The sequence below is a fragment of the Homo sapiens genome, chromosome 4 (assembly GCF_000001405.40).
Source record: "Homo sapiens chromosome 4, GRCh38.p14 Primary Assembly".
NCBI lineage: Eukaryota > Metazoa > Chordata > Mammalia > Primates > Hominidae > Homo > Homo sapiens.
The window spans coordinates 3,998,336-4,120,231 of record NC_000004.12 but is presented as its reverse complement, the minus strand read 5'-3'; the positions used below and the strand labels follow the sequence as shown (position 1 = coordinate 4,120,231).

The 121,896-nt window shown below is 45.2% G+C and overlaps 3 long non-coding RNA genes and 3 pseudogenes across 6 annotated transcripts in view, besides 3 other annotated features; 3 read left to right on the top strand and 3 right to left on the bottom strand.

Annotated features, from left to right (window-relative positions):
- On the top strand, positions 1,948-2,307 carry VPS51P13 (VPS51 pseudogene 13; annotated as a pseudogene).
- Positions 12,161-33,559, top strand: LOC100130459 (serine/arginine-rich splicing factor RSZ22A-like; annotated as a pseudogene).
- Positions 12,473-12,582: a silencer, noted in NCBI's record as "silent region_15213". NCBI's record gives its function as "represses an Ori minimal core promoter by ATAC-STARR-seq in GM12878 lymphoblastoid cells {active_cell/tissue: GM12878}" and the evidence as "EXISTENCE:reporter gene assay evidence [ECO:0000049][PMID:35858748]".
- LOC107986252 (uncharacterized) lies at positions 33,523-43,629 on the bottom strand. The gene is made up of 3 exons (XR_001741559.3): positions 43,057-43,629; positions 34,976-35,196; positions 33,523-33,608 (listed from the first exon to the last, which is right to left on the bottom strand). It is a non-coding gene; the product is annotated as an uncharacterized LOC107986252 (long non-coding RNA).
- Positions 42,717-43,565, top strand: RPS3AP16 (RPS3A pseudogene 16; annotated as a pseudogene).
- LOC101928217 (uncharacterized) lies at positions 45,078-88,528 on the bottom strand. 4 transcript variants are annotated; one of them, XR_001741554.2, is made up of 5 exons: positions 87,049-87,815; positions 83,748-83,919; positions 81,220-81,303; positions 78,083-78,171; positions 45,078-46,036 (listed from the first exon to the last, which is right to left on the bottom strand). It is a non-coding gene; the product is annotated as an uncharacterized LOC101928217 (long non-coding RNA). The 4 variants fall into 4 exon arrangements; XR_001741555.2 differs by lacking the exon at positions 83,748-83,919 and having other exon boundaries at positions 45,743-46,036; positions 87,049-87,811; XR_002959776.2 differs by lacking the exons at positions 45,078-46,036; positions 87,049-87,815 and adding an exon at positions 70,580-76,151 and having other exon boundaries at positions 83,748-87,033.
- Positions 71,435-72,048: an enhancer, noted in NCBI's record as "OCT4-NANOG-H3K27ac hESC enhancer chr4:4049911-4050524 (GRCh37/hg19 assembly coordinates)". NCBI's record gives its function as "activates a minimal SCP1, AML or CMV promoter by ChIP-STARR-seq in naive H9 embryonic stem cells {active_cell/tissue: H9 hESC(naive)}" and the evidence as "EXISTENCE:reporter gene assay evidence [ECO:0000049][PMID:30033119]".
- Positions 72,663-73,276: an enhancer, noted in NCBI's record as "OCT4-NANOG-H3K27ac hESC enhancer chr4:4048683-4049296 (GRCh37/hg19 assembly coordinates)". NCBI's record gives its function as "activates a minimal SCP1, AML or CMV promoter by ChIP-STARR-seq in primed H9 embryonic stem cells {active_cell/tissue: H9 hESC(primed)}" and the evidence as "EXISTENCE:reporter gene assay evidence [ECO:0000049][PMID:30033119]".
- A 25,099-nt stretch (positions 88,529-113,627) lies between the features above and the next one.
- LOC105374359 (uncharacterized) overlaps positions 113,628-121,896 on the bottom strand; it is an 18,033-nt gene continuing 9,764 nt past the window's right edge. The window contains exons 2-3 of the long non-coding RNA XR_925070.3: positions 121,012-121,118; positions 113,628-113,837 (exon numbers count right to left, since the gene is read on the bottom strand). This is a non-coding gene — a long non-coding RNA (uncharacterized LOC105374359). The remainder of the gene's footprint in view (positions 113,838-121,011; positions 121,119-121,896) is intronic.

Here is a 121,896-nt window from a genome sequence, read left to right as displayed (position 1 = left end):
TGTGAGGAGACCAATATGCAAACTCTGTGCTCAGCAGACTGTGGAGTTTCTGTTCTTGGTTGTGCTGGGGGTCCCAGAAATCTTATTCAAAATTTTTCTTTCCTCCCCCACTGGTTGTCCTTTTCATAGACATCTCACCTATGATAGAAGGGAATCAGTCCCTCTAAACTATTCCCTAAGAACAACAAAGAGATTATGAAGGTGATGATGAGGATAAAGAGGATGACGACAGACACCATGGCATCATGAACCCTTAACTGAAGGCTTCCTAAAGGCCAGGCTCTGAGCTCTGTGCTCTATGCAGCTGGTTTCATTTCATCTGCATAGTCTCCACGTTATTAGTGCACATTTCATGATGATTTTACAGACTAGAAAAGGCGCAACGGAGTTTCATGTAGCTTGTACCAGATCATGAAGTCAAAAAGGGTGAAGTCCAATTTGAACCAGGCAGTCTAAGTCCAGACTTATGGCATTTGGCCAGTCCTCTCCCTGCATCCAACCTGCCCTCTCAAATCCTCATCACTCAGGCCGATGGCCCTGCTCACTGTGCCCTTCCCTTTGGGGGTTCCTTGTAGACCACAGCTAGACCAGTGGGTGCCACAATGACTGTGTCATGTATAGAAAGGGCAGCTGAGATCACATCAAGGATTCCAGAAAGAATTGTCACAGGATCATTCGGGACGCATCCCTACCTTGCCCCTGTTCCTGGCTTTTCTTACAGCTCTCGACTTCCTCAAAGGAGTCATCAATTCGGAGTTTGGCTTCCATTTCTATTGAGGAAGCTGGAAAGCATTTCGAAAATGCTCTTCTGATGTGCCTGTGGTTAAGACCTCTGAGCTCTGCTTAAAACTTTTGGAAGCTGGGCGCGGTGGCTCATGCGTGTAATCCCAGTCCTTTGGGAGGCTGAGGCAGGCGAATCACAAGGTCAGAAGTTCGAGACCAGCCTGGCCAACATGGTGAAACCCTGTCTCTAATAAAAATACAAAAAAAAAAAAAAAAATAGTCAGGCATGCTGTCGTATGGCTGTAATCCCAGCCACTGGGGAGGCTGAGGCAGGAGACTCCTTTGAAGCCGGGAGACAGAGGTTGCAGTGAACCGAGATCACACCACTGCACTCCAGCCTGGGCAACAGAGCAAGACTCTGTTTTAAAAAAATAAATTAATAAAAATTACGAAAAAATGTGCTTGGATGGGCTTGGCAAACTTTAGCCATTATCTCACGTACCACTTTGGAAGGGCATACCTTCAGTCACTTCACCCTTTAATTCCTTTGCTCAAGACTAAAGTTCTGAGAGGAAGTCTAATCGGCTGAGTTGTGTCCATGTGGGCAGTGCAGTAAAGGGTGCAGTGGGAGGCGGCTCCAGGGACGTCTTTGGCTTCCATCATGGGGGATCAAGCACCTGGATTATCCACCCTAAGAAATCTGGACAAAGGAAAACGAGGTTCTCTGAGGAAGGAGACATAGAGCCCAAGGAGCTAACCAAGAGACAAATAGTCATCCTGTCTTGTCATTTTCTTTTACACATGTGTGTACATTATCTTACACTTATCACTTTGTTTTCTTTCTCTCCTTTAATTGCACCCTGTTGCCAAAAGTTAAAATAGAATGAAAGTATTGAGATAGCTCAGTAACTGACTTTTGGTCAATTGCCTTTTCATATAGTGAACAGCTGTCCAAACGATTGTCTCTGTCACTGTGCAAATTTGCAAGCGTTTGCATGATTACTCCCAATCCCCCAACACAGGGCTGTGTTACAGCACAATTTAGTTCAGTGTTTTGCTCTCTGCAACAGGGAGGTTCTCATCCATTACAGGTTGCAGTAAAAACAGGGGTACCATAAGCAACCACCTCTTTCCTCAACGATGTGATGAAAGCAAAAGCCAAGTAGCTCCATGTATCCAACTTAAAAATATAAAAAGTTACGCCCGTGGGCTGCAGTTGGAGCTATGGCGGCGGCAGCTGTCACAGGGCCTAGCCCAGGGTGTGGACCGGGGGACTCCCCAGATGGGCCCGATGTGGAGGCTCACGGAGCGTCGGCGGAAGGCGCACAGGATGCTAAAGCTTTACAACGGCCTTTCGGAAGGGGAGGCCGTGGGACTCCCCGCGGGGCCCGACCCCCTGGACCCCACTGATCTGAACGGGGAGCACTTCGACCCGGAAGTTTACCTAGACAAGCTGCCTAGAGAGTGCCCTCTGGCCCAGCTGATGGACAGTGAGACAGACATGGTGCAGCAGATCCGGGCTCTAGACAGAGACATGCAAATTCTGGTCTATGAGAACTACGTTAAGTTCATCCCAGCCACAGAAATTGACAAACAGCATAAAACTGTATGAGGAATTGCAGGAGACCCAGAATTTCCCAAATAACCTTGTAAAAGAGGAACAAAGTTGGAAGACTCACACACAAAAAATACATATATATATATAAAGTTGTGTTTTCATTCAGTTGTAAATGTTTAGTAATTTCTATTGTGATTTTTCATTTAACTCATGAAAGGATATTTTTAATTTTCCTAATGTATGCTTGTGTTTAGCTATCTTCTTGCTGTTGACTTCTACTTTTGTTGCATTATGGTCAGGAAAATGTGGTCTGGACAATGTCAATCGTATAGTGGATTTTGTTGAGACTTCTTTATGGCCTAATATGTGGCCAGTTTTTTTTTTTTTTTTTTTTTTTTTTTGCAAATTTGCCACATGTTGTTAAAAGGAATGTGGATTATTTGTTTTTTTAGGAGAGTTTTTATTTTTAAATAGATAAGTTTCTCAGTATAATTGAAATCTAGCTTCAATTAACAATATGCTAGATCTCTCAAACCTTAGGATATTAGTCAGTGTAACAATAGACTGCTGCTGAGATGAATAAACCCTGAACTCTCAGTGGGTTGGCACCCATAGCATAGTCTGGTGCAGGGCAGGGGTTCTCCTTGGGGGCCCTTGTCCAACAGTGATTCAGAGATTCTGGAGGTTTCCATCTTTTAATTCTGTCATCTCAGAGTTTTTTGCTTGTAGCCATATGGATAGGAAGAGAGGGAACATAGCTCACACTTGTCTTTGATAACCTTGGCCTGAAGTTATTTCTTACATTCCTATTGGTGGAAATGCAGTCACATGGTTGCAAACTAACTGCAAGTGAGGCTGGGAAATGTAGTCTTTCTGCATGTCCAGGAAGAGGAATCGTGTGAACACAGCATTGTCTTTGACACACTAAGCATGTGCTGAAGAGTTCTTACTCTTATAGGAGGTTTGTCTGCCCTGTGTAACTTTCTCAGTTTTTGCTTAGATAGTTTCAGGCAATGTTGTTTGGTGCATTCAGCTTGATGATTATTATGTCCTCTTGGCAAAGCAGTCAAGATTCCCATCAGTTTGAATGGAAGTGTTTTACAAATAGGTCAGGAAATGTTAATACTTTAAAAGGCCCTTCTATTCCTCCACTCTACAGATAAGAACAACAGAGTCCTAGAGAGAGGAGGTCATGGGTCTCACTCATGAGTGGCACAATTGAAACCAACATGGCAGTAACTTTGCCTTTCCCCCATCATGTTGTTCTCCCTCTATCTTCACTCTGCTGATTTCTTCACTTGCTCCATACAGACCTCCCAGTGCCAAGTGTATAAGTGTGCCTGGAATTGGTGGGTTCTTGGTCTCACTGACTTCAAGAATGAAGCCGTGGACCCTCCTGGTGAGTGTTACAGTTCTTAAAGGTCGTGTGTCTGGAGTTTGTTCCTTCTGATGTTCGGATGTGTTCGAAGCTTCTTCCTTCTGGTGGGGTTCGTGGTCTCGCTGGCTCAGGAGTGAAGCTACAGACCTTCATGGTGAGTGTTACAGCTCTTAAGGCTGCACGTCTGGAGTTGTTCATGTCTCCCAGTGGGTTCACGGTCTTGCTGGCTTCAGGAGTGAAGCTGCACACCTTATCAGTGAGTGTTACAGCTCATAAAGGCAGTGTGGACCCAAACAGTGAGCAGCAACAAGATTTATTGCAAAGAGCAAAAGAACAAAGCTTCCACAGTGTGGAAGGGGACCCCAGCGGGTTGCCACTGCTGGCTCGGGCAACCTGCTTTTATTCTCTTACCTGGCCCCACCCACATCCTGCTGATTGGTCCATTTTACAGAGAGCCTGAGTGGTCTGTTTTGACAGGGTGCTGATTGGTGCGTTTACAATCCCTGAGCTAGACACAAAGGCTCCCCACGTCCCCACTAGATAAGCTACATACAGAGTGTCCACAGAAAGGTTTTCCAAGTCCCCACCATAGTAACTAGATACAGAGTGTCGATTGGTGCATTCACAAACCCTGAGCTAGACACAAGGTGCTGATTGGTGTGTTTACAAACCTTGAGCTAGATACAGAGTGCCAATTGGTGTATTTACAATCCCTTAGCTAGACATAAATGTTCTCCAAGTCCCCACCAGACTCAGGAGCCCAGCTGGCTTCACCCAGTGGATCCCACACAGGAGCCGCAGGTGGAGCTGCCTGCCAGTCCCTCTCCGTGCGCCCACACTCCTCAGCCCTTGGGTGGTTGATGGGACTGGGTGCCGTGGAGCAGGGGGCGGTGCTCGTCGGGGGGGCTTGGGCCACTCAGGAGCCCATGGAGCAGGAAGGCTAAGGAATGGTGGGCTGCAGGTCCCAAGCCCTGGCACACGGGGAGGCAGCTAAGGCCTGGTGAGAAGTCGAGCACAGCAGCTGCTGGCCCAGGTGCTAAGCCCCTCACTGCCTGGGCTGGCAAGGCCGGCCCGGCAGCTCCTAGCGAGGGGCTGCCAAGCCCATGCCCACCCAGAACTCCAGCAGGCAGGCAAGCAGCACACATAGCCCCGGTTCTGGCTCATGTCTCTCCTTCCACACCTCCCTGCAAGCTGAGGGAGCCAGCTCCTACCTTGGCCAGCCCAGAAAGGGGCTCCCACCATGCAGCTGTGGGCTGAAGGGCTCCTCTAGTGCCACCAAAGTGGGACCCCAGGCAGAGGAGGTGCCGAGAGTGAGCGAGGGCTGTGAGGGCTGCCAGCACGCTTTCACCTCTCATAAGGAGTGATTAATCTGAGCTTCTCCAGAAAGTCTATTCCTGGTAGGCACTGGGAATAAGAAATCTCAGAGTATAAAAAAAAGCAAGTGGGCTGGGCGTGGTGGCTCACGCCTGTAATCCCAGCACTTTGGGAGGCCGAGGCGGGCGGATCACGAGGTCAGGAGATCGAGACCACGGTGAAACCCCGTCTCTACTAAAAATACAAAAAATTAGCTGGACGCAGTGGCGGGCGCCTGTAGTCCCAGCTACTCGGGAGGCTGAGGCAGGAGAATGGTGTGAACCCGGAAGGCGGAGCTTGCAGTGAGCGGAGATCGCGTCACAGCACTCCCGCCTGGGCGACAGAACGAGACTCCGTCTCAAAAAAAAAAAAAAAAAAAAAAAGCAAGTGGTAGCACTATTGTGAATGGCTCCCAAATTAGATCCTTTACCTTTTTTTTTTCTTGAAGCACAGTTGCACAAAACACGCTTAGCCTGAGATAAAGCACATATTAGAGAAAGGTTCTCTCTATAGCATTATGTATTACTCGAATGAGCATTAAAAAGAAGAGACGGGACATGCTCTCTCTAGCTATTATTACCTCCACTATACAGTTGACATACACAAGCTCATTATTGCATTATGTTTTATTCAACAAAATAACTTTAATGTTGAAGCTTAAATTGAATTTGCTAAAACGTCTTTGTTTCCAGCATAATGTGCCTCAAGTGTCTCCTTGGTGCCTGAATTTTCTCCAGAATTATAGTGCTGAAGCTATGGAAATGGTGAAATTATACGCAATCTGCAAAACAATGTGGCTAAACGTGGTAATTGGCCTTCCACATAATTAAAGGAACATTTCCTCATCAGAGCTGTTCCATCAGAGACCCAAATGCTATCGTTGTACTAATCACCCACTTAGGAAAACCTTTATTCCCAGTAGCCTATAAAAATCTGGTTATGCAAACAGATTTGCTTATTCAGTAACATTAATGGCTTCTCATAGTTAAAAAGTCATCAATGTGATTGACCTATAATCTGTTTCCTCTGTGACCAAGTGTCATTTTTATTTTGACAGTTAGGAGGCTTTTGACTCTTTCACAGCTGGCATGAAGGCACAGGGAGGGAAATCTCAAAAACCAACAACCTGTGTATTCCCAGCCTATTAATCAATAGAAAATCACTCAACTGGATTAGGGTCTTGTACCTGGCAGAAAGGCTCTTATGGACATTGGAATTGGATTTTTACACTTGATATGACACCTCCTTGAGTCAGATCAGATTTGTGTTTGATAGACTCTTGCCGAAAAATTGCTCCAGGGTCTGTGCAGTAGCTAAAGCCTTTTTTTTGTTGTTGTTGTTGTTGTTTTAAAAGCAGCATTAAATGTTTTCATGAAGACCTTCCCAGCAGTGATTTTATTGGGAATATGGTCTTTAGCTCTGGTCCTGAATAACTCACACTGAGGAAACCTCTAACAAGTGTTGTATTGGAAGATGTCTGATGGATGTTTGGTTTTAATAACAAATCGCTTCCCTTTTTCTGTCCCCTGTGTTCTATTCTCCTTTCTCTACACATTATTCTGGGAGGATTCACCTATTCCCAAAGTCCTTTCCTCTTTATTTCCATTCCAGAGCTCTCTGTATAACTCCAGGCTGATGAATCCGACTGCCCAGTTGTTATCTCCACTTGGCTGTCTGTCTTGCATTGACCTCATCTTACCTTTCCTCTCCTGATTTCCTCTTCTGCCAGGGCTCACCACGTCAGATTCACACCACCATTCACCCAGCTTCCAAAACACCTGGGCCTCATTCTTCATTCCTCCCTCTCTCTCAGTCAAGTTAGTCTACTGTCTCCTCTCCATCCTCACTGCCACAGCCTTGGTCCAGCCAACCATCCTGTCTCACTTGGTGTATTGCAACTTCCTACCTGGTCTACTCACGTCCCACTCTCCTCCAGCCAGGCTGCTCTTTTTATAGCACAAAGTGGATCATTACTCCCCTGCATAAAAACATCTACTGTCTCCCTTTGTCTACAGGATAAACACGACAAAGAGCCTTTAAGATTTGGCTCCAACTTACCTCTACATTAGTCACTTTTTACAATTATATGAACATCTCTCAGCTTCTCACCCTCTCATGTCTCGATTTTTGCACATGCTCTTCCCTCTGCTGGGAATGATCTTCCACACCTCTCCTATCGATCTGGCTAATCCCTACCATTTTCTAGTCTTCAACTGAGGAGTCCTGTAGTGGAGAAGGATTTCTCACCACCTGATAGAGATTGCATGCCCACCCATCTCCTGGCTTTTTTTTTTTTTTTTGACGGAGTCTCACTCTGGCCATCCAGCCTGGAGTGCAGTGGCACGATCTTGGCTCACTGCAATCTCCGCCTCCCGGGTTCAAGCAATTCTCCCACCTCAGCCTTCTGAGTATCTGGAATTACAGGTGCCCGCCACAACACCCGGCTAATCTTTTTGTATTTTTAGTAAAGACAGGATTTCACCATGTTGGCCACGCTGTTTTCGAACTCCTGGCCTCAAGTGATCCACCTACCTTGGCCTCCCAAAGTGCTGGGATTACAGGCATGAACAACTGCACCTGGCCGATTGGGTGCCCCTTCTTTGTGCTCCCATTGCCCCAGGCATACTGTCACCATAACTCCTACCATTCTGAGTTGAAAATGATTTTTCTTTTTGCTTTTTATTTCTCTCATTAAATGCAAAGATCATTGAAAAGAGGATGGTGGTTGTTCACTGTTGTACTCCTAACCTTTGACTGAGTGTCCTGAGGTCGGCTCTAGAGCTGTGCACACATGTTCAGACATTGGAGCACATCTTGTCTAGCGCCTCTTTTGAGGTGGCTTGGAGAAAAGTCAGTTCGTACTTCCCCTAGGATGAAACAGAAGCTTCACCTAAATCAGGAGTTCTTCAACTTCAACCTGCATTAGAATCCTCTGAGAGCTTGTTAAAAATACAGTCTCCTAGAGTCCACTCTTCAAGAGTCAGTGAGTTGCTTCATCATCAAAATATATATAGAATCTAGCAGGTCTTCAGTGCCAGCCTGGTCTGAGCCACTGTGGACTCCCGCCTGCAGAATCTCACTGCTGGTCTCCTTGCTTCTGCTCTTACCTTCTTATCATCCATTCAAATAGCCAGAGTGATCCTTTTTAAAAATTTTTTTTAAATTTTTTTGAGATGAAGTCTCACCTGTGGCTCAGGCTGGAGAGCAGTGGTGCTATCTCTGTTCACAGCAGCCTCTACCTCCTGGGCTCAAGCCATCCTCTCACCTCAGCCTCCTGGGTAGCTGGGACCACAGGCATGCACCACCACACCTGGCTGATTTTTGTATTTTTTGTAAAGACAGGGTCTTGCTATGTTGCCCAAGCTAGTCTTGAACTTCTGTTTGCGCCCACCTCAGCCTCCTGCATTTTTAGGAAGCCCCTCTTGTAGGGATTTTGATGCAGAGGCCTGGGTGCCTCATGTCTCCTCCCATCTCTCTCTGTCTTTCTGTCTCTGTGTCTGTCTCTGTCTATCTCTCTCTCTTTCTCTTTGCCTTATAGCTGCCCTGGAGACTAGACTCCGCCTTAGGCATCCCTCTGACTCCTGTTTGCTTTTACACTGAGGCTGCTTTAAGTCGCACCTTGATCTGAAGCCTTGGGCTTCTGTTCCTATTGCTTGCTTTTGTTGGAAGGGCCGTGCAGCTTCTTGACAAATTGCAAATGTGCCCACGAGTTTCCAAGTCCCCAAGAACAAAACCAGATGACAAACAAGGATGCAGCCCATGGCTGGGGAGACAGATTTCATGTCCACACAGAGATTCCAAGATGCTGAACTGAAATCCACCCCGAAACCTGTTTTCTCTCTCGTTTAAGTTCAATGTCACCTGGGGGCTTGCAGGGCAGGGCTGGTGACCAAAGGGCAAAGATGCTTTGAAAGGTCAACTGAGAATGGTATGGTGGTTGACAGATGGCACGTCAGGGCATAGATTAACATGGAAAGAGAAACTCATCCCTTCGGGGGAGTGTGTGAGGCTGGCAGCCACACAGAGGGCTTTTCCTGCAAGCTCTCGCACAGATGCAAACAGCCAGGAGGTTTTGCTTTCTGAGCCTGAGTGGAACCGTGTTCCTCCCTGCACATGGCCGCTCTGCAGCAAATGTTTATTCCTGTTGCATTGATTAAAAGTGCTTACCAGGCCGGGCGCGGTGGCTCACGCCTGTAATCCCAGCACTTTGGGAGGCCAAGGCGGGCAGATCACAAGGTCAGGAAATTGAGGCCATCCTGGCTGACACGGTGAAACCCCGTCTCTACTAAAAATACAAAAAATTAGCCGGGCATGGTGGCGGGCGCCTGTAGTCCCAGCTACTTGGGAGGCTGAGGCAGGAGAACGGCATGAACCTGGGAGGCGGAGCTTGCAGTGAGCCAAGATTGCGCCACTGCACTCCAGCCTGGATGACAGAGCAAGACTCCGTCTCAAAAAAAAAAAAATAAAGAATGTGCTTACTGAAAGGGTTTGAGGGGAGTGGTGACAGTGTGAGTTATGGCTCTGCCGGCTGCCAGTGGTGCCAGGCGCTCTGCACAGCTGTGCAAGGGTGTTTTGAAAAGTGGTTCAGCCAGCCAGGAGTGACTGGGTGTAAGTGTTGCTGCCACAACATCTTGTAGTCTGATTGGGGCCGTATTTGCAGAACCCCTAAACCACTACACTTCTTGAGGCTTAAAAATAAGCTTGCTTTTTTGTTTGTTTGTTTGTCTTGGTTTGTTTTATGAGACAGAGTCTCGTTCTGTCGCCGGGCTGGAATGCAGTGGCATGATCTCGGCCCACTGCAACCTCTGACTCCTGGGTTCAAGTGATTCTCCTGCCTCAGGCTCCCGAGTAGCTGGGACCTGGGACTACAGGCGTGTGCCATCTTGGTCCGCTCATTTTTGAATTTTTAGTAGAGACGGGGCTTCACCATGTTAGCCAGGATGGTCCGATCTCTTGACCTCGTGATCTGCCCACCTCGGCCTCCCAAAGTCCTGGGATTACAGGTGTGAGCCACCGTGCCTGGCCAAACATAAACTTACTTTCTTACCTCTTCTGCTGGACTCTATTTGCTTCTTTTCCCAAACGTCTTCATCCAAAAGAGCTTTTAGAAACAAAGTTACCCAATGCCCTTCCCTAGCCTCTCCTTGCAACTGGCTCTCAGCAGGGTGTAGGAGGAAATCCTTGACAGAACCAATTTACGTGACTGTTTGGAGGACTCTGGCTAGCCCCAGGAGGTGTTTGCATTTTTAAATTGGTTACTAGTGTCAGAATGTTTCATGAGTAAGAGCACAGCCTCTATGTTGGATGCCCTGAATTTGAATCTCAGCAAAGCCACTTTGTATATAACCAGAGGATGGATTTGGGGACTCAATGGATCTATCATGACATGAACTTTCATCAACATTCACCTGACCTCCAAAATGCCTATTCTGACTGGTAGACCCTAGTCTCGCCCTAGTGCCAGTTCAGAGCCTGTGTCCAGTGATCCTGCACAGATCTCATCAGTTCCTTTTCCCCTGTTCAGTCATCCTGGTAAAAGGCTGTGTATTCCTTCGGGGGCAGGCTGGGAGAAAAATTGACAGTATAAATTTTTGGCAGTGGAGCAGAGTCCTTTCTGGAGGGGACCTGGCTTCCCATTCAGACAAGGGACTCCGGGTCTGTGAACTGGCTTATGTCTGGGAATTGACTGAGGACTGTGACTCTGTTATTATGATTCAGATTAGACTTCTACTCACCTGACCTAGAACACTTCTGCAAACACAGATCAAGTAAAAATGTGGCAGGCTTCTTATCTATTTCACTTCTAGGAATGCCACGATCAGCTGGCACCATAGTTCTCTGCGAGTCAGGCTATTCTGGTTGCAGCTTTGACTCTGCTGTCTTTTATGGTAACTGCGTCCACATTGCCTTTGGGGATTGAGTGCTGCGATCACTTGGCCCCGGCCTCTGTACTGTGCCTATGTCATTACCCTCTTTATACCTCAGTCTCTCCTCTGTAAAATGGACATCCTAATAGCACCCACCCCCAGGGCTGCTGTGAAGTATAGATGGATTAGCATATGGAAAGTAATAGAAGAGGGTCTCAAAGCCCATGTGTCGTTATCAGAATTATTTCGTAGCAGGGGAGAGCTGGAGGAGAGAGGAAGGTGCTGAGCAGACCCATGTGCTCTCCCACCAGTGTTTCCTGAGCACCTACTATGTGCTGCCCACTGTGAGAGCTTTTAGGGTTGAAATAGGGAGCACAGCAGGGTAGGGGCCGCCATCAGGAGCTTAGTGGAGAGACCGTTGTGCAACATGGTTCCAGCGCTTGGGGTGGAGAAGCTCAGGGAGTTCAGGGGCCTAAGATCCCGGGCAGAATCATGGAAAGGACACAGCCTCCCCAGCCTCTCCTGCTTCCACTGCCTCCCTGGCCTCCTCTGCTTCCCTGGCCTCTCCTGCCTTCCTGGCTTCCCCTTCCTCCCCGGCCTCCCCAGTCTCCCCTGTCTCTCCTGCTTTTGAGGTAGGCCAGGAGCTGCTGGTACTCACTTAGCCTGTCCTGGACTCTTGGTGTAGCACCTCCATGTCCAGAAAATACCCCCGGGTTCAGCTGATCACACAGCCAAGGAAGGAGCTGCACACTGACACTAAGAGTGCATTGTGGGCTCATTCATTAGGGCATGCCTCCAAAATATTTCTCCACATTTCCTCTCTTTGCCCACCTGCATTATCTCTGTGCCTGAGACCTGGCTGGGGGCCTGCAAGGATCCCCTATCTCCTTTGTCCCTGCACTGCTGGCTCCCAGGCAATCTCTCTGCCCACCACACCTCTCACCCCTCGCCCTCCACGCTCCAGCCCCACAGTCCTCTTTCTGCTTCTTTCCCAGCCTCTGGGCTTTTGCACACGCTGTTCCCTCTGCCCGAACATGCTCCACTGGGCTGAGAACAACTCTCTGAGACCTCTCTCAGCTGTTGCTTCCTTTGGAACAGCCGCTGCTGCTGTCCCTCTCCCAGCTCCAAGACCTGCTGAGCCTCCTGTCTTTCTCAGTTCCCATGCCCCCCGCTCTTCTCCTTGGCCTCCTTTGGCCCAATTGACAATGTCCATTCTCAATGCCTTCTGACCCAGCGCTGAGCCCCACGGGGTGAAGGCCATGCCTGTCATGTTCACCACAATGTCCCCTCCCCTATCACCACGCCTGGTCCACAGTGATGCTCAGAAAAGATCTGTTGGTAGGCAATGCGAAGGTGCATTCATGTCATCCTGCAGGCGGAATTCTCCACGAGTTTTGAGCAACCTCGGGTTTCCCACCACCTCCAAATCATGCAAGACACAGGGTAAGAGCAAAGACAAGGTGGCTGTGGCCGATGTCCACCCTCTCGGGGCTTCCCTTCTCTTCTCTCCTCCTTGGGCAGGGAGACCATCGGGGTGCAAACTGGCTGGGGCAGGGAGGAGGTGCAGGGCCTGGCCAGAGCGGGCCTGGCCACGGGCAAGGGACAGCGAGCACCTGGGCCGGGACAGGTGAGCGCGGCGCAGGCCCGGGCCTTGCGTGTCCGCGGTGCGCGCCAGGCCAGCAGAGGGCGCCAGAGAGCGAGGAGCGGCCCGCGGAGGAGCCCGCGCCGGCGCCGATGCCCAGCTCCGCGCCGCGCGCACCCACCGAGCCCGCGCTCAGACGCCCCAGCTCCGCCGAGAGGCCGCTCGCGACAGGTCCTTCCTCTTCCCCAAGTGCAGGCAGAGCCCCCGGAGCCACTGCCAGCCCTTCCCGCAGCTCCGAAACCACTGGCAAGCCCCGAGGCAGGGATGGCCCTCCCAGGAGGGAGGAGGACGACGTCCCTCCCGAGGAGAAGAGGCTGCGGCTGTTGCTGGAGGGGGGAAGCGCACAGCCCGGCGACTGCGAGGACGGGGAGGACGCGCCGCGGCCGGGCAGGGAGGAGACCGGCACCCAGACAGGTGGCGACGGCAGAGGAGTAAGTGACGCGGGCGCGGGGGTCCGGGGGTGCCGGGGGCGCGGGGGTGATGGGGACGCGGGGTAGGGGCGGCGGGAGGCTCCGTAGCCGGCTCCGGGTTGAAGTTGGTAACTGAGCGGCAACTCCGGCGGGCGCGGAGTGACAGCTCGTGACGGCCTCCGAGACGCCAGCTGCCCCTTCTTGGCTGTGTGGCTTCGACTTCCTGATTCTCCCACGCCGTCCCAGAGACCCGCTGGACTCTGCGGCTAGCCAAAATGGGAGGGGGGGGCGCGTCCTGGGGGCCCCCAGCAGGGGAAGGGGCGGGGGTTGCCCTGGGCATCCTGTCTGGGGCATCTGTCTGGGACTCTGTCGGTGCCTCTCACCTGGCGAGGGGCCTGTGGTGGGGGCAGGGGGGAAGTCCCTGGCGCCAGGCTTGGCCAAGCCCTGCTCTGCTGGGCTGCGGGCTGGCGGCGCTCACCCAGCTCCTCACCTGTCCCGCATCTTCCTGTTTTTCTTCCCTTTCTGGTTGGGCAGCGAGAGTTGAGAGGAGGCAGATGGCTTCCATCCCAGAAATCGCTCTTCTCTTTCCATCCCTACAGAGAGGGCCAGAGAGGCATAGTTCCTTGCATCCCGCGGGGCGCTGTCCCTATGAGCTCCCGGTGTCCTGCACACCTGGGCCCCTGAGCCACCGGGCCTGTGTGTGTGGGATGGGGCTCCGTGGCCAGCCTGGCCTCCTGGGGTTCTCTTTCTGCTTTCCTACCCCAACTCTTCCAGCGTGGTTTTGCTGGCCTTCCACTGGGGAGGCACGTGGGTTTGGAGGGCAGATGAGGGCCCGCTGGAGAGCTGTACCCCTCAGTGAGGGCCGCCACCTTGATGGTTTTTGATGGATAATGGGGTTGACTTCTTTTTTCCTTCCATATGTTTTTATGTTTGACCATTTACTTAGCTGAGCTTGTCCGAATAATTGGATTCGTGGTTAATGAACCCCACATGGGCGAGAGGGCGGCTTTCTTTCTGAACCCATTTAGGCAGCACGGGCAGCCCTCCTCGCCGTGGGCTGCATCAGAGCCCCCCCTGCCCAGTCTTGGGGTTGCTCATGGTGACATCCTCATCTCCCCGTGCACGTTACTGCATTCAGAGCTTGGGTCACCTGGACACTGAACTCAGGTGAATTTTCTCTGAGATCCCGGGAGAAGGAGGACAGTTCTCTGGAAGGTTTTCTAGGGCCTATCACGGAAAGGATGAGAAGGGAGAGGTCCTGGTCGGGGACACAATTACGGTGGCAGTGTAACACCAGGAAACTTTATTGCGTGAAGTACCTCTCACTCCCTCTACCTCCTTCTTTTACGTGGACTCTGCCAAAGACCAGGATACTAGAATGCAGTGGATTGACAAAAGGTAGTGGGACCTTGGGAACGCGAGTCTGGAGCCAGGTGTCTGGGGTTCGCGTCCTGGTTCTGCCCCTCCTTAGCTGGCTGACATGGCACAAGCCAATTACCCTCTCTGAGCCTTACTGTCTTCAGTGGCAAATGGATCGGTCAACAGGCCCCATTGCCTGGGGTTGTTACTGCTGAGATTAAGGGAAGCTCGTCCATAGAAGCACTTAGCGTTGTGCCTGGCACATAGTGTATGGTGGATAAATGGGACTTAGGACTGAAACTCATGCCTTGGTGTGTTTTTGCAGTGATGTTTTGTTCTGGGGTGCATCACAAGAGACAAGGTCCTTGGCCGGGCGTGGTGGCTCAAGCAAATAATCCCAGCACTTTGAGAGGGGGAAGGCGGGGATCGCTTGAGCCCAGGAGTTTAAGACCAGCCTGGGCAACGAGGTGAAGCCTCATATCTACCAAAAAAAAAAAAAAAAAAAAAAGCCTGGTATGGTGGTGTATGTACCTGTAGTCCCAAGTACTTTGGAGGCTGAGGTGGGAGGATTGCTAGAGCCTGGAAAGTCGGGCTGCAGTGAGCTGTGATCATGCCACTGCCCTCCAGCCTGGGTGACAAAGTAAGACGCTGTTTCAAGGAAAAGAGAGAGAGAGAGAGAGAGACAGACCCACAAGAGTCTTAAGCCAGAATCTCCATGTTAAAATGCTTCTGGAGGCTAAAAGGATGATATGTTGATAACGAAATATTTAAAAGGCAGAAACCCCACTGAATTGTTTGGTCCACAGAGGGAAATGGGAATCGCATGACCTGAAGGATGATGGAGGAACTGAACAGAAACCATCCTTGTTTCCTGAATCTGAACATGGCACCCTCTTTTCACGGTGTCTGTATCTGCTCAGTCCGGCGGCCCCTCGAAAAGAGGGAATCTTGGTTTTCAAACTTAAAATTTGGCCCAAAGCCCACTGCTGCCCACAATGCCCGCCAGACACATTCCTCTTCCTTTTTAGTTTCTATGGGAATACTCTGTTTGAAGAACCCATGAAGCAGTGTCAGGCTGGTACGAGGATCAGCAGTGATTTCTTTGAGGAAGAGAGCCCATTTCTTCACTCACAGGCCATGTCTGAGTGGATCAAGAAGAACAGAGTGCCCTTTTATGAGATTTTGTCTGCGTAGACCATTAGCTTGGTAAAAATGTCAAAACCATCCTCGTTCTTTAATAGCAGATTATTTTGGACTGTTCTCTGCAAGAAGCAGCATGGGCATTCAGATGCTTTTAAGGATAAAATGTTCTTTCTCATCACCAGGCCTGGTGCTCTGGATGGCTGAGGTTTTAATGTGACTGGATGTCCCTTGGAGTGGCTCCCAGGCTGTGCTCTTGTGGTTGGGTGGCAAGGGGTTGCTTTATTCGTTGGTGGCTAGAGGATGTTTTAGCAGATAAATCGGGCCCCCAGGAGCCCCTGAGTGCCAAGTCCTGTTGCAGGGCAAGTGTTTATGGTGGGGACGTTTTGGGGGTGGAGGGTGGGGGGCATTGGTTTCCTGCCAATATCAGAAGTTTCACAGGCTTCTTGTGTATCCATAAACACCCGCCCCTCTGAGAAGGCCTAGAAAACTTGGCCCTCCCCAAGCCTTTATTGACCCCTTGTGAATGATCCCAGGGTGTCTGACCCACAGCTCCTCCTGGAGGGAGAGAAAAGTCCCTCCTAGGTATTTGGTTATCAACCTCAACCACTTGCTGAGCCTTCCTCAAGACCAGGCACCTAGGCAGAGATTTCTGGGTTGTCAGGCTGAACCGAGCATTCAAGGGTAATAATTCGTTGGAGTCCCTGAAATCCCTGATGGACGCACCAGGTAAAAGCATCCAGGGTTGAAACCAGATGAGGAAGGTTATTGTCAGCCTGGGGCTCCTGTAGAGGTGCATCAACGTTGCAGGGATTTTCCTTCTTGCTGAGGAGAAACCTGGGTTTCTCAGCTTTGCCACAGTCACAACACTTGGGGTCAGACCATTCGTGGTGCTGGTGTTGGGGCCATCCCGTGTTTTGTAGGATGGTTAGCAGCATCTCTGGTCTCCATCCTCTAGGTGCCATTCTACCCTCCCAGCTATGGCTACCCCAGATGTCTCCAGACGGTTTCAAATGCCATGGAGCAAGGGAGTGGTACGTGAGCAAAACCACCCCAGTTGAGAGCCATTGGTCTACACTTGTGGAAATGTTTGAGGGTGAGAGTGTCGAGCTTAGGTCCCTGCTATACCCTTTATCAGCAATGCAGTCTTGGACAATTAATACTACTCCAGGGGCCTCAGGTTTCTCATCTATAAAATGGAGATAAATGAGATACACTTTCATAGGAAGATTATATGGGATTTACTGAGATAATAAGACAGTACATGAAAAATGCTGGGCATAGCATTTTTTTTTTTTTAAGACAGAGTCTTACTCTGTTGCCCAGGCTGGAGTGCAGTGGCAAGATCTCCGCTCACTGCAACCTCCACCTCCTGGGCTGAAGTGATTCTCCTGCCTCAGCCTCCCGAGTAGCTGGGATTACAGGTGCCCACCACCACACCCGGCTAATTTTTGTATTCTTAGTAGAGATGGGGTTTCACCACATTGGCCAGGCTGATCTCAAACTCCTGACCTAAGGTGATCCGCCTGCCTCGGCCTCCCAAGGTGCTGAGAACACAGGTGTGAGCCACCACGCTGGGCTGGGCATAGCATTGTAACACAGACAAAGCACAAAATACTTGGGCAATATCTTTTTACATTTGGCTTGTCTAGACTCCATCCTGCATCCCCTCATGCACTGGTGTGGTGCAGACCAGAATATCACCCACCTAGACTGCAGAGTGGATTTGGGTGGCATCTTGGCTTTCTGCACAAGACTTGCCTGTTCCCCACCACATCCCCCTGGTTCTCAGTGTCCAGGATTCCAGGAAGCAGGGATGTGGGCAGGCAGGGCAGGTGGCCACCCAGTTCACTCCCATGCTGGGGACATGAAGAGCCAGCTGTCCAAGACAGGGTGTTTGGACCAACATCTGGGTTTCTGGATTTCCATTTGAGCACAGCTGGACTACACAGGCTGAAGCTCTCTCTGCCGAGATATAGATATTTCCCTGGCGATGATCTTTCAAGCTGACATGAAGACATGGCCACCCGCTGGAACGTGGTGTGTCTGCCGTGGCGCTCTTGTAATTTGTGAGGCAGTCTCCTGAGGAATGCAGTGCATAAGTGGGAAATGGTGGGAAGTTCTCGCATCCCCGCCCAGCCGAAAGTGCTGCCTGCGCAGGTTGGTGGACGGTCCTTTGAACAGGAAGAAGACACGGAGCACATTCCTGTTAGCTACGACAGAGAGGGGCAGGGTATGCACTGGACATTTCAAGCCCCTCCAGAGAAGCAAGTCTTACTGTGCTGGGAGTACTTGTGGAGTGGGGGCTGTGTTGCCCTGGGCTTTAATTATTTCAGGAACATTTAACCTCAGGGCTGGCAGGCTGGATCTTGATATGTGTTTCTCAGTTGGAAAGACTTTGGACCATAGGGAAATGTCTTCTCAATTCTTTTAATTTCATTAAGGTGGTCATTTTTCTTCTTGTGGCCTCTAGAATGTGACACAGAACTCAAGGGACAGGAAGGAGATGAGTTGGAGGCTGGGTCAGTGGTCCCTGCCAGTGATGCTGGTGACTCACATGACGATGTTGATGTGTAGAGTCCGGTGCCTGGTTTGGGGAATGTTCGTGGGATATGTTCCAAAGGACTGATGGACCTATCAGGTACTGGAGGTGAATGGTCAAGTCTGATCTCAGGGCTGACAGTGTCAGGCAAGGATAGGAAGTTGACGTTGGACTCATTGGCTGAGGTTGCTTGGGACCCAGGGGGCAACGTGTGCCAGGACAGATGGGTCTGGGGCTAGGAAGCCAAGTTTGGGCTGGAGACCCTGTCTTGGGAGGCATCCCGGGTAGACAGTGGTTGAGGCTATGGAAATGACTGCGATTGCCTGGGATGAGAGTGGAGACAGACAGGATGGGGGTTTTGCTCTAAGCCTGGGGAACCCACCTCCCAGGTTCAAGCAATTCTCCTGCCTCAGCCTCCCAAGTAGCTGGGAATGCAGGTGCATGCCACCATGCCCGACTAACTTTCGTATTTTTAGTAGAGATGAGGTTTGGCCAGGCTAGTCTGAAACTCCTGACCTCAAGTGATCGGCCCACCTTGGCCTCCCAAAGTGCTGGGATTACAGGCATGAGCCACCATGCCTGACCATTTTTAAATATTAATTTTTATGAAATATTTTCAAACACATTTTACCGTACATTGGAAAAGTCAGTCATGATTTGAAAACTTTATCAAAATCCAATCAGATGTCAATTAACCATTTAATTGTGGATGGGTAAGGAGACTATTTTGACCAAAACATGCTATAACAATTACCACTTATAGAAATAATCTATGTTTTAATGTTTTAGTTGAATTAAACAATCTTTTATATTCTGTCCAGGCACAGTGGCTCACACTTGTAATCCCAGCACTTTGGCAGGTCGAGGCTGGAAGATCACCTAAGGTCAGGAGTTCGAGACCAGCCTGGCCAACATGGCGAAACTGTCTCTACTAAAAATACAGAAATTAGCCAGGTGTGATGGCACACACCTCTAATCCCAGCTACTTGGGAGGCTGCGGCAGGAGAATCGTTTCAAACTGGGAGAGAGAGGTTGCAGTCAGCTGAGATCGCACCACTGCACTTCAGCCAGCCTGGGTGACAGAGCGAGACTCTGTTTCAAAAATAAATAAATAAATACAATAGAATTCTGAATTTTATTTTTAATTATTTTTGTAAAGAGAATGTCATGTTTTTTGGAGTTGTTGAATTTATTGAATTGACAAAAATTATGTACAAGAGGGTATATAACATGATGTGATTGAAGTATGTATACATTACGAAATGGCTAAATCAAGCTAAATAACATATCACCTCCCAGACTTATTTTTTTGTGGTGAGAACACTTAAAAAATCTACTCTAGTGATTTCCAAGTGTATGATATGTTGTTATTAACTGTAGGTACCATGTTGTCCCATGGATCTCCTGAACTTATTCTTCTAAATGACATTCTGTGTCCTTTGGCATCTGCCCACTTCCCCACCCTGGCAACCATCATTCTACTCTGCTTCTGTGAATTCAACTTTTTTCTTTTCTTTTTCTTTTTCTTTTTTTTTTTTTTTTTTTTTTTTTTTTTTGAGACAATCTCATTCTATTGCCCAGGCTGTAGTGCAGGGGTGTGATCTTGGCTCACTGCAGCCTTGACCTCCCAAGCTCAATCAATCCTTCTACCTCGGCCTCCTGAGTATCTGGGAGTACAGGCATGCACCACCACGCTCCACTAATTTTTGTATTTTTATGTAGAGATGGGGTCTTGCTATGTTATGCAGGCTGGTCTCGAACTCCTGGGCTCAAGCAATCTGCCGGCCTCAGCCTCCCAAAGTGCTGGGATTACAGGCATGAGCCACCATGCCTGGCCGAGTTCAACTTTTTTAGATTCCACATATAAGTGAGATCATGTGGTATTTGTCGTTCTGTGCCTGGCCTATTTCACTTAACATAATATCCTCCAGGCTCATCCATGTGGTCTCAAATGGCAGGATTTCCTTCTTTTTGAAGGCTGAATAGTATTCCACTGTGTACATACACCACATTGTTGCTGGAAGTGTAATGGAGGCCAGTTGGGGGAGGAGGGGGAGAAGATTCACTCTAAGTCTAGATGCTCCAGCACCCACCCAGGATGTGTGCAAGGAAGTGCAGGATGCTCCTGGTCTTGCAAACTGTGGTTTGTGGGACTCCAAAGCCCCTATCCTTCCACGATGCTTTCTGTCTTGTTATCACATTTCCTTGGAGGAGAACCCAGCCTTGGTGGAGGGCCCTGCTCTGGCTTTGTCCCTCGGCATGAGATGGCAAAGGATGGTGCTGCTGGGAGACCCTCACGTCTGCACACTGGGGGCTGCTTGCCTTCTCCATTCCTCCTTCAAGTATCTGAGCAGCTCCTGTGTGCCAGCTGCTGGTCTACAAGACGGATCGGTCCTTGGAGATCAAGCTGTAGCAGAGGAGGCAGGCTGTAGCCCCCAGGCCAGAACCAGCCCCCTGCCTGTTCATACAAATAAAGTTTTATTGGAACACAGCCACACCCATTTCAGTGCATATTGTCTGTGGCTGCTTTCCTGCTACAATGGAGAGTTGAATAGTTGGGACAGAGACCTATGGCCTGCAAAGCTGAATTATTTACCATCTGGCCCTCAAGAGAAAGGAAAGAAAATGCTGATCCTTGTACCCTGACAGTCTTAGGTTAAGAGGACTTTGTACCAACCTGACGTCCCAGGCGGCCATGAGTCCAGCCACCCTTGAAATGTACACAAGTCTGGGCTTGGGTTGCAGCAGGTGAGTCCCAGTTTTGCAGGTCTTTGGTATCAGGGGCACAACCCAGGATTTTGAGTGGGGTTTCCTCACCACTGTGGCTGGGCACTGGGCTAGGGTGCTTTCTGATTTTTGTATGGGGAAGAGAAAGGAGGGAGGAAATGGCCACTTGTTGCCCTGTTCTAACATTTTCCTAGATGGGTCTCCAGGCCAGGGCTTGGGATCTCACCTTGCACAGCTTACAAAACCCAGTGAGGCCAGCTGTCTTGGCACTGCCACTCTGAGGGATGGAGCCCCCAACTTACCAGGAAGGGAGATAAAAGAATGGTTTCTGCAAGCATGAGAACTGGCGTTATTGAAATTAACATTTCCCCCAAGTTTTATAATGTCTAGGCATGCATATTTAAGTGTCTGCCTCAAAAGTTCATGCTAATAACCAGATGATGCATTTAATTTCCTTTTTTTGTTCTCTGAGCAACATGCAGCTTCCTGCACAGCCCTCCTTGCAGGCAACTGCACTGAGGTGACAGTCCTCCTGACTGCCAGCACAGATCCCCAGGGCCTCTGAGAGCCCTGTATTCTGGGGGCAGCCTTTCCCCTTCTATTCGGCCCCAGCTAGAAGGGGGCAGGTTACCCACAGCCCAGCACAGGGCTCCTGCCTCAGCTTCTCTAGGGAGTCTGGCTCCCTCTGACCCTCTAGACCTCACCAGCTGAGGATCAGAGCCCCAGGGCAGAAGCCAGGGCCAGGGGGCATTGGGGGGTGGTTTGAGAGTGCAGCTCTGGAGGGGGGCAGGGCGGGCCCAGGGAAAGCTGCTCAGGGGAGACTGCAAAGAGATGGCAGAGTTAGGACAAGAGGGCCAGACATGGTGGCTCCCACTTGTAATCCCAGCACTTTGGGAGGCCGAGGTGGGCGGATCGCCTGAGGCCAGGAGTTTGAGACTAGCCTGGCCAACATGGTGAAAACCTGTCTCTACTAAAAATACAATAATTAGCTGGACATGGTGACACCTATAATCCCAGCTACTCGGGAAGCTGAGCCACGAGAATTGCTTGAACCCAGAAGGTGGAGGTTGCAGTGAGCTGAGATTGTGCCACTGTACTCCAGCCTGGGCAACAGAGCAAGATTCCATCTCAAAAAAAAAGAAAAAAAAAAAGAAAAAAAAAAAAGAAAAAGTCAGGACAAGAGGAGGAGGGAAGAGAAGGGAGCTGTGGGGCAGCAGCCCGGACCTTAAAGGCACAGAAGAAGAAGCTTGGATTTCCAATTCCAAAGGACATGAAGACAAAGACCTTTATTTAACCCGCTCCAGGTGAGGCTGGGCTTTGTGCATTTTCCTTGTTTTCCTTTTCCTTGTGTTCAGGCTGTTATAGAAACAGATACACAGGGGCTTTGTGTAGCGCCCTGTTCTGGGGGCCTTCAGGAAGCATGAGGTGCCCTGGTTTCCTTGGCTTTGTGTCCCCCTTTCCTCCTGCCACCCCTGACTCTGCACCCCACCTTATCCCTCAGACCATCCTCCTGGAGGGGCCTGGCCAGGGCTTGTGTCCTTGCTAGTCTCTGGGGAGGAGGACTCTGTGGCTTGAAAGCTTGTTGGCTGAAGTTGCAAGGTGTAGGTGCCTGGGAGGGCACGTGCACAGCCCTCTTGACTGATCCATTCATGTTTTTCTTTTTTGACTCTGTTCTATTTTGTCCTGATGGAGGGGTAAGTCCCTGCCTTCTTCCTTTCCTGCCTTGGACTCTTGCAATTGGGCCAGATGAGAGGGTCTATGTGGTCTGAGAATTCAAGCAATGCAGGCCAGGCATGGTGGCTCACACCTGTAATCCCAGCACTTTTGGAGGCCAAGGCGGGCGGGTCAGGAGTTTGAAAACAGCTTGGCCAAAATAGTGAAACCCTGTCTCTACAAAAAATACAAAAGTTAGCCGGGCTTGGTGGCGCGGGCCTGTAATCCTAGTTATTTGGGAGGCTGATGCAAGAGAATCACTGGAACCCAGAAGGAGCAGGTTGCAGTGAGGAGCAGGTTGCAGTGAGGAGGAGGTTGCAATGAGCCGAGATTGTGTCCCTGGACTCCAGCCTGCAAAATAGAGCTAGACTATGTTTCAAAAATAAAAAAATTATATAGAAAACAAAACACAAAACTTCCTCTTGATTTGCTTTTCTTGATCTTGCTTCTGAGAGGTAACACTGGGGAGGGTGGGGGTATACCTCTCCACATCTTTTTCTTTTATTTTTATTTTTTAAGTTCTGGGATACAAGTGCAGAGTGTGCAGGTTTGTTACATAGATATACATGTGCCATGGTGGTTTGCTGCACCTATCAACCCGTCATCTAGGTTTTAAGCCCCGCATGCATTAGGTATTTGTCCTAACACTCTCCCTCCCCTTGTCCCCCACCCCCAAGGGGCCCTGGTATATGTTGTTCCCCTCCCTGTGTCCATGTGTTCTCATTGTTCAACTCCCACTTATGAGTGAGAACATGCAGAGTTTGGTTTTCTGTTCCTGTCCACACCTTTTTCCTCTGTGCACGCAAGCACATGTATTTGCACATAAGTGTTTATTGTAACCTTTTTTTAAAAAAAATGAATAATGCTCTATTTATTCTTTGGAAAGCCTGCTTTTCAGGCAGCATGTATTTGACATTGTCTCACGTTGGAACCTGGGTACCACCTTCTTCTCCCAGCAGTTATTCTGACGTGTGGATGCACCACGCTTCGTTTAACCAGCCCTGCACCCATACGTCTTTGGATGGTTTCCGCCTTTTCCCAATCACAGACGGTGTTCTGATGAATTTCCTCGCACACATCACTTGGTGCTCTGTGCCTGCATTTCTGTGAGATGTTCCTGGAGGTGGGCTGTCTAGGTCAGAGGGGGATCTGTGCTTAATTTGCATCCTGTGCAAAATTCCATCCAGTCATCCGGCTCCCCAAGGGCTCACATGGTACTGTCCTCTGTAGACATCATCTTCTGCAGATGATGGCACGACCGCCTCTCTTTCTTTTACTCACACCAGTCTGCACCCTGGTGTCCTGGGGGGTCCAGCCCCTACCTGCTTGTCTGCCCCCACCCCACAGTCCCCCCAGCCCCCTGCTAACAGGGACTCTGGCTTCTGAGCTCTGGCAGACTGCCTCACTCTGGAGAAGTTTGCTTTCTCAAACATTCCTGGCAATGTTACTGCAAATCTCGAGGCCTGCATTTGCCTTCTTCAGGCCTCAGTTTCCTCGAAAGTAAAATGGAGATAATGTGATGCTACTGTCTGCATCCTAGAGCTGCCATGAGGGTTCAGTGAGATCACTGTTGAGAGCACGTTCACAGCGCCGGCCTTGTGCGCAGTCAGCACGTGTGGGGCAGGGCTGTTGCTGATACGTGGTTGACTGTCATTGCTAGACTGTGGCTTTACCAGGGGCAATGTCTTTAGTGCCGAGCCCAGAGCCACCCCTAGTACCTGCTGTGTTTATAGAGTGATTGAGTGGCAGGGTCAGAGATGGGGCAATGGCAGCAGAAACAGAGGGAAGAAGTGGGGCTTCTAATAGGTCCTGGACCAGTGGCCCTTGAGATGAAGGCTTCTTGCCAAGGTCTGGGGCTGTGCTGTGTGTTCTAGGCCCGAGACTGGAAGCTAGGCCTGGCTGCAGCCCCCGCTGAGCTGGGGAAGTGCAGGTCAGCATCCTGCTTCATTAGGACACCTCCAAGCCCAGCTTAGACGTGGATGCCAGGTGACCCCCTGTTCACTCTGAGCCCAGACAGAGGACAGGGAAGTGTGCAAGGGTGGGGACCCCCTTATCACAGCCCTTGACTCTGTAAGGCATATGGGTTTGTGCACGTGTGTGAGCACGGCCGTGGCTTCTCTGAGTTTCAAGCTCAAGGTTGTGTTTATGCAGTGTTAGGCTTGCCAGGTAAAATACAGGACGTCCAATTAAACCTGAGTTTCTCATTAACGCTTTTTTTTTTTTTTTTTTTTTGGTGCAAATATATCCCATGCAATATTTGGGACCTGCTTACCCTAAAAAATGATTTGTTGTTTATCTGAAATTCAAGTTTAACTGGCATCCTGTCTTTTCACTTGCTACGTATGAGAGTTCCGTGTGGGGGTTATCAGTATGCATTTGTGAGTTCCCATGTGAAGGACTGTCTCCAAGTGTCTGTAGGTGCCAGGATGGAGATGGACAGAGAAGATCCTCTCAGGCTGCTTTAGTGGCATCTAGAGACTGTGGGGTTGGACACTTCAGCCCCAGGGGCCTAGGCAGCACTTTCCAGCAACTGTGTGCTCCTGTCTTCTTCATGGGGCCTGACTTCCCTGCCATCTCTCTCCAAATACGGTGGCAAGAGCTATCCCATCCGCCCCCATCTGGAGCTCGGCTGCCCAGCCAGACAAGATGGCAAACAGTGTGCAGATGGCTGCAAAGCTTTCCCCAGCTCCTTCTGCAAGGGTCCTGCAGATGAAATGGAAGCCCTTATCCTCACCACCTCCCCCTTCCAGAAAACCCAGGCAACAGCCACCTCTGTATGCTGCTTTAGAAACTTCTCCCTCCTGGTGATTAAACTACCCCTAAGAAATAAAGCACTGCATTTCCACCATAGGCTTGTTCACATGCACGCAGCCAATTGTCTTGGATCCACCTGTGTGCCTGATTCATCAGGGTGAGGGGTTCTCCTCTGAGGTGCTTGCAAAGAGCTGCTTGCAAAGAGTTGCTTAATTTTCATCTGAAAGACTCTCTGTAGAAACCAGGCCCAGCTTTGGAAGAAAGCCTTTTCTCCCCCTTTAGCAAAGTCTGTGTCATTCTTTTTTTCTTTCTTTCTTTTTTGAGACGGAGTTTCACTTTTGCTGCCCAGGCTGGAGTGCAATGGTGCAATCTCGGTTCACTGCAGTGTCTGCCTCCCAGGTTCAAGCGATTCTCCTGCCTCAGCCTCCTGAGTAGCTGGGACTACAGGCACCCACAACCATACCCGGCTAATTTTTTTCTATTTTTAGTAGAGAGGGAGTTTCACCATGTTGGCCAGGCTGGTCTGGAACTCCTGACCTCAGGTGATCCAACTCGGCCTCCCAAAGTGCTGGGATTACAGGCGTGAGCCACCATGCCTGGCTGGAATTCTGTGTCATTCTGGATACTTATCATGACTTCAAGCATCCAGGACTCTGTCATGGGTATCCTGAGCCTGAGGGTGTATGTGTGTCCAGCTGGCTTGGAGGTTGTCTACAGGCAGGTTGAACTTGGCCTCTGAGTTCATGGCAGCCTCACATGGGAAATACCACCAAGAAGCCTCATCGTGTGCTTTTAGGAGATAGTTTCTATTTAGTCGTTACTGAATCTATTACAGACAGTCTCTCGATTTCTTGCAAGTCCTGTATGAGGTCGGTGCTGTGATTATCCACATGTTCACTTGTTCTCTCTGGCCTCTTTCAGGCTCTTGAACTTCCTTTGCTCTTTTCCTGCCACAGGGCCTTTGCATATCCTGCTCTTTCTTCCTGGAAAGATTTTCCCTCTCCCTGCCTCTTCACCTGGTCACGGTCTCATCTGACAGTGGAGTCACTACATCCTCAGGGACACCTGGCCACACTGACTCAGTCACAGCAACCCCCTGTTATCTGCTTTCATGACACCAGATGCCTCTGTGTGGTAGACACTAGCTCAGCTATGGCTTCCTGTTTCTGTGCTTGTCATCCTTCCCCTTCTAGACTGTGGTCACTGTGAGGGCCAGGGCCATGCCTGTTCCTGATTCTCATTTGTGTCTCTGGTACTTAGTATATGCTTACCTAGAGTTTGATTAATGAATGACGGCATACCCATTTTACAGATGAGAAAGTTGAGGCTCAGAAACATTCTGTAACTTGCTCGGTATTAGATAGTGATGGTTTGAAGCCATCTGGCTGGTCGCTGGGTGCACACTCTTAACCACTTCACTATGGTTCTTCTCTCATGGTAGCTCTCCAACAGCAGGAGTGAGAGACAACTTTAGGACAGGTGTAACCAGAATCCCAGGTGTTATCCTAGAAGGTGGTGTCAGGAACATGCTTGCCTATGGGCCTTCTTACTGTATTGCATAAAATACTCAGTTTTTCTGACTCGCCTTTAGTAAAGACCTTAGCAATATTTGAAGCACAGTTGTCTGTAGGAAAGTGTGGGTGTTTATACTTTTTTAAAAAGGAGTCTATATCATATTTATCTTGTGGTCTGCCATGCCCCCCGCTCTTCTTCACCTTCAGTTATGCAAAATTCACACTTCTTCTCTTGAGTGCCTCTCTCTTACCTGTTCAGTTTCTTTTATGTGTTCGAGATTGCTTAGAATTTTTCCGCATTACTACAGCCTGCTTCCCACCTGTATCCCCCAGCCAGCTTGTTCTGGATTTTGTCAACAACAGTTCCAACGTTTGGTGAGGGCTGGACTGAAGGAAAGCCTTGGAAAAGGCTGTGTGATGAAAGTTGAAGACACCTAATGGGCAGGCAGTCATCAGAGTTAATTCAAAGGCTGGAAGAAGGGCTGACCTGGAGGACTGGAAATGTCTTTGAGCTGAAGGTCATGTGCAGGTGGAACGAAGAGGGTGAGCCTTTTGGGGTGAACTGCAAGTATTTGATAAGATCCCTGTCCCCATGGTTGGGGAAGTCTTGATAAGCATCCTCAATGTGATGGCGGGATCAAGGAACCCGTGGCTCTACCTGTCCAGCATGGCAGCAACATGACACAGCCAAATTATTGATTATTTGTTGCCCAGCTGTCATCACTCAACATCTTCTGTTAGTTTTAGCTGTAATTTGCACTAGTTGTCAATGCCAGTTTTGACTTTCCTAGTCAATAAAGTGTTCCGAGAGTGGCGACTAAGGCTGAGCACTACCCATAATCATAAGTATTACAGAGGCAAGCCCCCTTGCCCATCCACCTGCAGGTGATGACACACCCTAGAAAATCACTCAATTCTTTGGAGGACCCTGAATAAATGCTCAAGTCCATCTGTTAATCTGTCCGTCCATCCATCCACCATTCCTTCCATCCATCCGTCCATCCATCCATCCATCCATCCATCCAGACATGCATACATCCATCCACCCACCTACCCATCTATCCACCCACCCACCCACCCATCTATCCATCCAACCCACTCTCTTATGCACCCAGCTATCATCCACCTACTCACACACCAACCCATCTATCCAACCACTCACCCATGCATCTATCCACCCATTCACTCATCTACCCATCTATCCACCCACCCGTGCATCCATTTATCTATCCCTCCACCCCCTCACCCACTCATCCATTTCTCCACCCACTCGGCCATCTGTTCACCGACTCAACCATCCATTCATTCATCCACCTGCCCACCCACCCATCTTTCCATACACCCATCTATCCACCCACCCACCCATGTATCCATCCACTGCTTGTCCTTCTGTTCATTTATTCCACAAAGACTCATTAACCACCTACTAGATTCTGGGGAGGTATCTGCTCTAGTAATTGAGAACATGGTTTCTGGAAACTGATTCCCTGGGCTCAAATTGAGCTGCCTCCTAGCTAGCTGCTTGGGTAAGTTATAGAAACTGTGCTTTGATTTTCTTATCTGAAAACTGGCTATTAATAGCTTCTACTCTTGCAGATATAGTGAAGATTAAATAAGATGTCACGTTAAAAGTGCATCATCGACACTCAATAGAGATTAGGTTTTACCATTCATTATTATTCTTGGCAGATGCTGCAGATAACATGGAGAGCATACGAAAAGCACATGTTTAACCAAAAGTGACATACAGGTGCTAAGTTCTGCAGTAGGGGAAGGGCAGAAAGCCATGGAGAGGGCCTGGCCCAATCCTGGAGCCTCAGAAAAAAGTTCCCCGTTGAATTGCTGTTTTAGCTGAGACTTCTGGGATGCGTAGTAGTTGGAGATCCCAGACAGGAGGTGACCGAGTTAGCCAGGGAAAAATTGGGTCCTGGCACCCATGGCAGAGTTGAGTGATCCAGTCTTTCTGTCTCCACTGGCTGGAAGTCCACCAGATTTGGGAATGTCCAGTTGGGGGAGGGGGCTGACAATGATCATGACCTTCACCTGTCCTCACATGTCCTCTGTGTATCTGCAAAGCCTCTGCCTCAGTCTCTTCTTCTGGAAAGTGGGATTGGAAACCACTCTGCTTCTCTCTCAGGACTGCTAGGAAGACAAGATTAGATGGCAGGTGAGAGCTCTTTGAAAATGAAAACATTCTGCTATTTGAATGCAAAGTGTTCTTCTTTGCCTGTGATGTTTCCTAATCTGTGAACTCATACTGGACCTCGAAGCTGTCTATTAAAAAAAAATTAGCAAATTGGCTGGTCAGGGTGGCTCATGCCTGTAGTCCTAGCACTTTGAGAGGCTGAGGGGGTTGGATCACTTGAGGCCAGGAGTTCGATACCGGCCTGGCCAATGTGTGAAATTCCATCTCTACTAAAAATACAAAAATTAGCCAGGTGTGGTGGCGTCTGCCTGTAGTCCCAGCTACTCGGGAGGCTGAGGCACAAGAATCATTTAAGCTCAGGAGGCAGAGGTTGCAGTGAGCCCAGATGGCACCACTGCACTCCAGCCTGGGTGATAGAGCGAGGCTCTGTCTGAAAACAGAAAAAAAAAAAAAAAAAGCAAAGTTAACACTTCCTCCACCTCTCCCCTAGGGGAGGCAATTTGTCAAAGATTGTTGTTGGATTTTACACACAGGGAAATCTAAGGAAGGTGTGGAAACCAGACCAGGACTCTCGTCTCCCTGTTTACAGGGTCTTAAATGGGGGAGCCACTTTGGGTTCTTTCCACAAGATTGCTTTGTTAAAAAAACAAGAAGCAAACAAACAAACAAAAAACTCAAAAAAACAGCCCTGACCTAAATATTCACAAGGGACTTTAGGCAATATCTGCAAACAAACGTGAGTGATGAGTGGAATCTGTCATCTTTACAACTAAGACAGCTCCAGAATTGAAGCAAGTGGAAATATCTCTGGAGACAGAGATTTGGGCGGGTTTTGCCAGTTACAAGCTAGAACCTGGGCAGGTTTACCTCTCTGAGCTTGTGTGACCGTGTAAAATAGGCTGCATTGCGCTAAACTTGCAGGAGGAATCCTAGCATCCCCCTGTGCACAAGGCTGGTTTCTTCCCATCCTTTTCCTTGTTCTGCCTCTCTTCTCCTCTCGAAGAGATGAATGAATGCATTTGGACCCAGCAGGGACCTATGTTTGCAAAAGCTCTCAGGTGATTCTCATGCAGCCAGCCTGGCTCTGGCACTGAGTTCTTGGACACTTCTGCAGGCACATTTACTAGTGAGGACGGTCACTGTGTGCTGAAGGCATGACTCATCTTCCATTCCTTTCTTCCGTGAAGCAAGGCTCATGGGTCAACTGAGCTGGGAGAGTCCACAGTGTCAGCCTCCCCCACGCTTCCCTCCCTCCTTATTCCTTGTGTGCTGTACTTTGTCTGGATTTCCTGTACTCTGCACCAAGCCAGGAGATGGTAAGATCTCAAAAAAATCACTTTTTTGGGAAATGGGATCAAGAGGGTTTTTGTTTGCTTGTTTGTTTGTTTGAGACAGGGTCTGTCTCCCAGGCTGGAGTGCAGAGGCGTGACCTTGGCTCACTGCAGCCTTGACCTTCTGGGCTCAGGTGATCCTCCCACCTCAGCCTCCCGAGTAGCTGGGACTGCAGGTGCACACCACCATGCCTGACTAATTTGTCTATTTTTTTGTAGAGATGAGGTTTCACCGTGTTGCCTAGGCTGGTCTCAAACTCCTGGGCTCAAGTAGTCCTCCATCCACCTTGGCCTCTCAAAGTGCTGAGATTACAGGCATGAGCTGCTGTGCCTGGCCAAGGTTTTTTATTATTATTATTATTATTATTATGAAAACTTTTCAATAAACATAAAAGTAGACAGACTAGTTTAATGAGCTATCATATACCCATCATATAGATTTAAAAACTATTAACATTTGCAATATTTACTCCATTTGTTTTTCTGAAGTATTTACAAAATAGTTTACAGTAGTTATGTAATTGCATCCTGATATTCACCCCTACATAATTTACTTTCCCTCTAAAAACATGAGGGCATTTTTTATATGATCATTGTCATACCTAATCAAATTACCAGTAATTCCTTAATATCCTCTAAGATCAAGTTTACATTCAGATGTCTTGTCCTCAAAATGTCAATTGTGATTATTTTTTTCTTTGGGCAAAGATAATAAGATCTCAAGATTTAATGACAGAGATTCCATGTTAGCCCTGATGTCTAAGCTCTGTGGTCCATTGTGGCTTTACTTGAAAGTCTGAGGCTAGGTGTGGTGGCTCACATCTGTAATCCCAGCACTTTGGGAGGCCAAGGTAGGCAGATCATGAGGTCAAGAGATCAAGACCATGCTGACCAACATGGTGAAACCCTGTCTCTATTAAAAATACAAAAATTAGCCAGGTGTGGTGGCGGGTGCCTATAGTCCCAGCTACACGGGACGCTGAGGCAGGAGAATCACTTGAACCCGGGAGGCGGAAGTTGCAGTGAGCTGAGATTGCACCACTGGACGCCAGCCTGGGTGGCAAGAACGAGACTCTGGAAAAAAAAAAAAAGTCTCTCACTGTGGTCTCATAATAAAAGGACACTCCATTTCCCATCTGGCCCCTGATCCTCAATGTTAGCCCCCTCCTGTGGGGAGGAGGGGGTGACCTTCAGCGCAGGTTCAAACATTCCCAGGGCTGGCTCTGTTCCCGATAAAGCCCATCGTCATGAATGAATGCTTCCCTTGCAGGTTATTCTAAGTATTGTAAATAGTGCACGTGGAGTGTCCTCATGATGCCTGGGATGGTAGTGAATATTTATAGGTTTGTTTTAGTGCCTTTTTTTTTTTAGTGTTTTCTATAGTTCCATGTTTCTACAACCCTTAGGAACAGCAGAATCGTGTGTGTGTGTGGGTGCTTATTAAATAAACCAGTTCCTGGAGTTCACTCCCAGTGACTGCCAGTCATGATTAGGGGCTCAGCTAGGACCTAGGTTTGCAAAAACTCCCAGCTGATCTCATGCAGCCAGCCTGGCTCTGGCTCTGGCTCTGGGAGCTGGGTTGGGAACTAGTCTTTGGTGCTATTTTGCTGAAACTTCAAGTTGGGCTATTTGACTCCGTCTTGTATTGTCATCACTTGTATTCAGGTCTGTTCTTCCCCTGGATTGTAAACTCCTTGATGTCTGGGTCATCTCGGCTCATAAGCTGAGCTTTCAGTGGGTGCTCAGTGGAACAGGTGCTGAATGGAGTCAGGCTCTAGGGAGGCCAGCGTGTGTTGGTAAGTGAGAGACTAAAATCCTTTTAAAAAGAATCTTTTTGCCCTTCAGTTGTGTTTGCCATGAGTTAATGTGATTTACTCTAGTGGAAGCCAGTGCAGCTTAAGTGGAGGTCTTGCCCTGAAATGGAGCCAGGTTAAGGATCAGCAGAGCTGCCAAAAGCGTTTTGGGGGAAATGTTTCTGTGTCACTCTCAGTTGATTGAACTCAAGTTTTCACTCCCGTTTAACACCACGTGGGGGTCTTTCTGACTTCTGCAGAGTGGGTATGATCAGATCTTCTGTAAAAGTGTAAGTGAGGGGGATGGGCACGGTGGCTCACACCTGTAATCATAGCACTTGGGAGGCTGAGGTGGGTGGATCACTTGAGGCCGAGAGTTTGAGACAAGCCTGGACGACATGATGAAACCTCATCTCTACCAAAAAATACAGAAATTAGCCAGGCATGATGGTGCATGCCTGTAATGCCAGCTACTCAGGAGGCTGAGGCAGGAGAATCACTTGAACCTGGGAGGTGGAGGTTGCAGTGAGCTGAGGTTGCACCACTGCACAGCATTCCAGCCTGGGTGACAGAGAGAGACTCTGTCTCAAGAAAAAAAAAAAAAAGTGTATGTGAGGAAACTGGAATTGAGCTTGGGGATTTTGGGGGATGGATGTACTTCATTTACTGAACAACAAAAACCATAGGATACCAATGCTGGAGGAAGAAGCATCATCCTCATTTTCTACTAACTCAACCACGCATAAGATGGGGACTTGGTGTCCGAGAGAAAAGCTTCTTTTTAGGTCTTCAACCTTGATCAAACCATTTCTGAATTCCTCATGCACATATAATCAGGTGCTATGAGTGGTACTGATTGGATAATCTTTCTGTCGTTTCCTGTGCTAGGAAGGAAAATACATGTACAGCCAACTTCCTTGAGCGTTCGTTCTTTTGCATCAGGGTGTCTCAAACTGCTGCCCTTAAAACACCTGTAAGAGAATCATCCAGGCAGCTTGCTCACTCTGCATGCAGGCCCTTTAGAATCAGAGTCAGAATCCCTGGGGCTGGAGCCACAAAACTAAATGACATTTCAACGAGTTTGTCATCATGTGAGAGAGAATAGGTGAGTATTTGGATACCTATAATACAAAGTAGATTCCAAAAGAATGACTTGATTATTTTAAATGTTGTGTTTTAAAAAATTTAATACAGAAAAGGCTGGGCGCGGTGACTCATGCCTGTAATCTTAGCACTTTGGGAGGCCAAGGCGGGTGGATCATTTGATGTCAGGAGTTCAAGACCAGCCTGGCCAACAAGGTGAAACCCCATCTCTACTAAAAATATAAAAATTAGCCAGGCAGTAGTGGTGCGTGCCTGTAATCCCAGCTACTGGGGAGTCTGAGGCAGGAGAATTGCTTAAGCCTGGGAGGCAGAGATTTGGGAACCTGAGATCGTACCACTGCACTCCAATGTGAGTGACGATTGTTTAACCACCACCAAAATGGGTTCTGAGTCCAACTATTAATATGAAGATGACATCCATTGTGGTCTTGTACATTTTGTTTCCTTTCCAGGGTGAAGGACATTGGTGACCATTTGTTTCCTCTGGAGCGGTCGATTGGTCATGAACTTCCTGGTCCAGGTAGTTACTGTGTCATTCATGATGGTGGTTGATCCTCAGGTAGTTAGGGAGGAAAATAAACAAGAAGTTATATATTTAAAATCACGTTTCAATTTTAGACCTGATTAATTGACTTAATAAAGGGCATTAGCACTTCTACTTCCTACGGTCCCTCCCTTTACCTCTGGAAACTAGTTATTTCTAGGTTGTTTTATGTTGTTAAGGTTGACACCTTCTCTTTCTGTTCTGCAATCATAGTCCTATCACTAGCCTTTTTTCATGGTCATTCAGTTCACAAGTTGCTTATTTTTTAATTTCTTGGCTGACTAAATTTTATTATGAAGACTTTTCTTTTTAAAGAGCTCAGAAATACTGTGTTCTTTAAGTTCTTCAGCATGTGATAGTGTCTTTTGTCTATTTTGATTGGGCAATAATTTAGCTGGCTATAAAATTATTGGATTATATTCTATTTCCCTTAGAAATGATAGGCACCCATCCACTGACATTTCATTGTGCTTCCTTTTTTTTTTTTTTTTTTTTTTTTTTTGAGATGGAGTCTTGCTCTGTCACCCAGGCTTGAGTGCAGTGGTGCGATCTCGGCTCACTGCAAGCTCTGCCTCCCGGGTTCACACCATTCTCCTTCTCAGCCTCCCGAGTAGCTGGGACTACAGGCGCCCGCCTCCATGCCTGGCTAACTTTTTTGTATTTTTAGTAGAGACGGGGTTTCACCGTGTTAGCCAGGATGGTCTTGATCTCCTGACTTCGTGATCCACAGGCCTTGGGCTCCCAAAGTGCTGGGATTACAGTTGTGAGCCACTGTATGAGCCCAGCCTCATTGTGCTTTTTACTAACCCCCTTTCCCTGGCCTCTTCCAGTTTGTCTTCTCTCCCAGTAGTTTCTTCATGAAGACGCCATGTGCTATATTCCATGAGATATTTCACACTCAAAGAAGACTTCTTTTATACTCTTTTGATAATTTGTCTGGGAATCACTGTCTTGATTTATAAGGGAGTTTGTAATAAATACAGTAAAAGAGAAACACAACATATTTTGAGACATCAGAGAAGGGAGACACCAATTCTATTAATATTTGGGGTTAGCAGGGAAGGCTTAGTTAAGAGGTAACATTTGAACTAAGCCTTGAAATAAGGGAAGAATTTGGCCATGCAGTAATGGGGAGAGAGTAGAAGCAAGACATGATGGTTAGTGTTATGTATCAATTTGACTGGGTTGTTGGGTGCCCAGATATTTGGCTACACATTATTCTGGGTGTGTCTCTGAGGTATTCTGGATAAGGATAACCCTTAATTGGTAGACTGAATAAAGCAGATTGTCCTCCCCAATGTGGGTGAGCCTCATCCAATCCACTGAAGGCCTGAAGAAAACAAAAAGGTAGAGTCACAGAGAATTTGCTCTTTTTACCTGATTATATTTGAGCTGGGACATCAATCTTCTCCTGAATTTAGATGTGGACTCGAGTTGGAACTATATCATTGGCCGTCTTGGGTCTCCAGCTTGCTGACTGCAGACTCCAGGACTCCTTAGCCTCCATAACCATGTGAGCCATCCCTTACAACAAATCAATCTGTCTCTCTCTATGTGTATAGCTCTACCTCTATCTCTCTGCTCTTTCTCTGGAGAACCTAGAATAATACACAAGGTTATATTAGAGAAGAGGATGACCCAAGGAAAAGCATGGAGGCAGAAAAGTGCAGAGGGTTTGGGAAGACTGGGGTCCTGGTGGGGAGTTTGGATTTCACTGTGTGTAGCATGGAGAATCCTTGAAAATATTCAAGAGGTGAAAATTGTATTTGTGGAAGAACACCAGGAGTATGTGAAAAGAAAAACACTCACTCCATTTTAACTCCACTGAAGGGGGCATCAACGGGATGCACTGGGGACATGGGTTGGAGGGTAGTTGAGGCCATATCTGGAGGATCTTTACTTCTTGGCTGAGTCTGAAGTTATCTTTCTGGGGAGTGGCGGATTACAAATCTTTGAGCTCCACTCAAGAGATGGTTGTGCTAACAATGGCAGGGCGACGGTGGTGGTGGTGGTGGTGGTGGTGGTGGTAAACTGGTAGCATGAATTCTAATTGGGCTTCTGTCATTCTAGCCGAGAAAATTGGAGAATGGACTTCCAGTAGAATAATACAGATCTGGGAATCAACTGCATGGAGGAGGTAGTTATAGGTGATGAGATGTCTCAGGGACAAAGTTTGGTAGCCGGAGAAAAGATACTAGGCTGGTACAAAAATAATTGCTGTTTTTGCCGTTACTTTTAATGGCAAAATCCGCAATTACTTTTGCACCAACCTAATAGGATGCAAACTTCGGAGCCATCTGCATCAGAGGGTTTGATGATGATCAACAAAGTTTGGGAACACAGGAAAGGAGCGGGGAGGGTAATGACTTGAGGGCATAGCAGGGATAATCAAGGTTTTTCTTGTTAGCATGTGGAGACTTAAGCATGATTATATGTTAAGCACCTGGCACATACAAGGTACATAATATTTATGAGTGAAATGACAAGTGAAGGTGGTGGGTCATGGGAGTTCCAAGGGAACGGGTGATAAAGGCAGGTCTCAAATGAGGCACAAGTGGAGAAGGTAACTTGGGAATGGAGAAGGATGCTTCTCCTTATAAGTTGGGAAAGGCAGAGGAAGAGGGTCAAGATACAGTGATCTAGGGGTGAGATGGAAGTGAGTTGAGAGAACTCAACTCTGGGCTCTGAAACCCCTAGGGATGGGTTTGGGGGGCTTTGAGATATGGAAGAGGTTTAAAGTCAATTGTTATAGCAAATATGGTTTGGAATTTATTTGTGATGCTTAAACATATTGCTGAACAGAAGTGAAGTCTACCCTAGAGTTGGATGGTGAGATTATTTAGTGGAACTACCAGATCCACGTTGTGATTCTTTCCAGTATCATTCAGCAGCCCTTGGGCAGTTGCGAGGCAAGTCATCAATGGGGTATGGAGATTTTCCAGGTGGGTGTGGTTGAAGGAAGGGAAGAACGAGTTCAGGAGCACATTACAAGAAGAAGGTGACTGTAAGGTCCAGGGTGAGCAGGAAGGTAAAGCAAGAAGGAAACATGAGGTTGTGAAGAGAAGTTTAGAGGGATGAGGAGGCAGGAGAGGTGAAGAGTTGCATGATGTAGCTAGAGTGGCGTTGTTAGATCTTGGGGCCAGAGAGCTTTACAATGATTATGAAGATCAAAGGACATTAGAATCAAGATATAAAGAGCCACTGTTTGATGTTGGGATGTGAGGATGCTGCAGGTGGATGTCTGCACATTGATGGTGAGAACATGGTCACCCTGGCCCTGCCGGGTCTTTGCTAAAGAGACTGTGCTCTGTTCTTGGGGCCGTTTTCATCACCTGATTAGAGCAGTGGTCCCCAAATGGTGTTCTTTGGACCATCTGTATAAAATGTTCATAGGTCAAGGATAAAATGGAAAAACAAAATGTCACAGAAATGTGCCCATTGTTGAAAGACCACCAGCTGTCCTTTTTGGAGGATTATTCTTTATTCTAAAAATGTATATATTCTATTCTATTAAAACATTTTTGTATTTGCATTTTTTTCTCTTTTATGAAATGCCACTGGGTAGAAATTTGTAATGTATCCAATTCTCCTGTCTTCATGCATTGCCCTGTGGTGGGGGAGGGGATGTGGCTAGTACTGGCCAAGAGGCTGGGGGCAGAGGTGCAATGTTAGACTTCTAGCCTAGAGCATTTAATTCTTAGTACAAGACTCTCTAGCATTCTTCTCCCTCTGTTCCCTGCTTGGTGATACTCGAGGTATTGCAACCCCCATTAACCTTAGTCTTAGGGCAAGTTTGATGGAAAACAGAGCACCCCATACCTCCCTGCAGATGTAGCATGAGTGAGAAAAACAACTTCTGATGTTTGAAGTTACCAAGATTTAGGAGTTGTTTGTTATTGCAGCAAAACCTCACCTATTCTGACAAATCATGTTGGAATTTCTATGTATATGTGTGTGTGTGTGTGTGTGTGTGAAACTGGTAGTTTAAAAAAGTTTCTTCTTACCCAAAAGAAAAACAGATAGCAACCTTATGTTGGTTCTCAAATTAAAAAAATATTTTTACTCGTTTATAAAACAGAAAAATCTGAGAATCTGTAGCTTAGAGAACTACAGTGTGGGATGTCTATAAAGACCAGGTTATTTTATCAGCTCCTAACACCCCTTAATAGAAGCTTAGCCAAGACTTGCACTATTTCAGTCTTTCCCATTCCACATTCCATGGACTCTTGAAGAGACATTGATGAAACGGTGCAGCCATGAACCACCGTAACTCATTCCTAGTGGCAGAACCCCCCTTTTGCTGCAGAATGAGCTTCTTGCTACAGTGATACTGCAACCCCTTAGATATATCCTGTACTAATTATATTAAAACACGACCAATGCTTTTGCTTTGTCGTCCCCCAAATTAAACACATTAATCATGAGAACCCAGAGAATTGGATTTAGTGTAACTGATTCCAAACTGTCAGTAAGAACATAATTAAGTTATATTTTTCTCGAATTCAAATAAAAGAAAATTGACAGTAAAATGCTGATCAATATGTGTAGCTCAGGAGGTAGAGCCTGCTTTGAGATGCAGAAGTGTTTGGTTTTTTTAGATCTATATTCTTGAGTAAAGAAAAAATCCATCTCTCTTTCCTAGAGGGGAAGACTTTCAGAGCTGGGCTTGGCAACAGCCTGACTATCAGAGGCTGAATTAAACAAATAGGTGGTACCTCCCTGGAGTGAATGGTGCGTTTCTCCTGTTCGGAGAACCGTGCTTTTATGGTTGAGTTTGCTTTCTGTCTTGGTCTCCGGATGTGTGTATCTGTGGGTGGATGTCTGCATGTAAATGGCAGTGTATACCTGTGTGGGTGTGTACAAAATTCCCATGTGAATCTCAGCTTTGTGGGGATCTCCGGTTCTTGAGCCCAGTAGATGCCATTTGAAGAAAAAATCACTTGAAAATGAGACAGAAAGAATGGAAACTAAATCCTAGCTCTAAAGGCACCATTCTGATTTAAAAAAAAAAAAAAAAACTCTGGATCTTCTTTGTTTTGGACTCTACCTACTTCTAAATGACATTTCTGTTTCCTATGAGATGATTAGAATGAAAAAGATCCTGAGCACGAAAGAGCAGATACTGTGTGATAGTGTGTATGTCAGGGTGTCAGCTGTGACGCTGCTGACATTTCGGCTCAGCAATTTCTCTGTTCTATGTGTGGGGGTTCCCTGTGCATTTTAGGATGTTGAGCGGCATCCCTAGATCCCTGGACTCACTGGATGCAGTAACACAACTCCCCCCAAGTAGACACAACCACCAGTGTCTCCAGATATTGCCTAATGTCCCCTGGGGGTAAAATAGCCCCATCTGAGAACTGCTGCTTTCATAAAGTACAATGTCAGGTGAAATAGGTGGAGGCTGTTTGTAGTCAGGGGTTAGTAGCGATGGAAGAGACCCCAGGAATATCCTGGAAGGGTCTGTAATATTTTGTTTCTTGAATTGGGTGTCAGTAATATGGAGATGTTCAGTTTTTTTGTTGTTGTTGTTTTGAGGCAGGATCTTGCTCTGTCACCCAGGCTGGAGCACAGTGGCACTGTCATGGCTCACTGCAGCCTCTGCCTCCTGGGCTCAAGCAGTCCTCCCACCTCAGCCCTCCCGAGTAGCTGGGACTACAGGCATGTGCCACCACTGTTGCCTAATTTTTTATTTATTTATTTTTTGTAGAGAGGAGTGTCTCACTATGTTGCCCAGGCTAGTCTCAAGCTCCTGGGCTCAAGCAATCTGCTCATCTCGGCCTCCCAAAGTGCTGGGATGACAAGCATGAGCCACTGCGTCTGGCCAGTATGTTCAGTTTGTAAGAAAAGTACTGTGTTGACCTCTTCTATGTGCACATTTCTTTAAGTAATAATTCAATAAAGCATTTAGAAAAATTGGTCATAATAGGAGTGATTTGTAGAGTGATTGGCATGAAAGCTGATCACCCTAATTTGAACTACTCTGAAATGAGCACCAGGGGCCACCAAGAGGACCCTTTCAAAGTGTCATAGCCAAGGAGAGGAGTGTGTTGTGTACATCTCTGCATAAAGGATTTGCTGGTTACATGGAAGGATGAAGCCTCCTTCTGAGGACAGAGGCAGCAAAGCAAGTGGAAGCCCAAAGCATTGAGCTTTCCCAATGGACTTTGCTAAAATCTTGTGGATGACTCATGCTCTTAACATACACCCATGTACATATTGTCCATATACACATTAATTCTGTAACAAGGCCCACACTTATGGGTTTTTTTTTTCTTTTGAGACAGTCTTCCTTTATTGCCTAGGCTAGAGTACAGTGGCATAATGGTGACTCACTGCAACTTCCGCCTCCTGCGTTCAAGCAATGCTTGTGCCTCAGCCACCTGAGTAGCTGGGACTACAGGTGCACACCACCATGCCTGGCTAATTTTTGTATTTTTAGTAGAGACAGGGTTTCACCATGTTGGCCAGGCTGGTCTCAAACTCCTGGCCTCAAGTGATCTGCCCACCTCAGCCTCCTAAAGTTTTGGGATTACAGGTGCGAGCCACTGCGCCTGGGCCCACACATAATGTTTGAGTTGAGATAGAGAAACTCTGGCAGGACTGAGGAATTGGCCCACAGTCTCTGGGAAATATGCACAATTCTGGAATCTTCGCTACTTTCAGAGTTCCCACTTTCTGTCTCCTGTTTATTCAACAAACTTGTATGGAACCACAGTGTGACTAGAACTTGCCAGGTGTGGAGGATAAAAAGATGACTGAGATCGGGCATGGTGGCTCATGCCTGTAATCCCAGCACTTTGGGAGGGCAAGGCAGGCGGATCACTTGAGGTCAGGAGTTTGAGCACAGCCTGGCCAACATGATGAAACGTCTCTACTAAAAATACAAAAATTAGCCAGGCATGGTGGCATGCACATGTAGTCCCATCTACTTGGGAAGATGAGGCAGGAGAATCGCTTGAACCCAGGAGGCAGATGTTGCAGTGAGCTGAGATCACACGGCTGCATTCCAGCCTGGGAGACAGAGCGAGATTCCATGTCAAAAAAAAAAGATGACTGAGATACACAGTCCCTCAGAGTTGACTCTAACACAAATTAGGTAAGAGCCCAAGGTCTGGCTGGGCCGGCACCTTGATCGGCCTCATCCTGCAGCGTCTACTAGAATGAAGAACACTTTTTTCTTTACCCATGAAAATGTTTTGTGCTTCATACCCACAAGTGCAATTTGTGTTAATTCTGCAAAATTTGCCGCATAACTCTGCCTGTATTCTTAGCATTTTTCCTTTGAGAGATTTCTCAGCATATCATCTTTGGACTATGTGGAATTGGAAATTTACTTAGAGTCAACAACAAGTACAGGAAAGTCAGTTCTTAAGAGTTAGGTTTTCAAAGACAGTGGATAAAATAAAAAATCTAGTACAGTCAAGATTATACGTGCAAATCCCCTCATCATTCATAAAGTTTAGCAGTCAGTCTTACCGTGGCTCACCAGGTCCAATCCATACTTCTTCCTCCACGATTGGAGCAGAGGGTGATTTTTTTTCTGAGCAACTGATGAAGTCATTTAGAGACCATTTGCAGTAGGAGCCCTGTGTACTAGAGACCAATCAATGTGCCCTCATGGCAGCATTTCTGCCTCTCTCCCTCTTTGTTCTTGCCAAGTACCCATAGTTCATTTTCCATAGATTAAAAGAGCCCAAGTTGGGCCTATATCTAGGAGTACAATTGCTGGGTCATTTGGTAACTCTATGTAGAATTGTTTGGGAAGTTGTTAAAGTGTTTCTCACAGCGGCTACACCATTTTAATTCCTGCCAGCAGTGTATGAAGGTTCTAGTTTCTCTGCATCCTCACCAACACTTGTTATTTTCTGTTTTTGTTTGTTGTTTGTTTGTTTGTTTTTTTGAGACAAAGTTTTGCTCTGTCGCCCAGGCAGGAGTGCAGTGGCACAATCTCAGCTCACTGCAACCTCTGCCTCCCAGATTCAACTTACTCTTCTGCCTCAGCCTCCCGAGTAGCTGGGATTATAGGCACCTGCCACCATGCCTGGCTGATTTTTGTATTTTTTTAGTAGAGACGGAGTTTCCCCATGTTGGCCAGGCTGGTCTCAAACTCCTGGCCTCAGGTGATCCACCTGCCTCGGTCTCCCAAAGTGCTTGGATTACAGGCATTAGCCACCGCACCAGGCCAATTTTCTCTATCTTCGATTCTAGCCATGCTTATGGGTATGAAGTGGTATCTCATTGTGGTTTTGATTTCTGTTTCCCTGATGATGAATTTCACTGAGCATCTTTTCATGTGCTTATTGGCCACTTGTATGTCTTCCTTGGAGATGTGCAATATTTTCATATTCAAAAATGAAAGCACAGGTCCACACAAAATTTTGTACATTAATAATTACAGTAGCATCACTCCTAATAACCCAAAGAGAGAATTAATCCAAATGCCCATCACCAGATGAAGAGATACACCGATTGTTGTCTACCCACATGGTGGAATATTATTTGATCACAAAAGGGAGGAAAGTACATACGCTACAGCGTGGATGAACCTTCAAAACAGATGAAAGATCACATTCTACATGATTTCATTCTGATGGAAATCTATAGAAATAGGAAGTCGATTAGTGGTTGCTTAGGGCTGGTAGGGGCATGGGAGGATGGGGGTGTTAGCTAAAGGGTATGAGGTTTCTTTTTGAGGTCATGAAATGTTCTAAAATTGACTGGTAATGTTTGTGTATATCTCTGAATATATTAAAAACCATTGAAATGTAAAAAATGCAAAGAAAAAACAGCCCAAGTTGCAATTTTATTCAACACTTGATTGGCTTTAAAAATAGATTCCAGGCTGGGCATGGTGGCTCACACCTGAAATCCCAGTGGTTTGGGAGGCTGTGGTGGGAGGATTGCTTGAGGCCAGGAGTTCCAGGACAGCCTTGGCAACATGGCAAGACCCTGTCTCTACAAAAAAAGAAAAAATAAATAACAGCTGTGTGCAGTGGCTCACTCCTGTAATCCCAGCACTTTGGGAGGCTGAGGTGGGCAGATCACCTGACATCAGGAGTTCAAGAGCAGCTTGGCCAACATCCTGAAATCCCCTCTCTACCAAAAATATGAAATTTAGCCTTTTGGTACTCCGAGAAGCACCATGGCGGTTGTTAAGAACAAGTGCCTTATGAAAGGTGGCAAAAAAGGAGTTAAGAAGAAAGTAGTTGGTCCATTCTCTAAGAAAGATCAGTATGATGTGAAAGCACCTCCTAGGTTCAATATAATAAATATTGGAAAGACTTGGTCGCCAGTACCAAAGGAACCCAAATTGCATCTGATGGTCTCAAGCGTCTTGTGTTTGAAGTGAGTCTTGCTGATTTGCAGAATGATGAAGTTGCATTTAGAAAATTCAAGCTGATTACTGAAGATGTTCAGGACAAAAACTGCCTGACTAACTTCTATGGCATGGGTCTTACCTGTGACAAAATATGTTCCATGGTTGAAAAATGTTCAACAATGATTGAAGCTCATGTTGATGTCAAGACTACCGATGGTTACTTCTTTCATCTGTTTTGTGTTGGTTTTACTAAAAAACACAACAATCAGATACTGAAGACCTCTTATGATCAGCACCAACAGTCCGCCAAATCCAGAAGAAGATGATGGAAATCATGACCTGAGAGGTGCAGACAAATGACTTGAAAGAAGTGGTCAATAAATTGATTCCAGACAACATTGGAAAAGATATAGAAAAGGCTTGCCAATTTATCCTCTCCATGTTGTCTTCATTAGAAAAGTAAAAATGCTGGAGAACTCTGGATTTGAAAGGCATGGAGCTTCGTGGTGAAGGTAGTAGTTCTGGAAAACCCACTAGGGACGAGACACATGCTGAAGTTGAATGAGCTGATGGATGTGAACCACCAGTCCAAGAATCTGTTTAAAGTTCAGACTTAAAACGGTAGCAAATAAGAAGTCCTATTTGTGAAAAACAAACAAGAAACAACAATGAAAGAGCAAAATTAGCCTGGTGTGGTGGTGCATGCCTGTAATCCTAGCTACTCAGGAGGCTGAGGCATGAGAATCACTTGAACCCGGGAGACAGAGGTTGCAGTGAGCCAAGATTGCACCACTGCACTCCAGCCTGGGCAACAGAGTGAGACTCTCTCCAAAAGGAAGAAAAAAAAATCTATCCGGGCTTGGTGGCATGTGCCTGTAGTCTCAGCTACTCTGAAGGCTGAGATGGGAGAATGAATTGAGGCCAGGAGTAATTTGAGGCTGCAGTGAACTATGATTGTGACACTGCACTCCAGCCTGGACTGCAGAGCAAGACCCTGTCTCTTATACATACATACATACACACACACACACACATACATACATACATACATACATACATACATACCCAGGCTCTACCTCCAGTGATTCTGACTCAGTAGGGCTGGGTATCCCCTGGGGATCCTGCGGTTCAGCCTGGTCTGGGATCCACTTCTCACTGGGAACTGAGAAACTGGCTGTGAGCCTTTCTGTCCTGAGATGTAGAGCTCATGGCGATGCAGGTTCAAGCTTAAGGAGACCTGACTGTGCTTTAGGTATTGTGCTGAACCTCATCTTTTACTCTCACAGCAACATCCTTAGAAGGTTAATGATGTGTCCCTGCTCTACAGATAAGGAACTGAGCTTTCAGAGGAGTTTAGCTTGTTCAAAACTTATTCTTCCTACTGGAAACTTTGTACCCTTTGACCAGTGTCTCCTATCCCCTACGTTTCCACCCCAGCCCCTGATATCCACTGTGAGGAGGGTCTTGCTATAGCAGATGGCCCAAAGACCGTTGATGGATCATGAGCAGCTGGAAGAATGGAGAGTTCGGGGGATGTAGTTCCTTCCTGGCTTTCCAACAGTGTGTAAGCCCAGAATTCTTACATAAGCCCATGGAGAAGGGAAAGGAATGCTGGTAACGACAAGATTGAATTCTCCACCTGCCAGGCATCCAGGGACTCACAGCAGATTTAACTGAAGTTACAGAAATAGGAATGTGACATTTCCTACATACGGGTGTGCTGGAGCAAATGTATTCCCTCTCTGGTTTGTGGGGAAGGAGAATGCTAACAGACAAGACTCCAGGTTTTCGCTCTTAAACCTGGTGCCTAGAAATGCATTTTCTACTGGATGCAGACAGAAGCTCCATATAGACATATCCATCGCTGCATCTCTCCTGCCTTGTGTTGTCCCTAATTTTCCCTTTTTAACCCACAGAGGAAGAAAGTTCCAGCATCACTTCTGGCCTCTCAAGAGTGAGTTAGGTGGCCAGGTGGGGTTATTCATGCCTGTAATCTCATACTGAAGGGGTGGCCTGCCCCTCCACACCTGTGGGTATTTCTTGTCAGGTGGGATGAGAGACAGAAAAGAAATCAGACACAGAGACAAAGTATAGAGAAACAGCAGTGGGCCCAGGGTACCGGCGCTTAGCATACCAAGGACCTGCACTGGCACGGGTCTCTGAGTTCCCTCAGTTTTTATTATTATCTTCATTATTTCAGCAAAAAGGAATGTAGTAGGAGGGCAGGGTGATAATAAGGAGAAGGTCAGCAACAAACATGTGAGCAATAGAATCTATGTCATAATGAAGTTCAAGGGAAGGTACTATGACTGGACGTGTACGTAAGCCAGATTTATGTTTCTCTCCACCCAAACATCTCAGTGGAGTAAAGAATAACAAGGCAGCATTGCTGTAAACATGTCTCGCCTCCCACCATAGGGCGGTTTTTCTCCCATCTCAGAATTGAACAAATGTACAATCGTGTTTTATACCGCGACATTCAGTTCCCAGGGGCAGGCAGGAGACAGCGGCCTTCCTCTCTCTCAACTGCAAGAGGCTTTCTTCTTTGGCTAATCCACCTCAGCACAGACCTTTTACAGGTGTCGGGCTTGGGGACCGTCAGGTCTTTCTCATCCCACGAGGCCATATTTCAGACTCTCACATGGGGAGAAACTTTGAACAACACCCAGCTTTCAACGGCAGAGGTCCCTGCGGCTTTCCACAGTGCATTGTGTCCCTGGTTTATTGAGACAAGAGAATGGTGATGACTTTTACCAAGTATACTGCTTGCAAACATTTGGTTAACAAGGCACGTCCTGCACAGCCCTACATGTCTTAAACCTTGATTTCATACAACACATGTTTTAATGAGCTCCAGATTGGGTCAAAGTGGTTGGGGCAAAGTGGCTGGGGCAAAGCTACAGATTAACAACATCTCAGCAAAGCAATGGTTGAAAGTACAGGTCTTTTTCAAAATGGAGTCTCTTATGTCTTCCCTTTCTATGTAGACACAGTAACAGTCTGATCTCTCTTTCTTTTCCCTACATATCCCCCTTTTCGTTTTGACAAAACCACCACCATCATCATGGCCCCTTCTCGCTGGTCGCTGTCTCTCTGGAGCTGCTGGATTCACCTGTAGACTAAAAATAGAAAGGACAGAAATACAAGGATTAATACAAAATTTGCAATAGTGGAATTTGCGGTGGTTTTAACCCAAGTGACGGGGGCAAGAGGACGGTGTGGGTGCTGCGGCACCAAGGCAGTCTCCCACCTCCTTTGTGTCTTAGTTGCTGTTTCTCATAGTTTTCAGTCTTTCTCCTCACCTGCTGACTCGCGCCTTTTATCTCTTTGTCTCCCTTCTCTTACGGTCTCTCTCTCTCTCTCTTTTACACTCTCTCTCTCCCCAGTCTCACTTTCTGTGTCTCTCTCTGATCTCTGTCTCTTTTTCTTTCTCTTCCTCTCCCTGACTCTCCACATGTGCCTTTTCCTTGGTGGATTGTAACTTCATCTGTTCTTCTGATATCACCATTTTGTTCACCCTGCGAGTCGATGATGCTCGATTGCGGGTTTTCTGTCTCTGTAGAGGCACTTTCATTTGCATCTCTGATGGGTTCATTGTAGAACTTCAAATGTTTAGTGGGTATCCAAACAGGAAGCTGATTTTCTCCTCGTGAAACACAAGCAAAACCTCTCCCCCATGTTATCACCTTACCTATTTCCCATGTTTTGTTTCTGTTGTCTTTCCACCAAATCAGTTTTCCCTCATGTGGTCTGTTCTTTTTACCAGTAAAATGTTCTGCAGAAGTAGTGGTCTGATTTCTAAGTATGTCTAGAAAATCTAAAGTATAGAGTGTTAGATTAAGTTGCATCTGGGGAGTGCTATACTCCTTATTGTCTTTTTCCTTTTTTTGTTTAACCAATTGAGCTTTGAGTGTTCTAAACAGGACAGGTAAGATCTGCATCTGGCACAGTCAGCCAGGTCTCCTTACCCTGTGCTTCCCTTTCTGCCTGTGACTGAATGGGCATGTCAAGGTCTAATAGGAGATCCAGGAGGAGGAAGCCTCATTAACTTCTATTCTGCAGCAATTGATGGCCACCCAACTTGAACAGTGGGGGCTTATCACCTCATGTACTAAGACCAGAGATAGCTGATGCCAAGGTTGGCAAAATTAGTAGCTTGAGATGTTAGGTTTTTCATTTGAGGTTTCTACGCTGCTATTGTCTTCTGCTCTTGGTCACAAAGGCTGCCACAATCCGCATGTCAAGTCCTCATGTGACAATATCCAGACAAAGCAAGGAAGAGGTACAGTGTATTCCTGCATGTTTCTTAAAAAAATATTTTTGATAGAGAATAATTGTACACATTTATGGGGTCCATGTGAGATTCTGGTACATGTATGCAATGTGTAATGATCAAATCAGGGTCTTTAGGATATTAATCACTTCAAACATTGATCATTTCTTTGTGTTGGGAATATTTCAAATCTTATTGCTATTTAGAAATACACAATAAATCTATTTATCAGGATACAATATCTATGTACACATATCAGTAGCAGTGCTATACACCAGCATCTACCAGGCTGAGAATCAAATCAAACCCTTTTATAATAGCTGTAAAAATAAAATACTTAGGAATATATCTAACCAAGGAGGTGAAAGACCCCTACAAGGAAAACTACAAAACACTGTTGAAAGAAATCATAGATGACAAAAACAAATGGAAACACATTCCATGCTCATGGATGGGTAGACTCAATATTGTGAAAATGACCATACTGCCAAAAGCAGTCTACAAATTCAATGCAATTCCTATCAATGTACCATCATCATTCTTTATAGAACTAGAAAAAAAAATGCCAAAATTCATTTGGAACTAAAAAAGAGTCTGCAAAGCCAAAGCAAAACTAAGCAAAAAGAACCAATCTAGAGGCATCACATTACCCAACTTCAAACTATATTACAAGGCTATAGTCACCAAAACAGCATGGTTCTCGTATAAAAATAGGCACATGACCAATGGGACAGAGTAGAGAAGCTAGAAATAAAGCCAAATACTTAAAAGCCAACTGATCTTCAACAAAGTAAACAAAAACAAAGTAAGAAAATTACACCCTATACAACAAATAGTGCTGGGATAATTGGCAAGCCACATGTAGAAGAATAAAACTGGATCCTTATCTCTCACCTTATACAAAAATCAACACAAGATGGATCAAATACTTAAATCTAAGGTCTGAAACCATAAACATTCTAGAAGATAACATTGGAAAATGGTTCTACACATTGGCTTAGGCAAAGAGTTTATGACCAAGAACCCAAAAGCAAATGCAACAGAAACAAAGATAAATAGACGGGACTTAATTAAACTAAAGGCCTCCTGCACAGCATAGGGAATAATCAGCAGAGTAAACAGATCACCCACAGAGTGGGAGAAAATTTTCACAAACTGCATCTGACAAAGGACTAATGTCCAGAATCTACAGGGAACTCTGATCAGCAAGAAAAAAATAATCTCATCAAAAAGTGTGCCAAGGACATGAATAGACAATTCTCAAAAGAAGATATACAAATGGCCAACAAACATATGAAAAAATGCTCAACATCACTAATTACCAGGGAAATGCAAATCAAAACCACAATGCAATACCACGTGTAAAATAAACAAAAAGAGGGCCGGGCGCTGTGGCTCACGCCTGTAATCCTAGCACTTTGGGAGGCCAAGTTGGGTGGATCTTGAGGTCAGGAGTTTGAGACCAGCCTGACCAACATAGTGAAACCCAGTCTCTACTGAAAATACAAAACATTAGCCGGGCATGGTGGCAGTTGCCTGTAATCCCAGCTACTCAGGAGGCTGAGGCAGGAGAATTGCTTGAACCCGGGAGGCAGAGGTTGCAGTGAGCTGATATGGCACCACTGTACTCCAGCCTGGGCGACAGAGCGAGACTCCATCTCAAAAAAACAAAAACCAAAACAAAACAAAAAAACAAAAATTGATGTTGGCATGGATGTGGTGAAAGACAACGCTTTCACACTGATGGTGGGAATGTAAGCTAGTACCACCACTATGAAAAGCAGTATGGAGATTCCTTAAAGAATTAGAAGTACATCCACCATTTGATCCAGCCATCCCACTGTTAGGTATCTACCCAGAGGAAAAGAAGTCATTATATGAAAAAGATACTTTTGCACACATGTTTACAGCAGCAGAATTCACAGTTGCAAAACTATAGGATCAGCCCAAATGCCCATCAATCAATTAGTGGATAAAGAAAATGTGTTATATATATGTATACCATAGAATACTACTTAGCCTTAAAAAGGAATAAAATAATGACATTCATAGCAACCTGGGTGGAGTTGGAGACCATTATTCTAAATGAAGTAACTCAGGAATGGAAAACCAAACATTGCGTATTCTCACTCGTAAGTGGGAGCTAAGCTACGATGATGCGAAGGCACAAGAATGAAACAGTGGACTTTGGGGGCTCAGGGGGAAGGTGGGAGGGGGTGAGAGATAAAAGACATTGGGTAAACTGCTTTGCTGATGGGTACGCCAAAATTTCAGAGATCACCACTAAGGGACTTACCCGTGTAGCAAAATACCACCTGTTCCCTAAAAACTATTGAAATTAAAAAAAAGAAATATACAATAAATTGTTGTAGTCACTTTCTGTGATAATAAACACTAGATCTCATTCCTTCTATTATATATTTTTATACCCATTAATCAACCTCTTTTCAAACCCCTCCTATTCCTAGCCTCTGGCAACTATCATTCTACTCTTTATCTCCATGATATCAATTTTATATAGCTCCAGGGCACACAAGTCCATAACTGCGGTCTCTATCCCTGACCCTACTGACCTGAAATATGGCCCCGCTTTGATTTCCAGGAGCATAAACCGCTCATATAAGTGAGAACATGCAAGTTTTCTTTCTGTGCATGGCCTAGTTCACCTGACATTATGACCTTTAGTTCCATCCATTTAGCTGAAAATGACAGGATTTCATTCGTTTTTATGGCTGAATACTATTCTATTGTGAGTATATTCCCATTTTCTTTATCCATTCATCCATTGATTGACACTTAGATTGATTCCATATCTGGGCTATTGTAAAGAGTGCTGCAGTAAATATGGGGGTACAGATATCCCGTTGATACACTGATATCTTTTTTTGGATATATACCCAGGAGTGGGATTGCTGGATCATATGGTAGATCTGTTCTTAGTTTTTTGAGAAATCTCTGTACTTTTTTTCATAATGGCTGTACTAATTTACATTCCCACCAACAATATACGATAATTTTCTTTTCTTCACATGCTTGCCAGCATTTGTTGTGCTTTGTCTTTTTAATACCCATTCTAACAAGTGTGAGATGATATCTCACTGTGGTTTTGATTTGCATTTCCGTGATGATTAGTGATGTTGAATATTTTTTCATAAACTTGGTGATTTGTATATTTTCTTTTGAGAAATGTCTGCTTATTTTTTGATAGTTTCTTTTGCTGTGCAGAAGCTCTTTCATTTAATTAGATCCCATTTGTCAATTTTTGCTTTTGTGGCAATTGCATTTGGCATCTTCACCATGAACTCTTTGCCCATCACTATGTACCGGATGGTATTGCCTAGGTTGTCTTCAGCGTTTTTATAGTTATGGGTTTTACATTTAAGTCTGTAAGCCATCTTGAGTTAATTTTTGTGTATGGCGTAAGGGAGGGGTGTTGTCTTTTCACTCTGTTGATTGTTTTCTTTGATATGCGGAAGGTATTTAGTTTAATATAATCCCATTTGTCTGTTTTTGTTGCTTGTACTTTTTAAGTGTTAGCCATACAATCTTTGTTCTCAAGCGTTTCTCCTGTGTTTACTTCTAGTAGTTTTATAGTTGTGGCTGTTACATTTAAGTCTTTAATTTATTTTGAGTTTATTTTTGTAAGTGATGAGAGATAAGGGTCTAGTTTTATTCTTCTGTGTTTGGATATCTAGTTTTCCTGGCACCATTTAATGAAGAGGGTGTCCTTTATTCAATGTATGTTCTTGACAGCTTTCTTGAAAATCAGTTAGCTGTAAATATGTGGATTCATTTCTGGATTCTTTAGTCTGTTTCCTTTGTTTTTGTGTCTGTTTTAATACCAATACACGCTGTTTTGGTTACTATAGCTTTGCAGTATATATATATATATACTGTATATATATATACACACACATATATACGTATATAATACGTATATATACATATATACGTATATATACGTATATATACATATATACGTATATATACACGTATATATACATATATACGTATATATACACGTATATATACATATATACATATATACGTGTATATACACGTGTATATATACATATATACGTGTATATACACGTGTATATATACATATATACGTGTATATACACGTGTATATATACATATATACGTGTATATATACGTGTATATATACATATATACGTGTATATATACGTGTATATATACATATATACGTGTATATATACGTGTATATATACATATATACGTGTATATATACGTGTATATATACATATATACGTGTATATATACGTGTATATATACATATATACGTGTATATATACGTGTATATATACGTGTATATATACATATATACATATATAGGTGTATATATACATATATACATATATATGTGTATATATACAGATATATACGTATATACATATATACGTATATGTATACATATATACACATATATATACATATTTTTTTTCTTTTTGAGATGAAGTCTTGCTCTGTCGCCGAGGCTGGAGTGCAGTGGCGTGATCTCTGCTCACTGCAAGCTCTTCCTCCCGGGTTCATGCCATTCTCCTGCCTCAGCCTCCCGAGTAGCTGCTGGGACTACAGATGCCCGCCACCATGTCTGGCTAATTTTTTTTTTTTTTTTTTAGTAGAGACGGGGTTTCACCATGTTAGCCAGGATGGTCTCGATCTGCTGACCTTGTGATCCACCCGCCTTGGCCTCCCAAAGTGCTGGGATATAGGCTTGAGCCACCTCACCCGGCCTCTTTGCAGTATATTTTTAAATCAGGTAGTGTGAGGCTTCTAGCTTTGTTCTTTTTGCTCAGTATTGCTTTGGCTATTTGGGGTCTTCTGTGGTTCCATATGAATTTCAGGGTTTTTTTTTCCTGTTTCTGTGAAGAATATAATTGATAGGGATTATACTGAATCTCTAGATTGCTTCGGGTAGTATGGTCATTTTAACAGTATTAGTTATTCCAACCCACGAGCATAAGATGCCTTTCCATTTGTTTGTGTACTTCTCAATTTATTTTATCAGTGTTTTGTGGTTTTCATTGTAGAGGTTTTTTGTTTTTTTTTTCCTCATCCTTGGTTAAGTTTATTCCTAGGTATTTTATTTTTGTAGCTATTGTAAATAGAATTTCTTCCTTGATTTCTATTTTAGCTAGTTTGTTACTGGTATATAGAAACATTACTGATTTTTGTACGTTGATTTTGTGTCCTGAAGCTTTACTGAATTATACATCCGTTTTTAGAAATGTTTTTTATTTTTTATTTTTTATTTTTTGAGAGTCTCTCTTTTCCAGGCTGGAGTGCGGTGGTGCAATCTTGGCTCACTGCAACCTCCACCTCTCGGGTTCAAGCGATTCTCCTGCTTCAGCCTCCCAAGTAGCTGGGATTACAGGCACCTACCACCATGCCTGGCTAATTGTATTTTTGGTAGAGACAGGGTTTCACCATGTTGGCCAGGCTGGTCTCAAACTCCCAACCTCAGGTGATCCGTCCACCTTGGCCTCCCAAAGTGCTGGGATTACAGGCATGAGCTACCATGCCCAGCCTAATTTATTTTAAGAGTTTTTTGGTAGAGTCTTTAGGTTTTTCTGTTTACAGGTATAAGATTATGTCATTTGCAAAGTGAGACAATGTGTCTTCCTTTTGTCCATTTGGGTGCCTTTTATTTCTTTATCTTGTCTGATCACTTTGGCTTGGATGTCCCATACTGTGTTGAATAAGAGTGGTGAAAGTGGGCATCCTTCTCTTGTTCCAGTTCTTAGAGGAAAGGCTTTTCAATTTTTCCCAGTGAGTAGGATGTTAGCCGTAGATTTGTCATATATGCCTTTTCTTAGGTTGAAGTGTTCCTTCTATGCATAATTTGTTGAGAGTTTTCATCATGAAGGAATGGTAAGTTTTACTGAGTGATTTTTCTGTATCTGCTGAGATGATCAGACAGTTTTTGCCTTTCATCTTGTTGATGTGATGTATCACATGTATTGATTTGTGTATGTTGAGCCATCTTTGCATTCCTGGGATAAATCCCACTTGATCATGGTATATTATCTTTTTCATTCATCATTACATTTGACTTGGTAGTATTATGCTGAGAATTTTACCATCTATGTTCATTAGGAATATTGGCCTGTAGTTTTCTCCTTTTGTTGTGTCCTTGTCTTGATTGGATATCAGGGTAATGCTGGCCTTATACAATGAGTTAGGAAGAATTCCTTCCTCTTCAATTTTTGGGAATAGTTTGAGAAGAATTGGTGTTTGTTTTTCTTTATAAATTGGGTAGAAATCAGCATAAAAGCCTAGTCTAGGGCTTTTCTCTTTTGGGAGACTTTTTGTTACTGATTCAAACCTGCTATTCATTTTGGGTCAGTTCAGGTTTTCTGTTTCTTCCTAGTTCAATCTTGGTAGGCTGTGTATGTCTGGGAATTTATCCCTTTCCTCTAGGTTTTCCAATTTGTTAGCATATGGTTGTTCATAATAGCCTCTAATGATCCTTTTTATTTCTTTGGTAACAGTTGTAATGTCTCCTTTTTCATTTCTGATTGTATTTATTTGGGTCTCTTTTTTTGTTGTTGTTAGCCTCACTAGTCGTTTATCAATTTTGTTTAACTTTTCAAAAAACCAACTTTTATCTTGTTGATTGTTTGCATTTCTTTTTTGTCTCTGTTGCATTTGGTTCTGCTATGTTATTTATATTTTTTCTTTCCACTAATTGTGTGTTTGATTTGTTCTTGCTTTTTGAGTTCCTTGAGGTGCATCATTAGGTTGTTTATTTGAAATCTTTCTACTTTTTTGGTGTAGGCATTTATTGCTATAAACTTTCCTCCTAGTACTGCTTTTGCTGTATCCCATAGGTTTTGCATAATGTGTTTCCATTTTCTGTTTAAAAAAAATTTTTGATGTCCATCTTAATTTCTTCATTGACCCAATGATTATTCAATAGCATGTTTAATGTCCATGTATTTGTACAGTTTCCAAATTTCTTCTTCTTATTGATTTCAAGTTTTATTCCATTGTGGTCTGAGAAGATACTTGATATGATTTTAATTTTTAAAATTTTGTGCAGCCTTGTTCTGTGTCCTAACATATGGTCTATCCTGGAGAATGTTCCATGTGTTGATGAGATGACTGTATATTCTGCTGCTGCTGGATGAAATATTCTGAAAATATCTGTTAGGTCCATTTGGTCTAAAGTGCAGCTTAAATCTAATGTTTCTTTGTTGCTTTTATGTCTAGATGAACTGTCCAATGCTGACAGTAGGATATTGAAGTTCTCAACTATCATTGTGTTGGACTCTATCTCTCCATGTAGATTTAATAATATTTGCTATAAGTCTCTGGATGCACTTGTGTTGGTTGCATGCATATTTGGAATTGTTATACTTTGTTGCTGAATTGATCACTTTATTACCATATAATGACCTTCTTTGTCCTTTTTACAGCTTTTGACTTAAAGTCTGTTTTATCTGATGTAAGTTTAGCTACTCCTGATTATTTTTGATTTCTGTTTGTGTGGTATATATTTTTCCATCCCTTCACTTTCAGTCTGTGTGTGTCTTTACAAGTGAAGTGAGTTTCTTGTAGACGTTGTTGGGTCATTTTTTATCCATTAAGCCTGTCTCTATCTTTTAGGTAGGTAATTTAACCCATATTCGAAGTTATTATTGATAGGTGAGGACTTATACCTGTCATTTTGTTCATTGTTTTATGTTTATTTTGTATATCCTTTTGATATGGTTTGGCTGTGTCCCCACTCAGATCTCATCTTGAATTCCCATGTGTTGTGGGAGGGAGGCAGTGGGAAGTAGTTGAATCATGGAGGCAGGTATTTCCCATGCTATTCTTTTAATTGTGAATAAGTCTCATGAGATCTGATGGTTTTAAAAGGAGGAGTTTCCCTGCTCAAGCTCTCTCTTTGCCTGCTGCCATCCCTGTAAGATGTGATTTGCCTCTCCTTGACTTCCACAATGATTTTGAAGCCTCCCCAGCAATGTAGAACTGTAAGTCCATTAAACCTCTTTCTTTTGTAAATTTCCCAGTCTTGAATGTGTCTTTATCAGCTGTGTGAAAATGGACTAATACAGTAAATTAGTACGATAAGTGGGCTGTTGCTAAAAGATACCTGAATATGTGAAAGTGACTTTGGAACTGGGAAACAGGCAGAGGTTGGAACAGTTTGGAGGGCTCAGAAGGAGACAGGAAAATGTGGGAAAATTTGGAAGAGATTTCCTAGAGACTTGCCCAAAATGCTGATGGTTATATGGACAATAAAGTCTAGGATGAGTTTGTCTCAGATGGAAATGAGGAACTTGTTAGCAGCTGGCACAATGGTGACTCCTGTTATGTTTTAGCAAAGAGACTGGTGGCTTTTTGCCCCTGCTGTAGAGATTTGTGGAATTTTGAACTTGAGAGATTTAGGGTATCTGATAGGGTATTTGAACTTGAGATTTAGGGTATCTGATAGAAGAAATTTCTAAGCAGCAAAGCATTCAAGAGATGACTTGGGTGCTGTTAAAGGCCTTCAGTTTTATAAGGGAAGCAGAGCATGAAAGTTTGGAAAATCTGCAGCCTGACAATGCAATAGAAAAGAAAATCCCATTTTCTCAAGAAAAATTCGATCTGGCTGCAGAAGTTTGTTTAAGTAACGAGGAGTCAAATGTGAATCCCCAAGACAATGGGGAAAATGTCTCCAGGGCATGTCACAGGTCTTCATGGCAGCCCCTCCCATCAAAGGTCCAGAGGCCTAGGAAGAAAAGATGGTTTTGTGGGCTGGACCCAGGGACCCCTGTTGTGAGCAGCCTAGGGTGCCTGAGTCCTAGCCACTCCAGCTGCAGCTAAAAGGAGCCAAGGTACAACGTGGGCTGTGGCTTCAGAGGGTGCAAGCCCCAAGCCTTAGCAGCTTCCACATAGGGTTGAGCCTGTGGGTGCACAGAAGTCAAAAATTGAGGTTTGGGAACTGCTGCCTAGATTTCAGAAGGTGTATGGAAATGCCTAGATATCCAGGCAGGAGTTTGCTGCAGGGGCAGGGCACTCATGGAGAACCTCTACTAGGGCACTGCAGAAGGGAAATGTGGGGTCGGAGCCCCCACATAGAGTCCCTACTGCAGCACCACCTAGTGGAGCTGTGAGAAGAGGGCCACCATCCTCCAGACCCCAGAATGGTGGATTCACTGACAGCTTGCACTGTGTGCCTGGAAAAGCTGCAGACACTCAATGCCAACGTGTGAAAGGAGCCAGGAGGGGGTTTAAACCATACAAAGCCACAGGAGTGGAGCTGTGGCCTTTTTTCTCCCAAGGCCATGGGAGCCCACCTCTTACATCAGCATGACCTGCATGTGAGACATGGAGTCAAAGGAGATCATTTTGGAGCTTTGAGATTTCACTGCCCCACTGGATTTTGGGCTTGCATGGGTCCTGTAGCCCCTTTGTTTGGGCAATTTTCTGCCATTTGGAATGACTGTGTTTACCCAGTGCCTATACCCCCATTGTATCTAGGAAGTAACTAACTTGTTTTTGATTTTACATGCTCATAGGCAGAAGGGATTTGCCTTGTCTCACATGAGACTTTGGACTGTGGACTTTTGAGTTAATGCTGAACTTAGTTAAGACTTTGGGGTACTGTTGGGAAGGCATGATTGGTTTTGAAATGTGAGGATATGAGATTTGGGAAGGGCCAGGGGCAGAATGATATGGTTTGGTTGTGTCCCCATCCAAGTGTCATCTTGAATTCCCACATGTTGTGGGAGGGACCTGGTGGGAAATAATTGAGTCATGGGGGCAGGTCTTTCCCATGCTGTTCTCATGATAGTGAATACGTCTCACAAGGTCTGATGGTTTTGAAAAGGGTAGTTTCTCTGCAGAAGCTCTATCTTTGATTGCTGCCATCCATGTGAGACATGACTTGCTTCTTCTTGCTTTCCAACGTGATTCTTAGGCTTCCTCAGCTATGTGGAGGTGTAAGTCCATTAAACCTCTTTCTTTTGTAAATTGCCCAGTCTCAGTCAGGTATGTCTTTATCAGCAGTGTGAAAACAGACTAATACACCTTTGTTCCTTTTTTCTCTCATTATTTATGGTTGCAGTTTGATGGTTTTCTTTAGTGATGATGTTTGAATCCTTTCTTCTTTGTGTGTCTGAACTACCAGTGAGTTTTATACTTTCATGTATTTTCATGATGGTAGATATTGTTCTTTTGCTTCCCAATGTAGGACTCCCTTAAACATTTCTTGTAGGACCACAACAAACAAGACACAAACAAACAGTCTTTTGCTTATCTGGGAAATCCTTTTTTCTCTTTTATTATTACTATTTTTTTTTTAGCAATGGAGTCTCACTCTGTCACCCAGGCTGGAGTACAGTGGCATGATCATAGCTCACTGCAGCCTTGAACTCCTGGGATCAAATGGTCCTCCTGCCTCAGCCTTCTGAGTCTCTGGAATTGCAGATGTGAGCCACTGTGCCAGGCTCCTTCATTTGTGAAGGATAGCTTTGCTGGGTATAGTATTTTTGGCTTACTTTTTTTTTTTTTTTTTTTTTTTACTTGTACTATACATCCCCTTTCTCCTAGTCTAAGGTTTCTGCTGATAAATCCCCTGTTAGCCTGATGGAGATTCTCTTATAAGTGATTTGATGCCTTTCTCTTGCTGTTTTTAGCATTTTCTCTTTGTCTTTTGACAATTTTACCATAATGTGCCTTGGAGAAGACCTTTTTGAGTTGTATTTATTTGGTAATCTTTGAGCTTCCTGCATTTGGAAGCATTCAGGAAGTTTTCAGTTATTATTTCATTAAATAGGTTTTCTATGCCTTTACCCATCTCATCTCCATCCAGAACTCCCAGAATTTCAGTTTTTGGTCACATACGTGTCCCATATGTCATGTAGCCTTGCTTCATTCTTTTTTCTTTCTTTTTGTCTGACTGGATTATTTTAAAAGACTAGTCTTCAGGTTCAGAAATTCTTCGTTTTGCTTGATCTAGTCTATTGTTAAAGCTGTCAATTATCTTTTGTATTTATTTCAATGATTTATTCTCTTCCAGGATTTGTGTTTTGTTCTTTGTTATGCTGTCTATCTCTGTTGAATTTGTCATTCAGATCATGAATTGTTTTCCTGTGTTTTTTTTTTTTAGAATTCATTATCTGTGTTCTCTTGTATCTGCCTGAGTTTCTTTAATAACATTATTCTGAAATTTTTTCAGGCATTTCATAGATTTTATTTTCATTGGATCTGTTGCTGGAGAATTATTGTGCTTCTTTGGAGATGTTATGTTTCCTTTTTCATATTTCTTGCATCCTTATGTGACTGTCTGTGCCTCTGACATAACAGTCATTTCTTCCAATTTTATGGATTGGCTTTTATATGGGAAAGACCTTTTCTTATAGCTGTATCTACAGTGTTCATTGGCTATCACACTTTGGCTTTGATTCTGGGTGGGTACAGTGGTATAGTCTGCATATGATTCCTTCAGCTGTAATTGGCATGAGTGGTGCCTGTGAGTCATTCAGTGGCTTAGACTGCAGTATTTTTTTTTTTTGTCGTTGTTGAGATGGAATCTAGCTCTGTCACCAGGCTGGAGTGCAGTGGTGCAATCTCAGCTCACTACAACCTCTGCCTCCCAGGTTCAAGCAATTCTCCTGCCTCAGCCTCCTGAGTAGCTGGGACTATAGGCATGTGCAACCATGTGCAGCTAATTTTTGTATTTTTAGTAGAGACAGGGTTTCACCACGTTGGCCAGGATGCTCTCGAACTCCTGACCTCGTGATCTACCGGCCTCAGCCTCTCAAAGTGCTGGGATTACAGGCGTGAGCCACCACACTTGGCCAGACTGTAGTTGTTATTGGAGGCTGTGGTGAGACTTTGCTGATGGGGATGCCAGGAAGTCTTGTCCTTCACCATCAGTGGTAGTGGTGGTAGACCTGGTGTGTCAATACAAGGGACCATGGGCAGTGTTTGTGGGCACTGATGATAGCCTGTCTGTGTGGGCCAATCCCTGGGCCTCCAGGTGGCTTCTTTGGTTGCTGGCAGTGGCAGCACTGGGCCAGGTGGGCAGGTGCACCACTGGGCTCCTGGGTAGTGTGTGTGGCAGGCTGATCTCTAGTTTTCCAGGTGACGTATGCAGGTTCTGGTGGTGGGAAGGGAGGCGTTTCCTCAGGCCTCTCAGTAGTAAGTGTGAGCACTAGCTCTGGAGGCAGGTGAGTCAATCTCCAGGCCCCCAGATGGTACATTCAGGCACCAGCATATTCCTATGCATTTCTAGATAAAAGTATTTTTCAGAAAACCTAAGCCTATGTCCTATTAATACAACTTACCCTCATCAGCTCCGCATGAGAAGAAGGGGGAATTCCCTCAGTAGAACAGTCAGAATGGAATCACAGACTTGTTTTGAGCCAGTCACTGGTAAGGGGGGGTAGGCTAAAATGATAAGCTCAGAATCTAAGCCTTAGACTAGGGAATGGCAAACTTTTTCCATAAAGAGGCAAATGGTAATATTTTAGGCTTTTGGCCTAGATAACCTCTGTTGTAGTGACGCAGTGGTGCCATCGTAGCCTAAAAGCATATGTAGACAATGGATAAATCAATGGACCTGGTTTTATTCCAGTAAAACTTAATTTATAGTCAGAGGGCCAGATTTGGCCCTTGGTCTATAGTTGGCCAACCCTGTTTAGAGCAGTCAAAATTTATTCCCTGGGGCTGGGCCAACTTTTTCTTAAAAAAAAAAAAAAAGAAAGCAACCCACTGTCAGAATAAAATAAGGTTTCTATTTAAAAAGAAGAGGAGGCTGGGTGTGGTGGCTCATGCCTATAATCCTAGCACTTTGGAAGGGTGAGGCAGGAGGACTGCTTGAGGCCAGGAGTTTGAAACCAACTTGGGCAATATAGTGAGACCCTCTCTCTGCAAAGAATAAAAAAATTAGCCAGGCATGGTGGCACATGTCTGTAGTCTTAGCTACATAGGAGGCTGAAGGGGAAGATCACTTGAGCCCAGGATTTTGAGGTTACAGTGAGCTCTGACTGTACCATTTGTACTCTAGCCTAGGCAAAGAGGGAGAACCCAAAAACAAACAAACAAAAAAAGGTTGGTTGGGGCGGGTTGGAGAAGAAAGTATTTCTGAATTTCTGGGTAGGTTACTGGTAGTGTCAGGCCAAACTAGCTCTACAGTCATATTCATTATAAATAAAGGCAACTAGAAGATCTCCATCTAGCTATTAAAAATTGGTTAAAATCTACAGAGATAAAGGACAGTGACCCTTGTATCAGTTAGTTGTTGTCACAAAATGCTGTATAACAAGTCACTCCAAATCTCAGTGGCTTAATACAACAATCGTTTATTTTCATGGATCTATGGGTCAACTGAGGATTAGTCAATCTAGCATGAGCATGTCTGGGAAGCTCGACTTTGCTCTTGGTATGTCTTATCTTCTGCTGGAAGCAGCAGTCTGGACTGGGTTTGTTCTCATGGTGATAGCAGGAGTAAGCGAGCACAAATGAATGCACACTTTCCAAGTTTTTGGTCATACAGATTAATATTCCAGTGGCCAGAGCTAGACACAATTCAAAACCCAACATTAGGGACTGGAGAAATATACTCCGATTCTTCAGTGGGAGGAACTGCAGAGACAAATGACAGAGTCTTGGATACAGGGAAGACATTGATCCATTAATGTACCTTAATCAATCGCAACCCTCTAACCACCAATACAATTAAATAAGTATTTGTTGAATGCACTTGTGCCTGAATGCTTCTGGCTGCAGCCCAGGCAATGGGGGCCTGACTGGGGAGGGACCATAGCAGAGACTCGATGTCCTGCAGGTCTGCATGTAATTGTGCACGGCCGACTCCTCATTGGTCATGGCTGACTTGCTTTATCCTGCGTCCCCAAGGGGCAACGATTGGCTGATTATATTTCTGAACAATTTTGACAAAGTTGTTTTCAGGAGCCCAGGAAGCAAATCAGTTGTAGATTTGAATTTTGCAGGGGATCAGAATTGTTGAATATATATATAGTCTTTTACATGCTGATAATTATTTCCACATCACAAAGAAGGCCGGCTATTAGGAGGCTGCTGTTCAATTCCTTTGCCCTGTGAACTCATGAGCTGTGTCTATGTGGGGGGCTCTCAGTTGTTAGAGCTGTTTCCCTTCATAATAACATCAGCCAACATTCTAAATAAATGCAGGAAATTAAATAGTCTTCCCCAGACAGGTACTTTGCCCTTCTAAAGTGAATTACACATTCTAAAATAAAACACAGTCACATTTAAAAACCAAAAGGTCTTTGTGTCAGGTTGGTCTGGCTTCAGCAAAGATAATATTTGCCTCCAGAGTAAAAGATCCGTGGAATCCACGGTATTGCATATGGCAGCCCCACATCTTGTTTCCTTTTCTTTTTTTTGTTTTTAACTAAAGGAGTTGGCAATTTTATTTTCACAATTCCCAATACAAATGAAAACTGCATCTTTTCTAGCCCCACTTCTCCCCTCCAAAACTATTCTCTTTGATAGGGCAAGGGGGCAAGTCTTCCTTATGCTGTTAAGAAAACCCGATATCACAGCAGCATGATCTCCTAGTGAAGGGAGCAGGTAAATATAAAATTCATATAGGCCAGGTGCAGTGGCTCACACCTGTAATCCCAGCACTTTCGGAGGATGAGGCGAGTGGGTCACGAGGTCAGGAGATTGAGACCACCCTGGCCAACATGGTGAAACCCGTTTCTACTAAAATAAAAAAAATTAGCCGGGCATGGTGCACACGCCTGTAGTCCCACACTACTCAGGAGGCTGAGGCAGGGGAATCGCTTGAACCCGGGAGGTGGAGGTTTCAGTGAGCTGAGATCATGCCACTGCCCTCCAGCCTGAGTGACAGAGGAAGACTCTGTCTCAAAAACAAAACAAAACATTACAAACAAAAAAAAACACAACAATAACAAAAACAAAACCACACTGATGCAATGAGGCCTCCCCTCTATCCTTATCTGTCTGGTCGAGTCACTCTGGGCTGACTGGGCACCATCATGAGACGGGCAGGAGGTCTCATCATTGGGCACCCAGGCATCATGGGCCTGTGGCCTCCCATGGGCGGCCTCATTCCAGGAGCAGGTCCCACTGGCATCATCCCAGGAGGAGGAGGGCCCATCATTGGCATCATGGGCGGGCCCCCCATATAGGCTGCTGCCATCATTCTGAAATATGTGAGAAGTGTCAAATACACATTAGATTGTGAAGACTTAATATAAAAAGAAAGGAAAGTATTTTGTTATTGTTAAAATATTTTATACATGTTGACCTGGTATTTTGGATAGATTTGTTCAAATCTGTGATATTATTCCATTTACCTTCACTTCTTTTGTTTTACTTTTTAAAATGTGGTTACTACAAAATGCAAATGTAAATATGTGGCTTGCATCATATTTCATCACATTTAGTGTGGACCCTGAGGATCTAGGGGAGTTATGAGCCTTAAGTTGAGGGTGACCCAGGTCAACGTGAATTGCTCTGAAAGAGAAGCAAAGGGCTTAAAGAGAATGTATAAATGGAGAGAGGGAGCTCAGTCTCACAGGGTGAGGAAAGGCTTTCTTCCTTACACAGTCTGGCACTTCTTCAAAAGCTTAAACACAGAGTTCTATGACTCAGCACTTCCACTCCAGTTTATGAAAGAAATGAAAATATATGTCCGTCCAGAAACTTGTACACAAATGCTCATAACAGCATTATTCATAATAGCGCCAAAGTGAAAACAACACAAATGCTTGTCTACTGATGAGTGGAGAAATAGAACATGGTTTGACTATGCAATGGAATATTATTCAGTCATCAAAAGAAATGAAGTACTAACACGTGCCACAACACGGATGAACTATGAGAATATGAAGCTAAGTGGAAGAAACCGGTCACAAAATGTCACATATTCTAAGATGTCATTTATATGAAATGTCCAGAACACGCAAATCTATGAAGACAGAAACCCTGTCTCTACTAAAAATACAAAATTAGATGGGCGTGGTGGCACATCCCTGTAATCCCAGCTACTCGGGAGGCAGGAGAATTGCTTGAACCCGGGAGGTGGAGGTTGCAGTGAGCCGAGATTGTGCCACTGCACTCCAGCCTGTGACAGACACTCTATCTCAAAAAAAGTAGATTGTCAGGGCTTAGTGGGAGGAGGAAATGGCAGGAACCTGCTCATAGATATAGGGTTTCTTTTTGGGGTGATGAAAATGTTTTAAAATTGATCATGATGGTGGTTGCCGAGCTCTGTGAATGCAATGAAACCATTGATTTGTTCACTTTAAATGGGCAAATCATACGGTACCTGAATTATATTTTAATAGTTATATTAAAAAAGTAAAATCTTCCTTGAAGAGATGACACTTAAGGAGAGGCCTAGGGGGTGGGATGAGTTCACTATGTAGAGAAATGAGGAAGAGCATTTCAGGGTGAGAAACAGCACAGTGAAGGCCCTGAGGTTGACAGGCATAGAGCAGATTTAAGGGACTTGTTTTTTGAGAAGGACTTTCACTCTTCACGCCCAGGCTTGGGTGGAGTGGTGAGATCTTGGCTCACGGTAACCTCTGCCTCCCGAGTTCAAGCGATTTTCCTGCCTCAGTCTCCCGAGTAGCTGGGATTACAGGTGCCATCCACCACACCTGGCTAATTTTGGGATATTTAGTAGAGATGGGGTTCCACCATGTTGACCAGGCTGGTCTGGAACTCCTGATCTCAGGTGATCCAGCCGCCTCAGCTTCCCAAAGTGCTGAGATTACAGGCGTGAGCCACTGCGCTCAGCCAGATTTAAGGGACTTTCAAGAAGTTTGTGTGGCTGAAGCCTAGAGGGCAAGAGAGAGAATCAGGAAATGAGGCTGGAGAAAGAGAGGGGCTGTGTCATGGAGGGTCTCATATTAGTGTGTGGGAACTTCACACGAGTGGTCCCACCTTGGGCATCCCACCTAACTACTCTGTGTCCCTGCTTCCCCACTGGTGAAATAACGGGCTGATGTAGGGATGGAATGAGATAGTGTGTGCTCAGTAAAGGTGACCTTTTATAATTTTTTTTTTTTTTTTTTTTTGAGATGGAGTCTCACTCTGTCGCCCAGGCCAAAGTGATGTGGCGCGATCTTGGCTCACTGCAACCTCTGACTCCCTGGTTCAAGCGATTCTCCTGCCTCAGCCTCCCGAGTAGCTGGGCTTGCAGGCATGTGCCACCATGCCCTGCTAATTTTTTGTATTTTTTTAGTAGACACGGGGTTTCACCATGTTGGCCAGGATGGTCTTGATCTGACCTCATGATCCGTCCGCCTCGGCTTCCCAAAGTGCTAGGATTACAGGCGTGAGCCACTGCGCCTGGCCTGGAGTTGTTTTTAAAAGCACATTTCTCTCAAATTAACTCCGGGTTGCCCCACTGTGACTTGGGAAAAGGTTGGATTTTCTGGAGGGGGAAAGTCAAACTTCAAATAGAATTTGGAGGCTGCCACTGTGGCTCATGCCTGTAATCCCAGTACTTTGGGAGGCTGAGGTGGGTGGATCATTTAAGGCCAGAAGTTCGAGACCAACCTGGGCAACATGACGAGACCTCGTTTCTACTAAAAATACAAAAATTAGCCAGGCGTGGTGGTACATGCCTGTAATCCCAGCTACTTAAGAGGCTGAGGCAGGTGTTATCGCTTGAACCTGGGAGGCAGAGGTGTCCTGTGTCCAAACCCCATGAGGCGTATCAGCTGGCTGAAGATAAAATCGGTCACGCTGTGTTGGGATTGGGGTTGCTGTTATCATCCCTCATCCCCACCCCTGCTTGGCATCCACAAACAGTCATCGTCAATGAGACATTCCTCCTGCCCCTGGCTGCCTTATTTCATCTGCACCCAACCATATCCATTGCTTGTCAGTGGGTCTCAACCTTGGCTGCACCTTGGAATCTCCTGGGGAGATGAGACAATACCAAGGCTCTCTCTCACTTAGCGTGATGTTTCCAATGTCCATCCACATGTAGTAGGCACCAATACTTCCACTGTATGGATACAGCACATTTTGTTTATTCATTCATCAACCAAATGGCCAGCTTGGTTGTTGCTACCTTTTGGTTATTATATATATTACATGATTCCATTTATGTGAAAGGCCCAGAATAGGCAAATCTATAGAGGCAGAAAGCAGGTAAGTGGTTGCCAGGAGCTGGGGGAAAGGGGAGGAGATGGAGAGTGCTTGATGGATACAGGGTTTTTTTTTGGGCGGGGGGTGTTAATGAAAATGTTTTGGAACTAGACAGAGATGATGATTGCTTAACATTGTGAATGTATTTAATGATACTGAAGAGTATGGTTTCATACAGGGACTTGTGTGTTATGTGAATTTTGCCTCATTAAAAAAATACTGCTAGGAGCAATGGCTCATGCCTGTAATCCCAGCACTGTGTGAGGCCAAGGTGGGCAGATCACCTGAGGCTGGGAGTTCGAGACCTGCCTGTGCAGCATGGTGAAACCCTATCTCTATTAAAAATACAAAAATTAGCCAGGCGTGGCTGTGCACACCTGTATTCCCAGCTACTTGGGAGGCTGAGGTAGGAAAATGGGTTGAACCCGGGAGGCAGAGGTAGCAGTGAGCTGAGATCGCACCACTGCACTTCAGCCTGGGTGACCAGAACAAGATTCCATCTCAAAAAAAAAAAAAAACAAAAAAAAAACGCACACACACAAAAACCAAAAATACTGATGCCCATGTTTCATCCCCAAGAGATTCTGTAATAATTGATCTGGGCTGCAGAGCCCGGGCACTGGGGTTTTAAAATCTCCCCAGGTGATTCTGATGTGCAGCTGTGTTTGAGAATCTCCTTCTGGAATGAACTTGTTCATGTTTTACTTGTGTTGTTTTCTAGCCTGCCAATGTCTTTCTGTTTCCCTTCACATCTTTGTGGGGTAATTTTTACAATGCAGTCTTAACAATCAGCTGCCTCAAAATGCACTGGGATCCCTCGTAACCAGGTAGCTCCCCATCTCCAACTCTGACCTGCCAAGTCAGAATCTTGTGCGTGGGGCCCAGGACTGTACATATTGAAACAGGCAGTGACCTGGGAACTATTTCTGAACACCCCTAGGTTTCCCCTGTGTTTGCCCTTTCCTTTCACATTTGGACCCCTTTGTGTGCTGACCACTGGGCTGTTTCACATGGACATAACATAAAAAAGACAGGCCAGGTGCATTGGCTCATGCCTGTAATCCCAGCACTTTGGGAAGCCGAGGTAGGCGAATCACTTGAGGCCAGGAGTTCAAGATCTGCCTGGCCAACATGAGTAAACCCCGTCTCTACCAAAAATATGAAATTAGCCGGGTGTGGTGATACACACCTTTGATCCCAGCTACTCAGGAGGACGAGGCTGGAGAATCCCTTGAGCCCAGGAGGCAGAGACTGCAGTGAGCCGAGATCGCACCACTTCACTCCAGCCTGGGTGAGAGTGAGACTCTTAAAAAAAAAAAAAAAAAAAAAAGAGATGTTCCTTCCTTTATGGAGCTCTCAGTAAAACAAGAAAGCTCACAATGTCCTGGCATTTGTCAGGAATACATTTGGTATATGTAGCTGGGGTCACATGCTTGACTTGCCTATTGAAAGGCTTCTGGGTAGGAAGAGAACAATCATCACAGCATCACAGCCTGGCATAACTGTCTCCCAGGACAGGTCTCCCTGGGGAGACTGAGACCACAACTCTGAAATCAGAGCTTAAATCCAGGTTCTACATTTTGCTCAGTAATGTACATGATGTAGGACAGTTTTTATATTAGTTATCTATTGCTGTGCAACAATATTACTGCAAACTTTGTGGCTTGAGACAGCACACAGTTATCACTATGTGGTTTCTGTGGGTCAGGAATCCAGGCGTGACTCAGCTGGGTTCAGTGCAAGGCTGCAACCATAATGTCAGCCAGGACTCAGTTCTCATCTGGAGGCCTGACTGGTGATTGATCTGCTTCCCGTCTCATCTGGTTGTTGGCAGCATTCAGTTCCTTGCAGGCTGCTGGACTCAGGGCCCCAGGTTCCTGCTGTCCTCAGCTTCTTGCCACATGGGCCTCTCCATCTGGCCACTCATGACATGGCAGCTCACATCTTCAAAGCCAGCAAGATAGCCTCCTAGCAAGACAACTTAACATCCTATCTGACATAATCACTACATCCCATCACCTCTGCCATATTCTCTTGGTTATAAGAAAGTCATAGGTCCCTTTGTCAGACGAGTAGATTGCAAAAATTTTCTCCCATTCTGTAGGTTACCTGTTCACTCTGATGGTAGTTTCTTTTGCTGTGCAGAAGCTCTTGAGTTTAATTAGATCCCATTTGTCAATTTTGGCTTCTGTTGCCATTGCTTTTGGTGTTTTAGCCATGAAGTCCTTGCCCATGCCTATGTCCTGAATCGTATTGCCTAGGTTTTCTTCTAGGATTTTTATGATTTTTAGGTCTAACATTTAAGTCTTTAATCCATCTTGAATTGATTTTTGTATAAGGTGTAAGGAAGGGATCCAGTTTCAGCTTTCTCCATATGGCTAGCCAGTTTTCCCAGCACCATTTATTAAATAGGGAACCCTTTCCCCATTTCTTGTTTTTGTCAGGTTTGTCAAAGATCAGATAGTTGTAGATAATGTGGCATTATTTCTGAGGGCTCTGTTCTGTTCCATTGGTCTATATCTCTGTTTTGGTACCAGTACCATGCTTTTTTGGTTACTGTAGCCTTGTAGTATAGTTTGAAGTCAGGTAGCGTGATGCCTCCAGCTTTGATCTTTTGGCTTAGGATTGACTTGGTAATGCCAGCTCTTTTTTGGTTCCATATGAACTTTAAAGTAGTTTTTTTCCAATTCTGTGAAGAAAGTCATTGGTAGCTTGATGGGGATGGCATTGAATCTATAAATTACCTTGGGCAGTATGGCCATTTTCATGATATTGATTCTTCCTACCCATGAGCATGGAATGTTCTTCCATTTGTTTGTATCCTCTTTTATTTCCTTGAGCAGTGGTTTGTGGTTCTCCTTGAAGAGGTCCTTCACATCCCTTGTAAGTTGGATTCCTAGGTATTTTATTCTCTTTGAAGCAATTGTGAATGGGATTTCACTCATGATTTGGCTCTCTGTTTGTTATTGGTGTTTACGAATGCTTGTGATGTTTGCACATTGATTTTTATCCTGAGGCTTTGCTGAATTTTGCTATTTTTAGTAGAGATGGGGTTTGCTGAATGCAGTCCCCAGTCACATACTCCCTTCTTGGTCAATCGATCACGACTCTCTCACGATCACGACCCTCTCACACGGACCCCCTTAGAGTTGTGAGACCTTAAAAGGGACAGGAATTGCTCACTTGGGGAGCTGGGTTGTTAGAGACGTGTGCCACCACTCCCAGCTATTTTTTTTTTTTTTTTTTTTTTTTTTTTTGAGACGGAGTCTCGCTCTGTCGCCCAGGCCGGACTGCGGACTGCAGTGGCGCAATCTCGGCTCACTGCAAGCTCCGCTTCCCGGGTTCACGCCATTCTCCTGCCTCAGCCTCCCGAGTAGCTGGGACTACAGGCGCCCGCCACCGCGCCTGGCTAATTTTTTGTATTTTTAGTAGAGACTGGGTTTCACCTTGTTAGCCAGGATGGTCTCGATCTCCTGACCTCATGATCCACCCACCTCAGCCTCCCAAAGTGCTGGGATTACAGGTGTGAGCCACTCCACCCAGCCCACAGAAGGCTTTTCATACTTGCTTGGCAGCCTCCTGCATCCTACGCCAGCACCTGGCGCTCACACCCTGTGGGCTGCTCTCATCCGTGATCGTCTCTCCCCAGGCCTGCTGTTCATTGAGAAAGGAAGTTGTAATGGGCAGAATTCTAGGACAGCCCCCAAGAGACCCACTCCCTTATATCTGCTCCCTGTATCATCTCTTCTTGAGTGTGTGCAGAGCTTGTGATTTGGCCAAGGGGAAGGAATTTTGCAAATGTGATTATGGTCACACTTGCTGTGTTAAGCACATTTGCTCAGCTGACTTTGAGTTCATCCAAAGCAGGATGATCTTTGGTGGGCCAGACCTAATCAGGTGAGTCTTTTAAAGGTGAAGTTTCAGAGATTCAACCCTTAGCCTCCAAGGAGACACAAATGGCCATGCTGTGAATTGTCTTTGGAGGTGGCAGCTCTAGGAGCTAAGGGCCTTCGTTCAACAATTGCAAGAAATTGAATTCAGTCCACAAACTGAATAAGCTTGGAAGAGGACACTGAGCATCCGATGAGACCCCAGCTGACACTCTGGTTGCCGTATTGTGACCCTGAATAGAAGACCCAGTTAAACCCTGCCCAGACCCTTGGCTCATGGAAACAGATAATAACTGGATGGTGCTTTAAGCTGCTCAGTATGCACTGGTAAATCCACCAACAGGAAAGTAATATAGAAGTTAAATGGGCCAGGCATGGTGGCTCATGCTTGTAATCCCAACACTTTGGGAGGCTAAGGTGGGTGGATCACAAGGTCAGGAGATCGAGACCATCCTGGCCAACATGGTAAAATCCCGTCTCTACTAAAAATACAAAACTTAGCCAGGAGTGGTGGTGGGTGTCTGTAATCCCAGCATTTTGGGAGGCTGACGCATGAAAATCACTTGAACCCAGGAGGCAGAAGTTGCAGTGATCCACGATCATGCCACTGCACTCCAGCCTGGGCAAGAGAGTGAGACTCTGTCTCAAAAAAAAAAAAAAAAAAAAAAAATTGTGCTTAATAATAGCTTGGAAGTGCACATATCTTCTGTGAAGGTTGATGGACTACAATTAGCTTCAAAACACAAATAAGTAACTGTGTTTAAATGAGGCCTTCTGTGTAATATCTAGGGAAAATCAATGTGGCTATTCATATTTTGTTTCCCCTTCCAGGCACAGAGAAGTTGCCCATGACTCTGTGATCCGTTTTGTCCAATGAACCATGAGCAGCAGCAACTTGAATCGCCTCCAGGTGGAAGTGTTAAGAGGCTCTATGATCCACCACATTCCCTTTCCCCTGAAGTGGTGATCAAGGACACATGCAGAGATGGGGCTTTTGTCAGCCTGGATCCCTGAGTGAACACAATGAACAGACCACCACACAATGCCCTAACACAGCCCAGACATGCAACGTGACCAAGAATAAGCCTCACTGTGGCCAGGCATGGTGGCTCATGCCTGTCGTTACAGAACTTTGGGAGGCCAAGGCAGGTGGATCATTTGAGGTCAGGAGTTCAAGACCAGCGTGGCTAACATGGTGAAATCCTGTCTCTATTAAGTACAAAAATTAGCCAGACAGTGGTGGCAGGGGCCTGTAATCCCAGCTACTCAGGAGGCAGGAGAATCACTTGAGTCTGGGAGGCAGAGGTTGCAGTGAGCTGAGATTGCACCACTGCACTCTAGTCTGGGTGACAGAGTGAGACCCTGTCTCAAAAACAAACAAACAAATACCTCACTGCATGGAGCCACTGAGATTTGGGGATTGTTGTTACTGCACCAGAACCCAAATCATCCTGACCACTAGAGTGTCCTAACTAGGGTTTCTTACCAAAAGCAAAGGCATTTTTAAACTTCGTGACATTTAAACAAAACAGCAAATACTAATATCTACCACTTTGTCAGGCTAACACACCCAAACAAAGCCAACAGCCAGAAGTTAAAATAAACAGATCATTAGGTTGAAAATAGAACTGTCAAAACAGGCACAATTGACTTCATTTAGTGATTGCAAAGAACGTCAGGCAAGACACAGGTGTGGTCATCATAACATTTATCACATGCTTAATTGCACATGTTTGACTAAGAAAAACACAAAGTATTTAAGCTCATCTGTAGTTCAAAGTGCCTATCCGTGTATTTATCTATTCATCCTGATTTATTTATTGAGCAACTCTTTTGTGCCAGGCACTGTGCTGTGTTGCGGGAAGTCAGGGACCCCAAACGGAGGGACCGGCTGAAGCCATGACAGAAGAATGTGGATTATGAAGATTTTATGGACATTTATTAGTTCCCCAAATTAATACTTTTGTAATTTCCTATGCCTTCCTTTACTGCAATCTCTAAACATAAATTGTAAAGATTTCATGGACACTTATCACTTCCCCAATCAATACCCTTGTGATTTCCTATGCCTGTCATTACTTTAATCTCTTAATCCTGTCAGCCCAGAAGGATGTATATCGTCTCAGGACCTGTAATAATTGCGTTAGGTACACAAATTGTACAGCATGTGTGTTTGAGCAATATGAAATGTGGGCACCCTGAAAAAAGAACAGGATCACAGCAATTGTTCAGGGAATAAGAGAGATAACCTTAAACTCTGACCGCCGGTGAGCCGGGCAGAACAGAACCATATTTCTCTTCTTTCAAAAGCAAATGGGAGAAATATCGCTGAATTCCTTTTCTCAGCATGGAACGCCCCTGAGAAAGAGAATGCGCACCTAGGGGTAGGTCTCTGAACTGGCCCCGTGGGGCGTACCTGTCTCTTATGGTCGAGATTGCAGAGATGAAATAAACTCCAGTCTCCCATAGCGCTCCCAGGCTTATTAGGAAAAGAAAATTCCCACCTAATAAACTTTGGTCAGACCGGTTGATCTCAAAACCCTGTCTCCTGATAAGATGTTATCAATGACAATGGTGCCAAAACTTCATTAGCAATTTTAATTTCACTTCGGTCCTGTGGTCTCGCCCTGTCTCCACTTGCCTTGAGATATTCTATTATCCTGTTAAGTACTTGATGTCTGTCACCCACACCTATTTGTATACTCCCTCCCCTTTTGAAACTCCCTAATAAAAACTTGCTGGTTTTTGTGGCTTGTGGGACATCACGGATCCTACCAATGTGTGATGTCTCTCCCGGACGCCCAGCTTTAAAATTTCTCTCTTTTGTACTCTGTCCTTTTATTTCTCAAGCAAGTCGACGCTTAGGAAAATAGAAAAGAACCTACGTGATTATCGGGGCAGGTCTCCCGATATCTGGCGCCCACGTGGTCTTTCTTTTTTCCTAAGTGCATGAGGGAACCGGATTCCCTTTGGTAGGTGCGGTGAAACGTCAATCGGCTTGGTCCACAGATAAGCGTGTTCAACTCCCCGACGAGTGGTGAGTAATCTGTGTAAGGTCTGGGTTAACTATGGGTAATGTGTAATCTAACAAACTCCTGTTAAAACAGGTAACCATGAAAAATATGATCACTCTATTCAGGGCAGTAGAAAAATATTGTTCTTGGTTTCCTGAAAAAGGAACCGTGTATATAAAATTGTGTGATAGTGTTCGTAAAGCATTCCGAAAACTGGTCTCGGCCGGGTATTGTGTTCCCATCACTGTTTGGGGTGCTTGGTGCGTGCCATCTTCGTGGCTTGCCAATCTCGTGACCCCCTGCAGTTGCCACAGTTTTCTGCCTTTTCCTCAGTTTCTCTGCCTTTTTCTCAACCTTCCTCTCGCACATGGCCTTCGTTCAGACTCTCCCTTCAGTTACCCCTCCCCTACCTAACGATTCTGAAAATTCGATTTCTAACTCTGGTAACTTTGGCTTAAAGTTACCCCCTGCTTTTCTTCTTCTCATGAAAAGCCGGTACTTCAAACTCCTGCGGCTGTGAATCACAAAGCCCGGTACCATAAATATGCTAATTCTTCTCTCTTCAAACCTCCAGCATCAACTAATGGCTCTGGGACCAAACTACAATTTACCTGTCATTCTCCGGGCCCTCCCCCATCCACTACAACCCCTCACCCTCCTGTCGTTTCAGTTCCTCAACCAGTCTGCGTCGATATGCGCCGCTCAATCTTACCTTTTTAAAAACAATTTAAGGATGCTTGTACTCAGTATGGTCCTACGTTTCCTCATGTTCAAATGGCATTGCAAACTTTTTATACTGAGGTCGTTTTGCTTCCTTTAGACTGTGATCTTTTGGCAAAAAGCTGTTCTAAGTCCATCTCAGCCTGGTGGTCAGAGGAGGCCTGTTTACAGGCTCAGCTAAATCGGAGTAATGGCATTCTAATTACTCAGGCTCAGCTCACAGGCTCCGATAGTTTCTCTGATGCTTATGCCCAATTAAACTTTGATACTCTTACCACAGAACAAGTAACAAAAGTGTGTATGAGAGCTTGGGAGAAATTACACTCCCCAGCCCAAGCTCCTGTTTCTTTTACTATGTTAAACAAGCTCAATTGCTTTTACTACCTAATATCCTTTTAAACAAAGGAGATAAGACACGTGGCCCTGGGATTCAGCAGTGGCCGCTTTCTAAAGAAAAACTGGAGGCTTTAAATCAATTGGTTTCTGAGCAGTTACAGCTTGGAAATGTGGAACCTTCTCTTTCCCCTTGGAATTCTCCTGTGTTTCTAGTAAAAAAGAAATCAGGCAAATGGCGGATGGTAACCGATTTAAGGGCCATTAATGCTGTAATTAAACCTATGGGGGCCGTCCAACCCGGCATGCCTGCCCCTGCTTTAATACCTAAAGATTGGCCTCTCATAGTTAGTGATCTTGAAGAGTTTTTTTTTTTTCATATCGCTTTACATAAATCGGATTGTGAAAAATTTGCTTTTACTGTACCATCTATCAATAATCAGGAGCCTGTAGCTCGTTATCAATGGAAAGTACTTCCTCAGGGAATGCTAAATAGCCCTACAATCTGCCAGCTTTATGTTGGACAAGAGCTTTCACCAGTTTGAGCCCGATTTCCCGACGCCTATATTCTTCATTATATTGATGATATTTTAATTTCTGCCCCCACTGATAAAAAATTAATTGACTGTTACCAAATTTTGAGCCGCTGTGTTACAGAGGCTGGATTACACATTGCTCAGGATAAAATTCAACAGACCACTCCTGTTCAATATTTAGGAATGGTGGTCGATAAAAAATGTATACAACCTCAAAAAGTTCAAATTAGGAGAGATCCTTTAAAAACTTTAAATGACTTCCAAAAACTTTTGGGTAACATTAATTATTTAAGACCTACTTTAGGCATTCCGACCTATGCCCTGTCTAACTTGTTCTCTATGCTGCGGGGAGATTCTGATCTCTGCAGCCCTAGGACTTTGACCCCTGAGGCTTTACTAGATCTGGAATTTGTAGAGGAAAAAATCCAGACTGCCCAGTTATCTAGAGTACAGCCATTTCAGCCTCTTCAGCTTCTGGTTTTTGCTTCATTACACTCCCCTACTGCACTAATAGTTCAACATAATGATTTAGTGGAGTGGTGTTTTCTTCCTCATTCTGTGTCAAAAACTTTATCTAGACCAAATAGCCATATTAATTGGACAGGTTCGGTGCAGAATACTTCAAATTTCTGGATTTGATCCAAATGTAATTGTAGTTCCTTTAAATCAGCTCGAAGTTCAAGCTGCCTTTCAACATTCTGTACTGTGGCAAATTCACTTGGCTGATTTTATTGGTGTTATTGACAATCATTATCCAAAAAAACAAATTGTTTGATTTTATAAAAATAACGTCTTGGGTGGTTCCTCTATTAACCAAAAATCAACCCATTCCTGAGACCGTTACAGTATTCACTGATGGCTCTAGTAAGGCAGTGCTGGCTATATAGGTCCTGCAGACAAACTTATTTCTACCTCTTATACTTCCGTTCAAAAGGCGGAGTTAATTGCTGTGATTACTGCCTTACAAGATTTCCCCAAACCTTTAAATATTGTCTCTTATTCTACTTAACCTGCGGAAGAGGATATGCTTGTGTTTCACCAGGAGATCATCAATCCCCTGTCTGGGTACCTACCAGAAGACTCAAGCTTCTTGTGAATACTGACAAAACCACAGTGAAGAGACGTCTGTGTCAGAGACTGCCTTCAGATGTGGTGAGATCTGTGCCGACTCCTCAGAAACAGGCACACCAAATCACAATGGGTGTAAATCAGTCCTCCCTGATGGCATTGGAGACCCATCTAACTAATCACACTTCTCCTGATTACCTTTCTTTTTCTCCTTACAAACCTAAATATCTCACCATTTCTATTAGCCTGAAAATAACATCCCTCTGTTCTTCTCTTTCTCCTTCAGCACTCCATCTCGCTTACACTAGGTTTTATTTAATGATTCTCCTCCTTATACTTTCTGTCTCACCAGTTTCCTCTCACACTGATTTACCTGCTACACAGAATTATTCTTATTGGGCTTATGTGCCTTTTCCTCCACTCATTCATCCTCTCACCTGGATAGATGCTCCCGCAGAAATCTACACTAACGATAGTGTGTGGATGCCTGGAGCCATAGACGACCCTTGCCCTGCTCAACCAGGAGAAGAAGGCACTGCATTTAATGTTACCATGGGTTAGAAATACCCACCTCTGTGCCTCCGACATGCACCTGGTTGCATCCATCTAGAAACTCAGTTCTGGGCTGCTTATCTTTTAGAAACATCTGCTACAGATAAAATGGGACATTTGGTCTCTGGCCTCTCCCTTTCTCCTTTAAAACAAATGAAAGGAGGAGTAATGGGAGGTACCGCATACTTTCAATATAAACCTGCAGGAAAACCATGCCCTAAACATTTTGAGGGCCCATCTAAAACTTTAATTTGGGAAGATTGTGTTAACTCACATGCAGTAATATTGAAAAATGACTCATATGGTTTAGTAATAGACTGGGCACCAAAGGGCTATTTCAAAAACAATTGCTCCTCCGTGGAAGGGAATGCCTGGAGGCTACTTATTTTATTTCTTACCAGGAGAAAGAGAATAATCATTCTACTTTGCATACAAGGACCAGCTCATTCTTTCCCTTAAAATGGGAAGATAAAGGCATTACCACCCCCCCAGGCCTCGTATGATACTCCCTATTCTGAGCCCAGAACACCCAGAATTTTGGAAATTGGCTATTGCCATGTCTGAACTGCGAGTATGGGAAGGAAAAACTATTTTGACTGTTGTTCCCACTACCGTCCCACTCTCAGTATCATTGTAGACCCAGACATTCTGCTTTACTTACCTCCAACCTGACTGTTCCCATACAGAGTTGTGTTAAGCCTCCTTACATGCTATTGGTAGGAAATATCAAAATTTGGATGAATAATCAAACTGTCCAATGCGTCAATTGTCATCTATACACTTGTATTAACTCCCATTTTGACTCCAGGAAAAGTGTAATGTTGGTTCGAGCTCAAGAAGGAATCTGGATTCCGATAACTTTACCTAGACCTTGGGAATCCTCCACCTCAATACATTTAATTAATGAAGTGGTACAAAGCATTCTAAAAAGATCTCAGAGATTTGTTTTCACTTTAATCGCTGTTACCATGGGCCTAATTACAGTCACTGCAATGGCCACCACTGCCGGAATGGCATTACACCAGTCTACTCAAACAGCTCATTTTGTTAATGATTGGCAAGCCAATTCCACCCAAATGTGGAATTCTCAACAAGGCATCGATCAAAAATTGGCAAATCAAATTAATGATTTAAGACACTCTGTTATTTGGCTTGGAGATCGGGTAGTGAGTCTAGAACATCGCATGCAAATGCACTGCGATTGGAATACTTTGGATTTCTGCATCACCCCGTATTCCTATATCAAGACTGATCATTCATGGGGAAATGGTCAAAGGACACCTTCTAGGTAGAAAAGATAATTTATCACTGGACACAACTAAATTAAAAAAACAAATTTTTGAATCCTCCCAAGCTCACTTATCCATCATGCCTGGAGCTCAGACGTTAGATCAGGTGGCAGAAAATCTTTATGGATTAAACCCCACAACTTGGATTAAGTCTATTGGGGGCTCCACTATAGTAAATTTTGGAATTATGTTTCTCTGCTTAATCGGCTTGCTTTTAGTGTGCCGTACCAGTCAAATAATACTGTGTCAAAATCGAGAGAATGAACAAGCCTTCATCGCCATGGAACATTTACATAAAAAGAAAGGGAGAGATGTTGCGGGAAGTCAGGGACCCCAAACGGAGGGACCGGCTGAAGCCATGACAGAAGAACGTGGATTATGAAGATTTTATGGACATTTATTAGTTCCCCAAATTAATACTTTTGTAATTTCTTATGCCTGTGTTTACTGCAATCTCTAAACATAAATTTTGAAGATTTTATGGACACTTATCACTTCCCCAATCAATACCCTTGTGATTTCCTATGCCTGTCATTACTTTAATCTCTTAATCCTGTCAGCCGAGAAGGATGTATATCGTCTCAGGACCTGTAATAATTGCGTTAAGTACACAAATTGTACAGCATGTGTGTTTGAGCAATATGAAATGTGGGCACCCTGAAAAAAGAACAGGATCACAGCAATTGTTTAGGGAATAAGAGAGATAACCTTAAACTCTGACCACCGGCGAGCCGGGCAGAACAGAACCATATTTCTCTTTTTTCAAAAGCAAATGGGAGAAATATCATTGAATTCCTTTTCTCAGCATGGAACGCCCCTGAGAAAGAGAATGCGCACCTAGGGGTAGGTCTCTGAACTGGCCCCGTGGGGCGTACCTGTCTCCTATGGTCGAGATTGCAGAGGTGAAATAAACTCCAGTCTCCCATAGCACTCCCAGGCTTATTAGGAAGAGAAAATTCACACCTAATAAACTTTGGTCAGACAGGTTGATCTCAAAACCCTGTCTCCTGATAAGATGTTATCAACGACAATGGTGCCAAAACTTCATTAACAATTTTAATTTCACTTCCGTCCTGTGGTCCTGTGATCTTGCCCTGTCTCCACTTGCCTTGTGATATTCTATTACTCTGTTAAGTACTTGATGTCTGTCACCCACACCTATTTGTATACTCCCTCCCCTTTTGAAACTCCCTATTAAAAACTTGCTGGTTTTTGTGGCTTGTGGGGCATCACAGATCCTACCAATGTGTGATGTCTCCCCCAGACGCCCAGCTTTAAAATTTCTCTCTTTTGTACTCTGTCCTTTTATTTCTCAAGCCAGTCGACGCTTAGGAAAATAGAAAAGAACCTACCTGATTATCAGGGCAGGTCCCCCGATAGTGTTGGGTGGTGGTAATGCATTGATGAAGATGGCAGGCATGCCTCTGCCCTCCAGGAGTTTCTAGGATACAGAGGGGGACAAATAAAAAATAAGTAAATCCATGAAAGAAGTATAGGTGGAACCTGCACCCAATATTTCAATGTAGGTTCTTTCTATTTTCCCTAAGTGTCAGCCAGCTGAGAAATAGAGACACTACAAAGAGAGGAATTTTACAGCTGGGCTGCTGGGGGTGACATTACACATCAGTAGGACCGTGATTCCCCCTGAGTCTCAGATGAGCAAGTTTTTATTAAGGGCTTCAAAAGGGGAGGGTGTGTAAGAACAGGGAGTATGTACAAAGGTCACATGCTTCAAAGGGTAAAAAGCAGAACTACTACTAAGGGTCTAACAAAGATCACATGCTTCTGAGGGAACAGGACAAAGGGCAAAAGCAGAACTACTGATAAGTGTCCAGCAAAGATCACAAAGCAAAGGGCAAAAGCAGAACCACTGATAAGGGTCTATGTTCATTCACGCATGTATTGTCTTGATAAACATCTTAAACAACAGAAAACAGGGTTCAAGAGCAGAGAACCAGTCTGACCACAGGTATATCAGGGCGGAGTTTTTCTCCACCCTAGTAAGCCTTTGGGTACTGCAGGAGACCAGGGCGTATCTCAGTCCTTATCTCAACCGCATAAGACAGATATTCCCAGAGCGGCCATTTATAGACCTTCCCCCAGGAATGCATTCCTTTCCCAGGGTATTACTATTAATATTCCTTGCTAGGAAAAGAATTTAGCGATATCTCTCCTACTTGCACATCCGTTTATAGACTCTGCAAGAAGAAACATATGGCTCTTTTTGCCCAACCCAGCAGGCAGTCAGACCTTATGGTTGTCTTCCTTTGTTCCCTAAAAATTGCTGTTATTCTCTTCTTTTTCAAGGTGCACTGATTTCATATTGTTGAAACACACGTTTTACAATCAATTTGTACAGTTAACACAATTATCACAGTGGTCCTGAGGTGATGTACATCCTTAGCTTATGAATATAACAGAATTAAGAGATTAAAGACAGGCATAACAAATTATAAAAGTATTATTTGGGAACTGATAAATGTCCATGAAATCTTCACCATTTATGTTCCTCTGCCATGGCTCCAGCCAGTCCCTCTCCATTTGGGGTCCCTGACTTCCCACAACAAGAAACAATAAGAGGTTAAGGTGGAGAAGAGCAGGGAAGTCCACTTTATAAAGGGGTCAGGAAAGAGCTGTCTGTGGAAGCACCATTTTAGCTGAGACCTAAAGGATGGTCTAATCTGGGGAGGTGCAGAGGAAAATCATTCCAGGCTGAAGCAGTAAGTGCAAAGGCCCTGTTGTGGAAAAAGGTTTGAAAGTCCAAGAAAACAAAAGGAGGCCATAGTGGCTGAAATAGAGTAGGCCAAGGGCAGGAGATAGGAGAGGGCTGGAGAGGTGGCAGGAACAGGCAGAAGACTCGGGGTCTCGATTTTATTCTATGTACCATGGGCAGGAAAGGCAGGGATGAGACTCAATGGACACCTTAAGATCACTGAAGCTGCCAGGTAGGAAATGGATTGCTGAGCATGGAGAGCAGGTGCAGAGTACCAGTTAAGACCAGTTAGGAGGCTGCTGTAGCCCAGCTGAGATAGTGGTGTCCTAGGCAAAGATAATGACAGTGAAGCTAGAGAGAGTGGACAAGTTGGATAAAGTTTAGAATCACAGGACTTGCTGACTGGAGAAGAGAGCAAAAGCAGAGTTAGCACAACACATGAGTTATGACCACCTTGAGCAGCTCAGCAGGGGGTGGTGCCATTTGCAGAACAGAGATGGCATGAACAGAACCCATGGAGAAGGAGGAGGAAAAAGAGAGTTTGGCTTTGGGTTTTCTTTAAGACATGGTCTCTGGCTGTGTCACCCAGGCTGGAGTGCACTGGTGCAATCATAGCTCTTTGCAGCCTCGAACTCCTGGGCTCAAGTGATCCTCCTGCCTCAGCCTGCCATGTAGCAGGACTACAGATCCTACAGATGCACATCACCATGCCTAGCTTTTTTTTTTTTTTTTTTTTTTTTTTTTTTTTTTTTTTTTTTTTTTTGTAGATAGGGAGTCTCACTGTGTTTTCAAGGCTGGCTTCAAACTCCTGGCCTCAAGTAATCCTCCCACCTCAGCCTCCCATAGCACTGGGATTACAGCCATCACCTACCAATCCAAGCCATGAGTTTGGCTTTGGATGTAACAAGGTTGAGGTGTTCACGAGTTGACAAATGGAAAAAACAAAAAAGAAGTTGAGTGTTGGCCGGGCGCGGTGGCTCACGCCTGTAGTCCCAGCACTTTGGGAGGCCGAGGCGGGTGGATCATGAGGTCAGGAGATCGAGACCATCCTGGCTAACACGGTGAAACCCCGTCTCTACTAAAAATACAAAAAATTAGCCGGGCGCGGTGGCGGGCGCCTGTAGTCCCAGCTACTGGGGAGGCTGAGGCAGGAGAATGGCGTGAACCCGGAAAGCGGAGCTTGCAGTGAGCCGAGATTGCGCCACTGCAGTCCGCAGTCCGGCCTGGGCGACAGAGCAAGACTCCGTCTCAAAAAAAAAAAAAAAAAAAAAAAAAAAAAAAAAAAAAGAAGTTGAGTGTTTAAGACTGCTGTTTGAAGGAGAAGTCTAGCCTCAAGACAAAAGTTCAGGACTCATCAGCTGAGAAATGGCACTGAAAATTACGTAAATGGATGAGCTCAGCTAGCAAACAAGACCAGAGAGAGCAGAAAGTCCAGAGAGAGCAGCACTGGGCTATGCACCTGGCCTAATGCTGCCCCGCTCCTCCCAATCCCTGTGTTATGCTGGAGAGGGTTCAGCCTCTGGTGAGTTTCACCAAACCCCCACATCTCTTTCTTCTGAGACCTTCTCTAAAATCCCGTCTTTTATACTTAGTGAAATGGGATTCTCTTTTTCCCATCCAGCTTAAGCAAAAACTTTTGACTATGAGAAGAATGAGGATGCATTTATTATCTGTTCTGCATGGCTAATTCCATCAAAGATTTCTCATTATTCATGCCTGGCACTCTCATTTTCTTCTTTTGCATCTAAGAGCACAGTCGTAGCCTTAATTACTTACCTTTTCACTCTTCTAATACCAGCGATTTCCCCCATCTCAGTTCTCAGGAAGTTCTGTTTGCAGAATTATCTCCTGAATCCTCACCTGGAGATAGAAATTGTTCTCTGTGGCCATTTCTTCCCCCTCTAATTCTTATCAAAAAACTCAGTGATCTCTGTGCATCAAATATTAAACTCAAGCTCAACAGATCATGATTCTGGCTTGTCTCTCTCTCCGGCCTGTGGGTTAACAGGTTTGCAACCTTTGCAGAGAAGACACCAAATTCTCAGGAGGCCAGAGTTTCCAAAGGTACTAGTCACTCTTGCTCTCTTTCTCCTGCTCAAAATTCAGCACTAGAGAGTGTTACACCATTGCACCTGCAGAGGAGTTCATCTGACTCTAGGGACTACAGAGGAGAGAGATGGACAAACTAACAGGCATTCAGAAAATGACTACCACAATGGGGAAGAAAATGAAAGTCAAAACAAATAAGCAATGGTCAAAAAAAAGAAAAATCTAGAGGGCAGCTGCAGTGGCTCACACGTGTAATCCCAGCACTCTGGGAGGCCGAGGCAGGTGGATCACTTGAGATCAGGAGTTCGAGACCAGCCTGGGCAACATAGGGAAATCACATCTCTACTAAAAATACAAAAATTAGCCAAGTGTGGTGGCGGGCACCTGTAATCCCAGCATTTTGGGAGGCTGAGGTGGGTGGATCACCTGATGTCAGGAGTTTGAGACCAGCCTGGCCAACATGGTGAAACCCTATTTCTATTAAAAAACACAAAAATTAGCCAGGTGTGGTGGCAGGTGCCTGTAATCCCAGCTACTTGGGAGGCTGAGGCAGGAGAATTGCTTGAACCCAGGAGGCAGAGGTTGTGGCGAGCAAAGCTTGCACCACTGCACTCCAGCCTGGGCAAAAGTGAGACTGTCTCAAAAAAAAAAAAAAAAACCAACCTAGGGCTGTCCATCCAGGCTGAAGAGAATATTCCAGAGCAGAGGTTGGGACACTATGGCCCATGGGCCAAATCTGACCTGCTTTGCACATGTGTTTGTCAATAAAGTTTTATTGAAACACAGCCATGCACATTTGCTACATATTGTCTATGGCTGCTGGATTTGGCTGTTCTCTCATGCTATAAAGAAATACCTGAGGCTGGGTAATATATTAAAAAAAGAGGTTTAATTGGCTCACAGTTTTGTAGGCTATACAGGGAGCATGACACTGACAGCCGCTGAGCTTCTGTGGAGGCCTCAGGAAACTTACAATGATGGCAGAAGGTGAAGCGGGAGCAAGAGAGTAAGGTGGGAGGTGCTACACACTCGTAAACAACCCGATCTTGCAAGAACTCACTCACTATTGCAAGGACAGGACCAAAAGGATGACGCTAAATCATTCATGAGAAATCCACCCCCATGATCCAATCTCTTCCCACCAGGCCCCACCTCTAACACTGGGGACAGCTTTTATCTTGGCTTTTTCACTGGCAGCCCCTTCCTCAAGGACTTAACTTGTGCAAGCTGACTCTTAGCACATCCAAGAATGCAATTAACTGATAAGATACTGTGGGGCGAGCAATATCCGCAGTTCCCAGGAATTTGTCCGATTGATAATGCCTAAAGCCCCACGTCTATCATTTTGTAATAGTCTTAAAGCCCTTAGACCTAGAACTGTTTACTTTCCTGTAACAATTTATCCTTTTAACTTTTTTGCCTACTTTACTTCTGTAAAATTCTTTTAACTAGACCCGTTTCCCCTTTCTAAACTGAAGTATAAAAGAAAATCTAGCCCCTTCTTCGGGGCCAAGAGAACTTTAAGAGTTAGCCATTTCTTGACCGCCAGCTAAATAAGCAGACTCTTAATTCATGTGAAAGTGTGGCATTTTCTCTAACTCTTTCAAGTACAACATTTGGAGGCCCCAGCGAGAAACGCCATGAGGCGAGAGCCGGGCTCGCTCCGGGCTCCCCCAGAAGGACGGCCGGCTTGTTGGGGGGTGCCACCTAAAAAAAATTTTCAGGTCCTCGAAAGGTGACCGTCTTCCAGAGGAGAGCGGATCGACTACCGTGTGGGTGACCATAAAAATTCCACCTCTGAGTCCTCGACTTCTGACCCCAAGGTCAGGTAGGTCAGATTTGACTTCAGTTCTAGTAAGAGGGAAGCGGCCCTGACGAGGGTGTCCCTCTTTTGACTCTGCCTGTTTATCTAGGACGCTAGAAGGTAGAGCGCTGGCTTTCTGTTAGGCACCTCTGTGTCTCTTTCTAGGAGGGAAGAGGCCCTGACAGGGACCCTCCCTTGACTCAGTCCACATCCCAGGATGCTGGAGGACTGAGTCCTGGTTTCTGGCAGACCGGTCACTCTCTCTCTCTCTTTTTATATCTCTCATCTTTCTCTTGTTCAAGTTTCTTGAAGAATCTCCAAGAAAGAAAGAAAAAAAAACTGTTATATACTCTGTGTGAATAATGAATGAATGAGGGAGGACAAGGGCTTGCGCTTGTCCTCCAGTTTGTAGCTCCACGGCGAAAGCTACGGAGTTCAAGTAGACCCTCACCTGCGGTTCCTTGGCGACCTCATAAGGCTTAAGGCAGCATCAGGCATAGCTTGATCTGAGCCGCAAGTTTATACCGGCCTGCCAATGGTAAGAGGAGCCCAGGTCCCCTCAGGGGGAGTGGCCAGGCAGGCATCTGACTGATCCCATCACAGGAAACCCTCTCCTTGTCTGTCTAAGAAAAAAAAAAAAGGAAGAAACTGTCATAACTGTTTACATGCCCTAAAGTCAACTGTTTGTTTTATATTGATTGTTCTGTTCAGTGTCTATTGTCTTGTTAGTAGTTGTCAAAGTTTTGCATGTCAAGACGTTGATATTGCCCAAGACGTCTAAGTAAAAACTTCTTCAAAGTCCTTAGTGCTGATTTTTTGTCACAGGAGGTTAAATTTCTCATCAATCATTTAGGCTGACCACCACAGTCCTGTCTTTTCTGCCAGAAGCAAGTCAAGTGTTGTTACAAGAACAAGTGTGAAAAACATTTGCCTGATTAAGATTTCTAGCACCATGAAAGTTGTAAGTATTTAGATCGCCATACTCCTCGTCCAAGTGATTAGACCTCCTCTAAATAAACCAGTAGTGAGTTCAAAACAGCCACCCTGCAGATTTCCTTGCTCACCTCTCTTGTCATTCTGTAACTTTTCCTGTGCCCTTAAGTAAAACACTGTGTAAAGAAACGTACGCCCGTACTGCTTTACTTCGTTAAGATTCTTACTCTGTTCCTCTGTGGCTACTCTCCCATCTTCAAAATGATCAGAGTAGTCCTTTTCCACCTTGTCCCTGCCCCCTATCCCGCACATCTCGTTTTACGGTGCGACAGCAAGTTTACCGTCTCCAGGACTTGGCTCTGCTCTCACTCTTTAAACCCTTAAAAGAAAAAGCTAAGTTTAGGCTATTTGCGTTTAAGTCATAAAGACACCAAAAGTATTTAAAGTGCAGATCTAGAAGAAGAAGAAGAACGCCTAGATCAAACTGACCCAGAAGATCTCAGGCTGGCTCTAGTCCTCCTCCCTCAATCTTAAAGCTACAGCAATGTAGCAAGTAGTATTAGCTGTTGTAAGTTTTTCTGCTCTTTCTAGTCATATTTATACTGTTCTTTCACTACTCCAGTCCCCCAAGAAATAAGTTTCTCTGTCCATGCTAAGTTTAATATCTATGCTCCAATCTTATTAAATTGCCTTCAAAAAAAAAAAAGAAAGAAACACTTCCTCCCAGCCTTGTAAAGTTAAAGCCCTCTCCAATGTATGCTGCAGAATTTTCCTCTCAGTTCCTCAGAGGATTATAAAGTCCGCCTTAAAAAAGGCAAGCTCCAGACACTGTGCAAAATAAAATGGCCAAAGTTTAGAGTCGAGTGGCCCCCTGAAGGGCCATTGAACCTCACAATTGTTCAAGCTGTGTGGCAGGTTGTTACTGAAACTCCTAGCCACCCTGATCAGTTTCCCTACATTGATCAATAGCTAAGTTTAGTCAGGAGCCCCCTCCATGGCTCCGTTCATGCGCCATTCATAATTCTACCTCCAAGGTCCTCCTAAGCCAGACCGCATTTTCGCCTCAACCCTCAGCCGGTTCAGCTCCCCCTGTACTGCCTCCCTCTGAAGAAGAGGAGAGTCTCCCTCACCCAGTCCCACCGCCTTACAACCAGCCTTCTCCCTTAAAGTTATCCCATGTCTGCTCGACGACGTCCCCTGTAGGCTCGCCACCCATTGCCTCTCAATCATGACCGTGGCAGGAAGAAGTAGCCCCTCTACTACCACTGAGAGAGGCACAAGTCCCTCCAGGTGACGAGCGCTCAGCACCCTTCTTAGTTTGTGTTCTTTTTCTACTTCTGACTTATATAATTCGAAAACCCATAATCCTCCCTTCTCTGAAAAGCCCCAGGCTTTGACCTCTCTGACAGTCTGTACTCCGGACTCAACCCGCCCACCTAAGATGATTGCCAACAGCTCCTTTTAACCCTTTTCACCTCTGAAAAGAAGGAACGTATCCAAAAAGAAGCCAAAAAGTACTTCCTCACATCAGCCAACGGACCGGAAGAAGAAGTTAGAGACCTCCTTGAGGAGGTCTTTCCCTCTACCCGGCCTAACCAGAACCCAAATTCCTCAAGTAGAAAGGGAGCTTTAGACGATTTTCACCGGTATCTCCTCGCAAGTATTAAAAGAGCCGCTCAGAAACCCATAAACTTGTCTAAGACGACCGAAGTTGTCCAAAGGCCCGATAAGTCACCAAGAACGTTTTTAGAGCGCCTCCAGGAGGCTTATCGGATTTACACCCCTTTGGACCCGGCAGCTCCCGAAAATAGCCGTGCTCTTCATTTAGCATTTGTGGCTCAGGCAGCCCCGGATATTAAAAAGAAACTCCAAAAACTAAAAAGATTTGCTAGAATAAATATCAGTCAGCTTTTAGAAATAGCCCAAAAAGTTTTTGACAATCAAAAGTTTAAAAAACAAAAACAAGCAACACAGGCAGCTGAAAAGGCCGCTGATAAAGCATTCAAAAGACAAACAAAAATCTTAGTGGCAGCTATCCAAGAAGTACAGAATGAAATAGCCTGTTAATTTAGCATTAACTGAAGCCCCTGCTTTAGCCCTCCCTAATATCTCCATAAAAGCCAAGGAGTTGCTAAAGACGTGCTTACTCAGACTCTAAGACCCTAAAGACGCCCAGTGGCCTATTTATCTAAGAGGCTAGATCCTGTGGCCTCTAGATGGCCAAGTTGTCTGCGAGCCATAGCGGCTACAGCAAGCCTGGCCCAAGAAGATGATAAGTTAACTCTAAGCCAAAATTTAACACTTACAGCTCCTCACGCCTTAAAGACCTTACTACAAAATGCTTCTGGCAAATAGATGTCAAATGCTCGCATCTTGCAGTATCGAAGTTTACTGTTAGATCAGCCTCGTTTGACTTTCTCTCCCACAAAGTGTTTCAATCCAGCTACACTACTTTCTGACTCAGACTGCACTATTCCTGCTCATGACTGTCAAGAACTGTTAGAAACTATCGAAACTGGCCGATCTGATCTTCAAGCTGTGCCCCTAGAAAAGGCAGATGCCGCCTTGTTCACAGACAGTAGCAGCTTCCTCAAGCAGGAAGTATGAAAAGTCAGTGCAGCTGTTACCACGGAGACAGATGTGTTGTAAGCTCAAGCTTTACCAGCGAACACCTCAGCACAAAAGGCTCAATTCATCGCCCTCACTCAGGCTCTCTGATAAAGTAAGAATAAACGTATTAACATTTACACTGACAGCAAGTACGCCTTTGCTACTGTGCATGTACATAAAGCCATCTACCAGGAAAGCAGGCTACTCACCTCAGCAGGTAGCTGTGATCCACTGCAAAGGACATCAAAAAGAAAACACGGCCGTTGCCCATAGTAACCAGAAACCTGATTCAGCAGCTCAGGTCGCAGCGAGACTTTCAGTCACGCCTCTAAACTTGCTGCCCACAGTCTCCTTTCCACAGCCAGATCTGCCTGACAATCCCGTACACTCAACAACAACAACAAAAAACTGGCTTCAGATCTCAGAGTCAATAAAAATCAGGAAAGTTAGTAGATTCTTCCTGACTCTAGACGCTTCATATCCTGAACCCTTAAAGAAAATTTAGTCCGTCACCTACAGTCTACCACCCACTTAAAAAGAGCAAAGCTACCTCAGCTCCTGCGGAGCCATTTTAAGATCCCCCGTCTTCAAAGCCTAACAGATTAAGCAGCTCTCCAGTTCACAACCTGCGCCCAAGTAAATGCCAAACAAAGTCCTAAACCCAGCCCAGGCCACTGTCTCTGAAAAACCTCGCCAAGAAAAAAGTAAGAAATTGACTTTACAGAAGTCAAACCACACCAGGCTAAGTACAAATGCCTTCTAGTACTAGTAGACACCTTCTCCAGATAGACTAAGGCATTTGCTACCGAAAACGAAACCACCAACACAGTAGTTAAGTTTTTACACAATGAAATCATCGTTCAGTATAGGCTGCCTGCTGCCATAAAGTCTGATAATAGAACAGCCTTCACGTCGCCTATAGCTCAGTCAGTCAGTAAGGCCTTAAACATTCAATAGAAGCTCCATCGTGCCTATCAACCTCAGAGCTCCAGGCAAGTACAACGCATGAACCACACCCTAAAAAACACTCTTACAAAATCTTAAAAACCAGTGTAAATTAAGTAAGTCTCCTTCCTTTAGCTCTACTTAAAGTAAGGTGCACCCCTTACCACGCTAAGTTCTCACCCTTTGAAATCATGTATAAGAAGGCGCTGCCTCTCTTGCCTAAGTGAAGAGATGTGAAATTAGCAGAAATATCACAAACTAATTTATTACAGTACCTATATTCTCTCCAACAGGTACAAGATATTATCCTGCCACTTGTTTGAGGAGCCCTTCCCAATCCAATTCCTGACCAGAAAAAGTCCTGCCATTCATTCCAGCCAGGAGACCTAGCATTTGTTAAAAAGTTCCAAAAAGAAAGACTCACTCCTGCTTAGAAAAGACCTCACACCGTCATCCTCACGACTCCAACTGCTCTGAAAGTAGGCGGCATTCCTGCTAGATTCATCACTCCCGCATCAAAAAGTCCAACAGAGCCCAGCTCAAAACATAAGTCCCCAGGCCTAAGTCAGGCCCCTTAAAACTGCACCTAAGTCAGGTGAAGCCATTAGATTCATTCTTTTTGTCTACCTCACTTATTTGTTTTTGCCAGTTACATCCTCTGTGCCTTCCTACTCCTTTCTCCTCACCTCTTTCACAACAGGACGTGTATTTGCAAACACCACTTAGAAGGTCCGTACCTCCAAGGAAGTCTCCTTTGCAGTTGATTTATTTGTACTATTCCCAAAGCCAGCCCACACCCACAAAAACAACACCATCTGCCAGTCCCAGGAGCAGGAAGTGTCGACCTTGCAGCAAGATTCAGACACTCCAAGAGCCAAACTAATTGCAGAAGCTCCAAAAGTGCAGAAAAAAAGACTCCAAAATGTTGACTTTTACCTCTGTCCTAGAAATCACCCTGACGCTAGCTGTCAAGATGCTTATCAGTTTTTCTGCCCTGATTAGACATGTGTAACTTTAGCCACCTACTCTAAAAGATCAACCAGATCTTCAACTCTTTCCATAACTCGTGCTTCTCATCCTAAATTATGTACTAGAAAAAACTGTAATCCTCTAACTGTCCATGACCTTAATTCAACTCAATAGTATCATGGCATGTCATGAACATTAAGATTTTATATCCCAGGATTTAATGTTAAGTATATGTTCACCATCCAAAAAAACCCTAGTCTCATAAAGCCCACCCAAGTCAATCAGGCCTTTAACTGATCTAAGTAACCCTATGTTCCAGGAACACCCTGACAAAGTTGATTTAACTGTTCCTCCACCTTTCTTAGTCATAAAAGATACACTCCAAAAAGTGCAAGAAAATCTAGAAAAGCGCCAACAAGAACAAGAAAGTAACATCCCCTAGTATCAACGCATGTTCAACTAGAACCCATAGCTAACCACTCTAATTACTAAGTTAGCTGGACCCCCTCCCCATCCTACTAATAAGTCTAATTTTGGGGCATTGTATATTAAGTTAGTTTCTTAATTTTGTAAAACAACGAATAGCTTCTGTCAAACTTATGTATCTGAAGACTCAAAATAACCCCCTTTTTATAACTGAAGAATCAACGATTTGATTCCCCAAAAACACAAGTGAGGAATGTAATGCCCAACCATGTTTTTACTCACCCTGTTTTTAGACTCTCCCTTTCTTTTAATGACCTAGCCTTGTTTCCACCTGAATTGACTCTCCCTTAGCTAAGAGAGCCAGACAGATTCCATCTTGGCTCTTTCACTGGCAGCCCCTTCCTCAGGGACTTAACTTGTGCAAGCTGACTCCCAGCACATCGAAGAATGCAATTAACTGATAAGATACTGTGGCGAGCAATATCCGCAGTTCCCAGGAATTCATCCGATTGATAACGCCCAAAGCCCCGCGTCTATCACCTTATAATAGTGTTAAAGGCCCTAGACCTAAAACTGTTTACTTTCCTGTAACAATTTATCCTTTTAACTTTTTTGTCTACTTTACTTATGTAAAATTGTTTTAACTAGAACCCCCTCCCCTTTCTAAACCAAAGTATAAAAGAAAATCTTAGCCCCTTCTTCGAAGCCGAGAGAACTTTAAACGTTAGCCGTTTCTTTGCCGCCGGCTAAGTAAACAGACTCTTAATTCATCTCAAAGTGTAGCGTTTTCTCAAACTCGCTCAAGAACAACACATCCAGCAGGCAAGTCATCCACTCTAAAATGCCATCCTGGGGTAGTGAAGATGATGTTGCTGGAAATATCCTTAAATGGCATGTGGATGAGTTCCCCCAGAGGCATACATGTTGAGCTAAGAACTTTGCTGATGAAGGGTACAAGTTGAAGGGGTTTTGACCGGCAGAGTGAGGTTCCTCAGAAGGCTGTTGCTACAGAAAGCCAGGTGGAGAAATTACATGGCCAGATAGAGTGGCATGACCATTGGATAAGGGTTTTGTGTTTGTTTTTGAGATGGAGTTTTGCTCTTGTTGCCCAGGCTGGAGTGCAATGGCACGATCTCAGCTCACCGCAACTTACACCTCCCAGGTTCAAACGATTCTCCTGCCTCAGCCTCCCTAGTAGCTGGGATTACAGGCATGTGCCACCACACCTGGCTAATTTTGTATTTTTAATAGAGATGGGGTTTCTCCATGTTGATCAGGCTGGTCTTGAACTCCCGACCTCAGGTGATCCGTCCGCCTTGGTCTCCCAAAGTGCTGGGATTACAGACATGAGCCACCGCACCCAGCCTGGATGAGGGTCTTTAGCAAAGATGGAAGTTTTGGTACCTTTCAGTTTAATCTCTTCATTTATGTCCTCCTGAAATCTTTAGTAATAGCACACTTTGTCAATGCTTCTGGGGTCGTACTTAGGGGGACTTAAAGGAGATGTGATATAGCAGCCTTTGACTCGAGGGAGTATCATACTAGTTCAAAGAGATCTGGGTACATGCCAGTTGAACCAACTCTTCTGAGGATGTGATAGATCCTGGGAGGCCACTCTGATCCTGCCAACCTTGAGGCCAGATGAGTCTTTGAAAAACATGGTTTGGCTTAACACCAGCACTAAGTCTAACACCCACCATGAATCTTGCTGAAGTGAAGCTATACAAATACCTTTTCAAAAGATGTTTTTCATTTCAGATCCTTCTTAGAAATTCCTAAGGCTCAATGCTGTGTGGAAGATTCTAAGAAAGAAAATAGTTTCCGATCTTTGGGATTCCCCTGAGATGGTCCAATCTGCAAAAAGTTCATTGCCATTTCCATCAAGGACACTGAGAAAAAGAGTCTTATCCGGATTGGATCCTGGAAATTGAGAAGCTTCAACAAGTGGGAAATGCACCCTCCACAGGCTCACACCCTTGTGGGCTATTTCAGTTACCTATTGCACCTAAAATTAGAAACTTTAAACCACCACAAGTCATTATTGCTCATGACCATGTGAGTTGCATGGGGACTTCCTGTCTGGTTTAACTTGGGCTCATTTGTGTGGCTACCTGCAGCTGGAGGGCCAGCTGGGTGGAACATCCAGGACAGCCTCACACATGTGCCTGGCAGTTGGTGCTGGCTGTCAGCCGGGGAAACTTGTTTTCCTCCATCTGGCCCCTCGCCCTCCAGAGCCCCTCCCCAAATGGCCCTTTAAGCAGGATAGCCAAGGCTTGCTTGGTGCCAGCATCCAAGAGGGCAAAAATATGGAAACTACAAGAGGACTCTCAAGGCCTAAGACTACAGGCACCCCAAAAATCTGAGGTCTCAGTTAATTGAGAAAGTTTATTTTGCCAAGGTTGAGGATGCACGCCTGTGATACAGCCTCAGGAGGTCCTGACAACATGTGCCTAAGGTGGTAGGGACACAGCTTGCCTTCATACATTTTAGAGAGACATGAGACATCAATCAATATGTGCAAAATGTACATTGGTCCAGTCTGGAAAGGCGGGTCAACTCCAGGTGAAGGTGAGACAACTCGAAGTGGGGAGGGGGCTTCCAGTTCATAGGTAGTTAAGAGACAAATGGTTGCATTCTTTTGAGTTCCTGATTAGCCTCTCCAAATGAGGCAATCAGATATACATTTATCTCAGTGAGCAAAGGGGTGACTTTGAATAGAATGGAAGGCAGGTTTGCCCTAAGCAGTTCCCAGCTTGACTTTTCTCTTTAGCTTAATAACTTTTTTTGTTGTTGTTGTTGGGACAGAGTCTCACTCTGTTGCCCAGGCTGGAGTGCAGTGGTGCGATCTCGGTTCACTGCAACCTCCAACTCCAGGGTTCAAGCAATTTTCCCTGCCTCAGCCTCCCGAGTAGCTGGGATTACAGGCGCCTGCCACCATACCTGGCTAATTTTCATATTTTTTAATAGAGACGGGGTTTCATCGTGTTGGCCAGGCTGGTCTTGAACTCCTGACCTCAGGTGATCTGCCCGCCTCAGCTTCCCAAAGTGCTGGGAACTCCTGACCTCAGGTGATCCGCCTGCCTCAGCTTCCCAAAGTGCTGGGATTACAGGCGTGAGCCACCGAGCCCGGCCTAGCTTAGTGATCTTGGGGCCCCAAGGTTTATTTTCCTTTCACGGCTAGAAGTTGGTCACCATCACTTTGGCTGCATTCCACTGGCCAAAGCAAGTCATAGGCAGCCCAGATTCATGTAGAGGAATATAAACTCTACCTCTTAAAGGAAAGATTGGTTCAATTACACTGCACGAGCGTTTGCAGAAAGTTGTACCCATCTTTGGAAACTACCACACACACACACACACACACACACACACACACACACCTTTACATGTAACCCTCCCTTGAGGTGCATCTACTTCCAGGCAGAAAGTAAACTTGACAGTACTTGACAGAAGAAAAGTAGTGTCCTAAATGCCAGTTCTCTTCTTACTCAACTTCAGCCTCATTATAAGCAGATTCTAACACAGATTATGTGTCTTGAGAAACATAATCTTTGGAATTTAAGAATTTGAATTCACAGCAGTAGCCTGTGCATAGGAAATATACATATGGTAAGTTTTTCCTTTCTGATAAATCATGCTGAAGGAACCACAATTTTTTTTTTTTTTTTTTTTTTTGAGAGGGAGTCTCACTCTGTTGCCCAGGCTGGAATGCTGTAGCGTGATCTCAGCTCACTGCAACCTCCACCTCCCTGGTTCAAGCGATTCTCCTGCCTCAGCCTCCTGAGTAGCTGGGATTATAGGTGCGCAAGACGGGGTTTCACCATGTTGGTCAGGTTGGTCTCGAATTCCTGACCTCTGATCTGCCCACCTCAGCCTCCCAAAGTGCTGGGATTATAGGCGTGAGCCACTGGCTCATGTATACTCTAACTGTATATTGAAAGTTTCTTTTTTTAATAATTAACAGGTTTAACAGAATATATCTCCTAATCTATTCCTTTCACTGCAGACATCTATTGCCTTGTCAGCCTAGCAGCCCTCCCCTCTATGGAGACTCACACTTCCTACTCCAGTCACGTGGCTCTCATGGGGGCTGCCATGTTCTCACGTGACTCCACCCCTCTGGCCTCAGTTGATTGGTCCAGGGATGAACATCTGGCCTAAATTGGCCAATCAGAATTCCTCCCTTGAATATTTTTCCAAACTGGAACCAGACCAAGTTAATCATTCTCTGTGATGACAGGAACTGTGTGTAGTGAGAAATAGAGGAGTTTTTGTGGCCACGTATCTCGCCTTATGGAGAAAAGGCTTGAGCAAGAAGAAATTAAGCCAGTATGCAGACAAAGCTAGAGACAGAGATGGAGAGAGATCTGATGGTGTCTCCATCCAGAGATGGAGAGATCTTGTGGTAAGCCCCTTGGTATTTATCAATCTAGTCCATACTTGCTACTGCATACAACCAAGACTTTCACCTGAGAGTTTTTTCAAAGTCAGGCATGCAATATGTCAGAAAAGCCAAAGAAGCCGGGTGCAGTGACTCACGCCCGTAATCCCAACACTGGGAGGCCAAGGCAGGTGGATCACGAGGTCAGGAGTTCAAGACCAGCCTGACCAACATGGCAAAACGCCGTCTCTACAAAAAATAACAAAATTAGCGGGACATGGTGGCAGGAGCCTGTAATCCCAGCTACTCAGGAAGCTGAGGCAAGAGAATCGTTTGAACCTGGAGGCAGATGTTGCAGTGAGCCGAGATCACACCATTGCAGTCCAGCCTGAGTGACAGAGCAAGACTATGTCTCAAAAAAAAAAAAAGAAAAAAGAGAAGCCAGAGTTGATGCCCTGGGACCAGTCCTCAGCCAGTGACAGATGGGAGCCAGGCTATAAATACTTCAATATCTTCGCCCCCTGGATGGAACAACTTTGAAATGTATTCCACATCACCTCCCAGAGGTCCCCAGTAGGGTCAAATTCTAGTTGCCTGGAGTGGTAAGCTGCTTACTGAAGCCCACAGTGTGGCCTCCTGCCTTTTCATGAATCAGTTCCTCACTCCCCTATTGGTGTTCCCTGGAATCATCTCCTAAATAATCCACTTGCAATCCTGTCCCTCTTTCAGGATCTGCTTGCGGTTGGGGTTGGGGAGTGCAGACCAAAACATGATCCCTTTTCCACTCCACACTAGTAACATGAGTTTCTGTCACTGGCAACCACAAGTCTGACTATTACCTCCTTCTGACATAATTTTCTAAAATGTATTTGGGAATTTCCCCACCTCCACCCCACTGCATATGTCATCAATATGTAGATTTCTTAACAAAGTTTAATGGTATTCTTTGATCAACCTCAAGTTTCACAAAGCACACTGCACTTTAATAAGGGTTCCCCATGACTGACAGATCAGCCATTCAAAAGAAGGGAAGTGTCAGAGATGGCTCTGCTAGACTCATGTATTTTTCAGTAGAACCTGGGTCAGGATGGTGTGGTTGGGAGATGCTTCTGGAGCTCTGGGACCCACAAGCCTGAGTGTCCCACGGTGGAGTATTAGCACAACTTGAAAACATAGTGGCAGGAGGAGGCTTCCTCTCTCCCCCGCAGTTCATCCTCCACCGTACCCAACGTGCTCAATAGATACTGGTTAAATGAATAATGGGGCCGGGAGTGGTGGCTCACACCTGTACTCCCAGCAATTTGGGAGGCTGAGGCAGGTGGATCACCTGAGGTCAGGAGTTCAAGACCAGCATGGCCAACATGGCGAAACCCCGTCTCTACTAAAAATATAAAAATTAGCCAGGTGTGGTGGTCGGCGCCTGTAATCCCAGCTACTTGGGATGCTGAGGCAGGAGAAGCACTTCAACCTGGGAGGCAGAGTTTACAGTACGCTGACATGTTACCACTGCACTCCAGCCTGGGCGACAGAGCAAGACTCAAAAAAAAAAAAAAAAAGAAAGAAAGAAAAAAGAATAATGGATTTATTCCTTCCAAACTGCAACTCACCAGAAGAAGACGAAGACGCATCAAAATGTTGTGGTCATAATCACCACAGTGACGATAACGAATATAATCAACTCTCGAGCCAGCCACCTCCACTAAACCTAGCAGATCACATCTGGTGTTTCACTTTGGGGATGTTTTAGTGGTCATGGTAGATGGTTGCCTGACTGCTGGCTGTTTCTACTGTGTTTCAGGAATATAGAGATGTGTACGGATGACCCCTAAAATTAATTAGTATGCAATTCTCAAAGAGCCAAACTCTACCCCAAAAGCTACTGGAATAAAAAAAAAAAAAGAGTTTTAATTCTCAAAGAGACAAGCTAGATAGTAAAAGCATTTATGTTCCCTTGGAGAATCTTCCCAACCAAGGACTCAAAGTGGTCTCCAGACCAGGGAATGCCTGGGTCCTTGGACATTCCCAATTCTGGTATCACCTCCCATTCTCCTTTAGGTCCAGTTTTCTCAGAGGAGCATACATTGTTCATTGCCACCAAGGGTATCCAAGGACACAAACTGAAGATAATAGCGCTTTCTTGTCTCTCAGTCATCTGTCTCTCCCACATGCTGGACGGAGAGCCAAGTCCAATTTATCCAAATACCAAAAATAGCAACATTGGCATCATGAGATCAGCTAACAAAACTTTCAGAGGCAATCTATCTTCCTACCAAAAGTAACCAACATCTGTGGGGCACTTACCATGGCTAAGGGTCAACGTAAGTGGTTTGCATGCTGCATGTATCAGGATGGACTAGGTTATGCTGCAGTAACAAATTAACCCCAGAGTCTCAGCAGCTTAGCAACCAAGGTTGATTTCTTACATTCCATGTCCACAATGGGTTGGCTGGTTATGGTGTGCTCCATATGGCCACTCAAAGACCTAGGATAATGGAAATTCTACCATCTTAATGCAGGGATTCTCCCATAGTTACTGCACCAGGAGATGAGAGGATGAGATAGTTATTCCCAAGCCCTCAAAAGCTGTAGACTAGAGGTGATGTCAGTGACTTCCACTTATAGAGCAGTGGACCCTGGCATGGATCCATCTAACTACTGGGGGTCTGGGGAATACGGGGAGCACATGGAAATCCCATGAGCAGTAACCATTCCTGCCAGCATGCATTATTTCATCTGAACCTCACAACCCCATGGAGTATATAACAGAGGCTTGGAGAGTTATGGGACCTGCCCCAAGGCGTCACGGATAATGAGTTGCAGAGCTGAGATATGACCCCCGGCCTGGCAGGATTCAAACCACTACGCTGCATACTCATCACAAAATTCTATGAAATTCCTCATACAGCAAAACACCACACCAAGTGAAAAGAAAGCCAAGTTGTGCAAATACACAGTAGAACTCCCCTGACACTTCACCTCCTCACCCAGCCCACCCCCACCGAAAGAATCAACCTACGCAAATAACTGGAACGAAATTCTCAGGCAATTTCAGCAGGGGAAATAGGGTTATCTCATCTGGGTGTCACATCCGACCTCGTCAAGACAAGACCTTCCCTAAACTTCACCTGAACACCGGGACACACCGTCATGTCTTGCCGCTTCTTGTTACTGGAAATCCAATGATGACGTCTTTATACAACTTCCAGGTCTTTCTATAAGTGCCAAGATAAATGTCATCCCTGTACCTGCATATCATTCAGAGGTAGGCAAGCTTCTATGTAAAGTGCTAGATAGTAAATACTATCAGCTTTGCAGGACTCATCTGATCTCCATCGTATATATTTTTTTGTTTTTGTTTTACAATGTTTTTTTCTGTTTAGATAGGGTCTAAAAAGAAAATAAAACTTATCCATGCTGTGATATGGATGAACGTTAAAAACATGCTGAGTGAAAGAAGCAGACATGAAAGGTCATATATTGTACAATTCCATTTATATGCAATGTTCAGACTAAGCCAATCAACAGAGATAGAAAGTAGATGAGAGGTTTCCAGGGGCTGCAGGAGGGGGTATGCAGAGTGACGGCTGAATGGATATGAGGCTTCCAATTGAAGTGTTGAAAAAGCTCTGAAGCTAGGTAGTGGTGATAATTGCACAACATGATAAATGTACAATATGTCACTGAATTGTACACTTTCAGATGCACAAAATGGTAAATGTTGCATATATTATACCACAATTTTATTCTTTTATTTTATAGATAGAGTCTCACTCCATCACCCAGGCTGCAGTACAATGGCACAATCATAGCTCACTGCTGCCTTTACGTCCTGGGCTCAAGCAATCCTCCCACCTAGTCTTCCAAGTAGCTGGGACTACAGGTGAACGCTACCACACCCAGGGTTTTTAATTTTTTTATAGAGTCACATTCTCACTATATTGCCCAGACTGGCCCAAACTCCTGTCTTGAAGCGATTCTCTCATCTCAGCCTCCCAAAGTGCTGGTATAACAGGTGTAAGCCATCACGCCAGGCAATTTTTAATTCTTATGTGAAATTTTCAACTAATAAATTCCTAGGATGAAGAAAATGTTGATTCACATGGGGATTAGAGGGAAAAATAATTTTAAACAAGAGAAAAAATGAGATGATGTATATGTGTACAGTGCCTGGCCTCATGATCACTGAGCCCACTACAGCATTTTTTTTTTTTTTTTGAGACAGGGTCTCACTCTGTCACCCAGGCTGAGTACAGTGGCATAATCACAGCTTACTGCAGCCTCAACCTCCTGGGCACAAGTGATCCTCCCACCTCAGCCTCTCAAGTAGCTGGGACTACAGGTGCACACAACCACACCCAGCTATTTTTGTTGTTGTTGTTGTATTTTTGGTAATGGCAGGGTCTCACCATGTTGCCCAGGCTGGCATCTTGAACTCCTGGGCTCAAGCGATCCTCTCACCCCAGCTTCCCAAAGTGCTGGGATTACAGGTGTGAGCCCCTATGCCCATCCTGTTGTAGCTATTTTAATAGTGCTGGTGAACAATAATTTGCTCTCCCTATAAAAACAGGACATACTAAGCCAAGGAAAGCACCAATCTAGTTTGTTCTCCCCAGATCTTCAAAATGTTGGAATTAGTATAAGAGTCGAAAATATTTCACATGGTTTGATTTATTTATTTATTTATTTATTTATTTATTTATTTATATTATTATTTTTTTTTTTGGAGACAGAGTCTCATTCCATCGTCCAGGTTGGAGTGCAGTGGCACAATCTCAGATCACCACAACCTCCGCCTCCCGGGTTCAAGCAATTCTCCTGCCTCAGCCTCCCAAGTAGCTGGGATTACAGACATATACCACCACGCCCTGCTAATTTTTGCATTTTTAGTAGACATGGGGTTTCTCCATGTTGGCCAGGCTGGTCTCGAACTCCTGACCTCAAATGATCTACCCGCCTCGGCCTCCCAAAGTGCTGGGATTACAGGTGTAAGCCACCATGTCCGGCCAGTTTGATTTTTTATTGTGGTAAAATACATACAAAATCTATTATTTTAGCCATTTTCAAAGGAAAAATTCAGTGGCGTTAAGTGCATCCACCACATTGTACAGCCATGTCCCCCATCCATCTCCAGAACGCTTTCATCCTGTCCTGCAAATATGCGGCACCTTGCTACACTCCGGGTTGTTTGTCCCACAACAGAGTTGGGCCGAATTATTAACGTGGACTTTGTTCAACAACGGACTAAAGACGGAGAAGCCCATGAACTCTGTGAGGAGTGCATAACAGGTGCTCGTGGGATGACAGGGCTCGGGGCCCTCCAGCTGCTGCTGCTGCTGCTGCCGCCTGTCCTACTGGGCGGCCACCCCGTCCCAGGGAGGAAGAGCACACACAGCTGCTGCTGATCTCCTTCCAGGGCTTCCGCTGGGACTAGGATCAGGAATATGCACACCCCCAACCTGGACCGTCTGGCCAGGGAGGGTGTCAAGGCCCAGTACCTCATGCCGCCCCTTGTCACGATGACCTCCCCGTCCCACTTCACCGCCATCCCGGGTAAGCGCCACTCTGCCCATTTCACCCAATGCCCATCAAAGCCCCAGTGCCCGTCATTCCCGGAATAAGAAGCAGAGCTCGGTCAGCTCTAGGGAGGCTGAGGCGGCTCCGGGGTCTCACTCTGTTGCCCAGGCTGTAGCTCAATGGCATAGTCACAGCTCAGTGGAGCCTCAAACACCTGGTCTCAAGCAGTCCTGCCTACCTCAGGCTCCCCAGTAGCTGGGGATACAGACCAACCACCGTGCCTAATTTTCTCACTTTTTTAGAGATTGGGGCAGGGGTGTCTCACTATGTTGCCTAGGCTGATTGTGAACTCCTGGCCTCAAGCGATCATCCCGCCTCAGCCTCCCAAATTGCTGAGATTAGAGAAGTGAGCTACCGTGCCTGGCCTGATCTTTTTTAAAAAAGTAAATAAGGTCAGGCATGGTGGCTCACCCCTGTAATGCCAGCATTTTGGAAGGCTGAGGTGGGTGGATCACCTGAGGTCAGGAGTTCAAGACCAGCCTGGCCGACATGGTGAAACGTCATATCTCCTAAAAATACAAAAATAAGCTGGGCGTGGTGGCAGACGCCTATAACTCCAGCTACTCGGGAGTCTGATACGGGAGAATCACTTGAACCCAGGAGGTGGAAGTTGAAGTGAGCTGAGATCATGTCATTGCACTCCAGTTTGGGCAGCAGCACAAGATTTTGTCTCAGAAAAACTAATAAAAGTAATAAAAATAAAAAGGTAAATAATTAAAATCACTTTTAAAGAACTGTATAAAAATAATAAAACATTGACATTTACAGAGCTCAGTTAGATGAGGTGACTCATACACTCCAATGGTGTCCTGGTTCTCTTACATGAGAATTCAAATGTCTTTCTGTGGCCCAAAAGATCCCACACAGCCTGGCCTCTAGCCCATCTTCTGCCAGCCTCTCTCATCTCTCTCCCTCTCCTTCACTTCCCCCCAGATCACAAAGGCCTTTTGCCTGTGCCTTCTGCCCTGCTCCCTCCAGCCCCAGGGACTTGGCCTGTGCTAGTCCAGTCCCTCCAGCTCACCAGGAGCATGCAGTCCAGTCGGGGAGACAGACACCAGACACCCTAACAGGCACATACATCCTATGACAGCTCGGGAGGTACCAAGGAGGAAAATGAGTTTTCCAGGCACAGACTACAGGGGTAAACTGGCTTCAACCTAGAGAGGGAGAAAGGGGCTCTCACAGCATGAGGCAGTTGAGCTGAAAGAGATCTCAGGGGACCAGAGCAAGGAAAAGTGTTCCAGGCAGAGGGAACAGCATGTGTGAGGTCTCTGAGACAAAGACCTGGTCATTTCAGAATCCCAGTGGCCACTAAAATAGAGGGATTCCGACCTAAAAAGGAGGGAGAGGAGGCTGCTGGAAAGCAAAGGACTCTGTGTAGGAATCATAATAGTGGGGGTGGAGCCAAGATGGCCAAATAGGAAGAGCTCCAGTCTACAGCTCCCAGCATGAGTGACGCAGAAGACAGGTGATTTCTGCATTTCCAAATGAGGTACTGGGTTCATCTCAGTGGGGAGTGTCAGAAAGTGGGTGCAGGACAGTGGGTGCAGCACACTGAGTGTGAGCCCAAGCAGGGTGAGGCATTGCCTCACCCAGGAAGCACAAGGCATCAGAGAATTCCCTTTCCTAGTCAAAGAAAAGGGTGACAGATGGCACCTGGAAAATCGGGTCACTCCCACCCTAATACTGTGCTTTTCCAACAGTCTTAGCAAATGGCACACCAGATTATATCCCGCACCTGGCTCGGAGGGTCCTACGTCCATGGAGCCTCGCTCATTGCTAGCACAGCAGTCTGAGATCAAACAGCAAGGTGGCAGCAATGCTGGGGGAGGGGTGCCCGCCATTGCCTAGGCTTCAGTTGGTAAACAAAGTGGCTGGGAAGCTCGAACTGGGTGGAGCCCACTGCAGCTTAAGGAGGCCTGCCTGCCTCTGTAGACTCCATCTCTGGGGGCAGGGCATTGCCAAACAAAAGGCATCAGAATCCTCTGCAGACTTAAATGTCCCTGTCTGACAGCTTTGAAGAGAGGAGTGGTTCTCCCAGCACGCAGCTGGAGATCTGAGAATGGACAGACTGCCTCCTCAAGTGGGTCCCTGACCCCCGAGTAGCCTAACTGGGAGGCACCCCCAAGTAGGGGCAGACTGACACCTCACATGGCTGGGTACTCCTCTGAGACAAAACTTCCAGAGGAACAATCAGGCAGCAACATTTGCTGCTCACCAATATCCACTGTTCTGCAGCCTCTGCTGCTGATACCCAGGCAAACAGGGTCTGGAGTGGACCTCCAGCAAACTCCAACAGACCTGCAGCTGAGGGTCCTGACTGTTAGAAGGAAAACTAACAAACGGAAAGGACATCCACACCAAAACCCCATCTGTACATCACCATCATCAAAGACCAAAGGTAGATAAAACCACAAAGATGGGGAAAAAACAGAGCAGAAAAACTGGAAACTCTAAAAATCAGAGTGCCTCTCCTCCTCCAAAGGAACGCAGCTCCTCACCAGCAATGGAACAAAGCTGGACGGAGAATGACTTTGACAAGTTGAGAGAAGAAGACTTCAGACGATCAAACTAGTCCGAGCTAAAGGAGGAAGTTCAAACCCATGGCAAAGAAGTTAAAAACCTTGAAAAAAGATTAGATGAATGGCTAACTAGAGTGGATGAATGGCTAACTAGAATAAACAATGTAGAGAAGTCCTTAAAGGACCTGATGGAGCTGAAAACCAAGGCACAAGAACTACGTGATGGATGCACAAGCCTCAGTAGCTGATTTGATCAACTGGAAGGAAGGGTATCAGTGATGGAAGATGAAATGAATGAAATGAAGTGAGAAGAGAAATTTAGAGAAAAAAGAATAAAAAGAAATGAACAAAGCCTCCAAGAAATATGGGACTATGTGAAAAGACCAAATCTACATCTGATTGGTGTACCTGAAAGTGACGGGGAGAATGGAACCAAGTTGGAAAACACTCTGCAGGATATTATGCAGGAGAACTTCCCCAATCTAGCAAGGCAGGACAACATTCAAATTCAGGAAATACAGAGAATGCCACAAAGATACTCCTCGAGAAGAGCAACTCCAAGACACATAATTGTCAGATTCACCAAAGTTAAAATGAAGGAAAAAATGTTAAGGGCAGCCAGAGAGAAAGGTCGGGTTACCCACAAAGGGAAGACCATCAGACTAACAACAGATCTCTCAGGAGAAATTCTACAAACAAGCCAGAAGAGAGTGGGGGCCAATATTCAACATTCTTAAAGAGAAGAATTTTCAACCCAGAATCTCATATCCAGCCAAAATAAGTTTCATAAGTGGAGAAATAAAATCCGTGCAGACAAGCAAATGGTGAGAGATTTTGTCACCACCAGGCCTGCCCTACAAGAGCTCCTGAAGGAAGCACTAAGAATGGAAAGGAAAAACTGGTACCAGCCACTGCAAAAACATGCCAAATTGTAAAGACCCTTGAGGCTAGGAAGAAACTGCATCAACTAACGAGCGAAATAACCAGCTAACATCATAATGACAGGATCAAATTCACACATAACAATATTAACCTTAAATGTCAATGGGCTAAATTATCTGATTAAAAGACACAGACTGGCAAATTGGATAAAGAGTCAAGACCCATCATCGTGCTGTATTCAGGAAACCCATCTCATGTGCAGAGACACACATAGGCTCAAAATAAAGGGACGGAGGAAGATCTACCAAGCAATGGAAAACAAAAAAAAAGGCAAGTGTTGCAATCCTAGTCTCTGATAAAACAGAATTTAAACCAACAAAGATCAAAAGAGACAAAAAAGGCCATTACATAATGATAAAGGGATCAATTCAACTGTCCTAGAAGATATAACTATCCTATCCTAAGAAGAGCTAACTATCCTAAATATATATGCATCCAATACAGGAGCACCCAGATTCATAAAGCAAGTCCTTAGAGACCTACAAAGAGACTTAGACTCCCACACGATAATAATGGGAGATCTTAACACCCCACTGTCGACATTAGACAGACAAAAAAGACAGAAAGTTAACAAGGATATCCAGGAATTGAACTCAGCTCTTCACCAAGCGGACCTAATAGACATCTACAGAACTCTCCACCCCAAATCAACAGAATATACATTCTTTTCAGCACCACAACACACTTATTCCAAAATTGACCACATATTTGGAAGTGAAGCACTCCTCAGCAAATGTAAAAGGACAGAAATTATAACAAACCGTCTCTGTGCAATTATAACAAATTGCACTCTATGTCAGACCACAGTGCAATCAAACTAGAACTCAGGATTAAGAAACTCACTCAAAACCACTCAACTACATGGAAACTGAACAACCTGCTCCTGAATGACTACTGGGTACATAACAAAATGAAGGCAGAAATAAAGATGTTCTTTGAAACCAACGAGAACAAAGACACAACATACCAGAATCTCTGGGACACATTCAAAGCAGTGTGTAGAGGGAAATTTATAGCACTAAATGCCCACAAGAGAAAGCAGGAAAGATCTAAAATTGACACCCTAATATCACAATTAAAAGAACTACAGATGCAAGAGCAAACACATTCAAAAGCTAGCAGAAGGTAAGAAATAACTAAGATCAGAGCAGAACTGAAGGAAATAGAGACACAAAAAACCCTTCAAAAAATCAATGAATCCAGGAGGTGTTTTTTTGAAAGATCAACAAAATTGATAGACCACTAGCAAGACTATAAAGAAGAAAAGAGAGAAGAATCATATAGACGCAATAAAAAATGATATAGGGGATATCACCACCAATCCCACAGAAATACAAACTACCATCAGAGAATACTATAAACACCCCTATGCAAATAAACTAGAAAATCTAGAAGAAATGGATAAATTCCTTGACACATACACCCTCTCAAGACTAAACCAGGAAGAAGTTAAATCTCTGAATAGACCAATAACAGGCTCTGAAATTGAGGCAATAATTACTAGCTTACCAACCAAAAAAAGTCCAGGACCAGATGGATTCACAGCCGAATTCTACCAGAGGTACAAGGAGGAGCTAGTACCATTCCTTCTGAAACTATTCCAAACAATAGAAAAAGAGGGAATCCTCCCTAACTCATTTTATGAGGCCGGCATCATCCTGATACCAAAGCCTGGCAGAGACAAAATAAAAAGAGAATTTTAGACCAATATCCCGGATGAATATCGATGCAAAAATCCTCAATAAAATACTGGCAAACCGAATCCAGCACCACATCAATAAGCTTATCGACCATAATCAAGTGGGCTTCATCCCTAGGATGCAAGGCTGGTTCAACATACACAAATCAATAAACAAAATCCAGCATATAAACAGAACCAATGACAAAAACCATATGATGATCTCATTAGATGCAGAAAAGGCCTACGACAAAATTCAACAACCTTCATGCTAAAAACTCTCAATAAATTAGGTATTGATGGGACGCATCTCAAAATAATAAGAGCTATCTATGACAATCCACAGCCAATATCATACTGAATGGGCAAAAACTGGAAAGCATTCCCTTTGAAAACTGGCACAAGACAGGGATGCCCTCTCTCACCACTCCTATTCAACATAATGTTGGAAGTTCTGGCCAGGGCAATCAGGCAGGAGAAGGAAATAAAGGGTATTCAATTAGGAAAAGAGGAAGTCAAATTGTCCCTGTTTGCAGATGACATGATGTATATCTAGAAAACCCCATTGTCTCAGCCCAAAATCTCCTTAAGCTGGTAGGCAACATGAGCAAAGTCTCAGGATACAAAGTCAATGTGCAAAAATCAGAAGCATTCTTATACACCAACAACAGACAAACAGAGATCCAAATCATGAGTGAACTCCCTTTCACAATTTCTTCAAAGAGAATAAAATACCTAGGAATCCAACTTACAAGGGATGTGAAGGACCTCTTCAAGAAGAACTACAAACCACTGCTCAACAAAATAAAAGAGGATACAAACAAATGGAAGAACGTTCCATGCTCATGGGTAGGAAGAATCAATATCGTGAAAATGGCCATACTGTCCAAGGTAATTTATAGATTCAATGCCATCCCCATCAAGCTACCAATGACTTTCTTCACAGAATTGGAAGAAACTACTTTAAAGTTCATATGGAACCAAAAAAGAGCCCACATTGCCAAGTCAATACTAAGCCAAAAGAACAAAGCTGGACGGATCACGCTACCTGACTTCAAACTATACTACAAGGCTACAGTAACCAAAACAGCATGGTACTGGTACAAAAACAGAGATATAGACCAATGGAACAGAACAGAGCCCTCAGAAATAATGCCACACATCTATAACTATCTGATCTTTGACAAACCTGACAAAAACAAGAAATGGGGAAAGGATTCCCTATTTAATAAATGGTGCTGGGAAAACTGGCTAGCCATATGGAGAAAGCTGAAACTGGATCCCTTCCTTACACTTTATACTAAAATTAATTCAAGATGGATTAAAGACTTAAATGTTAGACCTAAAACCATAAAAACCCTAGAAAAAAACCTAGGCAATACCATTCAGGACATAGGCATGGGCAAGGACTTCATGTCTAAAACACCAAAAGCAATGGCAACAAAAGCCAAAATCGACAAATGGGATCTAATTAAACTAAAGAGCTTCTGCACAGCAAAAGAAACTACCATCAGAGTGAACAGGCAACCTACAGAATGGGAGAAAATTTTTGCAATCTACTCATCTGACAAAGGGCTAATATCCAGAATCTACAATGAACTCTGACACATTTACAAGAAAAAAACAACCCCATCAACAAGTGGGCAAAAGATATGAACAGACACTTCTCAAAAGAAGACATTTATGCAGCCAAAAGACATATGAAAAAATACTCATCATCACTGGCCATCAGAGAAATGCAAATCAAAACCACAATGAGATACCATCTCACACCAGTTAGAATGGCGATCATTAAAAAGTCAGGAAACAACAGGTGCTGGAGAGGATGTGGAGAAATAGGAACACTTTTACACTGTTGGTGGGACTGTAAACTAGTTCAACCATTGTGGAAGTCAGTGTGGCGATTCCTCAGGGATCTAGAACTGGAAATACCATTTGACCTAGCCATCCCATTACTGGGTATATACCCAAAGATTACAAATCATGCTGCTATAAAGACACATGCACACGTATGTTTATTGTGGCACTATTCACAGTAGCAAAGACTTGGAACCAACCCAAATGTCCATCAATGATAGACTGGATCAACAAAATTTGGCACATACACACCATGGAATACTATGCAGCCATAAGAGATGATGAGTTCATGTCCTTTGTAAGGACATGGATGAAGCTGGAAACCATCATTCTCAGCAAACTATCGCAAAAACCAAACACCACATGTTCTCACTCATAGCTAGGAATTAAACAATGAGAACCCATGGACACAGGAAGGGGAACATCACACACAGGGGCCTTTTATGGGGTGGGGGTGGGATAGCATTAGGAGATATACCTAATGTTAAATGATGAGTTAATGGGTGCAGCACACCAACATGGCACACGTATACATATGTAACAAACCTGCACGTTGTGCACATGTACCCTAACACTTAAAGTGTAGTAAAAAATAAAAAATGAAATAAAAACATTGGCTTTTGACTCCAAATATCCTGCTTCATCATCTCTCCACTCCAGAAACTTTTCACATGCTTACAAAGGAAGTTCGTTTCTCCTCTAAGTATGTGCCCACCAGCCCCACCTGCAAGAAGGTGGAAGTAGGGCCTCTGCCTGGGATGGCAACTCTCAAATACAAGGCAAGACCTGTCTCTCCTCTAGTATCCCCAGGACTGAAGGACTGTGCAAGTCTGCATATTAATCAAGCTTCTCCCTCCCTTATCTGAAGGGACTTACTTCCTTCAAGACACTTTTCCTCTTCCCACCTAGCTCCATGCCCCCATCCAGTCATCTTCCAACCCATCTCTCCCCACCTCCATGCCACACAAGAAGGGCTTGACCACAGCACCTGGAAGTTTCTTAAAATTGAATGATGTGTCGGGCCGGGTGCGGTGGCTCATGCCGCGAACCCCAGCACTTTGGGAGGCTGAGGCAGGCAGGTCACTTGAGGTCAGGAGATCAAGACCAGCCTGGCCAACATGGTGAAACTCCATCTCTACTAAAAATACAAAAATTAGCTGGGTGTGGTGGTGCATGCCTGTAGTCCCAGCTACTTGGGGGACTGAGGCAAGGGAATCACTTGAACGCCGAAGGCAGAAGTTGCAGTGAGCCGAGATTGCATCATTGCACTCCAGCCTGGGCGATAGAGTGAGACTCTGTCTCAAAAAAAAAAAAAAAAAAAAATTCGAATGGTGTAATTAGCTTATGATTTTTTAAACATGGAATGATGTATTTATTTTCTAAGCTGTATAACAAATCAACACAAATTTAGCAGCTTAAAACACCCATCTATTACCTCTCCTTTCCTGTGGGTCAGGAGTCTGGGGGTGCAGCTTTAGCTGGGTGCTCTGCTCAGGTCCTTACAAGGTTGTGATCAAGTTGTCGGCTGGAATTAGTGTCTCATATGAGGCTTGCGGTCTTCTCCCAACCTCACATGGTTGTTGGCAGAATTTATTTCCATGCAACTGTGGATCTCATGTGGCTGGCTTCTTCAAAACCAGCCGGGCATGGTGGCTCACGACTGTAGTCCCAGCACTTTCGGAGGCCGAGGCAGGTGGATCACCTGAGGTCAGGAGTTCGAGACGAGCCTGGCAATATGGTGAAACCCCGTCTCTACTAAAAATACAATACTTAGCCGGGCATGATGGCGCACGCCTGTAATCCCAGCTACTTGGGAGGCTGAGGCAGGAGAATCACTTGAACCCAGGAGGCAGACGTTGCAGTAAGCCGAGAACATGCCACTGCACTCCAGCCTGGGCAACAGAGTGAGACTCCATCTCAAAAACAAACAAACAAACAAACAAAAACCAAAAACCAGGAGGAAAGAGTCTCTCTCCTCCAGAACCTCATTGAAGATCTCACCTGAAGATATCAGGCCCACCCTGAATAAACTCCCTTCTGATTAACTCAAAGCGAACGGAGTAGGGGCTTAGTTACATCTGAAAATCCCTTCAACTTTTCCATAGGTATAGATTAGAAGCAAGCCAGGGGTCCTGCCTTCACTCCAGGGGAGAGGAGATTACACCTGGCATTTATCCAGGGCAGGAATCTAAGGGGTCATCTCAGAATTCTGCCTTCCAAATAGATCCTCGGTGGAGCTCACTTGCCTGGGAGAGCACCAGCCTTTGTTTAAAGGCAACAGAGAATGCTGCCCTGTCTCAGATCTCCAGCAAGCCTCCAGAATGATGGTCCAGTCTCTGAGCCCAGGGCCAAGGCAGCAGGAGCTTCAGGTGCACATGGGGGCTTCCTCCACTTTGAAGTGAGTCGTCACATCCATATTAGACCCTAGCTGTTGCTTAGGCAAAAATGGTGATTTAGAAGAAGATGCAGAGAAAAGGAGGGTTAATTTAACAGTACTTATATTTGGCCAGGCGCAGCGGTTCACGCCTGTAATCCCAGCACTTTGGGAGGCTGAGGCAGGCGGATCACGAGGTCAGGAAATGGAGACCATCCTGGCTAACACGGTGAAACCCCGTCTCTATTAAAAATACAAAAAATTAGCTGGGTTGGGGGCAGGTGCCTGTAGTCCCAGCTACTCATGAGGCTGAAGCAGGAGAATGGCATGAACCCAGGAGGCGGAGCTTGCAGTGAGCTGAGATCGTGCCACTGCACTCCAGCCTGGGCGACAGAGTGAGACTCCGTCTCAAAAAAAGGAAAAAAAAAGAAACTACTTATATTCATTCCCTAGGGCTGCCACAACCAAGTATCACAAGCTGGGTGACTTGAAACCAGAGAAATTGTCTTGTGGTTCTGGTGGCCAGCAGTCTGAAATGGAGGTCCAGCAGGGCCACACTCCCTCCTGCACTTGTCGGGGAGTCCTGCCTTGCCTCGTCCTAGCTTCCTGTGGTTTCCTGGCAGTCTTCAGTGTTCCTTGGTTTGCATACGCATCAGTCCAATCTTCCGTCGGATCCATGGCCTTCTTCCCTGTGTCTCTGTGACTCAGCGTGTCCTCTCCTCTTTTATAAGGACACCAGTCATTGACTTAGGGCCCTCCCTACTCCAGGATGTCTTCATTCTAATCAATAGCATCTGCAATAACCCTATTTGGTTTTTTTTTTTTTTTTTTTTTTTTTTTGAGACGGAGTTTCACTATTGTTGCCCAGGCTGGAGTGCAATGGTGTGATCTCAGCTCAATGCCACCTCCGCCTCCTGGGTTCAAGCTATTCTTCTGCCTTAGCCTCCCGAGTAGCTGGGATTACAGGTATGCGCCACCACACCCAGCTAATTTTGTATTTTTAGTAGAGACAGGGTTTCTCCATGTTGGTCAGGCTGGTCTCAAACTCCTGACCTCAGGTGATCCACCTGCCTCGGTCTCCCAAAGTGCTGGGATTACAGGCTTGAGCCACCACGCCCGACCCGCAATAACTCTATTTCTAAATAAGGTCACATTCTGAGCTGCTAGAATTTAGGATTTCAACATCTTTTGAGGAGGACTCAATTTAACCCATAAGAATACTATGTGGGCCACACATGCTGCTTCACATCTGTTATCCCAGCACTTTGGGAGGTTGAAGCAGGAGGATCATTGCTCAGGGCCTAGGGGGACACCAGGTCATAAGACCACAGTGTTGACTGGTGTTGGGGGCTCACACCTGTAAGTTTGGCAAGCTAAGGCAGGACGATCACTTGAGCCCAGGAGTTTGAGGCCAGCCTGGGTCACATAGGGAGATCTCATTTAAAAAAAAAAAAAATTAATTAGCTGGGCATGGTGCTACTCGCCTACAGTCCCAGCTACTCAGGAGGTTGAAGCAGGAGGGTCGCTTGAGTCCAGAAGATCAAGGCTGTGGCGAGCTGTGATTGCACCCCTGCACTCCAGCCTGGGCAATAGAGCAAGCCCTGTCTCAAAAAAAAAAAAAAAAATCTCCCTTGTCTTCTGATTCCCTGAGCTGTCATAGAAAGGAAGTGAAGCAGTGAAAGCATCCCCCCGAAAGGGACTTTTCAAAACCAGCCTAAGCAACATAGGAAGACCTTGCCTCTAGAAAGTATTTAAATTTGAAGGAAAAAAAAAAAAGCAGTACTGTGGCACAGAGTTGACAGCTACAGGTGTGGCTACATCCAGGTCCTCAAACTATATCATCAGAATGACCCCTCACCCTCCCCCCGCTTTCCATTTTACTTTCTTAAGCATGAACATGAAATTTCCAAGATTGTCTCTCCTTTGGCTAATCTGCTTCTCAGACCCAATCACTGTGGCCAGGGTGGTGGAAGGATATTGACATCCAGGCTGGGACCACATGCCCCAGCCCCAGATCAGGGTGGGGAGTGGCCAGTCACACACATGCCGTGGGGTACTAGTGACTCCTCGGTGGAAAATCGAGAACTGTCATTGGAGAGGAGCGATGGAAGAAAGGCTGACACACTGCAATGCATCTCCTGCACCAGCCTGGGCCTCGATGTCTTGAGAATGGCGATTTGCAGTCTGATGACCCAGTACTCAGTCCAGGGCAATCCCAACTCCATCTGTGGGGCTACCCACAGTACATGGACCCCCTCACTGGATTTGCTGACCACACGTGCAAACAACCATCTCCCAGCCCCACTTCCCGCAGTCCCACTGAACCCTGTCGAAATTCCCCTCAGTTCTCACCAAGATTAAAAGCAATTCTGAGGGTGAGCAGCTCATTCTGCTAGTTTAAATCTCTCGATTCCTTCCCTCTGCAGAACTCTGTACTTACTGCTCCATCACTGGTAATGAAAATGAACATTTTCACAATCTCAGGTTTTATAGCAAAGTGATTGAGGACCAGTTAGAATAAGTTATGCTACCGAAACTAAAGAAATCCCGTCAAGCAAATGGTGTGTCATAGAAAGTCTTAGGGCAGCCTTGTATATTTTCTCCCCCAATGAATCAATTGAAAATGAGAGGCTCTTACCGCCATGTTCCGGGCAGAAGCTATCAAAAGTGTAAGCCATGATATTATAATTTGATCATTTTACATCCGGCGAGTGGATATGGCCCACGGGTGAAAAGTGGATGCTCCGTAACTAGATGATGGTCAAGAGTTATAAAAATGAGGTCCTCTCTGTTCAACATTTCTCCTTTCTTGAAAGGATACTCAATGTCATGCTCAGGGCCTCTAATGGCCAGAGATAAAATTCCTCCAAGTTTCAGAGCAGCCCAGGGCAACCCCAAAACCAGAGCAACTGCTTATTGCCACGTAGACTATGTACTGTGCAATTCCTGGGGTGGCATTTTCATAAATATGTGGGTGTTGCCCCCTGGAGGTATGTAATGCACAACTTGCACAAATGGTAAGTCATCGTATCCCAAAGTCCACCAAGAAGAGGTAAACAAAATTCCCATCGATGTTGCCATCAGTCATGAGTCTGCCTTTTCTTCATGGGACAGTAGCAAAAACAATTTGGCCAAGTGTGCTTGGATGATCTCTAAGATGGAATCAGGGTCTCTCAGTTTCAGCACTATTGACATTTGGGGCTGGATCATTATTCTGTCTTAGTGGGAGTTGTCGGGGCATTGTAGGATGTTTAGTAGCATCCCTGGCCTCTACCCACTAGATGCCAAGAGCACCACCTCCTCCAGCCGCAACAACCAAAACTGTCTCCAGACATGGCCACATGTTCTCTGGGGGGCAAAATCACCCCCTGGCTGAGAAGCCCTGAAGTAAAGACATAATACACAGATCACATGTATGTAAGAGAGCCTAAGGGCCACACAGGTGATGCTGTACCCCTGACAAAGACAGAGTCTTCAAGAGGTTAGAGAGGTGGAGAAAGAGAAAGGAAATGAAGTCCCAGCTGCTGAGAGCAACAGATGCTGACTAGATGTTGTTGATAGTCATCTTTAAACTGAGTTAAAAGATGCTGAGAAGCCATCAGCTCCCATCCTGCTCTCCAGGGACAACGCTGCTGAAAAAGGCCTGGAGATCAACAAAGCCCCAAACACAGCTGCACTGAGCAAAGAAACCAGAGATTGAGACAAAATGACATTCCCTCAAAGACTACTCATTTCCAAGAGGGGAGAAAAAGTGGAGTCATGAAAAACAGTTGAGGCTGCATAGAGTGACTCACACCTGTAATCCCAGCACTTTGGGATTACTCCCAGGCTTAGTCAGGAAGATTGCTTGTGCTCAGGAGTTCAAAACCAGCCTGGGCAACACAGCAAGACCTTGCCTCTAGAAAAAGGGAAAAAATTAACCAGGTGTGGTGATACATGCCTGTGGTCTCAGCTACTCGGGAGGCTGAGGTGGGAGGATCGCTTGAACCCAGGAGGTAGAGGCTGCAGTGAGCCAGGATCACACCACTGCACTCCAGCCTGGGCTACAGAGTGAGATCCCGTCTCAACAAAGAAAAAAATTAAACAACATTAAGGCCGGGCACGATGGCTCATGCCTGTAATCCCAGCACTTTGGGAGGCCAAGGTGGGCAGATCACGAGGTCAGGAGATCGAGACCATCCTGACAGAGTGAAGCCCCATCTGTACTAAAAATACAAACAATTAGCCGGACATGGTGGTGGGTGCCTATAGTCCCAGCTACTCTGGAGGCTGAGGCAGAAGAATGGAGTGAACTCGGGAGGTGGAGCTTGCAGTGAGCCAAGATCATGCCACTGCACTCCAGTCTGGGCAAAAGAGCAAGACTCCATTTCAAAAAAAAGAAAATTAAAAAATTTTTTGAGACCTAGTCTCACTCTGTCGTCCAGGCTGGAGTGTAATGGTGCGATCTCGGCTCACTGCAACCTCCGCCTCCTGGGTTCAAGTGACTCTCATGCCTCAACCTCGTGCCTCAACATGACTACAGGCATGTTGTCACCATGCCTGGCTAATTTTTGCATTTTTAGTAGAGATGGGGTTTCACCATGTTGTCCAGGATGGTCTTGAACTCCTAGGTTCAAGCAATCTACCCACCTCAGCCTCCCAAAATGCTGAGATTACAGGCATGAGCCACCGTGCCCGACCTCTAACTTTTCATTATGGAAATTTCCCATACGCACAAAAAGCAGGGAGAGAATTGCACCATGAACCCCCATGCACCCATCATCCCACTGTGAGTACTTGTCAACATTTCGCCAATCTCATTCCAGTTCCCGCTTTTCTTTTCCTTCTTGCTATTTTAGGATATTTTAAAGCAAATTCCAGACATTTCATTTCACCCACATCCATAACACACCAGGGTGCATTCTTGATGTAAGGATTTTGTTTTGTTTTATAACACCCATGACATTGGCACAGTTAATTGATTTAACATGAAGAAACTAAGATTCTTGCAGGTGGAGAAAAGATCTAATTACCACCTTAAAGCCTCTCCTACCAGCGCTTCTCAGATCTGAACGTGTACGCAAATCACCTGGGCATCTTGTTAAAATGCAGATTCTGGCCCAGCACGTCCTCCCGGGTGAGCCCTGAGAGTCTTCAATTCCAAAAGCTCACAGGTGACGCAATGCTGCGGGTCCATGAATCACACAAGAGGAAGGGTCGGCCAAACACCCAAAACAACTGGGTACAAAGTCCTGACTGTTCCCGACTGCAGGGCCTTCAGTGAACGGGGAAGCTGGGGACCATTTGGGAAAGAAGGGAGGTTTTTCGTATCAGCTCCAGGCCCTGTAGAACTGCCAGGGAATAACAGACACAAGGTCAGCAAAGTTCAACCAACAGCATGAGTGCATTCATATTCCACAAACACTGCAGCAAAGAACCATGAAATGGGTGGCTTCAAACAAAGTCTGGGCCTGGTGCTGTGGCTCACACCTAAATAATCTCAGCACTTTGGGAGGCTGAGGTGGGTGGATCACTTGAGGCCAGGAATTCAAGACCAGCCTGGCCAATATGGCAAAACCTCATCTCTACTAAAAATACAAAAAGTAGCCATGCATGGTGGCACACACCTGTAGCCCAGCTACTTGGGAGGCAGAGGCTAGAGAATGGCTTGAGCCCGGGAGGTGGAGGTTGCAGTGAACCGAGATCGTGCAACTGCACTACAGACTGGGCAACAGAGCAAGGCTCTGTCTAAAAAAAAAAAAGAAAAAAAATGTCTGGAGGCCAGAAGTCCAAAATCAATCAAATGTCAGCAGGACCATGCTCCTTCAGAGGTTCTAGGGGAGAATCCATTCCTTGCCTCTTCCAGCTTGTAGAGGCTATCAGAATTCCTCAACTTGTGGCCGCATGATCCAATCTCTGCCTCTGTGATCACCTTGCCTCCTCCTCTTCTCTTCTGTCTCGGTCTCCTCCTCTGGAGAAGAGTGCCAGGCCTCTGAGCCCAAACTAAGCCATCATATCCCCTGTGACCTGCATGTACACATCCAGATGGCCAGTTCCTGCCTTAACTGATGACATTGTCTTGTGAAATTCCTTCTCCTTGCTCATCCTGGCTCAAAAGCTCCCCTTCTGAGCACCTTGCGACCCCCCACTCCTGCCTGCCAGAGAACAACCCCCCTTTTTCCTTTACCTTCCCAAATCATATAAAATGGCCCCACCCCATCTCCCTTCACTCACTCTTTTCGGACTCAGCCCACATGCACCCAGGTGAAATAAACAGCTTTATTGCTCAAACAAACCCTGTTTGGTGGTCTCTTCACACACACCCATGTGAAATTTGGTGCTGTGACTCGGATGTGGGGGGGACCTCCCTTGGGAGATCAATCCCCTGTCCTCCTGCTCTTTGCTCTGTGAGAAAGATCCACCTACGACCTCAGGTCCTCAGACTGACCAGCCCAAGAAACATCTCACCAATTTCAAATCCAGTAAGCGGCTTCTTTTTACTCTCTTCTCCAACCTCCCTCACTATCCCTCAACCTCTTTCTCCTTTCAATCTTGGCGCCACACTTCAATCTCTCCCTTCTCTTAATTTCAATTCCTTTCATTTTCTGGTAGAGACAAAGGAGACACGTTTTATCCGTGGAGCCAAAATTCCGGCCTGGTGTCAGACCACGCAGGGACGCCTGCCTTGGTCCTTCACCCTTAGTGGCAAGTCCCGCTTTTCTGGGGGAGGGACAGGAGACCCTCTTATCTCTGTGCCCTGATCCCTTATTTCCGTGCCCCAAACTCTTATCTCTGTGCCCCGATCCTTTATTTCCATGCCCCGAACTCTTATCTCTGTGACCCTATCCCTTATTTCCGTGACCGGACCTCTTATCTCTGCACCCCAACCCCTTATTTCTGTGCTCTGACCTCTTAGCTCTGCACTACAACCCTTTATTTCTGCACCCCAACCCCTTTCTCGCTTTTCTGGAAGGCAAGAACCCCCCCACCCCTTATCTCTGTGTCTCTACTCTCTCTTTTCCCTAGGCTTGCCTCCTTCACTATGGGCAAGTTTCTGCCCTCCATTCCCCCTTCTTCTCCCTTAGCCTGTGTTCTTAAAAACCTAAAACCTCTTCAACTCACACCTGACCTAAAACCTAAATGCCTTATTTTCTTCCACAATGCCTCTTGACCCCAATACAAACTCGACAGTAGTTCCAAATAGCCAGAAAATGAGACTTTCAATTTTTCCATCCTACAAGATCTAGATATTTCTTGTAGTAAAATGGGCAAACGGTCTGAGGGGACTGACGTCCAGGCATTCTTTTACACGTCGGTCCCTCCCTAGTCTGTTCCTAGTGCAACTCATCCCAAATCTTCCTTCTTTCCATCCCACCTGTCCCCTCAGTCCCAACCTCAAGCGTCACTGAGTCTTTCTAATCTTCCTTTTCTGAAGACTAATCTGACCTCTCCCCTCCTCGCCAGGCTGAGCTAGGCCCCAATGCTTCCTCAGCCTCCACTCCTCCACCCTATAATCCTTTTATCACCTCCCCTCCTCACACCAGCTCCAGCTTACAGTTTAGTTCCATGACTAGCCCTCCTCGACCTGCCCAGCCATTTCCTCTTAATAAGGTGGCTGGAGCTAAAGGCACAGTCAAGGTTAATGCTCCTTTTTCTTTATCCCAAATCAGATAGCATTTAGGCTCTTTTTCATCAAATATAAAAATCCACCCCAGTTCATGGCTCGTTTGGCAGCAACCCTGAGATGCTTTACAGCCCTAGACCCTGAAAGGTCAACAGGCCGTCTTATTCTCATCTACATTGTATTACCCAATCTGCTCCCGACATTAAATAAAGCTCTGAAAATTAGATACTGGCCCTCAAACCCCACAACGGGACTTAATTAACCTCGCCTTCAAGGTGTACAATAATAGAGTAGAGGCAGCCAAGAAGCAACATATTTCTGAGTTGTAATTCTTTGCCTCCACTGTGAGACAAACCCCAGCCACATCTCCAGCACACAAGAACTTCCAAACGCTGAAAGCGCAGTGGCCAGGCGTTCCTCCAGAACCGCCTCCCCCAGGAGCTTGCTACAAGTGCCAGAAAGCTGGCCACCAGGCCAAGGAATGCCCACAGCCTGGGATTCCTCCTAAGCCATGTCCCATCTGTGCAGGACCCCACTAGAAATTGGACTGTTCAACTCACCTGGCAGCCACTCCCAGAGCCCCTGGAACTCCGGCCCAAGGCTCTCTGACTGACTCCTTCCCAGATCTTCTTGGCTTAGCAGCTGAAGACTGACACTGCCTGATCGATCACTTCGGAAGCCTACAGGACCATCACAGACGCTCTACCTAACTCTCACAGTGGAGGGTAAGTCCATCCCCTTCTTAGTCAATACGGAGGCTCCCCACTCCACATTACCTTCTTTTCAAGGGCCTGTTTCCCTTGCCTCCATAACTGTTGTGGGTATTGACGGCCAGGCTTCTAAACCTCTTAAAACTCCCCAACTCTGGTGCCAACTTAGACAATACTCTTTTAAGCACTCCTTTTAGTTATCTCCACCTGCCCAGTTCCCTTATTAGGCCGAGACACTTTAACTAAATTATCTGCTTCCCTGACTATTCCTGGACTATAGCTACATCTCATTGCCACCCACCTTAACCCACAAGTAGAAGATACCTCTACTCCCTCCTTGGCGACCGACCATGCACCCCTTACCATCTCATTAAAACCTAATCACCCTTAACCCGCTCAATGCCAATATCACATCCCACAGCATGCTTTGAAAGGACTAAAGCCTGTTATCACTCGCCTGCTACAGCATGGCTTTTTAAAGCCTATAAACTCTCCTTACAATTCCCCCATTTTACCTGTCCTAAAACCAGACAAGCCTTACAAGTTAGTTCAGGATCTATGCCTTATCAACCAAATTGTTTTGCCTATCCACCCCAAGGTGCCAAACGCATATACTCTCCTATCCTCAATTCCTCCCTCCACAACCCATTATTCTGTTCTGGATCTCAAACCTGCTTTCTTTACTATTCCTTTGCACCCTTCATCCCAGCCTCTCTTCACTTTCACTTGGACTGACCCTGACACCCATCAGGCTCAGCAAATTACCTGGGCTGTACTGACGCCAAGCTTCACAGACAGCCCCCATTACTTCACTCAAGCCCAAATTTCTCCCTTATCTGTTACCTATCTCAGCATAATTCTCATAAGAACACACGTGCTCTCCCTGACGATCGTGTCCGACTAATCTCTCAAACCCCAACCCCAGCTACAGAACAACAACTCCTTTCCTTCCTGGGCATGGTTGGATACTTTTACCTTTAGATACCTGGTTTTGCCATCCTAACAAAACCATTATATAAACTCAAAAAAGTAAACCTAGCTGACCCCATAGATCTTAAATCCTTTCCCCACCCCTCTTTCTGTTCCTTGAAGACAGCTTTAAAGACTGCCCCCACCCTAGCTCTCCCTGACTCATCCCCACCCTTTTCATTACACACAACCGAAGTGCAGCGCTGTGCAGTCGAAATTCTTACACAAGGACCAGGATTGCCTCCTGTAGCCTTTTTGTCCAAACAACTTGACCTTACTGTTTTAGGCTGGCCATTATGTCTCCATGCAGTGGCTGCTGCTGCCCTAATACTTTTAGAGGTCCTTAAAATCACAAACCATGCTCAACTCACTCTCTACAGTTCTCATAATTTCCAAAATCTATTTTCTTCCTCACACCTGATGCATATACTTTCTGCTCCCCGGCTCCTTCAGCTGTACTCACTCTTTGTTAAGTCTCCCATAAGTACCATTGTTCCTGGCCCGGACTTCAATCCGGCCTCCCACATTATTCCTGATACCACGCCTGACCCTCATGACTGTATCTCTCTGATCCACCTGATGTTCTCGCCATTTCCCCACATTTCCTTCTTCCCTGTTTCTCATCCTGATCACACTTAGTTTATTGATGTCAGTTCCACCAGGCCTAATCGCCACACACCAGCAAAGGCAGGCTATGCTATAGTACAAGCCACTAGCCCGCCTCTTAGAAACTCTTATTTCCTTTCCATTGTGGAAATCTATCCTCAAAGAAATAACTTCTCAGTGTTCCATCTGCTATTCTACTACTCCTCAGGGATTATTCAGGCCCCCTCCCTTCTCTACACATTAAGCTCAGGGATTTGCCCCCACCCAGGACTGACATATTAGCTTTACTCAACGTGCCCCGAGTCAGGAAACTAAAATACCTCTTGGTCTAGGTAGACACTTTCACTGGATAGGTAGAGTCCTTTCCCACAGGGTCTAAGAAGGCCACCACGGTCATTTCTTCCCTTCTATCAGACATAATTCCTCAGTTTGGCCTTCCCACCTCTATACAGTCCAATGGTAGACCGGCCTTTATTAGTCAAATCAGCCAAGCATTGTTTCAGGCTCTTAGTATTCAGTGAAATCTTTATATCCCTTACAGTTCTCAGTCTTCAGGAAAGTAGAACAGACTAATGGTCTTTTAAAAACACACCTCACCAAGCTCAGCCACCAACTAAAAAAGGACTGAACAATACTTTTAGCACTTTCCCTTCTCAGAAGTCAGGCCTGTCCTTGGAATGCTACAAGGTACAGCCCATTTGAGCTCCTATATAGACGCTCCTTTTTATTAGGCCCCAGTCTCATTCCAGACACCAGACCAACTTGGACTGTGCCCCAAAAAACTTGTCATCCCTACTATCTTCTGTCTAGTCATACTCCTATTCATCGTTCTCAACAACTCATACATGTCCTGCTCTTGTTACACTGCTGGTTTACACTGTTTCTCCAAGCCATCACAGCTGATATCTACTGTTACTATCCCCAAACCGCCACTCTTAACTCTTAAATACATAATCTTTGCTGGCAAGGCTATGCTGAACTTCCTTAGGCACTCTCTAATTAGATGTCCTAGGTCCTCCCAATTCTTAGTCCTTTAATACCTGTTTTTCTCCTTCTCTTATTCTGTTTAGTTTTTCAATTCATACAAAACTGTATCCAGGCCATCACCAATAATTCTAAATGACAAATGTTTCTTCTAACAACCCAACAATATCACCCCTTACCACAAAATCTTCCTTCAGCTTAATCTCTCCCACTCTAGGTTCCCATGCTGCCCCTAATCCCGCTCAAAGCAGCCCTGAGAAACATCGCCCATTATCTCTCCATACCACCCCCAAAAATTTTCGCCGTCCCAACACTTTACCACTATTTCGTTTTATTTTTCTTATTAATATAAGAAGACAGGAACGTCAAGCCTCTGAGACCAAGCTAAGCCATCATATCCCTTGTGACCTGCACGTACACATCCAGATGACAGGTTCCTGCCTTAACTGATGACATTCCACCACAAAATAGATGAAAATGGCCTGTTCCTGCCTTAACTGATGACATTATCTTGTGAAATTCCTTATCCTGGCTCATCCTGGCTCAAAAGCTCCCCTACTGAGTATCTTGTGACCCCCACTCCTGCCTGCCACAGAACAACCCCTTTTTCCTTTGCCTACCCAAATCTTATAAAACAGCCCCACCCCATCTCCCTTCGCTGACTCTCTTTTTTGGGCTCAGCCTGCCTGCACCCAGGTGAAATACACAGCTTTATTGCTCACACAAATCCTGTTTGGTGGTCTCTTCACACGGATGCACATGAAAAAGAGTGTTCTTCTTTTTTTTTTTTTTTGAGATGGATTTTCACTCTTGTTGCCCAGGCTGGAGTGCAATGGCATGATCTCAGCTCACTGCCTCCTCCTCCTCCTGGGTTCAAGCAACTCTCCTCCCTCAGCCTCCCCAGTAGCTGGGATGGCAGGCACGCGCCACCATGCCCGGCTAATTTTGTATTTTTAGTAGAGATGGGGTTTCTCCATGTTGGTCAGGCTGGTCTCAAAGTCCTGACCTCAGATGATCCACCCGCCTCGGCCTACCAAAGTGCTGGGATTACAGGCATGAGCCACTGTGCCCCGACAAAAGTGTCCTCTTATAAGGACACTTGTCATTAGATGTACAGCCTACCTAAAATACTCCAGGTTAATCTCATCTCAAGATCCTTAACTTAATTACATCTGCAAAGACCCTTTTTCCAAATAATGCCACCTCCACGGATTCTAGGCACAAGGATCTGGATATATCTCGTGCAAAGCCACCATTCAGCTCACTACACTAGAAAGAGGAAAAACAACGAAGTAACAAAAGGTGCAGAAGAAAGAACAGATGCAGCTTGTGTGGCAGTGGCCATCAAGGCAGGCTGGGGTAAAACTGTGTCAACAGAACCCCCTGATGGAACTCAAGTGCGGCCGTCTGCTCCCAGCTACTCACAGAGAACCTTTCTGTTTCTGACAGCAGAGTAAGAGAAGAGGTGGGAAGAGAGATAGCCCATTCTCTGTTGGCCTAATTCCTAAGGAATCATGCCTCTGCCTTCGGGTCACTCTCTAGTCTTGTTCAAGGATAAAATGATTTATTGATGGCCGTAATTATAAAGCAATGCCAACAGAAGCAGCGTCAGCATTTTTCATTTGTACTTACACATGAGCGAGAGCAGTTTAGGGAAACGGGTGCCTTCAGGTTCTGTTTTCTCCATCTAGAAAAGGGCTGCCTTCGTGGAATGCTGGTCCTGGGGAGAAGCCTCATTTCTATAGCAGGAATTGACATAGTTTTAAATTCCGATTGGTACACGGAGCTACCCGTCCTCATTTCAAGCACTTCTGGTTTGTTCTGGGTTCAGTGGGTGAGCAATGAGGAGAACTCTGGGGAGGAGGATTTGGAGTGAGCGTGGTTTTGATACCCAGAGAGAGCTGTTTTTCCATCAGTGTCTTGAATGTGATTCAGAATGGGCTTCTCCGCTCAAGATGGGAGTACTGGGCTGATTTAAGGCGGATGATTGACTTGTTTTGGTGGCTCTTTTTATACTAGCTGGTTAACGAGCTAGTTTCTTCATTAGTTTCAGGCATGTGAGCTTAATGAAGCATTGGACCTCCCAAATTACAAGGAAAATACACATATAGCTTATATGGTAGGTTCGAAGGAGTTAGTGAACAAACACAGTAGGGCCACAAATTATTGTTAAAGACATGAATGCATGAAAGTGTATCTATGTCCAAATGGACTCTCTGCAACCATACTGTTCCACCTGAAAACTAGTAGATAGAAATTCAGCAAATGCTTGGACAGGGGATACTCTCAGAAGTATTCTGACTAAATAGCATGGTTTCTTTTCATATCACTAAAGTAATTTCTTCCCAAATTGACTCTGGACTAAATCTTATGATACCTACTTGTTCTGATTATACTTAGTCACCTGCAAATAAGGTGGGGGCAGTGGTAAGAGGAGCTGTTGAATGAAATTAAACATTTGTTGAATGCCTACTGAGGATAAAGCCCTGTGCTTTGTGCCAGGAAGATTCCAGAATA